This window comes from Xenopus laevis, chromosome 4L (assembly GCF_017654675.1).
Source record: "Xenopus laevis strain J_2021 chromosome 4L, Xenopus_laevis_v10.1, whole genome shotgun sequence".
Classification (NCBI taxonomy): Eukaryota; Metazoa; Chordata; class Amphibia; order Anura; family Pipidae; genus Xenopus; species Xenopus laevis.
In genome coordinates this window covers 3,399,196-3,543,374 of record NC_054377.1, presented here as the reverse complement: position 1 = coordinate 3,543,374, position 144,179 = coordinate 3,399,196, and the positions used below count along the sequence as shown (strand labels likewise).

General features: G+C 42.2%; 2 protein-coding genes and 1 pseudogene across 3 annotated transcripts; 2 read left to right on the top strand and 1 right to left on the bottom strand.

Annotated features, from left to right (window-relative positions):
• The first annotated feature begins 39,705 nt into the window (after window positions 1-39,705).
• On the top strand, window positions 39,706-117,155 carry gas2.L (growth arrest specific 2 L homeolog). The gene is made up of 9 exons (XM_018257270.2): window positions 39,706-39,931; window positions 49,378-49,501; window positions 55,542-55,711; window positions 72,823-72,950; window positions 79,466-79,607; window positions 87,809-87,872; window positions 94,952-95,096; window positions 95,776-95,883; window positions 115,961-117,155. The coding sequence occupies exons 3-9, from the start codon at window positions 55,567-55,569 to the stop codon at window positions 116,177-116,179; spliced, it is 951 nt and encodes a 316-aa protein (XP_018112759.1). The 5' UTR covers window positions 39,706-39,931; window positions 49,378-49,501; window positions 55,542-55,566; the 3' UTR covers window positions 116,180-117,155.
• Window positions 97,221-97,394, top strand: LOC121403483 (annotated as a pseudogene).
• A 5,649-nt stretch (window positions 117,156-122,804) lies between the features above and the next one.
• On the bottom strand, window positions 122,805-131,874 carry dhcr7.L (7-dehydrocholesterol reductase L homeolog). 2 transcript variants are annotated; one of them, NM_001087087.1, is given in 9 exon segments: window positions 122,948-123,420; window positions 123,422-123,483; window positions 124,083-124,214; window positions 124,336-124,540; window positions 124,633-124,846; window positions 125,348-125,438; window positions 125,538-125,760; window positions 125,850-125,947; window positions 131,752-131,811. In NM_001087087.1, coding segments are annotated over 8 exon segments (1,029 nt in total). In that variant the 5' UTR covers window positions 125,942-125,947; window positions 131,752-131,811; the 3' UTR covers window positions 122,948-123,410.
• Between the last annotated feature and the right edge of the window lie 12,305 nt (window positions 131,875-144,179).

Here is a 144,179-nt window from a genome sequence, read left to right as displayed (position 1 = left end):
TCCCACCAGTCCTGGCCCCAATGAGCTTACAATCTAAGATCCCTATCACATTCACATCAGTCCCTGCCCCAGTGAGCTGACAATCTAAGGTCCTTATAACATTCCCATCAGTCCTGGCCCCAATGAGCTTACAATCTTAGGTCCTATCACATTCACATCAGTCCCTGCGCCAGTGAGCTTACAATCTAAGGTCCCTATAACATTCCCATCAGTCCTGGCCCAAATGAGCTTACAATCTAAGGTCCTATCACATTCACATCAGCCCCTGCCCCAGTGAGCTTACAATCTAAGGTCCCTATCACATTCACATCAGTCCCTGCCCCAATGAGCTTACAATCTAAGGTCCCTATCATATTCCCATCAGTCCCTGCCCCAGTGAGCATACAATCTAAGGTCCCTATCATATTCCCATCAGTCCCTGCCCCAGTGAGCTGACAATCTAAGGTCCATATCACATTCCCATCAGTCCCTGCCCCAGTGAGCTGACAATCTAAGGTCCCTATAACATTCCCATCAGTCCTGGCCCCAATGAGCTTACAATCTAAGGTCCCTATAACATTCCCATCAGTCCCTGCCCCAATGAGCTTACAATCCAAGGTCCCTATCACATTCACATCAGTCCCTACCCCAGTGAGCTTACAATCTAAGGTCCCTATCACATTCCCATCAGTCCCTGCCCCAATGAGCTTACAATCCAAGGTCTCTATTACAGTTACACACACTAGGGGCAGTTACATCACAAGCCATATAATTACTTGTAATGTAAAGGAATGAAAGGGTTAGTAATGAATTTACACCAGTCCCTGGTTCTACTGTATGTAATTCATTCTCATTCCTGTTCTCCTGTATCTCCTGTTTGTGTTTAACCCTGTGGCCCCTGAGACGGGAGACACACGTTCCAGGGCCAATCTGCTCATCAGAAGGAGCTTGTCAGTAGAATTCTATTGTTAGCCCCGCCCCCTCCTCTCCTCACCCCTCCCCTCTCTGCTCTCCTTTCCATTTGATTTAAAGAGCAACAGCTGCTCCCGAAAGCCATAAAAGCATTTCACTTATTGAGCTCCATTCCCCACGTTCCCCTTATTGATCCGCTCCATGGAGTCCATCCAACTGCATAAGACATGGATTCTATTTAAAGGGGAACTCATCCCAAAAACTATTTGCCAAATGAAAGAAATTATAAATATTAAAAATGATCCAATATCGACTCCAATATTCATTCACACTGGTTTTATAGTTGTATGTGCATGTAATTACTATTATAAGGACTAACTGTACTATGCACAATTCAGCAGGAACAGTCCCCTAAATTTGCTCATAGTCTGTACAGAGAGATCCCATAAAACTATGGCAGCATAGGTATTCCCTGTACTAAGCACAATTCAGCAGGAACAGTCCCTAAGTTTGCTCATAGTCTGTACAGAGAGATCCCATAAAACTATGGCAGCATAGGTATTCCCTGTACTAAGCACAATTCAGCAGGAACAGTCCCCTAAGTTTGCTCATATTCTGTACAGAGAGATCCCATACAACTATGGCAGCATAGGTATTCCCCTGTACTAAGCACAATTCAGCAGGAACAGTCCCTAAATTTGCTCATAGTCTGTACAGAGAGATCCCATAAAACTATGGCAGCATAGGTATTCCCTGTACTAAGCACAATTCAGCAGGAACAGCCCCTAAGTTTGCTCATAGTCTGTACAGAGAGATCCCATAAAACTATGACAGCATAGGTATTCCCTGTACTAAGCACAATTCAGCAGGAACAGTCCCCTAAGTTTGCTCATAGTCTGTACAGAGAGATCCCATAAAACTATGGTACATAGGTATTCCCTGTACTAAGCACAATTCAGCAGGAACAGTCCCTAAGTTTGCTCATAGTCTGTACAGAGAGATCCCATAAAACTATGGCAGCATAGGTATTCCCTGTACTAAGCACAATTCAGCAGGAACAGTCCCCTAAGTTTGCTCATATTCTGTACAGAGAGATCCCATACAACTATGGCAGCATAGGTATTCCTCTGTACTAAGCACAATTCAGCAGGAACAGTCCCTAAATTTGCTCATAGTCTGTACAGAGAGATCCCATAAAACTATGGCAGCATAGGTATTCCCTGTACTAAGCACAATTCAGCAGGAACAGCCCCTAAGTTTGCTCATAGTCTGTACAGAGAGATCCCATAAAACTATGACAGCATAGGTATTCCCTGTACTAAGCACAATTCAGCAGGAACAGTCCCCTAAGTTTGCTCATAGTCTGTACAGAGAGATCCCATAAAACTATGGTACATAGGTATTCCCTGTACTAAGCACAATTCAGCAGGAACAGTCCCTTAGTTTGCTCATAGTCTGTACAGAGAGATCCCATAAAACTATGGTACATAGGTATTCCCTGTACTAAACACAATTCAGCAGGAACAGTACTTTGAGCTTGTATGTAGTCTACAGATTATTCTGGGTTCAGTCTGGGAGTTGTGAGTTGGTCGGTTACACTCAGGCCGTTCCCATATAAACAAGTCGGTGTCATTAGCAGTCGGGTGCGAGTGACACGTTTATGGGAAACGGAAGGTTCCGGGAGGATATTTTTGGCTGACAGTTTTTGCACAACCCAATGCGACACTTGCGGCCGGATTAGCAAACGACATTATTGCAGGAAACTGATGTTTTTGTTGGGTTGTTTTCCGGTTAAATCTCGTAAAGTGGGATTAGTGCTCTGGGTGATCCAGCGACTGCTCCACATTGGGCTCCAATCACTAAACTGCGCTCAGACTCCCACAATAATAAATTCAGATTTAAGAAGAAGGGACCCTGGTAACGCTGCAGACTGCACTGGAGCCGTGACACACACCGGCACATCTATTGAATAAATGTATTCTTCCCATAAAAAGCTTTGCAGGTCGAGTTTTTCCTAATTTTCGTACTTTTCCCCAGCTCAGTGGCATTATCCACTCTCAGCTTTAGTTGCCTTTTAAATGCAGCCTGATGTGAGCGGAAAGTACAGTGAGTGCAGGGTGGCAGTGGGTGTGAATATGAAAAGAATGCAACTGCCAGCTGTGTTTGTGCAACAAAACATTTCATTGGGGAAAAGGTAAAGGTAAAGGCGAGAGGTGACTAGGCAGTACCTCAATACATGAGATAGAAATACTCATGTATTATAAGGGATAATGTACCCCCTACTGTAAATGATAAGGATATTAGAAGTCACTGAGGGGTTGTTCTGTGACCATATAAAGACACAAGGCTGCAGGCTGAGTTATACAGGGAACTCTGAGTATCACTCATGTATTATAAGGGATAATGTACCCCCTACTGTAAATGATAAGGATATTAGAAGTCACTGAGGGGTTGTTCTGTGACCATATAAAGGCACAAGGCTGCAGGCTGAGTTATACAGGGAACTCTGAGTATCACTCATGTATTATAAGGGATAATGTACCCCCTACTGTAAATGATAAGGATATTAGAAGTCACTGAGGGGTTGTTCTGTGACCATATAAAGGCACAAGGCTGCAGGCTGAGTTATACAGGGAACTCTGAGTATCACTCATGTATTATAAGGGATAATGTACCCCCTACTGTAAATGATAAGGATATTAGAAGTCACTGAGGGGTTGTTCTGTGACCATATAAAGGCACAAGGCTGCAGGCTGAGTTATACAGGGAACTCTGAGTATCACTCATGTATTATAAGGGATAATGTACCCCCTACTTTAAATGATAAGGATATTAGAAGTCACTGAGGGGTTGTTCTGTGACCATATAAAGGCACAAGGCTGCAGGCTGAGTTATACAGGGAACTCTGAGTATCACTCATGTATTATAAGGGATAATGTACCCCCTACTGTAAATGATAAGGATATTAGAAGTCACTGAGGGGTTGTTCTGTGACCATATAAAGGCACAAGGCTGCAGGCTGAGTTATACAGGGAACTCTGAGTATCACTCATGTATTATAAGGGATAATGTACCCCCTACTGTAAATGATAAGGATATTAGAAGTCACTGAGGGGTTGTTCTGTGACCATATAAAGGCACAAGGCTGCAGGCTGAGTTATACAGGGAACTCTGAGTAGTATAAGGGATAATGGACCATTAGGTTTATGTGATACATAGTAATAGTGCAGAGTAAAAGAATATATAATTCTGAATGTTTAGAAGGAAACAGAGAACAAAACACAAATGTATCTGAGACTGATATTTTCATAGTGAAATGTATAAATGTAAGTGGAGTAAAGGAAGGAGCAGACACGTTGCTGTCGTTGTGTTACAATTATCATTATCAGTCGATTGTTCTCACTCCGCTATTTCCAATCATGTGGGAATGACAAATATTGGGAATTATTAGGACACACAGGGAAATACATGAGTATCAGTGAATGACACAGGGAGGGGCTGGATATTAATCTCTGTCTTGTTGATTTGTTTCTTCTTGTCCTTATGGTTCTGCAACATCACAAAGTAATTTGTATCTCCGGCAGTTTCCCAGGGGGATCCCAGATCTCTTGTCCCTGCCCCCCCCCCATGTTCCTTGTCTCCTGCCGACCCTCATTAACTCTTTATTCTCTCTCACTGATGTTTTGTCTGTTTGTACTGTAAACTGTACTCTATCTATCTATCTATCATCTATCTATCTATCTATCTATCTATCTATCATCTATCTATCTATCTATCTATCTATCTATCTATCTATCTATCATCTATCTATCTATCTATCTATCTATCTATCTATCTATCATCTATCTATCTATCTATCTATCTATCTATCTATCTATCTATCTATCATCTATCTATCTATCTATCTATCTATCTATCTATCTATCATCTATCTATCTATCTATTATCTATCTCTCTCTCTCTCTCTCTCTCTCTCTCTCTCTCTCTCTCTCTCTATCTATCTATCATCTATCTATTATCTATCTATCTATCTATCTATCTATCTATCTATCTATCTATCTATCTATCTATCTATCATCTATCTATCTATCTATCTATCTATCTATCTATCTATTATCTATCTCTCTATCTGTCTCATGTGCGTCTGTATCTGTCAGTCTCTCTCTGTCTCCCACAAATTTAATAGAAACAGCAGAATATCTCATTCCTATAAAATCGTAATTATATCTCTAATATTTGGATATGAAAGTCTTTTTGAGCCCCTCATGGTACGTATGTTCTGCTCAGTCTGTGGCCCAGAGAGAGAGAATAGGTTTATTATTATGAGGAATAAAAAGTGCAGAATCAGCCCCAGTCAGTGGATAAGACACAGCGCCGCTGCCCTGACAGCCACATTCTCCAGACTCACCTTGTATGAATTTTTATTCCAATGTTATTAGAGAGCAGTTGTGGGGCTGAAGGGGTCAGCGGCTCCAATCAATGAGCAGTTGTTAGGGTAACAGCCATGTCCGATCTGGTTGGCTGCTCGGCTGAAAATGTTTGTTCTATTTACTGTGACATCGCTCTGTCAAATTAACAGCCTAAATGGCACTGGCTGTCTGCACTAATGGATGGACGACATCTCTACAAAGACTTTATAATGAAGCTTTAACCTCCTCCCTGACTAAACCTTGGGGTGGCCATGATCCAAATAGGTTTCTCTGGGCCGTGTGCCGGTGCTGATTGGTTCTATGTACTCAAATATGGGCACAGTAGTTATTAAAGGGTAAGGTGGATACAAAGGGACTAGATGGAGACAGTAGGACAAGATGGAGACAGTAGGACAAGATGGAGACAGTAGGACAAGAAGGAGACAGTAGGGCAAGATGGAGTCAGTAGGGCAAGAGGGAGACAGTAGGACAAGATGGAGACAGTAGGGCAAGAGGGAGACAGTAGGGCAAGATGGAGACAGTAGGACAAGATGGAGACAGTAGGACAAGAAGGAGACAGTAGGGCAAGATGGAGTCAGTAGGGCAAGAGGGAGACAGTAGGACAAGATGGAGACAGTAGGGCAAGAGGGAGACAGTAGGGCAAGATGGAGACAGTAGGACAAGATGGAGACAGTAGGGCAAGATGGAGACAGGAGGACAAGATGGAAAAAGTAGGACAAGATGGAGACAGTAGGACAGAATGAGGATAGAAGGAGAAAATGGAGACAGTAGGAGAAGATGGAGACAGTAGGAGAAGATGGAGACTGTAGGGCAAGGTTGAAACAGTGGGACAAGATGGAGACAGTGGGTCAAGATAGAGACAGTAGGACATAATGGGGACAGTAGGAGAAGATGGAGACTGTGGGTCAAAATGGAGAAAGTAGGGCAAGGTGGAAACAGTAGGACAAGATGGAGACAGTAGAACACAATAGAGACAGTGGTACAAGATGCAGACAGTAGGAGAAGATGAAGACAGTGAGGAAAGATGGAGACAGTAGGGTAAGATGTAGACAATAAGGCAAGATGGAGACAGTAGGACAGAATGAGGACAGTAGGAGAATATGGAGACAGTAGGAGAAGATGGAGACGGTAGGGCAAGATGGAGACAATAGGGCAAGATGGAGACAGTAGGACAAGATGGAGACATTAGGACAAGATGGAGACAATAGGGCAAGATGGAGACAGTAGGACAAGATGGAGACATTAGGACAAGATGGAGACAGAAGGGCAAGATGGAGACAGTAAGACAAGATGGAGACATTAGGACAAGATGGAGACAGAAGGGCAAGATGGAGACAGTGGAGACAATGACAGGAAGACTTTGTGAAGAGTTAACTCCCAGCACCCACCCAAAAGCATTTTGATGACTGGCAGGGGCAGAACAGACTTGTGATCACTGTATATTGGTGTCTTATCTGAACGAATAAAAAAAAACTATTAATTAAATCAATTTCATATCTATTTCAAACATCTTCACATTGGTCCTTAAATATCAATTTAAACCCAAAATACAGTACATGTAAATGAATGTGCTCAGATATGGACATCCCTATAGGCACCGAGTATCCCCCACCCAGGCTTATTGTATCTTCTACCCCCAAAATAAATCAGATCAATCCCCCGCTGAGCTTCCTCCTCATGTCGGGTTAATTGGGAGCCGAGTGGCAGATACATTGGGCCCCAGTCACGTCTCAGGGGTCTCAGGTGCTGCAGAAAATGAGATTGCTTCAGCCACATAAAGGGGAAGTCTGAGTGTAATCCTTATTATACACATTATTAATGGGGCTCTGCACAGTATTCTATTTAGCATTAATGCCGTTCTGACTGCCGGGATCTCATGTACAATCCGTGTTCCTGGGATGAAAAGCTCTTGTGCTGGAGCGCAGAAGGGCCGGCGCTGGATTAGAGGCTCAAATGGATCCGACCTCAGATGAAGCCCACGGAGTAATGGAATGGAATATACACAATGTATCTCTTGTCTTTTATGTGGCAGTTAGTGATGGGACCCATTGTTATCCCTCTGCCCATTGTAACTATGTAACAGGGACTGGGATTATCCAAACACCAGTACATTCCCATTATACTGAGTACCAGCTGCCTGACATCCATCCCCTGCCTTCCCTCATTGATTTTAGCTTATTGTGTGCCCAGAACATTCCTTCTCTGTATATTTGTATTTAAACATATGGGAGGAGGAGGTACCATATTGATTCCCTTAGACAGTACAGTATGAGGGTATAGCTTATTGTGTGCCCAGAACATTCCTTCTCTGTATATTTGTATTTAAACATATGGGAGGAGGAGGTACCATATTGATTCCCTTAGACAGTACAGTATGAGGGTATAGCTTATTGTGTGCCCAGAACATTCCTTCTCTGTATATTTGTATTTATACATATGGGAGGAGGAGGTGCCATATTGATTCCCTTAGACAGTACAGTATGAGGGTATAGCTTATTGTGTGCCCAGAACATTCCTTCTCTGTATATTTGTATTTAAACATATGGGAGGAGGAGGTACCATATTGATTCCCTTAGACAGTACAGTATGAGGGTATAGCTTATTGTGTGCCCAGAACATTCCTTCTCTGTATATTTGTATTTATACATATGGGAGGAGGAGGTGCCATATTGATTCCCTTAGACAGTACAGTATGAGGGTATAGCTTATTGTGTGCCCAGAACATTCCTTCTCTGTATATTTGTATTTATACATATGGGAGGAGGGAGGTGCCATATTGATTCCCTTAGACAGTACAGTATGAGGGTATAGCTTATTGTGTGCCCAGAACATTCCTTCTCTGTATATTTGTATTTATACATATGGGAGGAGGAGGTGCCATATTGATTCCCTTAGACAGTACAGTATGAGGGTATAGCTTATTGTGTGCCCAGAACATTCCTTCTCTGTATATTTGTATTTATACATATGGGAAGGAGCCAAAGGTGAGCACCATCTGGTGGGGAAGTGATGGCTGTACAGGGAGAAGTAATGGTCGGGAGCTACAGATGTTTCTATGTCTAAACTTTAATAAATAGTTCTTGTCTCCCCTACATTTGACAGCAATAAAAACAGCCCATTGCTTCTTTATCCAAACAGGCTCCCTTTTTAAGGAATTTTCCTGCAGGACGAGGCAGTTCTGCTCCAAATACAGGTGAAGTGGGGGCAGGACCAGGGCAGGTGCCATCAGTAATCATGGGGGGGGGTCATAATTATAATTAAGGCACATGGGTCCCCTTGTTGGTGAGCCCTACTACGTGGGTCAAATAGTATTGGCACCACCTGACCATGATGATACCACCTGACCAGGTGTCCTGCTACTCCACCCCTTCCCATCCCCACCTCAGTTCCCCAATTGGTTACTCCCTGTCTATCTGTACCCCTTTCCAAAATGTCCCCAATGAATAAAAAAGTCCCTTCTTTGTATAGTTACGCCCCTTATCTCTCTCAGCCACACCCCAATTATGTCAAAATACCACCCATGGTCCACCTAAACTACAACCAATCCCACAAGCCACGCCCGCTCTATAGCCATCAAATCATGCCATTCTTCCCAGGGTCCCCTAGTGACCCTATCTGCAGTACCCCCGTACCCCCAAAGGTAGCTTGGTCAGGTGATAACCTTACATGACCCTGTAGTGCCCCCTGGAGGATGTAGATAAGACATTACAACAGTATTTGCATAAATTCACTCGTCCTTTGATCCTATCAGCAGTTTTGTTCTCCATGAAATATTTATGCTGTGGGAAGGAACAGCCTATATATATTAATGGGGGGGAACAGTCACAGAGGAAAGGGGGCACATCCTCTGATATTTCTATTTCTCCCTATTAAATCTGTGCCGGTCCAAGCGTGACCGTGTTTCCTTCTCCAGCCTCATATTTAATGCCATAAATTGAACCATGGGCAGATGGAAGGGAATTCTAATTGATGTGTGGGTAACCCGCTCCCCGGCTCAGGAAGATTCTGCTGCGCTTGGTTGTCTAATAAAAAAAAAAACCCTGCACCCAGCTGATCAGAGCAGCAGAGCTGACACGTTGCAGAGAGTAGAATAACAATGGGATTGTTCCTGTATCTATGAGAGGGGAATGAATTGTGACTCGACTCCCAGCTCAATCCCAATCATCCCATCTGAAGGGGCGAGGGGAGGAGGAGGCGAGGGGATGGAGTAAGCAGCATTAGTTTGGAAAGAGAGGGGCACCACACAATAATAAGGAGTGATGGTTTGCAAATTATCTGCCTGGATATTTATTACGTATGGGAAATCAAGGCAGCGCTGCTAAATAAGGACCCCCTGCCACTGCAAATGATTTGCCTCTATTTTGCCCCATTTTTACTTTCTGTTGAGACACTTCATATGGCAGTTTCTTCAGTTCTAGGGAAGAACTAGCAGCTGAGTCACTTGCGGTACCAATTGTTGCCGGTGCAGTTAAGATGCCGTTCTCCACTGCTCGCAGCAGAATGGTGCCGCCTTCTAAGATTTGTCCATCATTATGTTGCAAAAAAAGGCAATGGGGACAAGTGATGTAACTTAGTTATGTCTAAACTGTCATCTTCCAGCTGCCCATGAATTACAATTACAGCCTATTAGAGGGATGTGGGAGTTGCAATTGAACAATAGCCTCTAAGATGCTGGGCCTCATTTATAAATCTCGGGGGGGGGGAATTCTATGCTTTGTGCTTCATCTGCATAAACCCCCCATAATCAGTCCCCAGGGTCAGACTGTCCCACTGTAGTACCGGGAAAAGTCCTGTGGGTCCAGCGGCACCAGCTCTGGATTTAGTCCTCTCATCCCTGGTGCAGACTCTGGTTGGCCCCATGTACCCCAGTCCAAAACTGCAGGTCCCTACATCTTGTAACCACTGTCCCTCCCAACCTTGTCGGTCTGAATGACACTCAAACTAGAGTGGGTCCAGAGGGACCACCCATGTACCACCCCAAGCTCACCCTACAGTAACTTTGGTATTCATGGGACAGGGGCAGGTCCAGTGGTGACCATATAAATTAGAGGTCAAAAGCTGACAGAGAGGCAGGAACTGGGAAGGGGCAGAACAGGGGCAAAAGGGCCACTGCCCAGGGATCCATTTGCCATTAATCCAATATTTAACACTAACCTTAATACACCCTAATACATCATAACCCTAATACACCCAAATAAATCATAACCCTAATACACCCTAATACACCATAACCCTAACCCTAAACCTAATCCTAATACACCATAACCGTAACCCTAAACCTAATACACCATAACCCTAAACCTTACCCTAATACACCATAACCCTAACCCTAAACCTAATCCTAATACACCATAACCGTAACCCTAAACCTAATACACCATAACCCTAAACCTTACCCTAATACACCATAACCCTAACCCTAATCCTAATACACTATAACCCTAAACCTAACCCTAAAACAACCTAACCCTAATACGCCATAACCCTAACACTAAACCTAATACAACCTTACCCTAATACACCATAACCCTAACCCTAATACACATTAACCCTAATACACCATAACCCTAATACATCCAAATAAATCATAACTGTAATACACCCTAATACACCATAAAGATAACCCTAAACCTAATCCTAATACACCATAACCCTAAACCTAACCCTAACCCTAAACCTAACCCTAATACACCATAACCCTAACCCTAAACCTAACCCGAATACACCATAAACTTAACCTTAATACAACCTTACCCTAATACACCATAACCCTAAACCTAATCCTAATACACCATAACCCTAACACTAAACCTAATACAACCTTACCCTAATACGCCATAACCCTAACCCTAATATACCTTAACCCTAATACACCATAACCCTAACACTAAACCTAAACCTAATACAACCTTACCCTAATACACCAGAACCCTAACCCTAAAACACCTTAACCCTAAATCTAATCCTAATACACCATAATCCTAACCCTAAACATAATTCTAATAAACCATAATCCTAACCCTAAACCTAACCCTAATACACCATAACTCTAAACCTAATCCTAACCCTAATACACCATAATCCTAACCCTAATACACATTAAACCTAAACCTAACCCTAACACGCCATAACCCTAACTCTAAACCTAACCCTAATACACCATAACCCTAAACCTAATCCTAAAATACCATAACCCGAACCCTAAAACTAACCATAATACACCATAACCCTAAACCTAAACCTACACCTAATACACATTAACCCTAAACCTAACCCTAATATACCCTAACCCTAATACACATTAACCCTAAACTTAACCCTCATACACCCTAACTCTAACCCCGTGCAGGTCTTTGCCGGATCCAAAGTTAAGATTTAGCAGAAAGTGATCATACCTTTAGTGTATTTATAACACAAATGAATCATAGGCCATAAGGTCACCAGTTATAACTCCACCTGATCCCAGATATATATATAGAACTTGTGAAAAATGCTGTTGCACTTTTGCTGTAAAAAACGTTATTAGAATCGACGTTTCGACCCTCAGTGGGGTCTTTATCAAGATAATAAAACTTAGGTCAAAGTAACATTTTTATAAACTCATAAGTGCACTCCCCCCCCAGACAGGTGTCCAACATGAAATTAATTAGTCCCGTTTGACGTTGGACCCCTGATGGTGTTATAGGAAATAATTAATACTTTCTATCTCTGGCACATTAACAAGAACATTCACACTCCCAACTTTATGGCTTTATTTCTAGGCGATTGTAAAGGGAATTTTAAGCAAAGCCGTGGATCAGAACTTTGTATCACCATGGCAACCGCAGTGCTGATTCCCAGGCGCAGCGAGACAAGAGCTTGAAGAATGTCCCAATTAGAACCCCCAGTTCCTTCAGGTCATAGAACAGAACATGTGGCCCATTCACTCCTGCTAAAAAAAATGTATCTCTTATAGGAATATTGTAAATACAATTATTGAATCTATAAAAAAAAAAACTATTTGGAAAGCGATAAATCTAAGCAGGGGGCGCTGTCCTGCAGCAGCTGATACAGATCTCAGTATCTCAGCAATAGTGGCAGGAACCGGTACTGCACCTTTTTATTCTTTCTCGCCATCGGACTCTGCCGTTGATAAAATAAAAGTGAAACAAGTCGAGGAGATGCCGGGAGTCCAGCAGGAGTCAGTGTCGTCTAAAGGAAACTCCTTCTGGGTTTGGGCCCCGCAAGTCAAATGCTAAAAACAGGCAGTGGAAATATGAATGAAGTGTGAAATGAATTAGCCAGAGGCAATAAAATACTGAGGCATTTACACTGAAACTGGCCCAAAACGGTGTGTAATCACCTGAGGAATGAGTCAAACGTATTCCCGGCTATTCCAGAGCTCCGGCACTTCTCTTAAAGCGGAAGCGTCCAAACTCATTCGCACCCGGGAGGACGGAGGTGGTTACCGGGGAGGTTTAGCCCCTAGAAACAGTTCAATCGATGATACCCGGATATGATTTCATTTCCATTGGTTGCAGAGTGATCTCAATAAGAAAGCTTAACTATAACAGGGAAATCAAAACCAAGCAATTGAAATGAATGTGATGAAAACGTGATGCAAGAAACCTACAGGTCCCTAATATCTCCCACTATTCCCTTTATGAGTCCGGTTCTGATATTTACGGGATGTTCAGTCGGATCCATATTTACTAACAGACTATTTTGTCTCAGTTAAGAACCTTCAAACTGGGGGAGGGGGGACATTCGGTATAAATGTTCTGTATTTATTAAGCTCGACAGCCGACGCCATTAAACCTGTTAATTGGACACAATGTTGTCACTGTAAATAGGACAAATACGGTTTCAGCCGACCAGAACGGACGTGGCTGCTCCTTTAACAACTGCCATTGATTGAAATCACTCACCCCTTCAGCCCCACAACTGCTCCTCAATAAGATTTATCTGCACAATCCACTGGCAGCTCCACCTGAGCCCTATTTATTATCACTAAATGTCATTTATACTTTGTAACAACATCTCTGACACTGAGTTTGGAACAAATAATGTAACTGAACTGACTGCACCTTCTACTGCTTTCATCATGTTTATCCATCCAGCAGCATTGTCTTAATAGGTTTTATTTAAGCACAATTCAGCAGGAACAGTCCTATGTTTGTTCATAGTCTGTACAGAGAGAGATCCCATAAAACTATGGCAGCATAGGTATTCCCTGTACTAAGCACAATTCAGCAGGAACAGCCCCTAAGTTTGCTCATAGTCTGTACAGAGAGATCCCATAAAACTATGGCAGCATAGGTATTCCTCTGTACTAAGCACAATTCAGCAGGAACAGCCCCTAAGTTTGCTCATAGTCTGTACAGAGAGATCCCATAAAACTATGGCAGCATAGGTATTCCTCTGTACTAAGCACAATTCAGCAGGAACAGCCCCTAAGTTTGCTCATAGTCTGTACAGAGAGATCCCATAAAACTATGGAGCATAGGTATTCCCTGTACTAAGCACAATTCAGCAGGAACAGTCCCCTAAGTTTGCTCATAGTCCGTACAGAGAGATCCCATAAAACTATGGCAGCATAGGTATTCCCTGTACTAAGCACAATTCAGCAGGAACAGTCCCTAAGTTTGCTCATAGTCTGTACAGAGAGATCCCATAAAACTATGGCAGCATAGGTATTCCCTGTACTAAGCACAATTCAGCAGGAACAGTCCCCTAAGTTTGCTCATAGTCTGTACAGAGAGATCCCATAAAACTATGGCAGCATAGGTATTCCCTGTACTAAGCACAATTCAGCAGGAACAGCCCCTACGTTTGCTCATAGTCTGTACAGAGAGATCCCATAAAACTATGGCAGCATAGGTATTCCCTGTACTAAGCACAATTCAGCAGGAACAGTCCCCTAAGTAATTTTTAAATGATCTTGGGGTCTCCTGCTGCCCGGTTCTGACAGATCTGCTGAGATTGTGCCCTGCTGAACACTGGCACGCACAATAACAATGGGCTTATTCGACTATATGAAATTATTATTTGAAGATTTAGTAAATATGCCCATCAACGGGCCCCTAAATCTTACACAGGGCACCTAAGTTCATTTTCACCTTATGGGACAATCTAGTGCCAAACGTCCCCCCTTTTCCCATATTCACCTTTATATTTTTTCACCCCAAACCGAAACAATATCCAAGCCGTTAGCTTCCAGCATGGCGGCAGTTAAATATTTCTCACCTCATTCGGGTCCCGGCTATAAATCCAGCAGAATTTGGAATAACTGGGACACTTTCCAGATTCCCTCGGAGATGAATTGAAGTGAAACGCAATGCCTGGGCTTAGCTTCCCCTTCCTGCTACACAAATGGCACCGGGTGTAATATCGGCCGCCCCGGGGGGGAACAGATCCAGGCGTTTTGTGTCCCCTCAATATTAGGGGGGCAGTGGAGCAAAGACTGGACCTACAGAAAGACATTTAATTCATTTAAATTAAATTACATTTGGAAAAATTTGAGATTTGCCTTCCTTGCTGTTCATGTGACAGCACAACAGTCTTGCTTTATGGCAGGGATGATAGAACTGTCTCTAAAAACGTAACAGAATGTTGATCCAATTGTTCTGCACAGTGGGAAAAGGGGATCCTTAAAAGGGTTGTTTACCTTTAAATGTACTTTTAGTATGATGTAGAGAGTAGAGCGTGATATTCTGAGACAATTTGCAATTGGTCTTCTTTATTTATTGGTGATTTGGCTTTTTATTCAGCAGGTTTCCTGGGCAATTTTTGCTGGGGTGATTGCATTTCCGTAATGTCACATAAGTCCGACTGCCGGGGAATGTGAATTCCAGATCCAGCAGAGCAGGTTAATAAGGGGGGAGAATAAGGGTTTCTGTGCTGATTCACAGGCATAACTCAATGAGCCCCTAGTAAGTAATACAGCCCTGCGCTCATTTATATCCACCAACCATAAGCCTTCATTATAGGGGGTCATCTCCTTGTGCCAAATGTGGAAGGATATTGGTCTGAGCAATGATAACTAGACATGGGCAAATTTTTTCGCCTCGTTTTGCCGGAAAAATGACGCCCATAGACTTGTATGGCGACGTGCGACAATATTTTTTTGACACCCATAGACTTTAATGGGCTTCTGCGACATTTTCGCCGGCGGCGAATTTTTGGCGAAACGGGTCAAAATCGCCCATCCCTAATGATAACATGCATGCTGGGAGTTGTAGTACAGCAAAAACATCATTGCTGAAAGTCATCTGTCTCAGAGGAAAAATATGTCTCATTCTGCTTCTACTCCTCTGGCCCAAACCCCTGTATAAATCTTGGAAAATAATCCAGGGTGCTTGATATCTAGTCCCTAATGTCCTCCTATCTGCCCTTCAGACTGGGCCCCCTTATCTCATATAGAAACATTAGGGTAATAGTCACCCTGCTATATTTCCAGGGGTACCCAGGGCACAAATAAACACTCACCCCAAATCTCCCCCTAACTGACCTTCAGACTGGGCCCCCTTAGCTCATAACAAGGTTACAGATGTATAGAAACATTGGGGTGTCACCCTGCTATAGTTCCAGGGGTACCCAGGGTACAAATAAGCACTCACCCCAAATCTCCCCCTAACTGACCTTCAGACTGGGCCCCTTAACTCATAACAAGGTTACAGATATATAGAAACATTGGGGTGTCACCCTGCTATAGTTCCAGGGGTACCCAGGGTACAAATAATCACTCACCCCAAATCTCCCCCTAACTGACCTTCAGATTGGGCCCCCTTAGCTCATAACAAGGTTACAGATATATAGAAACATTGGGGTGTCACCCTGCTATAGTTCCAGGGGTACCCAGGGTACAAATAAGCACTCACCCCAAATCTCCCCCTAACTGACCTTCAGACTGGGCCCCTTAACTCATAACAAGGTTACAGATATATAGAAACATTGGGGTGTCACCCTGCTATAGTTCCAGGGGTACCCAGGGTACAAATAAGCACTCACCCCAAATCTCCCTCTAACTGGCCTGCATGATCTCTATGTTGCATGGCTTTAAATGGGGTGCAAGTTGCCATTTTACTGGCGAGTGAATTGCGCCCCTTCTGTCTATGGCATTAACATGAGCACAATATTGCACCCTAATTTGATTAGTAAATAAGCGCAGGTAAGGGCATTATCTCAGCCAGTCTTGGTGTCCCTTGGGCACAGGTATCAGTGAGAAATAATTACTTGGCAATAGCCGGCAGTTCATCACTCCCAGATTAGATTTCAGTGATCTCCAGATTTATATCTGCCGTAATCTCATTAATGCCGAGCTCACCCCCCCCCCCCCGCATTTTCATTCATTACGGATTCATTGTTTTATGCAAATCGGGGACTGTGTCTGACTTAACCCAAGTGGTGCTGGAATAGAGAGAGATGTTCATTCTTCCTGAAGGCATTTACCTAAAATATAAGCTAAAGGAGAGCTAAAGCCAATAAATGAATATAATTTATTTTATATACTGGACTTACTGTACCAGCCCAGAGGTTCAGCAGTTCTATAACAGTCATGATCCAGTTGCCCCCAGCAGCTCCCCATCTTGGATCTCGTTTGGCATCTTCTGTGAGTCAGTGGCACTGCACATGCTCAGTGGGCTCCAGGCTGATGTTGGAAAGTGAAGCTTAGGGAGCGTGGGGAATTATCAAACCATTAGCAGAAAGTGAGGTTCATCTGTCATAGAAGCTGATGCTACAGGGCTGACTATTACCAATGGTTCTGATTGATCCAGTTGCCCCCCATTGGGACGTCCCTGTTTCTTTACTCTCTGAAATCTCAAAATCAAAATATAAACACAACAAGAAAGATATGGCAGTGCCAATTAAAGGTGACTTTACAGTCCAAAGCCCCTAATTTTGCGTGGGCATTGATTGAGGACCAACAGGCCTTCTACAAATATGTACAGAATACCTTTATACTGTACTGTCTAAGGGAATCAATATGGCACCTCCTCCTCCCATATGTATAAATACAAATATACAGAGAAGGAATGTTCTGGGCACACAATAAGCTATACCCTCATACTGTACTGTCTAAGGGAATCAATATGGCACCTCCTCCTCCCATATGTATAAATACAAATATACAGAGAAGGAATGTTCTGGGCACACAATAAGCTATACCCTCATACTGTACTGTCTAAGGGAATCAATATGGCACCTCCTCCCATATGTATAAATACAAATATACAGAGAAGGAATGTTCTTGGCACACAATAAGCTATACCCTCATACTGTACTGTCTAAGGGAATCAATATGGCACCTCCTCCTCCCATATGTATAAATACAAATATACAGAGAAGGAATGTTCTGGGCACACAATAAGCTATACCCTCATACTGTACTGTCTAAGGGAATCAATATGGCACCTCCTCCTCCCATATGTATAAATACAAATATACAGAGAAGGAATGTTCTGGGCACACAATAAGCTATACCCTCATACTGTACTGTCTAAGGGAATCAATATGGCACCTCCTCCTCCCATATGTATAAATACAAATATACAGAGAAGGAATGTTCTGGGCACACAATAAGCTATACCCTCATACTGTACTGTCTAAGGGAATCAATATGGCACCTCCTCCTCCCATATGTATAAATACAAATATACAGAGAAGGAATGTTCTGGGCACACAATAAGCTATACCCTCATACTGTACTGTCTAAGGGAATCAATATGGCACCTCCTCCTCCCATATGTATAAATACAAATATACAGAGAAGGAATGTTCTGGGCACACAATAAGCTATACCCTCATACTGTACTGTCTAAGGGAATCAATATGGCACCTCCTCCTCCCATATGTATAAATACAAATATACAGAGAAGGAATGTTCTGGGCACACAATAAGCTATACCCTCATACTGTACTGTCTAAGGGAATCAATATGGCACCTCCTCCTCCCATATGTATAAATACAAATATACAGAGAAGGAATGTTCTGGGCACACAATAAGCTATACCCTCATACTGTACTGTCTAAGGGAATCAATATGGCACCTCCTCCTCCCATATGTATAAATACAAATATACAGAGAAGGAATGTTCTGGGCACACAATAAGCTATACCCTCATACTGTACTGTCTAAGGGAATCAATATGGCACCTCCTCCTCCCATATGTATAAATACAAATATACAGAGAAGGAATGTTCTGGGCACACAATAAGCTATACCCTCATACTGTACTGTCTAAGGGAATCAATATGGCACCTCCTCCTCCCATATGTATAAATACAAATATACAGAGAAGGAATGTTCTGGGCACACAATAAGCTATACCCTCATACTGTACTGTCTAAGGGAATCAATATGGCACCTCCTCCTCCCATATGTATAAATACAAATATACAGAGAAGGAATGTTCTGGGCACACAATAAGCTATACCCTCATACTGTACTGTCTAAGGGAATCAATATGGCACCTCCTCCTCCCATATGTATAAATACAAATATACAGAGAAGGAATGTTCTGGGCACACAATAAGCTATACCCTCATACTGTACTGTCTAAGGGAATCAATATGGCACCTCCTCCTCCCATATGTATAAATACAAATATACAGAGAAGGAATGTTCTGGGCACACAATAAGCTATACCCTCATACTGTACTGTCTAAGGGAATCAATATGGCACCTCCTCCTCCCATATGTATAAATACAAATATACAGAGAAGGAATGTTCTGGGCACACAATAAGCTATACCCTCATACTGTACTGTCTAAGGGAATCAATATGGCACCTCCTCCTCCCATATGTATAAATACAAATATACAGAGAAGGAATGTTCTGGGCACACAATAAGCTATACCCTCATACTGTACTGTCTAAGGGAATCAATATGGCACCTCCCTCCTCCCATATGTATAAATACAAATATACAGAGAAGGAATGTTCTGGGCACACAATAAGCTATACCCTCATACTGTACTGTCTAAGGGAATCAATATGGCACCTCCTCCTCCCATATGTATAAATACAAATATACAGAGAAGGAATGTTCTGGGCACACCTATCCTCACTGTGTACTGACTATTGACAAGTAAATGAATCCTGGCTGTATAAGTAATGCCTGTGTTGTATGAACACACTATGCTATTGAGTGAAGGAATTTATCATTTAATGTGAGTGACTGAAGGTCACAGGGTAATGTCGTGGTTAAACCTGCATCAAAGTCACCGTCTCACCCTGGGAATATTTCGCTTCTTTCAGCTTGTTGTCTTTGTAATTATCTCCCTCGGCTAAATATAGGGAATAACTGCCCATTTCCTTATTTACCCTGTTGGTACACATCGCTGGGGCGAGAGAAAATGAAAGAGTTAACCCCAGACACGGGGCAGAGAGTCGCCTCGGGGCAGTTATTTTATATCCCAGGATTAAATCCCGACCTTATAATAAAGGGACGCGGCTGCGCCTGTCGCTAGAGGGATCAGAAAGCAAAGCTAATAGGAACCTCCATTAATGTCACATTGTAACTCAGCAAAGGGAAATGGATTATTAAACATCAAAAAAGACATGAAATTCTGCTTTTTATTTCCCTTATACTGACTTTACTGTAAACTCTCTGTTATATGGAAAATATCCTCCTCCTGCCAGACACTCGCAGCTACATCTGATGGTGGAGTTAAGGGGGGTACCCCTCTCCTCATCACTAGATATTACAGCACAAACTCATTTAAGGGCCCCCCAAAACTTTCAGAAGTTTACCCTTTTTACTGCTTGTTACAGGGGTTGTTCCCCTTTAAATTAACTGTTAGTATGATGTAGATGAGAGGGATATTCTGAGACAATTTGCAATAGGTTTTTATTTTTTATTAATTGTGGTTTTAGAGTTATTTAGCTTTTTATTCAGCAGCTCTCCAGTTTGCAATTTCAGCCATCTGGTTGCTAGGGTCCTAATTCCCCTAGCAACCATGCATTGATTTGAATAAGAGACTGGACTATGAATAGGAGAGGCCTGAATAGAAAGAGGAGGAATAAAAAGTAGCAATAACAGTAAGGGGCAAATTTACTTAAGGTCGAATATCGAGGGTTAATTAACCCCTGATATTCAACTGTCGAAGTTAAATCCTTCGACTTCGAATATCGAAGTCGAAGGATTAAGCGCAATTCGTTCGTTCGATCCTTCAATCAGAAAAACCTTGTAAAGCCTATGAGGACCTTCCCCATAGGCTAACATTGGCCTCAGTAGGTTTTAGGTGGCGAACTAGGGGGTCGAAGTTTTTTTTAAAGAGACAGTACTTTGATTATCGAATGGTCGAATATTCAAACGATTTTTAGTTCGAATCGTTCGATTCGAAGTCGAAGGTGGTAGTCGAAGGTCGAAGCAGCCAATTCGATGGTCGAAGTAGCCAAAAAAAAAAATCGAAATTCGAACTATTTTTCCTCTATTTTCCTCTATTCCTTCACTCAAGCTTAGTGAATGGGCCCCTAAATGTGTAGCCTTACAGAGCATTTGTTTTTTAGATGGGGTCAGTGACCCACATGTAAAAGCTGGAAAGAGTCAGAAGAAGAAGGCGAATAATTCAAAAACTAGAAAATATTAAAAAAGGAGGCCAATTGAAAAGTTGCTTAGAACTGCCCATTCTATAACTAAAATCTAAAGGACCAGTAACATCAACATTTCTTTTCAAAAAAATCCGTTAGTATACATCGAAAAAAAACCCACGAAGACAAATTAAACTTTAAAGTTGCAAAGTTTTTATTAAGAAATAACTTAGTGAAACTCCACTTCACGGCGATGATCCATTGTGCAGCGCTTGATTTCTCCTCCCTGGCTAACTCCTATAAGGAAGGCAGGGAGTAGAAATCGAGCACCGCACAATGGATCACCCGATCACTTTGCGATTTTAACGTTTAATTTGTCTTTGTGATTTTTTTCAATGTATACTAATAATTTTTTTTTAAAAAAATTGATGTTACTGGTCCTTTAACTTAAAGGTGAACCACCCATTTAATTATGGCCCTACTGAATTCTCTACACACTTCCAGTGCAGCCTCAGGGTCTGCTGTCTGTATAGCTATGTAGATAACAGGCTGGAACATGGAGTAGGTAGAAGAGGCAGGTGCCTTAGGAGCAACTTGGGGGGTTACAAATGTACCTCCCGGGTTTGTTACTGAAATATCTTTATCTTTGATCTCCTGCACTGAACAACCAGAAAAAGATACAAAGTTTCAAAGTTTCAGCGAGCCCAGAACAGCTACCAGGTGCATTTTCGATACTTTTGTAACAATTTAAGATAAGCAAATAAGTAATTGTAACAATTTAAGATAAGCAGGTCTCTTGGGGAAACTGTGATTTACAGCTTTAAGGGCAATTCACCTTCATTGGCAAAACTCTAATAACACATAAATACAACAGAAAATGTCTTCAAACCTTCATAACCTGCCAAATTTTGTAAAATGAACATGGCAATGAAGGGGTGTGGCCACAAAAATGGGTGTGGTCCAAATATTTTTTAGGGTGTTGGGTGCAGACTAGTGAATTTGTCCCATTTCAAGTCGCCAAAAATTCAAAAAAAAATTGCAAAAACGTGAATTTTGACGCCTGCCTTAATTTTGACGGCAGTTTTAAAGACAATGGGTGTCTGAATAATGTTGAAGTGCGACGGTTTTGACGCAAGCGGCTATTCGGAAGCATTTTTTGATGCCGGTGAATTTTCTCTGGTGGATTTTCACGTCAGTTGCGTCAGAGAAAAAAGATTCAAACTTTAATACAGATATGGGACCTGTTATCCAGAATGCTTGAGATCTGGGGTTATCTGGATAACGGATCTTTCAGTCATGTGGCTCTTCATACCTTTTTTTATCAAAGTCCGAATTTATCTCAATATTTTCTGCTACAAACTCCGATCAAATCCGCTTGGGTTTTTACCCTTTTTTATTACATTTTCCCGCAAATTTGCTTTGCGGGGGGGGGAAAAAAATCTGATTTTCATCCGATTTTCACGATTTTTTCACCCGAAAACTTCAGGGTATTGTACGAAACCCAGCGCACTTCAAAAAAAAATCATTGGGACTTCTCCCATTGACTTGTGTGCAACCTCGACATGTCTGAGATGTCGGATTTGCAAATTCAGACTTTTATATCCTCAGGGTTTCATAAATTCCCAAAAATTTGGGATATTTTTTAAAAGTCTGATTGTAGAAAAAGAAAAAATCACAAATTTTTCGTGATTTTTGCATTCGGAGTTTAGCAAATAACCCTCTAAGTCTACTAGAAAATCATATAAACATGAAATAAAGCCAAAAGGCTGGTTTTGCTTCCAATAAGGATTAATTATATCTTAGTTGGGATCAAGTACAGGTATGGGACCTGTTATCCAGAATGGACCTTGAGTTGTCCGGATAAGGGATCTTTCCGTAATTTAGATATTCATACCTTAAGTCTACTAGAAAATCATATAAACATGAAATAAACCAATAAGGATTAATTATATCTTAGTTGGGATCAATTACACAGAAAAAGGAAATTATTTTTAAACACTTGGATTATTTCGATTAAATGGCGTCTATGGGAGATGGCCTTTCCATAATTTGGATCTTTCTGGATAACGGGTTTCCAGATAACAGATCCCATACCTGTATATATATATATATATATATATATATATATATATATATATATATATATATATAGATATATATATATAGATATATATATACAAATGAGCAGAAATCATCATAGCACTAAAGAGATTCCCAAAATTCTCAGCAGCAGGAACTGTAAGTAGGAAGCAGTAGTGAGTATAACAGATGGGCTCGCGTATTGAGCCCTGGGCCACGAGCCAAACGACATGACTAAATAGAAAGAGAGAAATCCCAGCGGTGCCGCATTGTGTTCCCATTGAGGCTGAAAGGCAGCAGCGCTTTTTAATAACCTTCTTAAATCCATTGTAACACCGAAACCTGCCTCCGACCCCCAGCCAATAGAATTGGGGCCCCAGCAGGTCTCCGAGCGTTGCCAGACTGCACCCCCCCCTCCGGCAGAGTCACATTAATACTGAGCGGCGAGTTATACACAAATATAGCAGTGGGGGGAACGCTAAACAGCAGGAATCATAAAAATGCGACTCCGGCCAAATTTTATATTTAAAAAGAAAAAAAAAAAAAGCCCTGGAAAATTCAATGATTGAAAGAAAAGCTGGAGAATAAAACAGGTAAAAACCCTGGAAAAGGAAAACCGGCTTTATATGGACTGAAAACCTGAAAGTTTCCATTTGAAGGCTTTAGATTGCAAGCTTTGTGGGGTAGGGGTCTCTTTCTTCTTGTGGGTCTTAGTACTTGGCTCTGAATATTTGTATTTATTATAATGTTTGTCCTTTCTGTATTGTACAAATTGTTACTTCTCAGTGGAGAGATGTGGCACCATTTTCTCTTTGCTCTTAGGGATCCCCTGCACCATCTTTGGGTGCAATAAACTAAGTCTTAGAAGTTGCCCAAATCCATCCCAAGCCAAGGAATTCCCCTGTACTAAGCACAATTCAGCAGGAACAGTCCCCTAAGTTTGCTCATAGTCTGTACAGAGAGATCCCATAAAACTATGGCAGCATAGGTATTCCCCTGTACTAAGCACAATTCAGCAGGAACAGTCCCCTAAGTTTGCTCATAGTCTGTACAGAGAGATCCCATAAAACTATGGCAGCATAGGTATTCCCTGTACTAAGAACAATTCAGCAGGAACAGTCCCCTAAGTTTGCTCATAGTCTGTACAGAGAGATCCCATAAAACTATGGCAGCATAGGTATTCCCCTGTACTAAGCACAATTCAGCAGGAACAGCCCCTAAGTTTGCTCATAGTCTGTACAGAGAGATCCCATAAAACTATGACAGCATAGGTATTCCCCTGTACTAAGCACAATTCAGCAGGAACAGCCCCCTAAGTTTGCTCATAGTCTGTACAGAGAGATCCCATAAAACTATGACAGCATAGGTATTCCCCTGTACTAAGCACAATTCAGCAGGAACAGCCCCTAAGTTTGCTCATAGTCTGTACAGAGAGATCCCATAAAACTATGACAGCATAGGTATTCCCCTTTACTAAGCACAATTCAGCAGGAACAGCCCCTAAGTTTGCTCATAGTCTGTACAGAGAGATCACATAAAACTATGGCAGCATAGGTATTCCCTGTACTAAGCACAATTCAGCAGGAACAGTCCCCTAAGTTTGCTCATAGTCTGTACAGAGAGATCCCATAAAACTATGACAGCATAGGTATTCCCCTGTACTAAGCACAATTCAGCAGGAACAGCCCCTAAGTTTGCTCATAGTCTGTACAGAGAGATCACATAAAACTATGGCAGCATAGGTATTCCCTGTACTAAGCACAATTCAGCAGGAACAGTCCCCTAAGTTTGCTCATAGTCTGTACAGAGAGATCCCATAAAACTATGGCAGCATAGGTATTCCCTGTACTAAGCACAATTCAGCAGGAACAGTCCCTAAATTTGCTCATAGTCTGTACAGAGAGATCCCATAAAACTATGGCAGCATAGGTATTCCCTGTACTAAGCACAATTCAGCAGGAACTGCACCCTGTGTTGTTCACAGCCTGTACAGAATGATTAATATATCAACAGGCTGCACAATAAGTGTTGGTCTTAGATGGGGATTGTGCAAATAGATACATTCAGTAATAAGGTACATTAGTAGCTCACATTCCACCCAAAACTACATCCAGATGTTTGTGGCCATAAAACCTTTCTTGGTTGTGCAGCCAGTGGCATGAGCCCAATGTGTCTACAGTGAGTTTCGGGGAGTTACGAGGTTGCACTGTTTCAGCCGTTCATTGTCGGGAAACAAACATAAGCAAAATAAATGTCTCCCCCTTTCATCACGTTGCTCCCACTCTGTGCCTCCCCCACCAGCATTGACATCACGGTTACTGGAACTTTTTCATTAAATAACAGGAATACTTGTTTTTTTTCGGAGGTAAGTCCTGGGGGAGAGAGTGAGGTAGAGCAAATGAATGTATTATTGCACTCAAATATTAAATATTTATGGAGAGTAATGAAAATGAAATTGGACAGAGGGGTGGCTTATATAAAGTTTTATTGAGGGGCCACTAGACCCAAAATATAAACTGAAGCACCTCCGGTCCACCTGCAGTGTAATTGGCATTCTGACTTTGATTCATTTCATTGGTACAGAGATGCAGCGTCCGTTGTATTTCATTGGTAGAGAGAGGCAGAGGCCAATGTATTTCATTGGTAGAGAGAGGTAGAGGCTGATGTATTTCATTGGTAGAGAGAGACAGGCCAATGTATTTCATTGGTAGAGAGAGGTAGAGGCCGATGTATTTCATTGGTAGAGAGAGGTAGAGGCTGATGTATTTCATTGGCAGAGAGAGAGAGAGGTAGAAGCCAATGTATTTCATTGGTAGAGAGAGGTAGAGGCCAATGTATTTTATTGGTACAAAGAGGTAGAGGCCAATGTATTTCATTTGTAGAGAGAGGTAGAGGCCCATGTATTTCATTGGTAGAGACCCGTAGAGACCAATGTATTTCATTGGTAGATAGAGGTAGAGGCCAATGTATTTCATTGGTAGAGAGGTAGAGGCCAATGTATTTCATTGGTAGAGACAGGTAGAGGCCAATGTATTTCATTGGTGAGAGGTAGAGGCCAATGTATATCATTTGTAGAGAGAGGTAGAGGACAATGCAAATTGTCTCAGAATATCGCTCCGTACATCATACTAAATGTTAACTCAAAGGTGAACAACCCCTTTAAGAGGGAGAATTATTTGGTTTTTATGTTGCAGGACAATGGGCAGTTGTGCTTTATGCTATTGGAATTGTAGAAATATGTATTTAAATGTCCCAATCCAAACAGTCCATCGGTTCCCAAGGATTCATCAGTAGAAAGCAGTTTCTGTCTCTGCTATCTCTGCTATTCCCTTCACTGCTTGCCTGACTGCAGAAACAATGTAGCTAACTTTATTTCCCATCAGGCTTTGCGCTCCTCTGCTGTTCTCTTTCCTCTCAGGCCCATGAAAGTGTTAATCACAGAACAGGCAAAGGCATTATGGAAACCAGAGTCTTGGCAGCTACCAGTACAATATCAGTGGTATGAAGTCAGAACCAGCAGTGGAGAGAATAATAAGAGACAGACAAGGACTAATTTGACGATGCTTTGCTTTTTAATACATATTTGTGCATGTGAATGCTAATAAAAACTAAAATATGTTTACATAAATCAGGATATATATATATATATATATATATATATATATATATATATATATATATATATATATATATACAGATAGATAGATAGATAGATAGATAGATAGATAGATAGAGAGATAGATAGATAGATAGGATGCCACCTAGTGGTAACTACACTCCCTGCAGCCAGTCGACAAATGATCCCATAGGACTTTTAAATGAATGGACTGGGGTTCGGGTATACGACAGATTTGTTATTTAAGAGGACATATAAGCAAGCAAATTGCAATAGAACGTAGAATTTTGAAATTTTAAATTCAAAGAATTCAACATCACTGCCTATTTAATACTTACCCTTTAATTCTTTTTTATGCTGTAACAATAAAACAGTGTTGACTTGTTGGCAACCGATGAAGACTAATGCCCCTTCTGGACAGCAGAGCTGCACTCTAATTGCCAGGACTGTAATGATCTCCCCTTCTCTCTCCCTCGGGGGGGTCGTGCCATCGCTCCCCAGCCGAAAGGCCACGCAAGCCGACAATGACATTAACTTTCTGATGAATAACCTCGCTGCCAGACTTCTCGTTGGGTGATTGATCATGTCCAATTAACTCCTGGGAGAAATCAATGGTCTCTGCCTTGCTCATTTACATTAATTACTAATACAAACCTTCCTCTGATTCCATTCTCAGGGTTGGCCGGGGGAGGGGGCAGAGGACCCTGTTTCCTCCTATTTCTGCGATGCTTTGACTTTTGATAAGATTCTAGAATTCTAAATTGTAATTGTAAATTGTGGTTCATGCTCAGGGTCCAGCTAGAGCCCAGTTGCACCAGGATACACCACATACAGATCAATAGCAGTGCAGTCGCTTGAGTAGCTCTGTCAATGGTGAGCACCAGCCAGGGCCTCATACTTTGATCATCTTGATAGTCTTTGAAGAAACACTCTCCCCCTATTCTTATCACATGTATCCTGCCCCCCAGGAGTATTAACCTGACACCCATGAACATATAGCACAAGCATGAAGTTCTATTAAAGTTGCCAGTATGTTGGGTTATTGGTTTAAAAGAATCGTTGTTGCTCTTCCAGTCCAACCCCAGCCAAAGAGCTTCTAGATGGAGGAAAGACTACATTACCCAGAATTCCCTTTTTTCTGAAGCACTTTCTTCCTCTGGCAGCAGCTTAACTGAACCCCCAAGCTGAGGTTTAAGGCAAAACCCTACTTTATAAGAGCCACTAAGAGAACTATATCATGGTACTAAATATGCATCAAGACCATTCAACTCTACTACAGACTCTTCTTGGAGTCAAGGCTGCATGGCTATCTGCCCCTAAACCCCCTTGCTCCTAGAGAAAATAGGGTTCTAGCAAAGAACTGGCTTACCCTTACAGTGAGCCCACCTGTCCCACCTCCTGGACATCTTGGATCCACCCTTCAGATCCAAGTAACTGATGTAGACCACGCCTATTGCTTATATTCCCTTAACGGAGACACTTGATCCTGTCTTTTAAACAGGGCATTATACACTCCTAGACAGGACTTACATGACTGACCTACATCTTCCCTATAGATCTGCCAAAGAGAAACCCTCATTCTGCAGGTGGATTCCAAATAAACACAAGCTCTGCGCTCATGGTTGGGACCTACAGTAGTTAAAGCCTTGTGGAAGGTTCTTCTGAGAAGGTTCCCACTAGATGTTGGAACATTGTTGCTGGGAGTTGCTTTAGTGAGGTTGGGCACTAATGTTGGGGATCAGGCTCACAGTCGGGGTTCCAATTCATCCCATAGGGGTTCAGTTGGGTTGCCCCTCCCTTTGGTGCTATAACTGCCCCTGCTATTCGGTGAAGGTTCCCACTAGGTGCTGCAACATTGTTGCTGGGAGTTGCTTCCATTCAGGCACCAGAGCATTAGTGAGGTTGGGCACTGCTGTTGGGGATCAGGCTCACAGTCCGGTTCCAATTCATCCCACAGGGGTTCAGTTGGGCTGCCCCTCCCTTTGCTGCTATACCTGCCCCATCTCTTCTGGGAAGGTCCCCACTAGATGTTGGAACATTGTTTCTGGGAGTTGTTGCTGGGAGTTGCTTCCATTCAGATACAAGAGCATTACTGAGGTTGGGCACTGATGTTGGGGATCAGGCTCACAGTCGGGGTTCCAATTCATCACACAGGGGTTCAGTTGGGTTGCCCCTCCGTTTGGTCCTATAACTGCCCCATCTCTTCTGGGAAGGTTCTCACTAGATGTTGGAACATTGTTGGTGGGAGTTGTTGCTGGGAGTTGCTTCTATTCAGGCACAAGAGCATTAGTGAGGTTGGGCACTGATGTTGGGGTTCAGGCTCACAGTCGGGGTTCTAGTTTATCCCACAGGGGTTCAGTTGGGTTGCCCCTCCATTTGGGGCTATAACTGCCCCATCTCTTCTAGGAAGGTTTCCACTAAATGTTGGAACATTGTTGCTGGGAGTTGCTTCCATTCAGGCACAAGAACATTAGTGAGGTTGGACATTGATGTTGGGGATCAGGCTCACAGTCGGGGTTCCAATTCATCCTACAGGAGTTCAGTTGGGTTAAGGTCAAGGTTCTGTGCAGTGCCGCTACCTGGTGTAATTCATTGACTCATTCCATTGACTGGAGAAATAACAGTTTGAGTCCTTTGGTTGTACCGGGGAAACATCTGTAAGAAAGAAAGAGAACAGTAATAACATATTCCATATAAAAATCAATATGCAAAAATAATCATAATAATAAATACCATATGAATGACGTGTTGGATTAAACACATATGACAGTTCCCTTATAAATGAATGAGAGGTTGCCTTTCAGACGTTGGATTTTATTCTGCCCGCCACAAAGGTGTCAGCACCCACTGTGATTGCTCATTGTGCCTGTCAGACTTTATCTCCCCCGGGGAACTGACAAAATGACATCCCGTCAATGGCAGGAGGAAAGTGGCATCTATTAGATACGTTAAAGGACCAGTAACATCCAACAATGAAATGATTCCACTTCTGCCTTTTAAGCGCAATCGGTTTAATTGGGGGCCTTCCCCCTGCCTTATGTCTGCTAAAATGAAAAATCGCCTGCGGCAATGCATTCATGGCGCTTTGATTTCCGAAGTCGCCCAAAGTTTCCCTGTGAGGCAACTTCGGGCAACTTCGGAAATCGAAGCGCCTTGAGTGCCATTGCGCTGCCATTTTCTCATTATAGCAGGCGGAAGGCAGTCTGGGAGATTGTCGCCCCGAAGAAGAGGCGATTAGTCGCCAGGCGACTAAATCTCCCCGAATCTGCCCATGTGCTCAAATCTTTCAGATGTGAGATATTATCATGCCCAATAAAAATGCTCTGTAGCTCCATGTCCTCCCTTTATGATAGGCCCAAGATAAAGGGCAAATAAACAGCTTGTTCTGCACGGTTTGTTCCAATAAATATGTTATAGCTCGGAATAGTCACTGTGTCTCTCCGTTCCCCTTTAGATGTAGCAGCGCTGGCTCAGATATAAGCTCACGTTTATTATACAGTATTAATCATATTTAGTTCTCCCACAATGCACTGCAAAGCAGATCAAATTCCCCTGGGGTGCAAGAATTGCCCTCACATGCAGGTGCCCAGAGCAATGACGTGCGACAGCTTAAGCCAAAAACACCAGAGATGCTCATTGCATTACTATCAATGGCACGAAAATGGCTGGTTTATAACTAAATAACTAAAGGAACTGAGCATCCCTATAATGTGCCGATAATTGGGATAAATAAAACTATCGGTGACCTTGGGGCTTTATTGGCATAAGAGAGAGAGATAAAAGAGAAATTCCACCTGCCCCGTAACCCACCCATTCCAATGGGGACCACTGAGGTGCCTTTGTGTTGGGAGGGGGGTAACTCATTCCTAACAAAATATTTTTCATTTTTTACAGTGCCCGTTGGCTTCTTATGTTCTGTGTAGCCTAACGACAGGAATGCGCTTCTGGTGCAACGTGTCCCATGTGGGGCGAGTCATCTGGGGATCTGTTTTTGTAACGTAACCCGCTCCCTGAATGGGGCTCTTTCTTGTGCCCTCTCGGGGCCCCGGCATGTTACGGCTTTCAACATTGAGGTATCCATCATAACGTAGCACTAATTGGCCACAGACGTGTGCATTTTATTTGGATAAAGTGTTATTTCAAGACCTGTCCCCCCATCCTATGTTGCTCCAGACCCTAAAAAATCACAGAGACAGTGCAACTTTTATAGCACAAAATTGTTCCACTCTCAAGGCCCAGCCACGGAGAGTCTTTGCACCTTGTCTTTCTCTCCATAAATGGGACCTCCTTTAAATGAACTCATAGGGGCAAATTCATCAAGGGTTGAATTTCGAGGGGGTTAAATCCCTCGAGATTCGAGTGGGGAATAGAGTCGAATAGAATCGCATAGACAATTCGGGCAAATTTACGCGCTGGCGAATAGTCGAATTGGCGAATATTCGCCAGACGAATAGGCGCTCGATCGAATATTCGCTCTAAGGATTTTCAATCGATCGAATGCCTTTTTATTCGATCAAAAACTTGGAAAACAAGCCTATGGGACTTTCCCATAGGCTTTTAAAGCAATTCGGTAGGTTTTAGGTGGCAAAGTAGGCAGTCGAAGTATTTTTAAAAGAGACAGTACTTCGACTATCGAATGGGCGAATAGTCGCAGCGTTTTTGCGCTCGACCCAGTACTTCGACTATCGAATGGGCGAATAGTCGTAGCGTTTTTGCGCTCGACCCAGTACTTCGACTATCGAATGGCGAATAGTCGCAGCGTTTTTGAGCTCCATCTATTCGAATCATTCTACTCAGGCGAATTTACGCCAATTCGATAGTTGAGGAGCACAAAAATTCAAAGTTTTTTTACTTCGAATCCTTCACTCGAAGTTAGTGAATCGGCCCCTTAGTATGTTATAGAATAGCCAATTCTACGCAACTATCAATTGGTCTTCATTATTCATTTTTTTCTAATTTTTTTGATTTGCCTTCACCTTCTGACTCTTTCCATCTTTTAAATGGGGGTCACTGACCCCATCTACAGACCAAATGCTCTATAAGACTACACATTGATTGTTATTGCTCCTTTTGTGTAAACTCCGGAACAATTCGGGAAACGGCAAAAAATTCACGAAATGCTTTGAAGTCAATGGGCGTCACAATTATTTTCGACAATTTTGGTGCGTCAATTTTGACACGAGCGACAATATTTATATTGCGCGGCTCTTTTGTTCTTATGCATTAGTCAATAGGCGTCCGAATAATTTTTGAATGATTTGCCTTCATCTTCTGACTCTTTCCATCTTTTGAATGGGGTCACTGACCCCATCTACAAACCAAATGCTCTATAAGGCTACACATTGATTGTTATTGCTCCTTTTGTGTAAACCCCTGGAAAAATTCGGGAAACGGCGAAATATTCAGGAAACGCTATGAAGTCACAATTATTTTCGACAATTTTGGTGCGTCAATTTTGACACGAGCGAAATTTTTATATGTGCGGCTCTTTTGTCCTTATGCATTAGTCAATAGGCGTCCGAATAATTTTGACACACCACAATTTTTATGTGGGCGACAATTCTGAGAACAATTTTTTTTGTCGCAACAAATTTTTCCATGCCGAATTTTCGCAGCAGTTTCGCGAAAACATCACCCACACCTGATTTTCTCCTTTGCTTCAGCAGATTGATCCGTATAAGATCACCTTGGCTTAGCACTTTGAACATTTATTTATTATTCAATGATTTTCTAAATGAATTCGTTGCATCATGTTGTCTTTTTCCTTTCACCGTCCCCCCTCTCTGTTTTTTCATTCGTCTTTGAAGCTGACATAACAAATAACGCTGCTGAATACATATGAGAAACTCATTCTCGGCAGCTCTTTACAGGTACAACTGGCTCGGGTGCATTGTTCCTAAGCAACGCTCCATATTAAAGCCAAACATATATGAATAGGGAGCGGCCCTACTGCTAATTCACTTAGTGAGAATAACCCTAACGGGGTTCATTACTAATTGTCTTAGTTACAATATCAGCCTGAGCAAATTCATTTGGAACAAGGAGAAACTAGGTAGTGTCTGTGTGTCTTTTTTCAACCTTGGCGACTACCGTGTGTGATGACAACGTATTAATTGGGGCAGTTTCACTTTAAATAAAGCAGTGGTGTTCTGAGTGAGCAGATCTATACTGAGCCTTGTTTGTTCAGCTCATATTGGGTGGGTTATTGATCTGAATGGGGCGGTTAGGAATTCAGAACTTTGAACATGAAACGCCATGAATACTCCCCATTCCCTGTGTATATTTATTTAGCTGCTGTCCTTATGTGCCCCCGCAGGTCCCTACAATATGCAAATATGAAAAGGAGCTGGGTAGAGAAGGATTTGCAGGTTTGGGTAAGAAATGTCATTTTTTATGAAAGGAGAACTAACACGAAAATGAAAATTTAATATACGTTTCCCTATCCTGAAGTAAGAAACTTTCTAAATACAATCAATTAAAGATTCTGCATCATTTCTGAAATAATCAAGTTTATCTTCACTATTCCTCTCTCAGTATCTGTTTCTCTTCATTCTCTCTTCATGCAGCAGTTGGGTGTCAGATATTCACTGACAGTTACATCCAATATATCTTATAGGGGGGCTCCTTTCCTAGCAGATGTATTAGAGCTCACTCAAATAACTGATTCCAGTACAAACAAAATAGGGATGCACCGAATCCCCTATTTTGGATTTGGCCAAACCCCCAAATCCTTCGCGAAAGAATCCAAATTTGCATATGCAACTTAGGGGTGGGAAGGGGAAAACATTTTTTACTTCCTTGTTTTGTGACAAAAAGTCATGAAATTTCCCTCCCCTCCCCTAATTTGTATATGCAAATTAGGATTCAGATTCAGTTCGGCCGGGCATCTGAATCCTACTGAAAAAGGCCAAATCCTGGCCGAATCCCGCACAAAATCTAACAAAATAACTGCCTTTTGCACAAACTCCTGTAGAGAGACATGATGTCTGGTGAGTTTAAAGGGATACTGTCATGGGAAAATTTAAAGAAAAATGAATCAGTTAATAGTGCTGCTCCAGCAGAATTCTGCACTGAAATCCATTTCTCAAAAGAGCAAACTGATTTTTTTATATTTAATTTTGAAATCTGACATGGGGCTAGACATTTTGTGAATTTCCCAGCTGCCCCAAGTCATGTGACTTGTGCTCTGATAAACTTCAGTCACTCTTTACTGCTGTACTGCAAGTTGGAGTGATATCACCCCCTCCCTTCCCCCCCCCCAGCAGCCAAACAAAAGAACAATGGGAAGGTAACCAGATAGCAGCTCCCTAACACAAGATAACAGCTGCCTGGTAGATCTAAAAACAGCACTCAATAGTAAAATCCAGGTCCCACTGAGACACATTCAGTTACATTGAGAAGGAAAAACAGCAGCCTGCCAGAAAGCATTTCTCTCCTAAAGTGCAGGCACAAGTCACATGACCAGTGCAGGCACAAGTCACATGACTATTGAGTGCTGTTTTTAGATCTACCAGGCAGCTGTTATCTTGTGTTAGGGAGCTGCTATCTGGTTACCTTCCCATTGTTCTTTTGTTTGGCTGCTGGGGGGGGGGGAAAGGGAGGGGGTGATATCACTCCAACTTGCAGTACAGCAGTAAAGAGTGACTGAAGTTTATCAGAGCACAAGTCACATGACTTGGGGCAGCTGGGAAATTGACAAAATGTCTAGCCCCATGTCAGATTTATAAATTGAATATAAAAATACCTGTTTGCTCTTTTGAGAAATGGATTTCAGTGCAGAATTTTGCTGGAGCAGCACTATTAACTGATGTGTTTTGAAAAAAACATGTTTTCCGATGACAGGATCCCTTTTTTAAAGTGACCTCTAATACATCTTCTAGGCAAAAGGAGCCCCCCTATAAGATATATTGGATCTAACTGTCAATGAATATCTGACACCCAACCGAAAGATACTGAGAGAGGAATAGTGGAGATAGACTTGATTATTTCAGAACTGGTACAGAATTTTTAAATTAATTGTAATTAGAAAGTATCTTATTTCAGTATACTGAAGCTTACATTACATTTTTGCGATAGTTCCCCTCCAAATTTATATATATTAGTCCATAAGTCTGATTCTGTTGGGTCTAAGGATACAAGTAGGGTCGCCACCTGGCTGGTATTTTACCGGCCTGGGCGGTAAAAATGATAGTTTATGCCAATGTTATTAATAGGGAAAAAAGATAAATATATAGGAAGGCAGGCCGCAGGTCCGGACTGAGAATTAAAATAGGCCCTGGCATTTCAGGTACACAGAGGCCCAATCTGCTCCCACCAGCCCACTAAATACTGACTTTCTATGGGACCTTATAGCAGCCCCTCTGGCATTTGCCAGAACCCACAGACAGAGTTTTGGTGTAGAATGCAGAAAAATGAGGTTTAGACCTAGTTATCCCTGCTGTACATCATTACGGGCACTGGCACATGGAACAGTTCATAGGGTTTGGCACCCATAGAATTCTCAAAACAAAGTGGAAGGAGCCCTGTCTGAGAAAAAAGGCTTGTGCCCCAAGACGGAGCTCTTTGTGCCGCCGCTAGGGTTGACACCAGGCCAGTATTTTACAGGCCTGGCCGGTAAAAATGATGGTAGATCCCAATGTTATTAATCGGGAAAAGAGATAAATATATAGGAAGGCTGCTATGGGCCTGCATCTAGTTAAATAGAAAAATGCACAGGTATAGTCCTTGCTGGGAGTTGAAGCAAATGCCCTGCAGAGAGAGAGAACGTGTGATCCCTATAGCGGAGTCACCAGGCACCACAGCTCCCCAATGCCACTCACTCTCTGATAAAGGACCTGGAGAACAAAGCAAGAAGTGATAACATGAAAGTGAAATGATTAAGGACCGACATTCCTCATTCCCTTATCTCAACTCACAAGGTCACCTGACTAAAGGCTTCCAATTTGGCCCCAACATGCACACAATAGGACCTTATGTGGTCCAGGCATTTTCTTCCACTCCTAGGACACTCTCTGGGCATTACGTGCACTATACAAGCCTTACCTGCACTTTCTGGGCCTTATCTGCATTATCTTGGCCTCACAGTCTCTAGACCTTACCTGTATTTTTTAGCCATACCTGCACTCTATGTGCCAAACCTGCACTCTATGAGCTTTACCTGCACTCTCTGGGCCTTGCCTGCATTTCCTTGGCCTCACTAGCACTCTGTGGTCCTTCCCTGCTTGCTACAAGCCCTACCTGTGCTTTCTTGGGCCTTACCTGCACTCTACAAGCCTAACCTGCATTCTCTCAGCTTTACCTTCACTTTTTGGCCTTACCTGCACTCTATGAGCAAAACCTGAGATTTACCCGTACTCTACGAGCCTTAACTGTATTCTTTTACTTGCACTCTCTGAGCATTACCAGCACTCGCTGAAATTTACTTGCCCGTTTTGAGCCTTGCCTGCCTTTAAGGAGAAAATCGACATTTTATGAACTTTACTTGCAATTTCTCTTCTTTACTTGCAATCGCTGAGTAGAACTTGAGTTCTTTGGACTTTATCCTATAGATGTTACTAGGCCCCATGCCAAATTAATTTTAGGGCCACTGCCATATCCAGAAGTTGTACTGTTTTACTAATAGATGTTGAAATTGAACATTATTTGGTCTCATGGAGCCCCCTATATCTCCTGGGTCTGTTTCCTCTGTAGTTATACCCATGCCATGGCTTTATCTTGCACTTGTTGGGCCTGGGGATGGGTGAATTCAGCCCGTTTCATTGCGCCCAAAATTCGCCACCGCGAAAAGTCGCAGACGCCCATTAAAGTCTTTGGGCGCCAAAATGTTTTTGATACGCGGCAAATTTTTTTTGATGCACAATGCCATACAAGTCTATGGATGTCATTTCCACGTCAAACCAAGGTGAAAAAATGTGTCCATCCCCTGCACTCTTTAAGACTTAACCTGGCCATAGATGTGCAGATTATTATCTTATGTGCCAATCTTCCGACCTGTAACTAACCATTCAGAATAATATAAAGTGGTAATGAGAACAAATGCTTGGGCCATTAATTGACAGACAGCAATCGTAGTAATCGTAAGTTATGTCCGTCAAATAATAGTGACAGTCACTCGTTGATATGGTCAGACAGACAGAGATATTTTCAACCTGTCCCATCGTCTAAACAATTTGGTACAAAAAACGTCGGGACAATCCATACACCGTCCGAAAATCGCACCAACCTTGGTTTAATCCGATGGTATCTTTTCGTCTATAGCCAGCTTTACCTGGGCCTTACCTGCACTCTCTGAGCCTCTGATTCTCCAGGTTACACCTGCAGTGTCTCGACTTGTCCAGCACTAATTGGGCTTTCAAGCCTCCTGCCTGGGCTCTCTAGTCCCTACTTTCACACTGACGGAGGGAATGGGCCTTTACCTGCTCTCTAATGGGGAGAGTGAATCTCAACTCTCTCTGCAGCCGTGAATTACTCTCCCCTCGTTGGTATTGATTTCATTTTATGCTTCCCGTTCCCAGAAGCGGCCCATACACTCCACGTTATTTTATGAAAAGCACATTTATTTGACTTGGCAAATACTGTATATTCATTCCAGCCCTTTCTATTGAGTCATTCCCAACCAACCTGAGACAAAGGCAGGTGGAAATCGACTCCATCGACAGTTTTTCTCATTTACAATCTGGAGCGGGACCGGTGGGGTGGGTTAAAGGGAAAGGGGCAAAGCTTCGCTCCGGAGTTTTTGGCCTCACAGACTCCATCTTGTCACTGGCATTAAATCACTGCATTTTATGGTTCGGGTTCTGTCAGATCTTCCCTTCCTTTATATCACTCTGGGGCTGATGAGAAACCAGATGCTGCAGATAAAAGAGTCAACTCCATACGGAGAGGTCTGGAAGCCGTTATATACTGTACATATATATATATCTATATACACAGGGAGAAGTCTATACAGCCATAGTATCCCCCCCTGCACTGGGGTGTACTATACATCTGCCATTTACTACATTGCCCCCGTGTGACTAACACTATTTTCAGGCCACTGGACTATAAAGAGTCAGCAGTTTTCCTAATAAACATTTGGTTCGTGAATGCCAAAATTCTTTTCTTTTAAAACTTCAAAATAGAATTTTTTATTTAAAAAACGAATGAGGCAACCTGGTATGACTTGTGAAAGGAAGTAATAGATTAAAGACATTGGGGTTCAAGTGTAAACAAACACCCACTGCGTCAAGCAGGGTCGTCTCAACAAACGAAGGGCCCAAAGGCCCAAAATAATTCTACAGTGCAGAACAATTTGGTCTATGCCTTTTTGGAACTCACTCTAGCCATAATGAACCAGATTTGCTAGCCGAATGAGCCCAAGGAATTAATAATAGTTCATTAACCCGAGACATGCCAGTAAGATCATTACATAAAATGGATAATGAGCACTTGGCAGTAAGATCAGTGCAGAAAATGGATTTAGAGCTTGCATTAACCTCAGACATGCCTGTAAGATCATTGCAGAAATTGATTCAGAGGTCTGCATTAACCCCAGACATACCAGTAAGATCACGACAGAAATGGATAATGAGCATTTGACAGTAAGATCAGTGCAGAAAATGGATTCAGAGGTCTGCATTAACCTCAGACATGCCGGTACGATTACTGCACCAAATGGGTTCAGATCTCTGCATTAACCCCAGACATGCCAGTAAGATTACTGCAGACAATGAATTCAGAATTCAGAAAATGGATTCAGAGGTCTGCATTGACCCCAGACATGGCAGTAAGATCACTACAGAAATGCTTACAGAGGTCTGAAATAACCCCAGACATGCCACTAAGATTACTGCATAAAATGGATAATGAGCACTTGGGAGCAAGAGATCACTACAGAAAATAGATAATGAGCACTAAATTAACCCCAGATATGCCGGTAAGATAACTGCATGGAATGGATTCAAAGCATTACCTCCAATGACAGCGGAGCATTAGAAGAAACCTGTTAGGGCCACAGAACCTTATTCTCACCCCAGAAATGATCTGAAAGTTATTGACACAACACCCAACTTTTTTTCTGTTGACCCAAATCCCATTAATGAGGAAACACTTACAATTTATAAATGTTTAATCTCCAACATTCGAGGCATTACCATAAATCTTTGAGCCAGAGAAGCAATTAATGAGCCACGTTTGCAGCGATCAGCTCAAAAATCCCTCAAATCATCTTGTCAGGCCGAGAGTTGACTCTATAGATTGTGCTGTTTCATGGGGGAATAAACCCTATATATATATATATATATATATATATATATATATATATATATATATATATATATATATATATACTGTATAGAATACACAAAAGCCATGAATATCTTGTAAATTATATCCTTATAAATGGTGACTAGTGATGTAATAAGTTATAAACGGTGAGTAGTGATGTCATTTTTGTCACATGACTAACTAAAACTTGTATATTATAATAAATAAAGTACACTTTGTTGGAAAATATAAGGATATTAGAAGTAACCTCGAAGATCCTTCGGCCTTGTGCTTTTATATTGTCATGGAACTCCTCGGTAACTATAATATCCTTATATTTTACAATAAGGGGTACTTTATTCACTATATATATATACTAGGCATTTTGGTTCTCTCCATATTTCTACATTAATTCGAGTTTTCAGCCGAGGATGCTGGGAGTCATAGTTCAAGAGCAGCTGACACATGGACCATATGAAATATTTCAGGAATGACTTCGGCTGTCAAGGGAGTCGTACAGGTATGGGATCTATTATCCGGAATGCTTGGGATCTTTTGTACTGAGGATAAGAGCTATTACAGCTTAATAAACCCAATGGGATTGCTTTCCATTAACTCCCATCAAGCACAAGAGACAGTCCTATCATTACAGAGACCAAATCAGTTAAAACAGAAGAGATGTTTGTTGGGGGAAACAGCGCTGCCTTATTTCAGAGCTTTCTGGATAATGGGTTCCCAGATAACCGTTCCCTGTACCTGCCGTTTAAAAAAAAAGGACACCCCTGGGGAAATAAGGAATTCAGTAAAAAGTAACAGAATCATCCAGATCCCAGTCTCGATACAGTAAAGCTTTTTTCATTGTACTGTAAAAAAAAAGAAAAAAAAAGAAAAGGTCTGGAAGTGAAAGGCAAGGACGAGCTGTAACACAATATCTTTTCTACTTCCCAGCTATCGTAACCCTTCTCTTTCCGTCCTTATAGGCTGATCACGAGTCGGCTTCTCTCTCTCCCGAGTCACAAGTATCTTTCCCAGGAAGGAATAAAGGGGATAGAAAGTGTGGAAAGTACCATGAGCCCCATCCCTGTACCCAGGACAGTGAGCCGACGTCCGACCTGAGTGCAAGCAGCTAAGGCAGTGTCCCCAGCACACAGACAGGGTAAGATCCATCAGTATCTGAACCACATCCATTTCCTAATGTTGCTTCCAGCCCGGGGAAAGCCGCATGTTAATTGATATCTGAAACTTTTGGCTTTAAATTTCATTGACATAATGGCATAATAACAATAAGAAGTTAAAAGCAGATGCACTAAACATTGGGATATAAACACAGGCTAATTGAGAAAGCTCTGCAGATCAGACTGAAAGCTACACAGGTTCACTTCTTGCCAGCACATAATGAGTGAGAGCTTGTTGTGTCTCTTTGCTCTTTCACAGTTGATGAAGGGTTAATTGACTCTCACTGTCAGGAAGGTACAAGGGATCTCTTTTCTTACAGTCAGTGGAAGGTGAATTCACCCTCACACTCACATTAAAGGGGTTGTTCGCCTTTAAATTAACTTTTAATATGCTGTAAAAAGATATTCTGAGACCATGTGCAGTTGGTTTTCATTTTGTATTATTTCTGTTTTTTGAGTTCTGTAGCTTTTTGACCAGCAGCTCTGCAGTATGCAGTTTCAGCAATCTGGTTGTTATGGTCCAAATTACCCTAGCAACAATGCATTGCTTTTAATAAAAGACTGGAATATGAATAGTAGAGGTGTGTACCAAAATATATTTGTAATAAATCTGTATAACAGAACATTCTGTCCCAGTGGCTGCACAGATCTTATCTGATCCCCATTGTAAGCAACAGTCCTGTCCTGCTTTATGGCAGCTGAGATTCTAGCTATCTGTATAACAGAACATTCTGTCCCAGTGGCTGCACAGTTCCTATCTGATCCCCATTGTAAGCAGCAGTCCTGTCCTGCTTTATGGCAGCTGAGATTCTAGCTATCTGTATAACAGAACATTCTGTCCCAGTGGCTGCACAGATCCTATCTGATCCCCATTGTAAGCAGCAGTCCTGTCCTGCTTTATGGCAGCTGAGATTCTAGCTATCTGTATAACAGAACATTCTGTCCCAGTGGCTGCACAGATCCGATCTGATCCCCATTGTAAGCAGCAGTCCTGTCCTGCTTTATGGCAGCTGAGATTCTAGCTATCTGTATAACAGAACATTCTGTCCCAGTGGCTGCACAGATCCTATCTGATCCCCATTGTAAGCAGCAGTCCTGTCCTGCTTTATGGCAGCTGAGATTCTAGCTATCTGTATAACAAGGCTTTTCTATTAAACGGGTTTCATCTAGAAGAGTCGTTTTTTTTTTGCACACTGCAATCTCTGAAATACAAAGAATTGCATTTAATCATTTGATTACTTTTCTTCTCTGTTTTCTATGATTTGTTAAAATCCCTTCTGCTCGCAATCACAGCAGCAATCATGGCAGAGGAGCAGAGAGCGGCACTGATTGTATTTTAAACACAATTTATATCCAGTAATTACATTTAATGTAACTTATGTGCACACATAATGGTGAAAACATTCATTGTTTTTTGGTGTTAAGTTTTATTTTCCCCCGTCTTTTTCTTTCATTTTGCTGTAACATTTCCAGACAGTGGAAGCTGCTGCTTTGGCAGAAAGTCTCAAGGAGTCGCCGGACTGTGGAATTTGTTAGTTTGCAGATGAAACTGCTGCACATCCCAGGGGAGGGGGCTGCACACAGGTACATGGCAAAATAAACAGTCTGGATACAAAATTAAACAGGAAGATTACATTTACAGCTCCTCAGGGAGATTTGCTTCTTCAAAGATAGACTTAGACTGGGCTTGGTTCAAAGGAAGGTTTCAGCAATCAGCCCTTTTATAAGTCAGGCACAGCATATTGTGAGCATATGGGTAGGAGCTGCCATACTGGTTGCTTTAGGCAGTAAAGGAAGGTGGGGAATACATATGGCTTGTGAGTGATTTTGGAGAGCTTCCATCAGAAACATAGTTGCCCTGCACATATTGGACAATTGGTGGTGGTTATAACTCACTGAACTGCACTTAATATAGCTAGGATTGCCCCCTGTGACATCAGCGATAGGGTAGTGATGTCAGAGGTTGGTGTGACAACATTTTGGAATGCAGTTTTGGGGGCATGTTTATGATATCAAAGAATTATGTAATTCCCTTTTTTCATTCCCTTTTCATTCCCTTGACATGCCCGCCCGCCTGCCCACACATGAACGTTCCCACTCTAAGTACATACCCACCCACTTATTCCTTCTTCCTCACCTGTGACATTCCCATCTACTCTTCCACTCTCAGTACATCCCCACCCACTCATTCACTCTTCCACTCTCAGTACATACCCCCCCACTCACTCTTCCACTCTCAGTACATACCCACCCACTCACTCTTCCACTCTCAGTACATCCCCACCCACTCATTCACTCTTCCACTCTCAGTACATACCCACCCACTCATTCACTCTTCCACTCTCAGTACATACCCCCCCACTCACTCTTCCACTCTCAGTACATACCCACCCACTCACTCTTCCACTCTCAGTACATCCCCACCCACTCATTCACTCTTCCACTCTCAGTACATCCCCACCCACTCATTCACTCTTCCACTCTCAGTACATACCCACCCACTCACTCTTCCACTCTCAGTACATACCCACCCACTCACTCTTCCACTCTCAGTACATACCCACCCACTCACTCTTCCACTCTCAGTACATACCCACCCACTCATTCACTCTTCCATCTTCAGTACATCCCCACCCACCCACTCACTCTTCCACTCTCAGTACATACCTGCCCACTCATTCACTCTTCCACTCTCAGTACATACCCACCCACTCATTCACTCTACCACTCTCAGTACATACCCACTCACTCTTCCACTCTCAGTACATACCCACCCACTCACTATTCCACTCTAAGTACATACCCACCCACTCATTCACTCTTCCATTCTCAGTACATACCCACCCACTCATTCACTCTTCCACTCACAGTACACACCCACCCACTTATTCCCTCTTCCACTCTCAGTACATACCCACCCACCCACTCACTCTTCCACTCTCAGTACATACCCACCCACCCACTCACTCTTCCACTCTCAGTACATACCCACCCACTCATTCACTCTTCCACTCTCAGTACATACCCACCCACTCACTCTTCCACGCTCAGTACATACCCACCCGCTCACTCTTCCACTCTTAGTACATACCCACCCACTCATTCATTCTTCCATTCTCAGTACATACCCACCCACTCATTCACTCTTCCACTCTCAGTACATACCCACCCACTCATTTACTCTTCCACTCTCAGTACATACCCACCCACTTATTCCCTCTTCCACTCTCAGTACATACCCACCCACTCACTCTTCCACGCTCAGTACATACCCACCCGCTCACTCTTCCACTCTTAGTACATACCCACCCACTCATTCATTCTTCCATTCTCAGTACATACCCACCCACTCATTCACTCTTCCACTCTCAGTACATACCCACCCACTCATTTACTCTTCCACTCTCAGTACATACCCACCCACTCATTCACTCTTCCACCTTCAGTACATACCCACCCACTCACTCTTCCACTCTCATTAACATGCCCACCCCACTCAGAAACAACTCCTTCTCTCTTGGTCACGTGTCTCAGCCCCTGGGGTAACAGTAGAAGAAGCAGACCCAACAACTGCAGGAGGGCCCAGTGAGGGATTGCCTAGTAAGCTGTCTCAATGTATGTTTATTAAAATCTCTTATTCCTAAAGTGTAGGGGCCCTAAAGTCATTTGGTCTTGGGGCCCTAGAACTTCCAGTTACACCACCGCATAAAGCTGTAGAATTCTCTCCTTAAAGCACCTGCACTGACAGATACATTGGACAGTCTTAAGAAAGGGACGGACGCCTTGTTGGAAAGTGTAACAATAAAAGGTTACAGGTACTGTGCTTATATATAACAATTCCAACTGAGGGACTGGTCCCATTGCTTTTATAGAAACAGGAAAGAACATTTTCTTCCCTTCTCTGGCCCATCTAATTGGTGGGTAAAAGCCCAATTAGAATAAATGTGCAGTGCAGGGGGGATGTAACTTTTAAGAGTCTTTTCCTTACAAGTTCCTCACACCTTCCCGTGATTTATATGTAACTTTGTAAGCTTCTCGGCTAAAGGGAAAGTTCTCAGTTTATCTGGGGAAATATTGGTTTTTTTTTTTCCTTTAAACCAGACTTTGACGTTTGGCAAAGACTTTACAATTTTGGCCTGAATACCGGAGCAGCTTCATAGGAAATGGGAAAAGTGTAAATCCTACGTTGGGTTTTTGGTGTGTGTTTCAGGAGTGCTCGGAGTAGTAAAATTGTACTATACAGAGGCACCGAGATCTCACAAGTCTTAAAGTCGTTTCACAATGTACAGATGTATAATAAATAGCAAATGGTATGATCGCTGCTGGGGGCTCCAGCTTGTCACCGGCAACTTTTTCTCTAGTCCAGAACTTAAAGGTACACTGCCCTCCAATATACACGTTCCCAAACAGTCGGGCTGCACCCAAACAGCAGGGACCAAGCTGAACAGGTGCCCAACACATAAGGTTTAGCATGCCTAGCCTAATTCTTTCTTTAACTTTAGTTCCCCTTTAAATAGAGTTGGCTACGTACTGGTATATTACTAACCCCTATAATGAATACGGCATTTGAAGTTCATGTTATTAATAAGGATGAAACAAGAGATAGAAAGGTGAAGATTCTTTACTCCAGGTAAGATGCCAACCCCATCTGTAACATGTTTTAACCTAAGTGGGGCCTGAGCAAAACCTACCTCCCCCCCCTCTGATGGTGGCCCATATGGAACAATTTCACAATATTGTGAACAATGTTCTAATGGCTTGTATAGAGAGATATGATAAAACTATGTCAGAATAAGTATTTCCTTGTATTAAGCACAATCCAGCAGGAACCGCTTGTACTATCAATATCAATATATGTGTGAGATACAGAACATTATCCCCAAGGTTTGGGGGTGCAGGAGTATAGAGGGGCCAGTGGGGTTCCTGACTGATGTACTATATCAATATATGTGTTAGATACAGATCATTATGCCAAGGTTTTGGGGGTGCAGGAGTATAGAGGGACAGTGGAGTTCCTGACTGATGTACAATATCAATATACTGTATGTGTGAGATACAAATCATTATTCCCAAGGTTTGGGGGTGCAGGAGTATAGAGGGACAGTGGGGTTCCTGACTGATGTAAAATATCAATATATGTGTGAGATACAGATCATTATCCCAAGGTTTGGGGGTGCAGGAGTATAGAGGGGACAGTGGGGTTCCTGACTGATGTACAATATCAATATATGTGTGAGATACAGATCATTATCCCAAGGTTTGGGGTGCAGGAGTATAGAGGGACAGTGGGGTTCCTGACTGATGTACAATATCAATATATGTGTGAGATACAGATCATTATCCCAAGGTTTGGGGGTGCAGGAGTATAGAGGGACAGTGGGGTTCCTGACTGATGTACAATATCAATATATGTGTGAGATACAGATCATTATCCCAAGGTTTGGGGGTGCAGGAGTATAGAGGGACAGTGGGGTTCCTGACTGATGTACAATAATAATATATGTGTGAGATACAGATCATTATCCCAAGGTTTGGGGGTGCAGGAGTATAGAGGGGACAGTGGGGTTCCTGACTGATGTACAATATCAATATATGTGTGAGATACAGATCATTATCCCAAGGTTTGGGGGTGCAGGAGTATAGAGGGACAGTGGGGTTCCTGACTGATGTACAATATCAATATATGTGTGAGATACAGATCATTATCCCAAGGTTTGGGGGTGCAGGAGTATAGAGGGACAGTGGGGTTCCTGACTGATGTACAATATCAATATATGTGTGAGATACAGATCATTATCCCAAGGTTTGGGGGTGCAGGAGTATAGAGGGACAGTGGGGTTCCTGACTGATGTACAATATCAATATATGTGTGAGATACAGATCATTATCCCAAGGTTTGGGGGTGCAGGAGTATAGAGGGACAGTGGGGTTCCTGACTGATGTACAATATCAATATATGTGTGAGATACAGATCATTATCCCAAGGTTTGGGGGTGCAGGCGTTTAGAGGGGTCGATGCGGTTCCTGATAGATGTACAGAATCAGTATATTAGAGGCACAGATCATTATCCCCAAGGTATTGATGGATATATAGATATTCAGTATAAATGTTTGTATATATATATGTGTATGTATACTTGTATATAGATGTATATAGGTATATAGAGTATAGATGGAGCAAAGTGGCTCCTGATATTTACATTATCACTATATCTATAAGACACAGTCGCAGTACTGACAGTCCATATGGTCTTACCTGTTATACAATATGAATATCTACTCATATATGTACAATTTCAATATAGATCCTGTGGGGATCTCAGTAATTCCTCATTAAGATCCAGAATAGAAATATTTAGCATTTGCAATAGGAATTTCATATTAACTTCACACCATTTTCTCTTCCATACTCTCTGTCTATTTGACACCCAGTCCCAAGGCGCATGGGGTGTGCGGAATTCCATATGATTTCCCTGTAGCCAGCAGGTTTATGTTGTTCTTGGCTTTGCAGCAGAGGATTAATCCCTAATTCCGTGCAGGAATCCCCATACGCCAATCCCCCCACCCCAATTATCATACGTGAATGGGCCGTATGTGAGACATTATTGCACACGCAGAATCCCAGATGTTCACACCAACGTCTGTATAAACAACAACATTTACCAAAGGGAGGGGCCCAATTGGTTCTTCTGATTAAAGGCCCTCGGAGTTAAAGGGTCTGTTACTGCTACAGGGAGCTCCTAAAACCCCTAAAAGACCTATATTTTCTTTTCTTTTTTTATCTCAAATTTAATTGCCATCGTATGTCTCTGTGGCTGACATTGTAGCCTTTAAAGGGCATGTAAAGGCAAAAAATAAAATCCAATTTTTACATTCTTTAATGAAAAAGAAATCTATCTCCAATATACTTTAATGAAAAAATCTGTACCATTTTTATAATTAACCTGACTGTATGCAGTGAAATTCTCCCTTCATTTACTGCTGTGGATAGGAATTGTCAGACGGTCCCTAACTGCTCTGCAGGGAAACAATCATACTTATGAACAGCAGGGGGAGCCCCCGCCTTACTTCCCAGCCATGCAGAACTCAAGCAGCTTTGTTTGTTTCCCTGTAGAGCAGTCGGCGACTGTGTAGAGATTTTTATTGGATTTTATTTTTGCCTTTACGTCCCCTTTACTGTTTCCAACTCCAGCTGCAGGGACAAAGATCATGGAGCCAGATTTAAACAGATAAACTGGGATTCTATTTGGAGGATTATTTTGCTGCAGCCACTGGCTCTGCACAGTTGGAGAAAGTTTATATTAAACAATACAAAAACTATAAAATCCACATTAGATTACATGACAACACAGGACCCAGTGCAGTCTGTATATTCTGATTATTAATCAGTCTTGTGTATCGGCTTCTGGCAGATATTATTTGACTTGTGCTGTTTTGATCATTTATGACGATCCTTAAGCAGCCCAAAGTTACAAGATGGTGACCCACTGTGGCCAACTTTGAAAGCATAAATCATTTGTTTGATTAGGCTTGTGGTGCAGTAAGTTCATGTTTATGTTTAGTATACAAAATACAGCATTTTTAGACTTATTCTATTTTAGACTTTACTTCCCCTTTAACTCCTCTGGGCCCCGCAGTACATAAGTGCTCCATAATATGTTTTCATCATTCATTGGAACCAAGTCTATAGCATAGACCCTATATAATTGCACTGATCTCCATTTCCTTTGTAAATATTAATGGGGACTGAGGCAGTACCACTTGTAGCCACTGCCAGAGCCAAATCCTTTGCCTACTACTTTATCTACTACTTTGCAGTCAAAGAACTGGTGCCTGAAATATCTTTTTAAAAATCATTTTTGTTCAACTTTTAAATGAACCGTTAGTATGATGTAGAGAGGGAGACAATTTGTAATTGGTTTTCATTTTTTATTATTTGTGGTTTTTGAGTTATTTAGCATTTTATTCAGCAGCTCTCCAGTTTGCAGTTTCAGCAGTCTGGTTGCTAGGCTCCAAATTACTCTAGCAACCAGGCACCGATCTGAATAAGAGACTGGAATATGAATAGGAGAGGCCTGAATTGAAAGATGAGTAATAAAAAGTTATTACCAATACATTTGTAGCCTTAAGGTCCCCATACACAGGCAGATAAAAGCTGCCGACAGATTTAGTTGGCAGTTTATTTATTTTGAAATCTGACATGGGGCTAGACATATTGTCAATTTCCCAGCTGCCCCCAGTCATGTGACTGGTGCCTGCACTTTAAGATGGAACTACTTTCTGGCACGCTGTTATCTCACCTGCTTAATCTAACTGAATCAGTCTCAGTGGGACTTGGCTTTTACTATTTAGATCTTGGCTTTTTACTACTTAGATCTACCAGGCAGCTGTTACCTTGTGTTAGGGAGCTGCTCAGTGGCGTAACTAGATGTTGCTGGGCCCCACAGCAAATAAATTTTAGGGCCCCCAACATATCCAGTGTTTGTCCTGTTTTACCAATATATGTTCAAATTGCTCATCAATGAGAGCCTCATGGGGCCCCCTGTACCTCCTGGGCCCCCCTGCAGCCGCAGGGTCTGCTTCCTCTGTAGTTATGCCCCTGGAGCTGCTATCTGGTTACTGTCCAATTGTTCTGTTGTTAGGCTGCTGGGGGGAAAGGGAGGGGTTATATCACTCCAACTTGCAGTACAGCAGTAAAGAGTGACTAAAGTTTATCAGAGCACAAGTCACATGACTGGGGGCAGCTGGAAAACTGACAATATGTCTAGCCCCATGTCAGATTTCAAAATTGAATATAAAAAAATCTGTTTGCTCTTTTGAGAAATGGATTTCAGTGCAGAATTCTGCTGGAGCAGCACTATTAACTGATGCGTTTTGAAAAAAACATGTTTTCCCATGACAGTATCCCTTTAAGTTGATACATTCTTATCCATGTACTGAGTATACACAGCTTGCAGCTACAATATAACTAAATTCAGGATTGTGAGCGATAAAGGGGTTAAATTGTGCCTATCCGCCCCCAACAAACCCACGGTGTCCCTCTCTCTCTCTCTATTGTTTCGGGCAGAGAGTAGAAATGAAGGAGCATCGGTTACTGTCGGTGGCCTACTTCTCCCGTATTGTTTACAGCAAACGATCATTTGGAAATATCAGCAGATAGTTTAAATGACTTGGCCAAACACAAGCGCTGCCCTGTGAGCTTAAAACTCTCCAAAAATAAAGTTGTCTCTGTGGAGCCACATAAGAAGCTCACTGTTCGCTGCTGTTGGAATGGGAGGGGGGGAGAGGTTTTTTTTTTTTTTGCCCTTACAATTTGTTGAAACTGTTACATGCCATTAGGTGTACTGTAAACCATCCTAGGCTAAATTCTTTGCCTGACAATGCCCCTCTGAATCCCACATACCTTTTTTTTTTTTAACTTTTATAGAGGGGGGAAAAGAAGGATTGGACCACATTACAGGGAGAGTCGCTTGCAGGGAGCCTGAGGACTTTTAATGCCCTCGCTGGGTCCGACGTGAGACTCTTTCTGCAACGGAAAAGCCACCGACGAGGTAAGGAACTTGCCTGCCTATCACTTGTGCCCATTTCACTGCCAACTGTACCAACTCTTATACATGGATCTAGAATCAAAATTGTATTGGACAGAGCATGAGTTTAAATTAAAACTATAGTAAACTTGGTTATTGAATTTAAAATTCATATTTTTTAAAAATTTGGCAATTGTTTGTTTAAAAAAAATTAAGGATAACATTGCTATTGGCTAGTGCACAAGTCACTGTCTCTCGACGTATAAAATTAGGAAATATATATTTTTTCCTTAACTATATTGCAGGGGAATTGGACCAATGTAATAACTTTTTTGCAAAAATTCAAATTAAAAATTCACCTGTCACAATGTAATATTCTTCGTTAGGTTATCATTGCATTGAGTATCATTTAATACCATACTGAATTTAAAATTCATTCAAACATAATTTTTTTTAAATATCTGGCAAATTGTTTGTTTAAAAGAAAAAACTAAAAACCTAAGGATAACGTTGCTGTTGGCTGCTGCACAGGTAACTGTCTCTCTCTATATATAAAATTAGGATGTATTTTGTTTCTTTTTTTCTTAAAGGGGTCGTTCACCTTCAAAAACTTTTTTCAGTTCAATTGTTTTCAGAAATAAAGCGTTTTTTTTCAATTACTCTCCATTTTTTATTTTTTTACAGTTTTTCCAAAATCTAAGTTTAAAGTTTAATGTCCCTGTCTCTGGCGTTTGAGTGACAGCTCATTCAGGTGAAGACTTTAAACTGCTTCAATTTTGCAACATTTAGTTGAAACATTTTTCAGCAGCATCTCTGGAGTATTAGCAACTATTGTATCAATTCTAACAGCTGCCTGGAATGAAACTCAGCAGGGACAAAGATAAGAAATGTTGCAACTAAATGTATCAAGTTAGAACAGGTTTCAGGGTCGGCGACCCCCCTCCCAGAGCTGCTTTAGAAGGTGAAAAATTTAACTTTGCAGTCACACATAGAAAATAAGAAGTAATTGGAAAAAATCTTTGTTTATGGAGAACAACCTGAAAACAACTGAACTGAACAGAAGTGTTTGGAAGGTGAACAACCCCTTTAAAGGGGTTGTTCACCTTTTAAGTTAACTTTTAGTATGATGTAGAGGGTGATATTGTGGGGAAAACTTGACGTTGGTTTTCATTTTTTATTATTTGTGGTTTTTGAGTTATTTAGCTTTTTATTCAGCAGCTCTCCGGTTCGCAGTTTCAACAGTTTGGTTGCTAGGGTCCAAGTTACCCTAGCAAGCATGCATTGATTTGAATAAGAGACTGGAAAATGAATAGGAGAGGGACTGATTAGAAAGATGAGTAATAAAAAGTAGCAATAAATGTGTAGCCTTACAGAGCATTTGCTTTTAGATGGGTCAGTGACCCCTTTTTGAAGGCTGGAAAGAGTCAGAAGAAGAAGGCACATGATTAAAAAACTCCATAAAACCATAACGAGGACCAATTGAAAATTTGCTTAGAATTGGCCATTCTATAATATACTAAGTTCATCGGGTGGTCCTTGACTCTACGGAAAAGTCTGAAAAGTACATACCTTTAAATTTGCTTTATCACTGTATCAAACCCCATTACATACACTATAGATGGGAATGCAATGCAAGGGTTTCCTTTTGCACCTGCCCACTTCCTGATCCGGTTCCTGATCAAGTTTATATTGCAATCAATTGCTACAAATAAACCCATTAAATATCAACAACCGAAATGGGAAGTTCAAATATATTCAAATGTTTTGACTTATTAACATTTTAATTCATTTCCCTATCTAATCTGAAATGTATACGGTTACAGGGCATAGCAATGCAAGCATAGTAACATTTTGTATTGTTATTATTTATCACATCTGTTTTTGTTCAGCCCCTCTACTATTTATCCATTCTGTCATTTAATCAAATTCCTGGTTGCTAGGGTAAGCAGGACTCTAATAATTTGATAATAGTGTAAAGTTCACAACGGGACAACATGCATAGTACTATTATTTAATTATAAAGCAAACTGCCCCTTTGAAATTATGTATTGCTGTTTTTTTATATGTCATTAAGGATCTTGGTTTCTAAATGAAGCTGATCTGGCCATTCAGATACAGAGCTCTGACAAGGTTGTCAAGTGATGGGTTAAACTGGGTCAATCCAAACAATGGCCTCTTGGACCAATTAAATCAATGGTGGACTGAATCCAGTGTTAAAGAGACAGCTAGAATCTCAGCCATAAAGCAGGGCACGACTGCTGCTTCAAATGGAGATCAGATAGGATCTGTGCAGCCACTGGGACAGAATGTTCTGTTATACAGATAGCTAGAATCTCAGCCATAAAGCAGGGCACGACTGCTGCTTCAAATGGAGATCAGATAGGATCTGTGCAGCCACTGGGACAGAATGTTCTGTTATACAGATAGCTAGAATCTCAGCTGCCATAAAGCAGGACAGGACTGCTGCTTACACTGGGGATCAGATAGGATCTGTGCAGCCACTGGGACAGAATGTTCTGTTATACAGATAGCTAGAATCTCAGCTGCCATAAAGCAGGACAGGACTGCTGCTTACAATGGGGATCAGATAGGATCGGTGCAGCCACTGGGACAGAATGTTCTGTTATACAGATAGCTAGAATCTCAGCCATAAAGCAGGGCACGACTGCTGCTTCAAATGGAGATCAGATAGGATCTGTGCAGCCACTGGGACAGAATGTTCTGTTATACAGATAGCTAGAATCTCAGCTGCCATAAAGCAGGACAGGACTGCTGCTTACACTGGGGATCAGATAGGATCTGTGCAGCCACTGGGACAGAATGTTCTGTTATACAGATAGCTAGAATCTCAGCTGCCATAAAGCAGGACAGGACTGCTGCTTACAATGGGGATCAGATAGGATCTGTGCAGCCACTGGGACAGAATGTTCTGTTATACAGATAGCTAGAATCTCAGCTGCCATAAAGCAGGACAGGACTGCTGCTTACAATGGGGATCAGATAGGATCTGTGCAGCCACTGCTTGAAGTATTATAACTGAATCTGAACTTCAAATAAAACAGAATAAATAAAAGCTTTTAGAAAACACAGAACAGATGACTAAATAACCGAGAATAAGAATGCCTACAAGAAGTTAATTTTTTAGCTGTATCTCCACCTTTAAACAAATGGAAATCACAACAAGAGTCCTGCATCAGTCTGTAACCCTCGGGGATTCATTTTGAACCTGGGCCAGGGCGATACATGGATTGGGTTTAACAAGCAGCTTTTTTGGTTGTAAATCAAATTGGTTTATTGTAGCAGCCTTTCCCTGAGCCGAGATCCTAAACCCGGGTTTGTAAGGATATTGTGCGGATCGCGCCTGCCAGCATCAATCACTGACGGTTTGTTTGGGTTTAGGGATCAGCGCTCCAGTTTTTGCTTCCTAAGAATTCCTCATTCATCTATCACATCAGTGGCAAAATAATTATCACAACGTTCAACAACATTCCTTCTCTGTATATTTGTATTTATACATATGGGAGGAGGTGCCATATTGATTCCCTTAGACAGTACAGTATGAGGGTATAGCTTATTGTGTGCCCAGAACATTCCTTCTCTGTATATTTGTATTTATACATATGGGAGGAAGAGGTGCCATATTGATTCCCTTAGACAGTACAGTATGAGGGTATAGCTTATTGTGTGCCCAGAACATTCCTTCTCTGTATATTTGTATTTATACATATGGGAGGAGGAGGTGCCATATTGATTCCCTTAGACAGTACAGTATGAGGATATAGCTTATTGTGTGCCCAAAACATTCCTTCTCTGTATATTTGTATTTATACATATGGGAGGAGGAGGTGCCATATTGATTCCCTTAGACAGTACAGTATGAGGGTATAGCTTATTGTGTGCCCAGAACATTCCTTCTCTGTATATTTGTATTTATACATATGGGAGGAGGGAGGTGACATATTGATTCCCTTAGACAGTACAGTATGAGGGTATAGCTTATTGTGTGCCCAGAACATTCCTTCTCTGTATATTTGTATTTATACATATGGGAGGAGGAGGTGCCATATTGATTCCCTTAGACAGTACAGTATGAGGGTATAGCTTATTGTGTGCCCAGAACATTCCTTCTCTGTATATTTGTATTTATACATATGGGAGGAGGGAGGTGCCATATTGATTCCCTTAGACAGTACAGTATGAGGGTATAGCTTATTGTGTGCCCAGAACATTCCTTCTCTGTATATTTGTATTTATACATATGGGAAGAGGAGGTGCCATATTGATTCCCTTAGACAGTACAGTATGAGGGTATAGCTTATTGTGTGCCCAGAACATTCCTTCTCTGTATATTTGTATTTATACATATGGGAGGAGGAAGTGCCATATTGATTCCCTTAGACCAGTGATCCCCAACCAGTAGCTTGTGAGCAACATGTTGCTCTCCAACCCCTTGGATGTTGCTCCCTGTGGCCTCAAAGCAGGTGCTTATTTTCGAATTCCTGGCTTGGAGGCAAGTTTTGGTTGTATAAAAACCAGGTGTACTGCCAAACAGAGCCTCAATGTAGGTTGACAATCCACATAGGGACTACTTAATGGCCAATCGCAGCCCTTATTTGGCACCCCAAGAACATGCTAGTGTTGCTCCCCAACTACTTTTACTTCTAAATGTTGCTCACGGGTTCAAAAGGTTGGGGATCCCTGCCTTAGACAGTACAGTATGAGGGTATAGCTTATTGTGTGCCCAGAACATTCCTTCTCTGTATATTTGTATTTATACATATGGGAGGAGGAGGTGCCATATTGATTCCCTTAGACATTACAGTATGAGGGTATAGCTTATTGTGTGCCCAGAACATTCCTTCTCTGTATATTTGTATTTATACATATGGGAGGAGGGAGGTGCCATATTGATTCCCATAGACAGTACAGTATGAGGGTATAGCTTATTGTGTGCCCAGAACATTCCTTCTCTGTAAATTTGTATTTATACATATGGGAGGAGGTGCCCTATTGATTCCCTTAGACAGTACATTATGAGGGTATAGCTTAGTGTGTGCCCAGAACATTCCTTCTCTGTATATTTGTATTTATACATATGGGAGGAGGAGTGCCATATTGATTCCCTTAGACAGTATAGTATGAGGGTATAGCTTATTGTGTGCCCAGAACATTCCTTCTCTGTATATTTGTATTTATACATATGGGAGGAGGGAGGTGCCATATTGATTCCCTTAGACAGTACAGTATGAGGGTATAGCTTATTGTGTGCCCAGAACATTCCTTCTCTGTATTTTGTATTTATAAACAATAAAGTGAACTAATGTATTAACAAAGTACAGTATCAATAGGAGAACAATATGTTCCATAGCGCTTTATAATAGGTGGGTATTTACATTAATCATACATGGATGCTGGGTTTTCATTTGGAGGGGTTGAACTTGATGGACTTTGTCTTTTTTCAACCCAATTTAACTATGTAACTATGTAACTAACTACAAATACTGACCATCACAGGAGAGAAATAGAACTCTACTCTTTAGATCTTGCATAGCTTGTTATGCACCCAGAACATGGCCCATAACATGACAGTTTGGGAATTGCAGAGCAATAGAGTCTATAAACTGCACATAAGTAGTGAAAAAAGAATGAAATTCTGCATATTGAAAATTAAATGTAATTGTAGGCAATGTGCCCTTAAGACATAGTTATACACTTTTAATAATTTTAAGAAGTTTTTTAGGAAAAGTTGTTTCTTTTGAAAGCAGCATCTGGCTATTTTTGTCTCCATTGCTTGTTCTGACTATCCATGCCATTAAAACACAGCATTGGCATCTTGCCTCAAGCAAAGACTCCAGTTCCCACAATGCCTTGTATGTCGTGTACCTGTGAAGGAGACTCAAAGAAGTGGGCAAGGCATTATGGGAAATGGAGTCTGATCTAGAGGAGAGCTGGATGATGCAACGTGGTTTGTGTAGTCAGTGAAGAAGTGACATTCTTACAATAATAATAATAGCAGAGCAAACTAAACAATATTTGCTCATCCTTGTTCATTTTATTTCTCCAGAGAGAGAGAGAGAAACCCCCAAAATATGATGTGCACCACATTGAGCCCTGCGGGGCGAGGGCCTGGGCTTTCGGATATGCACCAATACAGCCAGTGGCTGGCAATAAGGCATGAGGCCAACCTGTTGCCCATGAAAGAAGATCTGGCTTTGTGGCTCACCAGCTTTCTCGGTAAGGTATTTTTATTTTTCATTAGTCTGTCACAGTCTTGTCCACCCACCCACATTGCTCTGCTGAGCACAATCCTGTCTAGTCCCCCTAGCTCCGCCCACATTGCTCTGCTGAGCACAATCCTGTCTAGTCCCCCTAGCTCCGCCCACATGGCTCTGCTGAGCACAATCCTGTTTAGTCCCCCTAGCTCTGCCCAGATTGCTCTGCTGACCACAATCCTGTCTAGTCCCCCTAGCTCCGCCCACTGGGCTCTGCTGAGCACAATACTGTCTAGTCCCCCCTAGCTCTGCCAAATGGCTCTGTTGACCACAATCCTGTCTAGTCTCCCCCTAACTCCGCCCACATGGCTCTGCTGCGCACAACTCTGCATAGTCCCTCCCCTCCCTAGCTCTACCCTAGCGTTTCTGCAAATACAGCTCTACATTTGGCGGACAGGTACCAGGATACTGGGCATGTTTGGGGTTGGTGTCAGGATCTGTAAGGGATTTCTATAGGGAAAGGAGGGAGTCCTTAAAGGAGAAGGAAAGGTTAAAAGTAAGTAAACTTTATCAGAAAGGTCTATATAAATACACCAGTAACCTCTCAAAGTAATGCTGCTGTGAGTCCTCTGTCTAAAGAAACATCACATTTCTTTCCTTCTATTTTGTACTCATGGGCTTCTGTATCAGACTTTTTGCCTTCAGCTTAAACCTCCAGGGCCTCCTGTAATCTGAGCCCAGAGCAGGGAGAGACTCAGGCAGGAAGTGATGTCACACCAAGCTAATATGGCAGCTGCTATCCTAAACAAACAGAGACAGTGTCTAGAGCTGTTTACTCAGGTATGGTAAAGCATTATAAAGAATAAAAATGGCATTCTAGCTTGCACTGTTGTGGCTAACATATTGCCAATAAACTGCATTGGGAGCCTTTTCTGGAAAAAATATATACCAGCCTTGCTATATATTTACCTTTTTCCCTATTACGACCATTGGGATCAACCATCATTTTTACCGGCCAGGCCAGTAAAATGCCGGCCAGGTGGCAACCCTATCCTTCCCGGACCCCCAGTCCAACGCCAGGGCAGAGCCTGCCCTGATTGGCTGCCTTCACTCCATACCTTCCCACATTTTGAAAATAGAAAGAGGGACAGAAATCTGTGCTGCGTTCAGTGTGGTGGAAATTTTGACCACAACCATTTATGGCCATGCCCCCTAATTACCATGTCCATTTCACAAAATTTGGCAGGTTATGGAAAGTTTGAACACATTTCTGGGGGTTTTAGGGTCAGGTTTTATGAGTTATTATAGTTTTGCTAATGAAAGTGAATTAAGTTTCCCTTAAGAGACCTGCTTATCTAAAATTGTTATAAATGTTTCTTTACTTATCTTAAATTGTAACAAAAGTATCTAAGTGAAACTGCCACATATTCTGGGCTCTTTGCCAAAAGCCAATTAAGTTTTTCTGGCTGGAGATCAAAGAGAAAGTCGGGACATTTCAATAACAATCAGGGACTGTGTGTCAAAATCAGGACTGTCCCATTAAAAACAGGACAGTTTGGAGGTATGCCACCAGGGAAGGGATGGTAAAGACCAGGTGAAATATATGGAAGAAAGCCTTCTAGCTGCTCACCTGTCCCAGTGGAAAGGACATAAAGCCAGAAAGCCAAGGGTTCTTTTCTCGAATCTCAGCAGAACCTTACAGTTGGGGGGTAGTGCAGAGCCCCTAGTAGTTAAAATGAGTTGGGAGGGGTTAATTCTCCTTTAAAAGGAAAGGCGATGGCTCTACAAGCCCTGACCCCATTTAGTAGAAGAGAAAGAAAAGCTGAGAGTCTGAATGGAGCTGATTCATCTGAAGATCAAGGGTAAATTTGCTGAGACAACACATGATTCAGCTCTGTAGCCCGGCTTAGAAATCTGCCCTTTATTGTCCACATGTGCGACATTCCAATACCATAAATATAAATACCAGCCCTGCTATGGATCATTAGTATATACAGCAGCTTTACCTCTGACCTTTCCCATACAAACACACACACGGCACAATATTAAATGGAGTTACTGTGTCCCTGGAAAAAAAAAACCCTGAAAATATTGTTGGATGCTTAAATTTGAAGCTTGGGGAGGTTTAATATGTACACTGAAAAGGTCTAGCTTCATATAATTAGAATATGAATGCATTTATTCCTTTAAATGATTATTGCGATTTTCATCAACGTTTTCACTATAATTGTTTAATAAAGGAGGGAAATCTATGCTGCCATAGTTTTATGTGATCTCTCTGTACAGACTATGAGCAAACTTAGGGGACTGTTCCTGCTGAATTGTGCTTAGTACAGGGAATACCTATGCTGCCATAGTTTTATGGGATCTCTCTGTACAGACTATGAGCAAACTTAGGGGCTGTTCCTGCTGAATTGTGCTTAGTACAGAGGAATACCTATGCTGCCATAGTTGTATGGGATCTCTCTGTACAGACTATGGGCAAACTTAGGGACTGTTCCTGCTGAATTGTGCTTAGTACAGAGGAATACCTATGCTGCCATAGTTTTATGGGATCTCTCTGTACAGACTATGAGCAAACCTAGGGTACTGTTCCTGCTGAATTGTGCTTAGTACAGGGAATACCTATGCTGATTTAGTTTTATGTGATCTCTCTGTACAGACTATGAGCAAACTTAGGGACTGTTCCTGCTGAATTGTGCTTAGTATAGGTGAATACCTATGCTGCCATAGTTTTATGGGATCTCTCTGTACAGACTATGAGCAAACCTAGGGTATTGTTCCTGCTGAATTGTGTTATTACAGGGGAATACCTATGCTGCCATAGTTTTATGAGCAAACTTATGGGACTGTTCCTGCTGAATTGTGCTGATTTAGTTTTATGGGATCTCTCTGTACAGACTATGAGCAAACTTAGGGGCTGTTCCTGCTGAATTGTACTTAGTACAGGGAATACCTATGCTGCCATAGTTTTATGGGATCTCTCTGTACAGACTATGAGCAAACTTAGGGACTGTTCATGCTGAATTGTGCTTAGTACAGGGGAATGCCTATGCTGCGATAGCTATTGTTTTACAATGACTAAGAATAGGCAACAAGACCGATAGAAGGAGTTGGCAGTTTACTGGCTCATGTATGGGGCCTACGTGATGACCTGTTAAACTGATATGTGGCTAAAAAACTCAACATGGTGATGTAGTCCTATCCCAATGGGTCTGCCCAGATGTCTATTACAATCGGATTTCTGGCCAAATGGTCCATCAGCCTGATTTGGCTTTAATTTTGGTTAGAAGCGAAGGAATTTCAGGTACAGTATGAAAATGGAATGGAAAGATAAATCACATTGAAAAACAATTCCTATCTCATGCCAAGTGAAAGAGGGAAAGATATACGGCATAGGAAAAATATTTAGTTTAAGGTCATTAACAAATATCCTTTGTCTCCCTGAAAAAAAGTTAATTATCTGACCATGTAGCTGCCAAGAGAGTATAAAAAGGGAACATATTTCTAAAGCCGAAACAGAACTGTAGGATCATGGCATGGACTGCAAAGATCTAGTTGCTACTCTTTCTCTTGGCAGAAGCTTATCAGATGCTTATTGGCCAAATCCCTTCCAACTAACTGATTTATGGGCCAATATGAAAAGAGATGAGGCCTCGGAGTAGAGTAATTGGTTGTGGAAATGCAGTAACCTTTTAGGCCAATTCACTCCCAGATGGGAGGAAACATTCCTAAGTCTTTATATTGCCCCAACCAACTTCCATTACTTTAGTATCTTCACCTGCTGCCTGATACAGTCTGGTCTCTGTCTAACAATTCGACTTAAAGGGTTTGTTCAGCTTCCAAATACGTTTTCAGTTGAGTTATTTTCAGATTGTTTGCCATAAACAATAACTTTTTTCAATTGCTTTTCATCTTTTATTTTTTATCGTTTTCCCACAATTGAAGTGTAAGTTTAAAGGGATACTGTCATGGGAAAAAAATTTTTTTTCAAAATGAATCAGTTAATAGAGCTGCTCCAGCAGAATTCTGCACTGAAATCCATTTCTCAAAAGAGCAAACAGATTTTTTTATATTCAATTTTGAAATCTGACATGGGTCTAGACATATTGTCAATTTCCCAGCTGCCCCCAGTCATGTGACTTGTGCTCTGATAAACTTCCATCACTCTTTACTGCTATACTGCAAGTTGGAGTGATATCACCCCCTCCCTTTCCCCCCCCCCAGCAGCCAAACAAAAGAACAATGAGAAGATAACCAGATAACAGCTCCCTAACACAAGATAACAGCTGCCTGGTAGATCTAAGAACAACACTCAATAGTAAAATCCAGGTCCCACTGAGACACATTCAGTTACATTGAGAAGGAAAAACAGCTGCCTGCCAGAAAGCATTTCTCTCCTAAAGTGCAGGCACCCAGGGCCCACACCCCCTCAGGGCCCCCCGGCAGCCCGCTCGCCAGTGAAATCCGTTGTGTACATAGGGGGGACGTCACGCACCAGGGCCCGCCCCCCTCTAGTTACGGCACTGGTCAGATTCAGCCACCACTAGCAAGGAGCTTACCCTATTATTATGACCACCTGTGTATCCATCTAGTCACAGCAAACTCGATTTAGGGTAAGTTGACCTGTAGTACTAAGATATATTGAAATTGCCCTTTAATTAGGGCCTTACTGGTCCCCCTACACTCCTGGGCCCCGTTGCAACTGCAGGGTTTGCCTCCTCTGTAGCTATATCCCTGAGTCTAGTGAGGTTCTGCATTACCATTAGAGAAGTGTGTTGATTGTAGGTTTATTGCGGCTCTATGTACTTTTTAATTTGGGTGGAGCCAGCGCCAGTTGTCTCTTACTAATGAGGTTGGGGTGTCTAAATTATATTGCGTGAAAGCTGAAGTCTAAAAACAGTAAGCTGAGCCATAGGCACAGTGAGACCCTGTTGCAGAAAATGTATTTATTTTTTTTTAAAAAAAACCCACATTTTTTTTAAATGAGTGAGAAAACAAACACAGAGAAAAAAAAATCCCATATATTACCCATTTCCTTATAGACTTGATATGCCCATAAAGGAATGACCCCCCCCTGGAACCCCTTTAAATAAATTAGCACCAGACTTCTCAAATCTGTGCTTCTCATTTTACCATCAATAAACAACCAAGCAATTAGCGGTCACATTGGTTAACTGTTTTTTTTTTTTTTTAATTTGGCGTGAAATTACAAAAGCATGTGAGGAGTTCCGCCACCACCGCATAGGGTGAGTTTAGTGACCCGGCACGTCTGTAGATTTAAGTATTTTAAATTTCTGGTTATTTCTTTTCTATTTTACCATTTTTTCAAAAACGATTTTTAAATCTGGTGTAGATTGAAAGTTAAAGAGGATTAAATGTATTTTTTTCAAAAATTAAATATATATTTTTCCATCTTTGAATGATGGAACATCAAGTGTATCAGGTTCTACACATTTCATAAACCATTTCGTTTCTAATAAGATCCAACTCACAGCAGACTGTTCCATGACGTCAGTACTTACAGGCGCTCGCTGCGTGCTGCTGCTGCTGCTTCCAGATATTTTGTTTTCTTTGGACTATTGATGAGAATTGGGTTTTCTTTTTGCTTCATGGGCCATTGCCCTCCAAGAACTACAATAAAAAAGTTATGTTGAGATTCCATTCTTTGCTATTTTTATAGTTCTGCTTGAGAAGCAAATGTGAATGTGTTGGGGTTGCATTACGGCAATGTGTATTCTTATGGGCTTGTAATAGCTTCCCTGAATATCTGTCAACCCATCGTCCATACTTCCACCAAATTGTTTTTTTTTGTCTGCTTATTGATCTGAATATGCCTGGTGCAATGGCAGGCTGACTGATCAGCCATGATGATGTTATAGTGCTAAGGGAAGAGTGTGAGACACACCAGAAAACATAATTACAGAGAAATAGATTTAGACAGCTGATCTGAAAATTGAGGTGATAGACCCATAGATATATTGATTAGATGAGAGAACTAGTTACTTGAATGCAACTCAGTAATTCTACCTCAGAAATGTCTGTTCTGTACCTTTATAGAAGAGCTATTACTTACCTTAGTCTCATTAGCTGTAAGTACTTCCCGGTTACCTCACAGGACACTTCCCTCACACTCTCATTAGCTGTAAGTACAGGGAGTCTTCAAGTTACCTACACCCGACTTACATACAACTCATACTTACAAACAGAGGCTATTACAGTAACATACTATGGTTTGCTTGGCCTTTATTCGCATTTAGCTTTAATAGCTCTGGCGTGTGTTGTCTACTGTGGAGCACAGAGAGATAAAAATAAATACGATGTTAAGACAAACATCTATCTAAGTTGCCTTTAATAAGTAAATGTATATGTTTCAACTTAAAAACAAATGAAACTTAAGAACAAACCCAGGGCCGGAACTAGGGGCAGGCAGAAAAGGCACCTGCCTAGGACGCAACAACAGAGGGGCGCCAGACACGTACCTCTAAGACCATCTTCTCCCTACCTCTAGTTCCTGTTCACTGTCCTGTGTTCCGCTCTCATTTCTCCCCTCTGTGGCTCTCCCCTCCCATCAGACCTTTTCCCCACCCCTTAAGACTAGGGATGCACAGATTCCAGGATTCGGTTCTGGATTCAGCCAGGATTCTATAAGCAAATTAGGATTCGGATTCAGTTCCGTATTCGGCCGTAGGATTCAGGGGTTCGGCTGAATTCAAAATAGTGGATTCAGTGCATCCCTACTTAAGACGCTCCCCTCCCATCAGACCGCTCTCCTCACATTCCTCTCTGCTAATGCGCATGTGCGCAGGTTGCGGTCATGTTTAGATGCGTGGGGTGGGGGAGCAGGCTGGCCTGCTTGGCCCGGCACTGAACAAACCTACTGACCCTATTTCGTATGTAACCCAGGGACTGCCTGTACTTCCTGGTTACCTCACATGATACTTCCCCTCACTCTCTCATTAGCTGTAAATACTTCCTGGTTACCTCACAAGACACATTCCCTCACTCCCTCATTTGGTTTTCACCCGGACAGCCTAGTTTTCGGGAGGGCTGTCTGGGTTCAAACATCAAACTGCCTGTCTGGATTTCCAAATAAGCCTCCTGACTGCAGAAGATGGCAACCCTACCCTCATTAGCTGTAAGTACTTCCTGTTTAACTAACATGACACTTTCCTCACTCTCTCATTAGCTGTAAGTACTTCCTGGTTACCTCATATGATACTTCCCCTCACTCTCTCATTAGCTGTAAGTACTTCCTGGTTACCTCATATGATACTTCCCCTCACTCTCTCATTAGCTGTAAGTACTTCCTGGTTACCTCATATGATACTTCCCCTCACTCTCTCATTAGCTGTAAGTACTTCCTGTTTAACTCACATGACACTTTAGCTGTAAGTACTTCCTGGTTACGTGACATGATACTTCCCCTCACTCTCTCATTAGCTGTAAGTACATCCTGTTTAACTAACATGACACTTTCCTCACTCTCTCATTAGCTGTAAGTACTTCCTGGTTACGTGACATGATACTTCCCCTCACTCTCTCATTAGCTGTAAGTACTTCCTGGTTACGTGACATGATACTTCCCCTCACTCTCTCATTAGCTGTAAGTACATCCTGTTTAACTAACATGACACTTTCCTCACTCTCTCATTAGCTGTAAGTACTTCCTGATTAACTCACATGACACTTTCCTCACTCTCTCATTAGCTGTAAGTACTTCCTGGTTACCTCACAGGACACTTTCCTCACTCTCTCATTAGCTGTAAGTACTTCCTGGTTACCTCTCATGACACTTTCCTCACTCTCTCATTAGCTGTAAGTACTTCCTGGTTACCTCTCATGACACTTTCCTCACTCTCTCATTAGCTGTAAGTACTTCCTGATTAACTCACATGACACTTTCCTCACTCTCTCATTAGCTGTAAGTACTTCCTGATTATCTCATATGACACGTTCCTCACTCTCTCATTAGCTGTAAGTACTTCCTGATTAATTCACATGACACTTTCCTCACTCTCTCATTAGCTGTAAGTACTTCCTGGTTTATCCAGTATAGGTAAATCTAAAAACAACTGGACTTGCTGAGTAATGATTGAAGACGTTTCACTACTCATCCGAGCAGCTTCTTCAGTACAACTGACTGATGTGGGAAGTTCTCAGCATATAAACTCTTCCACTAATCCAATCACAATGGCACATTGTAACTCTTCAGAGAAGTGACATCTGAAGAAATTCTCAGAGGTGTTGATTCTGTGTAGTTATTGTGATAGGATCAGAGCCGGGCCAACCCAGCCAGACGCCCTAGGCAACCTGTCGGGCCACGGCGCTGGCTCAGTACTGCGCATGCGCGAAACTTGCCTCCAGCGCGCATGCACGAAAGTTGGATTCATCGTGCATGCGCAGAAGCGCATTTACGCGAGAGATGACACCGACCGTCGGGGAGAGACGGGACCGGACACGGGGTAGGCGACAGAGCAGGTACGTGCCTGGCACCCCCCCAGCTTTGCGCCCTAGGCACGTGCCTACTCTGCCTACCCCTAGTTCGGGCCCTGGATAGGATTATCCAATGTGTCATGCAACTCCTAGATACAGGTGTTACTTGTGAGAGTTGCGTGAATGGACGTGTGAAGTGTTCTTAATCCTCCGGGGTACAGACGTTACTCAGCAAGTCCATCTGATTTAGATTTACCTATACTAGATATACCATGACCTGAATGAATGAAAATCTTCATAGTCACACTTCCTGGTTGTGTCACATGACATTTGCTCTTTCTGATTTGTTGTAAGTACTTCTTGCTCACCTCGCAGGACACTTTACCTCATTTGCTGCAATTATTTCCTATAAAAACATGGCAAAGGTAAATATTTTTTTTCCAAAGAAGATGGCAACTCTAGACACCTTACCTCATTTTCCAAAAGAACACTGTCCCTCCCTCTCTCAAATGTTGTACTTACCGGTTACCTCACAGGTAGGATTGTCACCTTGGGCCTCAGAATAAACTGGGCCAGTGTCATTGGGTCTCCTCTCTCTCTCCCTCCTGCCTGAACCCACATGTACAATACAAGCAGGCAACAGTAGCGCAGAGCAGAGGGGGCCCCAAAAATGTATTTTTGCCGGGTTGGCAAATTTAAGTTATGCCACCAGGTGACAGTAAGTTCTCATATAGCAGGACAGCTACCCATGCCCTGACTGTGGCCAGTTGCTTTCTTGGCCTGACTGCTGACATCATAGAGTATACAGCAAGCAGCCATGTTGCTTAAAGAACTATCGCGAAAATGAAAATGTAACATATTATTGAAATAAGAAACTTTCTAAATACAATCAATTAAATATTCTGCATCGTTCCTGAAATAATCAAGTTTATCTTTACTATTCCTCTCTCAGCATCTGTTTCTCTTCATTCTCTCTTCATACAGCAGTTGGGTGTCAGATATTCACTGACAGTTAGATCCAATATGTCTTATAGGGGGGCTTCCTTTCCTAGCAGATGAATTAGAGCTCACTCAAATAACTGATTCCAGTAAAAACAAAATCTAACAAAATAACTGCCTTTTGCACAAATCCTGCATGTAGAGAGACATGATGTCTGGTGAGTTTAATAGAGTGACCTCTAATACATCTTCTAGGCAAAAGGAGCCCCCTATAAGATATATTGGATCTAACTGTCAATGAATATCTGACACCCAACTGCTGCATGAAGAGAGAATGAAGAGAAACAGATGCTGAGAGAGGAATAGTGAACATAAACTTGATTATTTCAGGAACGATGCAGAATATTTAATTGATTGTATTTAGAAAGTTTCTTATTTCAGTATGCAGAAGCTTATATTAAATTTTCATTTTCACTATAGTTCCGCTAGCAGGTAAATATGATTAACTGAGCAATGTCACAGATAGATATATAGATGACTGATAATAGATAGACAGAGACAGATAGTTACATAGATAGCAGAAATACAAATAGATAGATAGATAGATAGATAGATAGATAGATAGATAGATAGATAGATAGATAATGGATGAATAGATAGATAGATAGATAGATAGATAGATAGATAGAGAGATAGATAGATGATAGATAGATAGATAGATAGATAGATAGATAATGGATGAATAGATAGATAGATAGATAGATAGATGGCTGATAATAGATAGATGACAGACAGACAGACAGATAGATGACAGACAAATATATAGATATAGATACACAATTAAGATTGCAGAAAGACTGAAAATAGACAAGGATGTGAATGTATAAATTGATTGCTGAATGGTATAAAGAGAATTATTTATAACTAAAACATATATAAAGTAGATAGATAAGTACTAAGCAGACAGACAGACAGACAGACAGGCAGATTTACAGATAGGCTGAGGCAGCATAAAGGGCACAAAGCACATTATATTATCCTTTGGTCGTAACTTTCCAACAGTTATTGTTCTGTGTAAGAACCATTTAAGGCCCTTAATGTATTTTCCATTTATGTTTTTTTTTTAAAAAAATCCTCCCTTTTGAGCCGTGTGCACTCGCCTCATTTGAATCAATAGCGCTGAACAGTAAAGCATGTCAGGGGCTCCTCTCTAGCACAGACGTACCACCTCTTGCAGCCATAAAATATGGCAAATTGAAAGCCGACACCTAATATATTTTTCATTGGATGCAGATGTGCTGTGCAAACTCAGTCTCCAAGTGATTTTTTTAGTTTTATTTTAGGGAAAGAGCAGAATGCTGCAGGCACTGAGGTTTAACATGCTAAGAGGTAATATGGAACCTTTAGAGTCCATGGGTGTCTTTTGAAATACAGAGACTTTTGCATGATGATGTCACATACAACACCAATGATGCAATAATATTGAATGAAACTGACCCAAGTGAGTGTGTGTTGTGTGCATGTGATATGGAGCTTATGACATGTGAGCAACAAGGAGGGGCAATGGATGGCACTACTACCTTACAGGGCTGGGGTCCAGTGTTTAATTGTAGCCAGGGCACCATCCACAAGGAATTTGTATGTTCCACCTTCTGCTTGCATGAGTTCCCTGGTTACTCCCACACTCCAAAAACACAGGTACAGGTACACACAGGTATGCAGAGCTGGGCTAAGGGTACTGGCACTCAAAAATTGTGATTCTTGCCCAGAACCACTTGCCTCAGGCGACAGTGAACGGCAAGTTACAAGGGGTGGCACAAAGTTGCCTCTTGTAACTTTAAGAGCCAAATTTCCATTTTTTAACCAAGACATCAGGCTCCGCTAGTGCTATAGTGTTAATTGCACTAGCGATCCAGCCCCCCTTTGACCCGCTCCAACACTAAAGTTTCAAGCGTGGAGCTGTAGGGGGTGGCATTGGGGCTGCTGAAGTCTGAGGATTGTTTCCTGCCCAATCCCTATCACCCCTTTACCCATTAAGGTTTTGCACCTTTTCAGAAAAAAATATTTTTTTCTATTACAGGTATGGATATGGCCAGAACTAGGGGTAGTTGTGTCTCCCAACCGCCGCTCTTCCCATCAGTTAGAGCTTTCTTGATAACAGTTTTCCATATAAAAAACATTTTTTTGGTGAAATTGTACCCCCATCCCTAGCTACACCCTAGGCATTTGCCTACCTCTAGGTCTGACCATACAGGTAGGTTAAAGGAAAACTATACCCCCCGAACAATGTAGGTCTCTGTAAAAAGATATTGCACAAAACAGCTCATGTGTAAAACCCTGCTTCATGTAAATAAGCAATTTTCATAATAATATATTTTGTTAGTAGTACGTGCCATTGGGTAATCCTAAATAGAAAGCTGCCATTTTAAAAAAAGGGCCACCACAGCCCAGGGATCGTAGGATTCACGGTGCACACAAACAAACCTTACATGTTAGGTCACATGAGCCAATTAAAAGACAGAGTTTTGTCTTTTGCTTCCACACTTCTTCCTGTTACAGTTAGAGCTGCAGTATTTCTGGTCAGGTGATCTCTTCCTGTTACAGTTACAGCTGCGGTATTTCTGGTCAGGTGATCTCTTCCAGTTACAGTTAGAGCTGCAGTATTTCTGGTCAGGTGATCTCTTCCTGTTACAGTTAGAGCTGCAGTATTTCTGGTCAGGTGATCTCTTCCTGTTACATTTAGAGCTGCAGTCTTTCTGGTCAGGTGATCTCTTCCTGTTACAGTTAGAGCTGCGGTATTTCTGGTCAGGTGATCTCTTCCTGTTACAGTTACAGCTGCGGTATTTCTGGTAAGGTGATCTCTTCCAGTTACAGTTAGAGCTGCAGTATTTCTGGTCAGGTGATCTCTTCCTGTTACAGTTAGAGCTGCAGTATTCCTGGTCAGGTGATCTCTTCCTGTTACAGTTAGAGCTGCACTATTTCTGGTCAGGTAATCTCTTCCTGTTACAGTTAGAGCTGCAGTATTTCTGGTCAGGTGATCTCTTCCTGTTACAGTTAGAGCTGTAGTATTTCTGGTCAGGTGATCTCATCCTGTTACAGTTAGAGCTGCAGTATTTCTGGTCAGGTGATCTCTTCCTGTTACAGTTAGAGCTGCAGTATTTCTGGTCAGGTAATCTCTTCCTGTTACAGTTAGAGCTGCAGTATTTCTGGTCAGGTGATCTCTTCCTGTTACAGTTAGAGCTGTAGTATTTCTGGTCAGGTGATCTCATCCTGTTACAGTTAGAGCTGCAGTATTTCTGGTCAGGTGATCTCTTCCTGTTACAGTTAGAGCTGCAGTATTTCTGGTCAGGTGATCTCTGATGCAGCACACAGACCATCACAAAATGGTGGTTTAAGGCAAGAGATGTAAAAGGGCAATATTTACTTAAATATATATACCAGTTTGGTATGATTATATTATATGCCATTTAGTTTGATATAAACTGTCTGTTGGTTAATTATTCATTTTGGGGGTATAATTTTCCTGATGAAACTGACCCCAGTGTAAAAGAATGTTATAGGGGTCACAAATTGTAAGCTCCACTAAAGCAGAGACTGATCTCTGTAAAGCACTCTGGAATATTCAACACCAGCAGTATCGGACTGGGGCTGCCATATCAGGGGTCCACACACACCAGCTCTGGGCCCCAGACCCCCCCCTGCCAAATTTAGGGACCCCTCTCCAGCTGCCCACAACCAGTGCATACCTGCTTTCCTTGCATCAGTTGGGACAGGGAGAGATCATAGAGCGTGGAGTGTCAGACTGGTGGGAGCAGCTCTGGGCCATGGGCCACCAAGTTTTTTCCTGGTGTCCTGTGGGCCGAATCCGACCCTGAACACTAGAGTGCATGAAGTAGGGGCCTCTGTATGATGAGTTTCCTTCTATCCCTTGCAAGGTCTTTCCTTGTGACGGTGCAAGGGGGGGGGGTTAGAGAACAAAATACCTGGTGTGCAAACAGAGGGATTGTATGCAGCACTTGCTGGTACACACACACATGCTGAATATTGGCTACACAAATCTTGGCCTGCTTGGACATTTTCTTACTCCTGAGAAAGAAGTGACAATCCCACAGAGTGCAGCCTACGGATATATAATACATTGTGCAGATGTGTAGACTTTACCCACCGCAGTGTCACAAGTCTGGCAGCTCCAAGTGTAACAAACATAGAAAAGTTGCATTTAAGAAAAATCTATTAAAGAACGTGGGAAGCAGCCAATAGTGAGAGAGCAACCGGGTCCCACTGGGCTGTGACTGGAACAACTTCCAAATATTCCGATTGGACTGAGCATAGGAAATGACGCTGGGTCGGGAAACAGTCAATGTCGTCTTATAAGAATCGGTCAGGGAAGGGAAGCAATCGTTTTAAGCCCATAAGGTGAGGGTCAGTCATGTGGAAGGTGCTGTAACTGGCATCAGACTCCCAGCATTCTTAGCTGGACTATAAACATGAGGCACTCATACAGAGGCAGATGGATGAGAGTTAAGGCGGCCATAGACGTTACAATTATGATCTTTCCTGGAAAAGATGAAGATTGTTTCAATACACACAGCTGAATCGTCAGATATACAACTATAGAATTGTACCTGTATCTGACGATTCAGCACTAACAATGGTCGATCAAGGCGTCTGATCAACATTCTCTGGCTAGCCCAATCGAGTAGCCAACAAGTCTTCTGCTGATATCTTCAGCTTGTCTCCTACCATACACACACCGAATATCGTACGAAAATAAATTTCATACAATATTATCGATACGTGTATGGCCACCTAAAATTGCACATTTGCTCTCTTGGTGACACAATAAATACAAACAGCGCTGACTAGTTAACCTTTGTTTTTAATCTACTGATTGTATTACTTCTGGGATAGTGGGATCCAGCAAGGAAGAGGTTTCTTATACACTTAAAGGAATATAGTCATCCAGCAGTCTCCCATATGTATAGTACGTGAGCAGGATGAAACATGTTATGTAACCTTTCAACTGTGGGAAATGTCAGTATATGCCAAACTCCCTGTATTCACTCCATTGTGCTTAAATAGAGGCATTGATAAAGTCTGCGTTTGGAAGTATCTTCTCCCATTAAAACAAGACCTCCAAAATAGAGTGAGAGATGGCACATTTGCTGATAACCATTTCCCCCTTTTATTTGTCATTCCCCTTCCCAGAGACTATTATCCACTGTTACTATAGACACCATCTTTCCCTACTATACCTGCTATCCCACAGTCACACTCCCTTCCCAGAGACTATTATCCACTGTTACTATAGACACCATCTCTCCCTACTATACCTGCTATCCCACAGTCACACTCCCTTCCCAGAGACTATTATCCACTGTTACTATAGACACCATCTCTCCCTACTATACCTGCTATCCCACAGTCACACTCCCTTCCCAGAGACTATTATCCACTGTTACTATAGGCACCATCTCTCCCTACTATACCTGCTATCTCACAGTCACACTCCCTTCCCAGAGACTATTATCCCACTGTTACTATAGACACATCTCTCCCTACTATACCTGCTATCCCACAGTCACACTCCCTTCCCAGAGACTATTATCCACTGTTACTATAGACACCATCTCTCCCTACTATACCTGCTATCCCACAGTCACACTCCCTTCCCAGAGACTATTATCCACTGTTACTATAGACACCAATCTCTCCCTACTATACCTGCTATCCCACAGTCACACTCCCTTCCCAGAGACTATTATCCACTGTTACTATAGACACCATCTCTCCCTACTATACCTGCTATCCCACAGTCACACTCCCTTCCCAGAGACTATTATCCCACTGTTACTATAGACACATCTCTCCCTACTATACCTGCTATCCCACAGTCACATTCCCTTCCCAGAGACTATTATCCCACTGTTACTATAGACACCATCTCTCCCTACTATACCTGCTATCCCACAGTCACACTCCCTTCCCAGAGACTATTATCCACTGTTACTATAGGCACCATCTCTCCCTACTATACCTGCTATCCCACAGTCACACTCCCTTCCCAGAGACTATTATCCACTGTTACTATAGACACCATCTCTCCCTACTATACCTGCTATCCCACAGTCACACTCCCTTCCCAGAGACTATTATCCCACTGTTACTATAGACACCATCTCTCCCTACTATACCTGCTATCCCACAGTCACTCTCCCTTCCCAGAGACTATTATCCCACTGTTACTATAGACACATCTCTCCCTACTATACCTGCTATCCCACAGTCACATTCCCTTCCCAGAGACTATTATCCCACTGTTACTATAGACACCATCTCTCCCTACTATACCTGCTATCCCACAGTCACACTCCCTCCCCAGAGACTATTATCCACTGTTACTATAGACACCATCTCTCCCTACTATACCTGTTATCCCACTTCCACAGTCCCTATAATAAATATTGCTTATCCCCTGCAGGAATTCCTATTTATTGATGCCATTCCAATAATATGACATCACTGTTCCCAAAATTCCTGGTGCTATCTCTACCCAGATAATTGGTTTATAAATGTGCTCTTAACACATCTGTTTCTCGTTATTTTGCCTTACCTGTTACCGTATACATTTCTGGTGCAAATGAATAATAATTAAGGAATCAGGAGGCCATGCTTATGGTTTCAGACATTTATTCTATAAATAACTTGTGCAGAACTGCTGCCTTGGCTGAATCCTATCAGGGCCGTGGGCCTTATCAGAATCCCTTTCTCTGTGATGGGATTTTGCAGCCGGTTCCAGATCAGATGCCAGGCCTTAGACAGATAACATGGAAAATATTTTTCCTTTTAACAGTAGAAATCTGAAGCTCATTAAAGTCTCATTTCACTTGCTCTGTTCTTGAGTTGCAATAACCTCTCTCTCAGGTCAGCACTGACTTAATTAGACAGAGACTGTAAAGTTTTACTTTAATTGTCAGCACTCTAATTGCACGTCTTCTCAACCTGAAGTGCACATGATGCAGAAAGATGTACTGGTCAATTTTTATTTATCTTATTCCTCAGAAATATCATTTTTAATTATGACCTTCTACAGATGATACTTTCTCCCTGCATATTGGGTTCATGTCATGCCCAAGAACTGGGGTTCTAAATATTACCCATTTGTTGTGAATCGATCAGTCCATTGTTGGTGCTGTCTGGCTCTGGAAAGACGAATGGGATACAGCTAATCCTACTACTTCTTCCCCATCCCCTATAAATGGTCAGCATATATTCGTTTGAAATTGACAATGTATTGGCTGGACACTAAACTGAATTTATTCTTCAGATATAAGTGAATTCCCCCACGTTTGCATCGTATAAATAATAATTTATGGCCTTCGACTTAAAAAGTCAAATGACAATTTGTTCTTGGTTCATCTGAGACGAAAGCCAGTTTAGAATCTTCAAAAGGACTAAAACGGCTGGGAATCCAACCAAAATCCTGGGTATCCCTAATATGCAGTAAATATAAATAGACAGAGAAATTCTGGTGGGAATGAGAGTTGCAGTTTCTTCGTTTCCTTTCTAGACTGTTTCTGTGTGTCCCCCTTAAACCCCCCAGTTTCCAGTGTGACATTTCGGTACATGACAGATACCTCTGATTTAGAGAAGGCGAGGAGAGCGATTTAATGGCCAAGAAGGGAATCTTTGTGCTAATTGGCTTTTTTCCCTGGACGAGTCCTGACTCACATTATGTGACCTTTTGCTTTTGGACAGGGAAGGAAATAACAGCAGAGACGTTTATGGAGAAGTTGGATAACGGTGCCTTGCTCTGTCAGCTTGCCGAGACCCTACAGGATAAATTTCGGGAAAATCATACGGACGCCAACAGGAAACTTGACAAGGTGAGTTGCGGGGCCCGCCAGCTCTTTAAGTGGCTCCTTAGAGAGTGAAGTTAGTGGCTGGGGAATTCCTCTGAGGAATGGCTCCTGGATTCTTACATAAAAATCTGCCGAGTGCATAACGTCAAAATGACATGGAAAAGACTTTCACACTTGTCCCTTGCCTCTGCCTCTGAAAGGAACAGTAACACCAAAAAATGAAAGTGTTTTAAAGGAATGACAAGATCATGTAGTGTTGCCCTGCACTGATAAAACTGCTGTGTTTGCTTGAGAAGCACAACTATAGTTTATGTAAACATGCTATGGGGGCAGCTATTCAATCAAAGGAGATGTTCTAAAGGATCCCATTGTATAATACAGAGCTTTATTGTATCTTGTTTATATAAACCATAGTAGTACTTATCTGTTATCTACTGTGTATCCTGTGCTTGAATGGCTGCCCCCATGGCTACACAGCGGCTTGTTTATATAAACTATAGTAGTACTTATCTGTTATCTACTGTGTATCCTGTGCTTGAATGGCTGCCCCTATGGCTACACAGCAGCTTGTTTATATAAACTATAGTAGTACTTATCTGTTATCTACTGTGTATCCTGTGCTTGAATGGCTGCCCCATGGCTACACAGCAGCTTGTTTATATAAACTATAGTAGTACTTATCTGTTATCTACTGTGTATCCTGTGCTTGAATGGCTGCCCCCATGGCTACACAGCAGTTTGTTTATATAAACAATAGTTGTACTTATCTGTTATCTACTGTGTATCCTGTGCTTGAATGGCTGCCCCCATGGCTACACAGCAGCTTGTTTATATAAACTATAATAGTACTTATCTGTTATCTACTGTGTATCATGTGCTTGAATGGCTGCCCCCATGACTACACAGCAGCTTGTTTATATAAACTAAAGTAGTACTTATCTGTTATCTACTGTGTATCATGTGCTTGAATGGCTGCCCCCATGACTACACAGCAGCTTGTTTATATAAACTATAGTAGTACTTATCTGTTATCTACTGTGTATCCTGTGCTTGAATGGCTGCCCCCATGGCTACACAGCAGCTTGTTTATATAAACTATAGTAGTACTTATCTGTTATCTACTGTGTATCCTGTGCTTGAATGGCTGCCCCCATGGTTACACAGCAGCTTGTTTATATAAACTATAGTAGTACTTATCAGTTATCTACTGTGTATCCTGTGCTTGAATGGCTGCCCCCATGGTTACACAGCAGCTTGTTTATATAAACTATAGTAGTACTTATCTGTTATCTACTGTGTATCCTGTGCTTGAATGGCTGCCGCCATGGTTACACAGCAGCTTGTTTATATAAACTATAGTAGTACTTATCAGTTATCTACTGTGTATCCTGTGCTTGAATGGCTGCCCCCATGGTTACACAGCAGCTTGTTTATATAAACTATAGTAGTACTTATCTGTTATCTACTGTGTATCCTGTGCTTGAATGGCTGCCCCCATGGCTACACAGCAGCTTGTTTATATAAACTATAGTAGTACTTATCTGTTATCTACTGTGTATCCTGTGCTTGAATGGCTGCCCCATGGCTACACAGCAGCTTGTTTATATAAACTATAGTAGTACTTATCTGTTATCTACTGTGTATCCTGTGCTTGAATGGCTGCCCCCATGGCTACACAGCAGCTTGTTTATATAAACTATACTAGTACTTATCTGTTATCTACTGTGTATCCTGTGCTGGAATGGCTGCCCCCATGGCTACACAGCAGCTTGTTTATATAAACTATAGTATTCCTTATGAAGCAAATTCGCTAGTTTTACCAGTGCAGAGCAATAGTACATTATATTTTCATTACTTTAAGACTTCCAATTTTTGGTGTTCATGTTCGTTTAATCCCACTGTCCCTGTGTTTCACACTATCCTATAATGGAAAGTAACAGGGTAATACGCAGCTACTAAGATTTAGGACCAGGTGAAGATTTATACACTTGGCTGTTTGGTTTATGATCTTTTTTGAAACTTTTATTTTACAAACCCCCGTTCCAGTGCCAAATTCATTGAGAAGACTTTCCAAAATCTGACAAATCATTTCGGTAAAAATAATTATTAACGTTGCTGAAACCCCTGCAGACTGCTTGGGTGGGCACCAGCCACTGGTTTTATCAAAGATTCATTGTACAGCAAACCAGTCTCATGGATGCAATTAGATGATGTTTTTACTTAATTGGGAGCTTGTGATACCGACTCAATTGGATCACATGGAGATCAAATGATAAACACTGTAGCCGTTGGCATGAAAAAATACAAAATATAATTGTTGTAGTTATTGTTTATCTGCTATTTACTGTATTTATATTTATCTACAATTTTGTGAGCCCAGAACATTCCTTCTCTGTATATTTGTATTGATACATATGGGAGGAGGAGGTGCCATATTGATTCCCTTAGACAGTACAGTATGAGGGTATAGCTTATTGTGTGCCCAGAGCATTCCTTCTCTGTATATTTGTATTTATACATATGGGAGGAGGAGGTGCCATATTGATTCTCTTAGACAGTACAGTATGAGGGTATAGCTTATTGTGTGCCCAGAACATTCCTTCTCTGTATATTTGTATTTATACATATGGGAGGAGGAGGTGCCATATTGATTCCCTTAGAAAGTACAGTATGAGGGTATAGCTTATTGTGTGCCCAGAACATTCCTTCTCTGTATATTTGTATTTATACATATGGGAGGAGGAGGTGCCATATTGATTCCCTTAGAAAGTACAGTATGAGGGTATAGCTTATTGTGTGCCCAGAACATTCCTTCTCTGTATATTTGTATTTATACATATGGGAGGAGGTGCCATATTGATTCCCTTAGACAGTACAGTATGAGGGTATAGCTTATTGTGTGCCCAGAACATTCCTTCTCTGTATATTTGTATTTATACATATGGAAGGGGGAGGTGCCATATTGATTCCCTTAGACAGTACAGTATAAGGGTATAGCTTATTGTGTGCCCAGAACATTCCTTCTCTGTATATTTGTATTTATACATATGGGAGGAGGAGGTGCCATATTGATTCCCTTAGACAGTACAGTATGAGGGTATAGCTTATTGTGTGCCCAGAACATTCCTTCTCTGTATATTTGTATTTATACATATGGGAGGAGGAGGTGCCATATTGATTCTCTTAGACAGTACAGTATGAGGGTATAGCTTATTGTGTGCCCAGGACATTCCTTCTCTGTAGTATTTCCGGGAGCTACAATATTATATCCGGACCAACCTAACCACCCACCCTGCTTTTCCGTCTCTTTTATTATTTTATTAAGTTTCTGCATCTCAGCCCCGAATAAATCAAAGGTTTCCACTCACAGATCTCCATCTTTCTTTACCTAAAACTACCGGTCCCAGCATTCTCAGTGGAACTAGCTAAGGAAACCAATAATGCTTGCTTTAGTATGATACTTGTACTCTCTTTTACACATCAGGTTTTAGGGAACCTTTCAAAGCAAAATTCCAGTTCATTCATAATATTTCTTTTCAGGCCTGTTTAGGTGGAACACGTGCAGCCCTTCACTAATATCCCATAAATCAGTCCTGGCTCTAAGCACTTGTGGGAATACACATCCATATCAAATTCGCCCTTTAAAGAGCAGAGCCAAAAGGAAATAATTTGACAGTCTGAAGTATTCTCCCTTCAACCCCAGGAACTTGTCCTGAGGAGACATGATTTCCCTCCCCGGGATCCATAATGGAAAAATAATGTGAATATCTGAAGTTATTTGGTAGGAAAGATTTCCCTTGATACCCAAAATCAATAGAATGTTGAGCTTTCCCACTCTTTTCTCTTTCTTATTTGGGGTTGAACATAATGCAGCTGTCATGTCCCAAATATCGCCCGTAGCTGATTTTAAAGGACAAGGAACGTTTAAGTAATTGGTGCCACATGGTGCCCATCCCCTGTTTTGTCATTAATAAGTTAAAGGATAAGTAAACCTTTACAATAAGTTAAAATTGATGAGGGGGCTATTCTAAGAAATTTTGCAATTTGCATTCATCATTTATTTTATTTTATTTCCAAGATATTAAAGGGATACTGTCATGGGAAAAAAACATTTTTTCAAAATGAATCAGTTAATAGTGCTGCTCCAGCAGAATTCTGCACTGAAATCCATTTCTCAAAAGAGCAAACAGATTTTTTTATATTCAATTTTGAAATCTGACATTTTGTCAATTTCCCAGCTGCCCCAAGTCATGTGACTTGTGCTCTGATAAACTTCAATCACACTTTACTGCTGTACTGCAAGTTGGAGTGATATCACCCCCTCCCTTTCCCCCCCAGCAGCCAAACAAAAGAACAATGGGAAGGTAACCAGATAGCAGCTCCCTAACACAAGATAACCGCTGCCTGGTAGATCTAAGAACAACCCTCAATAGTAAAAACCCATGTCTCACTGAGACACATTCAGTTACATTGAGAAGGAAAAACAGCAGCCTGCCAGAAAGCATTTCTCTCCTAAAGTGCAGGCACAAGTCACATGACCAGGGGCAGCTGGTAAATTGACAAAATGTCTAGCCCCATGTCAGATTTCAAAATTGAATATAAAAAAATCTGTTTGCTCTTTTGAGAAATGGATTTCAGTGCAGAATTCTACTGGAGCAGCACCATTAACTGATTCATTTTGAAAAAAAAAATTTTTCCCATGACAGTATCCCTTTAATTGATACATATACTGTTATACATATACACTCAACAGAGCCACTTGCTGGTCATTTTCTGACCAGTCTGACCAGCAAGTAGTCAAGGAAGTTGTCAGGAGAAAGATTCATTATTTATTTCCTTTTTATTCCAAGATATTAAGGGATACATGTGCTGTCAATATTAATGAATTTTGTTACAACAGCGCCACCTGCTGGTCATTTTTCCACCCGTCTGACCACCAAGTAGTCAAGGAAATTGTCAGGAGATAGAAAGAGGCTGATGTTCTTCTGCTTAGGAAAGATGTGAGAAAGGCTTCTAATTTTATTCCTAAGCAGAAGAACATCAGCCTCTTTCTTTCTCCTGACAACTTCCTTGACTACTTGCTGGTCAGACTGGTGGGAAACTGACCAGCAGGTGGCGCTGTTGTAAAAAAATTCATTCATATTAACAGTACATGTATCTCTTAATATCTTGGAATAAAAAGGAAATAAATAATGAATGTAAATTACAAAAGTGCCAATTTTACTTCATTTCACGTATTTTAAAGGTTTACTTTTTTTCCACTCAACTTATTTGGAAAAAAGAATCCAAAAGAAAGCAATGAACGTGACCCTTTCTGTTTGGTTTCACAACAGCAGCGAAACTCAGCACTGCGGGGGTTTAGAAGAAGGTAACCCGTCGGAATGGTTGAGCCATGACATCATAGCCCAAATGTTCAAACATTCACATCCTGTGATTAAACCACATGCACCAACATCGGCCAGACATCATAGTAAAAATAAGGGGCAACAAGGGAGCAGTCTAGGTGATATTTGAGAGGGTTAACTGTGGGCAACGTGGCTTCAGAGGAAGGCTGGATTGGTCATGTTAATTCAGCACAATGAAATCTCACCGCATGGAAATCTAATCATTGGTAAATCAACTGGACCCAAGGTAGACACTCAGAGATTCAGCCGGCTACTGCACCATGATTTTAGCACCCTTTGCAAATATATTGATTAGAGACTTTATATGGTCACATAACTTCTAAAATCCTTATGACTTGCTGTAGGGGGTATAGAATCACTTTTAATACATGGATGATAAATGTAGCCTGCAGCCTTGTGCCTTTAAATGGTCACATAACCCCTCAGTGACTTCTAATATCCTTATCATTTACAGTAGGGGGTACATTATCCCTTATAATACATGAGTGATACTCAGAGTTCCCTGTATAACTCAGCCTGCAGCCTTGTGCCTTTATATGGTCACAGAACAACCCCTCAGTGACTTCTTAATATCCTTATCATTTACAGTAGGGGGTACATTATCCCTTATAATACATGAGTGATACTCAGAGTTCCCTGTATAACTCAGCCTGCAGCCTTGTGCCTTTATATGGTCACAGAACAACCCCTCAGTGACTTCTAATATCCTTATCATTTACAGTAGGGGGTACATTATCCCTTATAATACATGAGTGATACTCAGAGTTCCCTGTATAACTCAGCCTGCAGCCTTGTGCCTTTATATGGTCACAGAACAACCCCTCAGTGACTTCTAATATCCTTATCATTTACAGTAGGGGGTACATTATCCCTTATAATACATGAGTGATACTCAGAGTTCCCTGTATAACTCAGCCTGCAGCCTTGTGCCTTTATATGGTCACAGAATGGAGGGATTGAATCCCTCAGTGATTTCTAATAACCTTACAATTTAACCTAACCCCTACACACTACCCCATATAAGTTTGTCATGGTGCCAACACCCTTTTATACTAGTCTTCCTGTAGAAGCCCACCAGGCTGGCAGTACTTTATTTGGACTGGTGATAATTCTTGCTCTTGTTTATACCCACAGAGTCTGCCATTGAAGAAGATCCCATACAGAGCCAATGCCCCATCCGGCTCTTTCTTCGCAAGGGACAACACAGCAAATTTCTTAGCCTGGTGCAGAAATATCGGTGTTGGAGAAACCTGCTTGTTTGAGTCGGAAGGTTTAGGTACGTACAAGATCTTTATTCACATGATGGAAATGGCCTCATTATTAATTAGTGGTGTGCCCTGTATTAAGTGTTGTCTAACTGCACAATTTATAGATATTTTCAGGAAAAAACCTCAGAAAAAATTGTAGGATTTGGGTTTTCACTTGATTTTATCAAGTTTCCCCCCGATACAATTAAATCATGCTTTTTTGATAATAAATAAGGTCAAATCGTGGATTCTAGTTTGGTCGGATTTTTTTTTTTCTAAAAATCGGAAAAATGTTGACATATTTCTGGAAAAAGCCGGAAAAAAAATCTAGCAATTTGGAAAAAAACTCATAAAAAAATTGTACAATTTGGGTTTTCGCTTGAGTTTATCAAGTTTTCACCCGATACGATTAAATTGTGCTTTTTTAATAACAAATAAGGTCAAATCGGGGATTCTAGTTTGGCCTGAGTTTTTTATTTTAAAAAATCAGAAAAATTCTGACATATTTCGGGAAAAAGCCCGGAAAAAACAAGCAATCCATTAAAACCTCAGAAAAGATTGTACAATTTGGGTTTTCTATTCATTTTATCAAGTTCCCCCCCCAAATACATTTAAATCATGCTTTTTTGATAACAAATAAGGTCAAATCGTGGATTCTAGTTTGGTCTGAGTTTTTTATTTTAAAAAATCAGCAAATTTCAGACATATTTCGCGAAAAAGCCTGAAAAAATCGATTGATTCGGGAAAAATCTCAGAAAAAAACGTACAATTTGGGTTTTCGCTTGAGTTTATCAAGTGTCCCCCCCAATACAATTAAATCATGCTTTTTTCATAATAAATAAGGTCAAATTGTGGATTCTAGTTTGGTCTGAGTTTTTTTTTTTAAAAAATCAGAAAAATCCAGAAATATTTCGGGAAAAAGCCTGGAAAAATCGATTGATTCAGGGAAAATCTCAGAAAAAAATCGTAGCAATTTGGGTTTCCGCTTGATTTTATCAAGTTTTCCCCCCGATACGATTAAATCATGCTTTTTTCATAATAAATAAGGTCAAATCGTGGATTCTAGTTTGGTCTGAGTTTTTTATTTTAAAAAATCAGAAAAATTCAGACATATTTCGGGAAAAAGCCTGGAAAAATCGATTGATTCCGGAAAAATCTCAGAAAAAATCGTACAATTTCGGTTTTTGCTTGATTTTATCAAGTTTCCCCCAATACAATTAAATCGTGCTTTTTTCATAATAAATAAGGTCAAATTGTGGATTCTAGTTTGGTCTGAGTTTTTTATTTTAAATCAGATTTTGATAAATAACCCCCTATATATAATTGTTTTTGCCTTTTTCCAACCTTCTTCTTCCTCCCACATTGGCACTGACCCGCACCCCGTATCGCTGGCCATGTAAATATTATCGTCTCGGAGCCTATTCGATTTTCACCTGGGCGCCTCTTTGTACAGAATAAAATAATGGAGAGCTTTCTATTTCCCTTCTCTGTTTTCATATTGAAATTGATCTTCAAAAAATAAATAAATAAACTGAAAAATATGAATTGTTTGCTTGCCGGAGCCAGAGAGATAGGAGAAGAAAAGAAGCAGATAAATGGAAGCAGTGTGTATGTGCATCAAGAGACTCCATTCTTGCCGCAGACTCTAAAGGTTTTGACTGTCAGAATAGCCTGTCTTTCTCTCAGCTGACATGGGATCCTTCAAAGCCTCCTGAACTATTTCTGCCCTGTTTGTGAAAGTGACTCCCCGTATCACTCGGTTGATCTGCTCTGTTCTTACAACAGTCCTTGATAAAGCTGTCAGAGATCCTCGGGGAGAGAACACAGGAGACCTTCTTTCCCTATCAATGCCTTGTCAATCTGGACGGCAGCTGAAATGGAAATGCTTAGATTTATATTTGCACTGGCTTCTTACTTTCACTTGCCGAAATCTCCTTTTTGTTGCTTCCAAAGAATAGAAAGGCAGAAGAGTAAACAATAACCCCTAGGCTAAGGTCACACTGGGAGATTCGGGAAGATTAAGTCACCCTCTTCTTTGGGGCAACTAATCTCCCCAAAATGCTTTCCCCTGCCTCCCGCCTGCTAGAATGAAAAATCGCCCCAGATTAGAGATTCGTCGCCCTAAAGAAGAGGCAATTAGTTGCCGGGCGACTAAATCTCCCCGAATCTCCCAATGTGACCTTACCCTTAGGGTTAGTTCACACAAGGAGATTCGGGGAGATTTAGTCGCCTGGCCACTTCTGGGCGACAATCTCCCCGAACTGCCTTCACATGTCTTCCCACCTGATATAATGGAAAGTCGCCTGTGCTAAAGCACACGCCGCCCTCAGTTTTCCGAAGTTGCCCGAAGTTGAGGAAACTTCGGGCGAATTCGGAAAACGAAGTGCCGCTTGTGCTTTAGCACAGGCGACTCTTCATTATAGCAGATGGGAAGACATGTGAAGGCAGTTCGGGGAGATTGTCGCCCAGAAAAAGAGGCGATTAGACACCAGGCAACTAAATCTCCTCGAATATCCTTGTGTGGACTAACCCTTAAGAGTAGTGTCAGATGAGGCTACTGGTGGAGATTAGTCACCCAACGACAACTCGCCTCTTCTTCGGGCGACTAATCTCCCAGAAATGCCTTCCCGCTGGCTAGAATGTAAATTGCCGGTGGGATGGCACTCAGAGTGTTTTAGCTTTCCAAATTCGCCTGAATTTACCTTCGGAAAACGAAGCAATCCGAGTGCCATTCCACCGGCGATTTAGAGGAATTTAGAGGAGATTAATCGCCTGAAGAAGAGGCAATGTCATTTGGTGACTAATCTCCCCCAGTTGCCTCGTCTGCCACCACCCAAAGAGAAATATACACCTTATATATTTGTGAGTCTTGTCCACCATAGCTTGCCAACTTGAGGGCTCATATACTGATACCTGGGAGCCTCAGACTGAATGGAGATACCCGTGGCAATTCTATCACAGTGCAAAATGTAAAATAAAGCATCCTGCCCTACCTGTAGTATATGACCCTACGGTCTTTCTCGATCAAGGTGGCAACTCATTAGCTTGGTCTCCTTTCTACATTTATATCTCATTTAGATCAGTCAAAGCTTGATCCATCCAACAAGGACACATCATTCCATGTTCTTTGGTTTTTTTGCACGAAAAACAGCGCAGATCAGGATATCTCCGGGACTTCTCCCACTGACTTATATACAACCTCGGCAGGTCTGAGATGCCGGATTTTTGTTTTCAGACTTTTTCCATCCTCGTGGCATAATAAATCTCGAAAAATTCAAGTATTTTTTCACAAAAAATGTGAATTTTATAGTAAAATGTTAGAGATTTTTGCATTCAGAATCTCCTTTGTTGTGATCTGGTCAGAGCTGATGATTGGATCAGCCCGATATTGACCACCTTAAGTTTGAGAGAATGCTTGAGTCTTTTTGAAGACCATTATAGAATAGATATTTTTGGGCCATGGACCAACATTATAGAACAGTTAATCTGAGGAAGCTTTATCCTCTACACCAGAGATCCCCAAGCTTTTGAACCCGTGAGCAACATTCAGAAGTAAAAGGAGTTGGGGAGCAACACAATCATGAAAAATGTTCCTGGGGTGCCAAATAAGTGCTGCGATTGCCCATTTGGTAGCCCCTATGTGGATTGTCAACCTACATTGAGGATCTGTTTGGCAGTGCACTTGGTTTTTATGCAACTAAAGCCTTTAAGCCTGGAATTCAAAAATAAGCTTATGCTTTGAGGCCACTGGGAGCAACATCCAAGGGGTTGGAGAGCAACATGTTACTCACGAGCTACTGGTTGGGGATCACTGGTCTACTCGGTAGTCTTGTATTTTCCATGATTTCTTCCAGTGTATCCTAACAGATGATGCCATAAAGCAAGGCAGTAGTAGAGAGGAAACATACAGTAAAGGTCGGTACCTGGAGTCATAACCCCGATAGCTGATACATTGAACATGTACCTGTAGACAGCAGGTGTTAGTAAGATTTACTGGATGGAGTTACCCCTCTCCTCCTCCTCCCATAGCCGTATAAGGGACAGAGAAGGTAACGGATATACGAAGCAGCTTTCATAACAGTTTCCTCTCCTTCATTGTTCTATCGATCGAGCGGCTGTGGGCAAACAGAAATACTGTCAGTTGCATTTGCCCGAAGGGGCTTAACTGCTGATTCCAACTCAACCACTTTTAGAAATTATCAAACATTGGCCGCCTCGAAACCATCAGGAAAATGAAATTCCATTTTAAACTGACACCCCAGAGACAGAGATTAAGACTCAAGTCAAAGCCGAGCTGCATAATTGAAAGAGAAACGGGGAAATCGTGAATATCAAGGACAGTGCGATGATTATAGGGACAGAAACATTTAGAGAGAGGCGCAGACCCGGCCCATCCAAGTGAACAACTATGGCTGATACTCACATTATAAAATTCACATCAGTCTATTAGGTTTACAGTTTTTTTTATTAGAAAATGTATTTTAGCCTTTGGCAGGTGAGACTGCAATGTCCTTCTCATCCAATTTCTTTGGATATCGAGTAGGCAGTCAACCTGTGGGGTCCTATCTTAATCACAGCTGCCACTGAACAACCATATAATAAAGGCCTGGTGGTTCACCTTTAAGTAGGGATGCACCGAATCCATTATTTTGGATTCGGCCGGACCCCCGAATCCTTTGCGAAAGATTCGGCCGAATACTGAACCGAATTCGAATCCTAATTTGCATATGCAAATTAGGGGTGGGAAGGGGAAAACATTTTTCACTTCCTTGTTTTGTGACAAAAAGTCATGCGATTTCCCTCCCGTATGCAAATTAGGATTCGGATTCGGTTCGGCCAGGCAGAAGGATTCGGCGGAATCCGAATCCTGCTGAAAAAGGCAGAATCCTGGCCAAATCCCAAACCGAATCCTGGATTCGGTGCATTTCTACCTTTAAGTTAACTTTTAGGGGCAGATTTATTAAGGGTGGAATTGAAAATCCAAATCTGAATTTTCTAATTTTTTTTTGTTCACAAATGTCAAATTCGACTAGGGAATTTATCATACTCTGGCCCTTTAAGAATTTAAATTGGACTATTCGCCACCGCTATTTGCCAAATTGCTGTATACGTCAATGGGAGAGGTCAATTTGGTGATGTTTGTAGCCTTCCTTTTTCAGATATAAACTCAAATCAAGTTAGGTCGAATTCAATTCGAGTTTTCAAGTCGTTAAAATGTGTCCAAGTTTTACATATGAATTTTTTTTAAAAAATAGTCGAACAGTTGAAATTCCGAGTACAATCGAATTCATGTGAGTTATTAAAACTCACATGAATTTGAAATTCGACCCTTGCTAAATCTGCCCCTTAACAATGGCTAATTTAAAGCAACTTTTCAATCAGCCTTCATTTTTTCTTTTTTATAGTTTTTGAATTGTTTGCTTTTTACTTCTCACTCTTTCCAGCTTTCAAATGGCCCCATCTTAAAACCAAATATTCAGAAAGGCTATAAATATATTATTATTGCTATTTTTGATTACTTATCTTTATTTCCAGGCCCTCTCCTATTCATATTTCAGTCTCTTATTCAAATCAATACATGGTTGCTAGGGTAACATGGACCCTAGCAACCCAATTGCTGAATAACTGATTTTTGCATCTGTATTATGCACACACCCTGTCCACTGAAGGAATGCAACTGGTCATTGGTTGGATTAAAATGATGCAGAATATAGTTCACTTTTAAAAAACGTTCATTATAATGTTACATGACCCATTGCTTGTATTCTGTGCTAGAAACTGTCGGAATAGCAGTTCATGCCACAACAATGGTCAACTTGTTCTACATTTCTCAGACTCCAAGGATATTTGGGTCAGCAGAGACAATGGAATTGCTACATAATTATTTCTGTGTATAGAAACTGGAACAGTTCAGGACAGGGGCATTTCAGGAACAATTTTATAGCAAGTAACGGGTTGAGAGACTATAAATCAGTGGTGCTACAATATTACATTCACACACACAAGGGTGACCTTAGTCTGTCACATTAGGAGACAAGGAACCCGTTTTTGGTGAAGCCCACACCAACACCAGGAGATCATAGCACACAATTGGAGACGTGAGGAGACAGGAACAGGTCTCTGCTACAAAAACAGACCAATCTGATCTGGTCCAATTCATGCATAGATGGAGCACCAAGACGGCCGAAAATCGATTTAAAAACTTTGATTTTTATTTCGTCATGTTAAAACAATCAACAAACAGCATGCCCTTGTAATCCCCTGGGTCATGTGCTCAACGCGTTTCGTGACAGCCCGTCACTTCCTCATGAGCTCCTGAGGAAGTGACGGGCTGTCACGAAACGCGTTGAGCACATGACCCAGGGGATTACAAGGGCATGCTGTTTGTTGAATGTTTTAACATGACGAAATAAAAATCAAAGTTTTTAAATCGATTTTCGGCCGTCTTGGTGCTCCATCTATGCATGAATTGGACTTTGTACTTTTACCGATGGGACCTCGGTCGGATGTGCAGCACAAGCTGAGCCAGTGATCGGTGAGTGCTCCCACTACTTACCTAGATTTGGACATTCAATCTGATCTGGTACTTCGTTTAAAGTTAAAACCTAAAAAGTCTGAGGATCAGGAATAACCTGGACAGGGCTGTAATATCAAAAGGCTTGTGTTTTTATTTTAAAAATAGCCTGGAATTGTGTATTAAGCCATGGTGTGACAACATAAATTTAGATGCGTTTTGCTTACCTAAAGATTCTTTCATTTTTCAAACTGCCCACAAATTTGTCAAATACTCATGCACTGCTGAACACAAGAGGTGAGCTGAAGCTCTTTAAATGACAAGATAAAAATGTTACTTATAAGGAAAGCTACTGATGCAGTTGATTAGCCACAATATTGCAAGATAGAACACTATATTTATTTTGTAAAATGCCTTAACATACCTGAGTAAACAGCCATAAAATTATCTTTGTTTGGTTAAGAAAGCGGCTGCCATATTAGTTTGGTGTGATGTAAATTTCTTCTCTTCCTGCCTTGTGTCCCTTGCTGGCTCCTAGCTCTCTGCTCAAATTGCAGCAGTTAGGAGAGGAAGGGAGGGGGGGAAGAGGGAGAGAAAAGGATACTGGGCATGCTCAAGCCCAAGCCCTGGGGTTTGATCTGAGAGCAGGAAGTCTGATACGAGAGCCCATGTGTAAACAAAAGCAATAAAGAAATTCAATGTTTCTTTTTACAGAGGGCTCAGAACAGTGGCAGAGTAAGTGTCAGTACTTGCATTTACATTGATCTTTCTGATAAAGCTTACATCTGTTTTAACCTTTACTTCTCCTTAAAATCCAGTCGGTTAATATGCTCTGAACAAAGTAGATTTTTTGTACCATGAGATTCTTAATCTGAAATCAAGTGAATGATTTTATTGCCTAACCAAACTGTGTATTTGTCCTGATCTTTCCATCCAAGAAAATGACTCTTAGATGATGTCCAACCAGGGGCCAATAGGTAGGAATCAAGTTAAAACTTACTGTGGCTGTGATTGGCTGTTCTCATCGTCCATTGTTCCATTGTGCTTCTATTAGACATCTGTCCCTGTAGATCTTGCCATGTCCACAAAAGGGGTGCCTGGCCTTTTATGTTGTTCTTGCACTACAACTCCCATCATCCTTTGTCTGCTTTCAGTAGTTCACCAATATCTGCCCTTTCCTATTTTCTGTCTCGGTGTATCTGACTCCTGAAACATTGTAGCAGACCGGGAGGAGAACTGACTACAGTGTTTTAAAGGGGTGGTTAACTTTTAATATGTTATAGAATGATCATTTCTAAGCAATTGGTCTTTATTGTTTATTTTCTATAGTTTTTGCAATATTTGTCTTCTATTTTGGGCCTCCCCTATTCATATTCCAGTCTCTTATTCAAATCAATGCATGGTTGCTAGGGGAATTAGGCTTAAATTGCAAACTGGAGAGCTGCTGAATAAAAAGCTAAATAAGTCAAAAACCACAATTAATAAAAAATGAAAACCAAATGCAAATTGTCTCAGAATATCCCTCTCTACATCATACTAACAGTTCATTTAAAGGTGAACACCCCCCTTTAAGAGCCAGAACCAGAGAAGGGACAGACAGACGCTGCTTTCCATAGTAATTACCTTTACACAAACATATTCATCACACACATTTAATGGGTGATACAAAGTTGTGGTTGAATATCTCATGACTTCCCTCTTTCTTCTTTCTCCTAGTGCTACACAAGCAACCCCGAGAAGTCTGCCTTTGCCTCCTGGAACTGGGAAGAATCGCCGCAAGGTATGACACGGAATATTTACATTTTAGACATAGTTGACTCCTGAAATTCTTGTCTGAAACAACATTCTTGGAGCAGTCGAGCAGTGACAGGGGCAGTGAGGGAACATCTTGAGGGCAGATGTGAAAACAAAAATTGAGATAAATCCTGAGACCCATCAGATGTTTCGCCACCCCTTGTTATTCAGTGTCACAACCACAATAAATAGGAATTCTGCACATGGCAATTTGTTATTTGTCTGTTGCACCCCCACTTTGTACAGTGTTACCATAAAACTGGCATTTTATTGATGTTTCTGGACTATTGCCCATCCCTTTTCTACTATCCTACTCCTTCTCTATTGTCTACGTCTGAATCTTTTCCTGTCTCTTTCTGCACTGCTGCTTCTCTCTCCTGAAACAATGTAGCTGACTCTGGTCTACTTTACATGATTTACATTAGGAAATGCTTGGAATCCCTAATATATAGAGACAGAGACAAGAGGAAAGTGTTGGGAGGGTTAATGTCTGCTCTCTCTCATTTCCCTACAGAAATAGGGATTGGTAACACTAGATAGGTACCTAATATATAGAGACAAGAGGAAAGTGTTGGAAGGGTTACTGTCTGCTCTCTCTCATTTCCCTACAGAAATAGGGATTGGTAGCACTATAGTCAAATACAAGAGTCCTCTGCACTCAACCCATTATCAATATATTTAAGACAGAGACATTTTGTGCATACTGCTACTAAAAAATGCCTTACCCTTTAAACAAAACAGGGATTGTTTGTCCATATATTGCAATATATTTAAGCTGGCCAACTACGTCAAAGTCATCCCATATCTGGCCAGTCCTATGCTCAATTTCATCTGATTCATTAAGAATTCTATTGCTTCATTATACATTTTACAAAGGGACTTGGTTTTACCTGCAACTTAACTTGCTGCTTTCAAAGTAAACCTCCATACTTGGCTGCCCTTTTATTAGACACCAGTGGTAGCACTAGATAGGTACCTAATATATAGAGACAAGAGGAAAGTGTTGGAAGGGTTACTGTCTGCTCTCTCTCATTTCCCTACAGAAATAGGGATTGGTAACACTAGATAGGTACCTAATATATAGAGACAAGAGGAAAGTGTTGGAAGGGTTACTGCCTGCTCTCTCTCATTTCCCTACAGAAATAGGGATTGGTAACACTAGATAGGTACCTAATATATAGAGACAAGAGGAAAGTGTTGGAAGGGTTACTGTCTGCTCTCTCTCATTTCCCTACAGAAATAGGGATTGGTAACACTAGATAGGTACCTAATATATAGAGACAAGAGGAAAGTGTTGGAAGGGTTACTGTCTCCTCTCTCTCATTTCCCTACAGAAATAGGGATTGGTAGCACTAGATAGGTACCTAATATATAGAGACATGAGGAAAGTGTTGGAAGGGTTACTGTCTGCTCTCTCTCATTTCCCTACAGAAATAGGGATTGGTAACACTAGATAGGTACCTAATATATAGAGACAAGGGGAAAGTGTTGGAAGGGTTACTGTCTGCTCTCTCTCATTTCCCTACAGAAATAGGGATTGGTAGCACTAGATAGGTACCTAACATATAGAGACAGAGACAAGAGGAAAGTGGTTGAAGGGTTATTATAGTGTATATACCTTCCCTCCTACTCCACCGTCTCTCTACAACACTCCCTGATATATTGGCTGCATATGTAGAACAATGGCTCCCACCTTTTCCCCGTATCATTCTCATTGCTCTGCAGGAGTCTCTGGCAGCAGATTGGAAATTCTGTTTCGTAAAACACACTTCAAAATGAAAATGTATAAATCAAGCGACTCGGTATATTTAATAGCAGGACTTGGCTCGCGGGAGTCTCTCTCAAGCAAAATTCCTTCATTTAATTGCTTTCGCAGCTTAAACGTTTATACCCAGTGGAAGAATTGAGAGCAAATTTATAATTCAATGTAGAATTTTTTATTGACTTTATAATCCTGGCAGGGGTTAAAATTCAGGTGCAGAGAACGGGTTCTACTGGGGGTGGGAGAAATATATAAAACAGGTCCAAAGCTGTAGAGCTTGATGGATGGCGCCGTTAGATTTCTCTGTGTTCTAGGACATTCTAATTCAAGTCTAATGCTCAGAGCCGGCCATCTATAAACCTACATTAGAGCTGCAAATGAAGGAATTGGCTTCCCGGCTGTTTCCTACCAAACATATTTTCTTCATATAATCTATAAATGAACATCTAAAGTACAGCGGCACGCTTTGTAATAACAGGACCCAAGGGTATGGGGAGAACAACATACTGAGTGCTAAAAAAGAAGCATATTTAAGGTTATTAGCCCACCTAAACTGGATTCATTCTCCCTGCAGAAACAGAGAATAGTATGTGAGATAAAAAGATCTGTGCAGCCACTGGGACAGAATGTTCTGTTATACAGATAGCTAGAATCTCAGCTGCCATAAAGCAGGACAGGACTGCTGCTTACAATGGGGATCAGATAGGATCTGTGCAGCCACTGGGACAGAATGTTCTGTTATACAGATAGCTAGAATCTCAGCTGCCATAAAGCAGGACAGGACTGCTGCTTACAATGGGGATCAGATAGGATCTGTGCAGCCACTGGGACAGAATGTTCTGTTATACAGATAGCTAGAATCTCAGCTGCCATAAAGCAGGACAGGACTGCTGCTTACAATGGGGATCAGATAGGATCTGTGCAGCCACTGGGACAGAATGTTCTGTTATACAGATAGCTAGAATCTCAACTGCCATAAAGCAGGACAGGACTGCTGCTTACATCGGTAAAGACATTATTTATTTCTCTGTATCTTTTTCTCCAGGTCTGTTAATCAGCTGTCTCTCTCTTGCCACATTGTTTCCAAAGTTACAATCAGACTCTCTTTTCAACAGCAGTGACACTTCCACAAACAGTAACTATAAAACCAAAAACACAACATTGGGAAGTTGCTAAGAATTACATCTTCTTTCATCAGGCAAAATTGCACATTTGGCTTTATATCCCCTTCAATGTCTTTCCCATGTTTTTTTCCGCACGAGGCGGGTGTTTGATCACAGGGTGAGAGCTGAGAGGGGTCTTGGACTTCTCAATCACATGCTATTAAGTGGCAGGACTGTGATTCCATCGCATAATATTGTAACAGGCAGCAGGTTATTTAATGGCGGGGCCCAAGTGCAGGTGTAGGGCCCGACGCCCTGGGGGGAAATTTTATGATTTACAGACTTGCCAGACAGACGGGAAGTGAAATGGATTTAAAGCCTGTGCAGCCGACCCATACGCTCCATCTCTGATAACTGCATCATTAGCTCCGCTCATTGTTTTAAGGGGAACATCCACCCATCAAAAAGAAAAGAAATGCCTAAGCACCTTCCCAATATCCATTTATTTCCATTGGATTCCATTGGGATTTCCTATTGTTTGTACCATTCTGCTCTCTGTTCCGACCCTTGAAAACAATGTAGTTATCCTTCAGATCTGCCCGGCTTCTTTTCATTGTTTCAGGAGTCAGAACCGACAGTAACAGAGAGAGGAGAGAGAGCTGCTTTTGAATAACAGAACAAACTTAAAAGAAATTAGAGTAAGGAGGCAGAACAGATCCAGATTGTGTTTAAAACCGATACAGGGATATTAAAGCAAATCGTTCCCATGGCAACCAGTGCAAAAAAAAAAATCTTTATCAGTCTAGACATTATTATCCTTTTTCTTGGCACCCTAAATACCAGTATTTACACTATTCCCTGGGTCATGGGAACTACATTTCCATCATCCTCAGCCGGAAGGGACATGCGGAACCCCATAAACATATTCTCCAAGAAAAATTAAACATTTTTCTTGGATTTCTACGATGACACTTCTCGGCATGTGAAAATGTAAGTGAGCGGCAGGATTCTGGCACTACCAGACCCAAACGTGGTATTTAGGAAAAATCTATAAAGTCATCAGATTCCCTAATTGACATCATCAATGTATCAATGTATTAGCCCACCTAAACTGGATTCATTCTCCCTGCAGAAACAGAGAATAGTATGTGAGATAAAAAGATCTGTGCAGCCACTGGGACAGAATGTTCTGTTATACAGATAGCTAGAATCTCAGCTGCCATAAAGCAGGACAGGACTGCTGCTTACAATGGGGATCAGATAGGATCTGTGCAGCCACTGGGACAGAATGTTCTGTTATACAGATAGCTAGAATCTCAGCTGCCATAAAGCAGGACAGGACTGCTGCTTACAATGGGGATCAGATAGGATCTGTGCAGCCACTGGGACAGAATGTTCTGTTATACAGATAGCTAGAATCTCAGCTGCCATAAAGCAGGACAGGACTGCTGCTTACAATGGGGATCAGATAGGATCTGTGCAGCCACTGGGACAGAATGTTCTGTTATACAGATAGCTAGAATCTCAACTGCCATAAAGCAGGACAGGACTGCTGCTTACATCGGTAAAGACATTATTTATTTCTCTGTATCTTTTTCTCCAGGTCTGTTAATCAGCTGTCTCTCTCTTGCCACATTGTTTCCAAAGTTACAATCAGACTCTCTTTTCAACAGCAGTGACACTTCCACAAACAGTAACTATAAAACCAAAAACACAACATTGGGAAGTTGCTAAGAATTACATCTTCTTTCATCAGGCAAAATTGCACATTTGGCTTTATATCCCCTTCAATGTCTTTCCCATGTTTTTTTCCGCACGAGGCGGGTGTTTGAATCACAGGGTGGAGAGCTGAGAGGGGTCTTGGACTTCTCAATCACATGCTATTAAGTGGCAGGACTGTGATTCCATCGCATAATATTGTAACAGGCAGCAGGTTATTTAATGGCGGGGCCCAAGTGCAGGTGTAGGGCCCGACGCCCTGGGGGGAAATTTTATGATTTACAGACTTGCCAGACAGACGGGAAGTGAATGGATTTAAAGCCTGTGCAGCCGACCCATACGTTCCATCTCTGATAACTGCATCATTAGCTCCGCTCATTGTTTTAAGGGGAACTCCACCCATCAAAAAGAAAAGAAAATGCCTAAGCACCTTCCCAATATCCATTTATTTCCATTGGATTCCATTGGATTTCCTATTGTTTGTACCATTCTGCTCTCTGGTTCCGACCCTTGAAACAATGTAGTTATCCTTCAGATCTGCCCGGCTTCTTTTCATTGTTTCAGGAGTCAGAACCGACAGTACAGAGAGAGAGAGAGAGAGCTGCTTTTGATAACAAGAACAAAACTTTAAAAGAAATTAGAGTAAGGAGGCAGAACAGATCCAGATTGTGTTTTAAAACCGATACAGGGATATTAAAGCAAATCGTTCCCATGGCAACCAGTGCAAAAAAAAAAATCTTTATCAGTCTAGACATTATTATCCTTTTTCTTGGCACCCTAAATACCAGTATTTACACTATTCCCTGGGTCATGGGAACTACATTTCCCATCATCCTCAGCCGGAAGGGACATGCGGAACCCCATAACATATTCTCCAAGAAAAATTAAACATTTTTCTTGGATTTCTACGATGACACTTCTCGGCATGTGAAAATGTAAGTGAGCGGCAGGATTCTGGCACTACCAGACCCAAACGTGGTATTTAGGAAAAATCTATAAAGTCATCAGATTCCCTAATTGACATCATCAATGTATCGACAGATATATGTTTCTTACATCTGGGCCAAAAGTGGCCACTTCATAATGAAATAAAGTTGATTATCAGTTAAAGGGGAAATTAAAATAACATATCAGCTGCCCATATACCAAGGAATAAATAAATGATGATGATTAAAGGGAACCTCTTTATTGTCCCCAGGTTTCTATGGAGGTGGTTGAAGCTGTTCATCTTGCACTTTCAGTCTTATATAAAGGACGCCATTGTTCTTAGGCTGCCTGCAATCTTCTATCTTTCTCAGGACCTCATTCTCCTGAAAAATTCACAAAACTGGGAAAAAGTTCACAAAACTATGAAATTTTGCGAAACGCAGTGAAGTCAATGAGCGTTTGTATTAGGGATGCACCGAATTCAGAATTCGGCCTTTTTCGGCCGAATCCTTGTGCCTGGCCAAACCAAATCCTAATTTGCATATGTAAATTAGGGGCGGGTAGGGAAATCATGTGACTTTTCGTCATAAAAGAAGATTTTTTTCCACTTTTTCCTTTCCTGACCCTAATTTGCACATGCACATGTAAATTAGGATTCGGATTTGGTTCGGTATTCAGCCGAATCTTTCACCAAGGATTCTGGGATTCAGCCGAATCCCAAATTGTGGATTCAGTGCATCCCTAGTTTTTACACATTCTCGCTCCCAGTGCATTAAAGTCAATGGGCGTATTTTCTTATGTTGAATTTTTTGTCCTAATGCATTAAAGTCAATGGGCGTTTTTTCTTATGGCGACTCTTTTGTCCTAATGAATTAAAGTCAATGGGAGTTTTTTCTTATGGCGACTTTTTTGTCCTAATGCATTAGGGCTGGGACACACTGGGCAATTTGGGGAGATTTAGTCGCCTGGCGACTAATCGCCGCGACTTTCCACGACCAATCTTCCCCGAATGCCTCCCCTCGCTATGCGCCTGGCTAAAATGAAAAATCGCCTGCGCTAATCACACGCGGCGATTCGTTTTCCGAAGTCGCCCGAAGTTTCCTTGTGAGAAAAGTCGCGGCGATTAGTCGCCAGGCAACTAAATCTCCCCAAATCGCCCAGTGTGTCCCAGCCCTTAAAGTCAATGGACTTTTTTTCACTACAAATATTTCCAGTGTGAATATGGAAAAAAAGTGTGAAATTTTTTTACAGTGAATCCATAGCTGGCGAATAAATTCGCTCCTCACTAATTAGTAGGGACAGCCTTTCCATTATTAACCGACTGGTCACCCGGCCCCTGGGTGGAGGGCACTCCACTCCTCTGATCCGCCACAGTTATTCCCCATTATACCGAAAAAACTCAGCCCCCACTTCCGAATCTCTTCATATTCCCTTCTCGTACTGTTCTGTGTAAGGGAAGCAATATGGCAGCTCAAACATATAACTAAAAGTTTATTTGACCAGGACATATGTTGGTTGCTCACAGGCTGTAATTTATGTCTTGATTTTCGGCAGGTTCGGGGTGGAACCCCCAGGATTAATTAAACTGGAAAAGGAGATTGAACAAGAAGAGACTTTATCTATCCCCACGCCGTCTCCATCTCCCTCCCCAACAAAGTCACCGGGGAAGAAAAGTACTGGGAAACTGCTAGATGATGCGGTAAGTCTGGTTGCTACATGGTCGTTAATAGAAGGGGATACTAAGGGACTATAAATATATATAAAAAAATAATATATATATATTCTCAAATTCTGTTATGTAAAATTGTTGTGTTAAGGTTAGGGTTAACCCTAATTTAGGATTGGGTGTGCATGCATTAGGGGTTTATTTGGGTTTATACGGGTCAGTAAGGACACCACCCTGCCACCTTAAAGGAGTAGTTCACCTTTAAGTTAACTTTAAGTATCTTATAGAATGGCCAATTCTAAACAACTTTACAATTGGTCTTCATTATTTATTTATTTTTATTGTTTTTTATTTATTTGCCCTTTTCTGCTGACTCTTTCCAACTTTCCAACTTTCGAATGAGCCCCATCTAAAAAAACAATTGCTCTATAAGGCTACAAATGTATTGTTATTGCTACTTTTTATTCCTCATCTTTCTATTCAGGTCTCTCCTATTCATATTCCAGTCTCTTATTCATATCAGTGCATGGTTGCTAGGGGAATTCAGACCCTAGTAACCAGACGGCTGAAATTGCAAATTGGAGAGCTGCTGAATAAAAAGCTAAATAACTCAAAATACAAGATTGTCAGGGTCCTAAAACATTTGGTTGGGCCCTCAGTGTGACTGTTACTAGACGGGAAAACATGAAAATGCAACTTTGTATCTTTCCAGGTTCAGCACATTTCCGAAGACCCCCCATGCAAGTGCCCCAATAAATTTTGCGTGGAACGTCTTTCCCAAGGAAGATACAAAGTTGGCGAAAAGATCCTTTTCATTAGGGTACAGTACCTCCTCTTTCCCCATTTACTAGAAAGGGCTCAATGGGATCAGACTATCCATTGGGGAATAAATGCCTGCCCCTTAAATGTATAATTATTTGTCTTGTCCTTTAAATCTGTGCAATAATTATTTCTGTGGAGTTCTGCTTGAAGCTGCCATTATCTCAGACTGGCTACCCATACCCTTTCCGATCACCGCCCATAGCTCTCCTGTTGTATTATCTTTATATGCAGGAGATGCCATGGGTTTCATTGCCTGCAGTGTCGGACTGACCCACAGGGATACCAGGAGTGGGCCCAGATGTCTAAGCATTCGGCCTATTTCATCATCAGTCCCTATTTCTTAATGGGAAAAAGAAGCTTAATAATGGAAGAATAGAGTAAGTCGATATAAAAGACTAGGATAATAAAGAGGTTGAGTGAGGAATAATAGTTTGGAAAGTGGGCCCATGGTCTAAGGTTTTTTGGTGGGTCCACAGTCTAGGGTTTTCTGCTGGGTCCACGATCTAAGGTTTTCTGGTGGGCCCACAGTCTATGGTTTTCTGCTGGGCCCACGGTCTGAGGTTTTCTGTTGGGCCCAGGGTCTAAGGTTTTCTGGTGGGCCCACAGTCTAAGGTTTTCTGGTGGGCCCATGGTCTAAGGTTTTCTGCTGGGCCCACGGTCTGAGGTTTTCTGGTGGGCCCATGGTCTAAGGTTTTCTGCTGGGCCCACAGTCTAGGGTTTTCTGCTGGGCCCACGGTCTGAGGTTTTCTGGTGGGCCCATGGTCTAAGGTTTTCTGGCCCACAGTCTAGGGTTTTCTGCTGGGCCCACGGTCTGAGGTTTTCTGGTGGGCCCATGGTCTAAGGTTTTCTGCTGGGCCCACAGTCTAGGGTTTTCTGCTGGGCCCACGGTCTGAGGTTTTCTGGTGGGCCCACTGTCTGAGGTTTTCTGGTGGGCCCCTGACATCCCAGTCCAACGCTGATTGCCTGTGACAGTGGAATACTCAAGGCGTGCACAATTCCATGATAAAGAATGGAACCCAAAAAATGAACCATTTTGGTCCAAACATACTGGCAGATATAAGCAATTTTGATCAGGGGTGTTTTTGTTGTGAGTCCTGCATTGGGTCGATTACCCTTGGGAACCTTCGGAATACCATTGAGTGAGAGAGCCAAATCCCCAAGGTCCCCACTTTACCCAGGGACCTAGGCAGGCTACCCATGGACCCAGTCCTAACTTCATTAAAGCTCGCCCTCTAGGGGTAGGGATGAGTATCAGGTCTGGGTCAGGGGTAAAGTGGGTAGTCAGGGCCATGTTGTGTGGCAGGTCAGCAGGTCTGGGTCAGGCATGGGTCTCACATCGCTTCTCTGTCTTTTGGCTAAGATTAAGTGTAGTATCTGTTACTATCAGAAGTGTTGCCAAAACCTCTTCTGGTGGGACAGGTATGAAGCCTGATCTTCTGGCCAGGGGCCATATCTTCATGAAAGATCGAGGTGTTGTGCCCCCGTGGTGGCACATGCACTTTACTGCTTTTATTTTTTCCTGCTGCCTTTTGATCTAATATAAAAATTTCTTATATTCGTCCGCACACTGCTTTTAAGCACTTATTTATTGGCACTTTATATATATGTTTTTTACATGTGTTGTACATTTTCCACTTGGAGTTTGAGGTACAGATGGTCCTTTAAGGCTCTGCCCCAGGATTTTGATTTGGTTCCTTAAGGAAACTTCGGTGGAACCCTTGGATGAAATGACTCTCTCTAGCCGTGAGGTGAAGGAGGTTCTGAAGACCCTTGTCCCTGTAGGTGCCTTTTGACTAGGGGGTCGGGGATTGGGGCTCAACCTAACCTTTGGGAGATGGTAAGCCCATTGACTTGGAATGCCTTTAGTGCCTTTTGGCCTGGGGTTTTCAGGGTTTTGGAGCCTTCGGGTAGGGCTCAGGATACAACCTGCACTTTAGACTGTGCACTTAAAGAAGAACTAAACCCCCTTGCTAATAAAAACCCCTACCCTCCATGGTCCCTTCTCCCTGCTCTCTCCTCTGTCAAAAGAAACATCACTTCTATTGTGTACTCATGGGCTTCTGTATCAGACTGTTTTCATTTAAACCTCCAGGGCTAGGGCTTGAGCATGCTCAGTTTGCTCCTTTCCCACTTCCTCCTGTAATCTGAGCTCAGAACTATGAGCGAGCAGGGAGATTCTCAGGCAGGAAGTGATGTCACACCAAGCTAATATGACAGCTGATATCTTAAACAAACAGAGAGCTCCTAGAGCTGTTTGGTAACGAGGAAATTTCGGGCGACTTTGGAAAACGAAGCACTCTGAGTGCCATCCCATCTGCGATTTCGATTCTAGCTGGCAGGAAGGCAGTTTAGGGAGATTAGTCACCCAGAGGCGATTTGTTCCTGGGCGACTAAATCTCCCAGAATCTTTGCGTGTGTCTCTGCCCTAAAGCATTCTGCAGAATATAGTCTTATAGTTTTCACTATTGTGGCTAATCTATTGGCAATAAACACCCTCTGCAGCTTTCCTTCTTCTTTAAAGGCCAAATTTATTAACCAAAGAGCACGACTCTCGCTCAGTCCACTTCAAGTGCAAGACAGGGGCAGCTGCTTCAGACATTACCCTAGGGTCTGTGCCCTTTTACATATTCTTCTCTGCATAAACACATAAAAAGGTTCTGCTCCATGAAAGTCCTATACATTTACAACCGGGACAAATTTACTAGTCTGGGGAGACCCCGTTAAAAACGAGTGACGCCTTCCAGCTGAAGGTCCCCCTGCCGTTCCGTGAGCAGTTAGAATGAGCCCTCGCTGCGTTTCTACAAACACCCCTTATTTATTTAGCGATTCCATGTGTTGGCCAAAGCGTGAAATAGTTTATCAGCTGCTGGCAATGCCGGGACACAAAGGGGGCATTATAGGGGCACCGAGTCGTTATTAAATTGTGCAACTCCGCGTGTCGCTCCAACGTGTTTGGGGATATATTTATGAGTTTACTCTGAGCCTGACAGGGTGGGAGGGATCTATATTTTGCTTAAAAGGAATTTTACGCCACGGGGTCTGTTCAGAAATAATGGGGGTTCTAATCACACTGAGCTTTTGTTTGGTTTGGATTTTTCTTCTATTTCAAAGTGTCGTCACAGCCTTGTGGGAGTTAATTAGTCTCCGAGGTTATTAACCCTCTTTACAAGCAACACACTCGCACATTCACACTGCCTCAACTACACACACACAATCCCTGGGACACATACACATTTAGTATCACACAATAGTCTGTACTGACGGATATAGTAGATAGCTTCAAGGAAGGGATGGGCACCTTTTTTTGGAGAGAAAGAAAAAACAAGGGTACTTGGCGTTACTACTCATAATAAAATGTGGATCCAGGTACTGGTCCAGTTGCCCTTTAATGGTTGTAATGGGTACCCCCCTTAGGAGTCATAGTTTCAGATGGGATTTCACCTTCCTGTGGATTTACTGGAATTTGCGTAGGGATTACTTATTTTAGTATAAGGTTCAACTTGATGAACATTTGAGGGTTCATTTATGAGCGAATCAAAAAGTATAAAGTGCAATATCCATACCCATAAATCAGCATATTTCCCATAATCGCAGCTTCATTGCATTTGCTGATTTTTGCACATACCACATCTATAAAACTATGGCAGCATAGGTATTCCCTGTACTAAGCACAATTCAGCAGGAACAGTCCCTAAGTTTGCTCATAGTCTGTACAGAGAGATCCCATAAAACTATGGCAGGTATTCCCCTGTACTAAGCACAATTCAGCAGGAACAGTCCCTAAGTTTGCTCATAGTCTGTACAGAGAGATCCCATAAAACTATGGCAGCATAGGTATTCCCTGTACTAAGCACAATTCAGCAGGAATAGTCTCCTAAATTTGCTCATAGTCTGTACAGAGAGATCCCATAAAACTATGGCAGCATAGGTATTCCCTGTACTAAGCACAATTCAGCAGGAACAGTCCCCTAAGTTTGCTCATAGTCTGTACAGAGAGATCCCATAAAACTATGGCAGCATAGGTATTCCCTGTACTAAGCACAATTCAGCAGGAACAGTCCCTAAGTTTGTTCATAGTCTGTACAGAGAGATCCCATAAAACTATGTCAGCATAGGTATTCCCTGTACTAAGCACAATTCAGCAGGAACAGTCCCTGAACTTTGAGCAAATTGTGGAACCTTTGATAAAACAGAGAAGATTCCTTATCAAAAAGAATTTGTTAAACAAAATTGCTTCTCTAGCGACAGGTGAGCTCCCAAAGTTAAGTCGACACTGGAGTGAAACAATAAATGTGACGCACCTCATCCCTGAATCTTCATTGGAACCATTTCAGCCTCACACTAATATTAGACTCTTGGCCCAGAGGGAAAGTATCGGAGTATTAGTTCCCCTTGTATATTTATTGAGTTTCCTATAAACATCCCACTAGTTAATTTGTGGAGCGGAAGGAGCAGCAATATAAATAGCGATAGGTCGTTTAATTCTAACAAATTGAAATTCACCGGCTCTTTTGTGATTCTCTTTGTAACAGGTTTTTATAAAAATCCTCGCAGAGCCGTAAAAAAATATGTATAAAATCTGTATTCCGAAAGCCGCGGGTATTGATTCTCACCGAAGCCTTCAGCGTTCTCGACTGCCGCAGAGCCAGCCAACCCCTGTGCAGACAAATTCTGTTGCCATGGCAACAGAGCCCGGAATATTCCTTCTGGGACTTGCTAGGAAGAGAGGTATTAGTCACGAGCGCTGCTTTTCAATTCAGCAGCCACGAGGTATATTGATGTCTGTTTCCTACATTAGCACTTTATAAACTGCAGCCCAACCCCCCCCCCCCGCGTCCTTCCTTGTGTTAAATAAATAAAATGTACATTTCTCTCTGCAGCTCATATTGTGTAGAAAAATAGAAAGTTATTGCTTGTTTCAAATCAGACCTGTTGCTCCAGCCCATTGTAAGCAGCAGTCCTGTCCTGCTTTATGGCAGCTGAGATTCTATCTGTATAACAGAACATTCTGTCCCAGTGGCTGCACAGATCCTATCTGATCCCCATTGTAAGCAGCAGTCCTGTCCTGCTTTATGGCAGCTGAGATTCTAGCTATCTGTATAACAGAACATTCTGTCCCAGTGGCTGCACAGATCCTATCTGATCCCCATTGTAAGCAGCAGTCCTGTCCTGCTTTATGGCAGCTGAGATTCTAGCTATCTGTATAACAGAACATTCTGTCCCAGTGGCTGCACAGATCCTATCTGATCCCCATTGTAAGCAGCAGTCCTGTCCTGCTTTATGGCAGCTGAGATTCTAGCTATCTGTATAACAGAACATTCTGTCCCAGTGGCTGCACAGATCCTATCTGATCCCCATTGTAAGCAGCAGTCCTGTCCTGCTTTATGGCAGCTGAGATTCTAGCTATCTGTATAACAGAACATTCTGTCCCAGTGAAAATTTGAACACATTTCTCTGGTTTTTATGGGGTATTACAGTTTTACTAATGAAGATGAGTTGCCCTTTAAGGAATTTCGCCAGGCCTGCTTATCTTAAATAGTTTATTTGCTTGTCTTAAATTGTTACAATTGTTTCTTAGCTTCTCTTAATTGTTACAAATGCATCTAAGTGCACCTGGCACAGATTCTGTACTCTCTGCCAAAAGCCAATTACGTTTTAGAAACTTTGTATCTTTTTCGGGCGACAGTGCAGGAGATCAAAAAACTAAGTCGGGACATTTCAGTAACGATATTGCAAAGTCCAAAGAACTGCAGCACACTGACAAGTTAAATCTGTTTGGTTATGTGATTTTTATTGGCTCAAACTTTAGTAGAGCAAAAATGGCAACGTTTCAGGCCTCACATTTCGGGCCTAATTTCGTTTCAATAACAATCCGGGACTGCGGGTTGAGCTATGAAAATCGGGACTGCACCACGAAAAACAGGACAGTTGGGAGATATGTTTAAGTGGCGAAAGCTGATTAAGGTGCAATGCGGGGTGAATTTTGCAGGGTGCAAAGTGTATAAAATGTGCACAATTTGTCTTTTTATTGCACATTTAGGCAGATATAAAATATATGAGATATTCAGACAAGAGGTGCTGGTCTGTATATAAAGGGCAGAGTACAATACCAGTCTCAGCTTGTATTGGCTTATACTCTTTATTGGCTCTCATGTATTTGGACTATGAGGAATTGTATAACATTCAGAGCTGAGGCCTTGGGTCCAGATCCTCAGCCTCTTGCCCAATATTCTGGGCTAAATACTAAATCCTCCAGGTCTGTGACAGTGATTTCCAATAGAGAGAAAGTCTGTGTATTGGATTTGCCAATAATGTGAGTTCATAAACGAGGGGTACATGGCTCAGGGAGCCCCCAGCAGAGAAGAGAAGATTTGTTTTGTTTCCGTCATATCAAGTGGTTTCTTGAAATTGGCCGAATTTCCCCTATGTCTCATTTTAGTGCCAAAAAGCATGTTTTAAGTTAAAGTGATCAGCGATTGACTCGGCACAGAATCCGAGCGGGACGAAGGGCAGCAGCTCCTGTTACTGGAACTTCAATTACTCCGACTGGAAGGTCATTGGTGTTTACAACTATAATATATACTTATTTAGTGATGAACCCCAAATTTGTGTGTGTGTGGGGGGGGGGGTCATGGCCCCTCTCTTTTTGCTTCATTGAACAAAATGAACGATTAAACTATAACTTTTACAGTGCTCTCAAGCAGTCCATAACATTCTAGATTATGTGACAAATATCTGTTATTAGCGGATTACAAAATATAGACTTTCAAGGGTAGGGAATCCCATAAACTGTCTGTCCTTACAGTAAAGAACCCCTTCCTATGCTGATGGTGAAATCTCCTTTCCTCCCCACCAATGAATCACTCATTCCCCTCTCTTGGTAGGGAATCCCATAACCTGACTGCCCTTACAGTAAAGAACCCCTTCCTATGTTGATGGTGAGATCTCCTTTCCTCCCCACCAATGAATCACTCATTCCCCCTCTCTTGGTAGGGAATCCCATAACCTGACTGCCCTTACAGTAAAGAACCCCTTCCTATGCTGATGGTGAGATCTCCTTTCCTCCCCACCAATGAATCACTCATTCCCCCTCTCTTGGTAGGGAATCCCATAACCTGACTGCCCTTACAGTAAAGAACCCCTTCCTATGCTGATGGTGAGATCTCCTTTCCTCCCCACCAATGAATCACTCATTCCCCTCTCTTGGTAGGGAATCCCATAACCTGACTGTCCTTACAGTAAAGAACCCCTTCCTATGCTAATGGTTAGATCTCCTTTCCTCCCCACCAATGAATCACTCATTCCCCCTCTCTTGGTAGGGAATCCCATAACCTGACTGCCCTTACAGTAAAGAACCCCTTCCTATGCTGATGGTGAGATCTCCTTTCCTCCCCACCAATGAATCACTCATTCCCCCTCTCTTGGTAGGGAATCCCATAACCTGACTGCCCTTACAGTAAAGAACCCCTTCCTATGCTGATGGTGAGATCTCCTTTCCTCCCCACCAATGAATCACTCATTCCCCTCTCTTGGTAGGGAATCCCATAACCTGACTGTCCTTACAGTAAAGAACCCCTTCCTATGCTAATGGTTAGATCTCCTTTCCTCCCCACCAATGAATCACTCATTCCCCCTCTCTTGGTAGGGAATCCCATAACCTGACTGCCCTTACAGTAAAGAACCCCTTCCTATGCTGATGGTGAGATCTCCTTTCCTCCCCACCAATGAATCACTCATTCCCCCTCTCTTGGTAGGGAACCCCATAACCTAACTGCCCTTACAGTAAAGAACCCCTTCCTATGCTGATGGTGAAATCTCCTCTCCCCTTCACCAATGAATCACTCATTCCCCCTTTCATGCTATAGGAAGCCTGACAATACAATACAGAATATCTTTTATTTATTTTTTTTGGTAATGATGAAAGGTGTTTTCCTTATGTTTTAATATTTGTCTTAAGTTTGTTTGGCTATTTCTACTGAACATTATAGGAGTGGATTTATTGAGCATATTCTCTCTATTCTCTAAAGAAAAAATTGTCAATTTATAAAGTCTATCTGTGCAGGTTAAATCATTTATTCCCTTCATTCCTCCCTCCATTTTTTTTTTAATATATATACAGGGGCCCAGATGTGTACCCTATATAACTATGTTTCCATAACTAGGAAATGTGCTGACATTCTTATATTTAATGGCCGTTTAATGGCTTGTGTCATCTTTACGTCTCATTGGCACCATTTAAATTGGGGCAGAAAAACATATTGTGTTAATTTTGTGTAGCCTGTGGGTGTCAGAATGTAGTTGAACTAACATAGAGCAGGGATAGAGCAAGATACATAAACAAGTGGCATAAGCCGATGCAAGGAAAGGATATCTGGGGCAAGGAGGAAGGTGATACCCCAATTTCTAGGGAAGATATAACCAATAAGACTGGAGAATCTAACCCTCCTCTTTATTTCCAATGGGTTCTTCCCATAATAACCTCCAAAGAGGAGCTTCATTCTGCTCATGGGCAGACGTTCAGGTTTATTTTGGTTAAAGACACTCTTTGTTTGTGTTCCTTTTATAACATTATCTCTGGACTCGTGTAACTTTTCTCTAAGTTTAGGAAGCTCCTTGGAATGAAACAAAAGCCATAAAGCAAATCAAAGAGGCAGCAAGAAAGTTCAATATTTCTGCAGCTGTTGAATTAGTCGGACACTGAAGCGATCGCCAAAAGAAATCCATCCACTGTATTTCTACCTGCAGGGGTTAAATGAGAATTAGTCAGTCGTTCCCATGACCCACAACAGAACTGCCGTCCAGCAGACGCTATAATGAATTCTGTGTGTACTTGTAGTAACCATTCAACTTTGGTATATTGTGTCGGGCTTCATAGGGCTGGAGATTTATTGTGATTTATTAACAGTTTATTCCTCATGAATTAGAACAGATTTGCCAACAACATGGGAACAGCATCATAAGACAATGGATAGCAGGGCAGCCTTGGGGGAGATTTGGGGTGAGTGATTATTTGTACCCTGGGTACCCCTGGAACTATAGCAGGGTGACACCCCAATGTTTCTATATATCTGTAACCTTGTTATGAGCTAAGGGGGCCCAGTCTGAAGGTCAGTTAGGGGGAGATTTGGGGTGAGTGCTTATTTGTACCCTGGGTACCCCTGGAACTATAGCAGGGTGACACCCCAATGTTTCTATATATCTGTAACCTTGTTATGAGCTAAGGGGGTCCAGTCTGAAGGTCAGTTAGGGGGAGATTTGGGGTGAGTGATTATTTGTACCCTGGGTACCCCTGGAACTATAGCAGGGTGACTGTTACCCCAATGTTTCTTTTTATCTGTAACCTTGTTATGAGCTAAGGGGGTCCAGTCTGAAGGTCAGTTAGGGGGAGATTTGGGATGAGTGCTTATTTGTGTCCTGGGTACCCCTGGAACTATAGCAGGGTGACTGTTACCCCAATATTCCCATATATCTGTAACCTTGTTATGAGCTAAGGGGGCCCAGTCTGAAGGTCAGTTAGGGGGAGATTTGGGGTGAGTGCTTATTTGTACCCTGGGTACCCCTGTAACTATAGCAGGGTGACACCCCAATGTTTCTATATATCTGTAACCTTGTTATAAGCTAAGGGGGCCCAGTCTGAAGGTCAGTTAGGGGGAGATTTGGGGTGAGTGCTTATTTGTACCCTGGGTACCCCTGGAACTATAGCAGGGTGACTGTTGCCCCAATGTTTCTCTATATCTGTAACTTGTTATGTGTTATATGGCTCTGGGGAGAAAGAAGATTCTTTGAATTTCACTTTATATTATTTGTAAAAAAAAAAAAAAACATGGATATTTCTCTGTATAAGAAATCAGGGATGTCCACCCTTTAACTAAATCTCCCAATAACCCAGCAGTAGGAATAATTCATGCAATGTCCCCAATTCGGCCTGATCCCACCCAGTAACACCCGTATATGTTCACTAAACCCCACCCAAACTTGCCACTTTATGACCTGTGATTTGGGCCCAATGGGGAGAGGGAGGGCGGTTATAAAATTCCCTCATTGGAAGCGAATAAAGTTCATATTTGTCTTTCATTTTCGAGAAATAAAATAAATATCTATATTTTAAGAAAGTGAAAGCGTCAGGTTCCCCTGAACACCATAAAACTCTTGTTTTCACTCAGTTTTTTTCATTTTAAATAAAGTCGATTAAAATACAAGTACCTCTGCCAGGAATGACATTAAAACTCTATGTAACGAAAGGGGAAATATTCTGCTGGGCAGCTCCTTATTCATTTTGGCAGAAGAGAAAAATCATTTCAGAGGTGACATAATCATATTTCTAGTATACCAGTCATTTTTAGTGAGTGAAGAAAAACATTAGCCCCTCATTTCTGAAATATTTATGCGAATGCTGGGAACTGCCCTGACACACTGAGATCCTATCTGATCCCCATTGTAAGCAGCAGTCCTGTCCTGCTTTATGGCAGCTGAGATTCTATCTGTATAACAGAACATTCTGTCCCAGTGGCTGCACAGATCCTATCTGATCCCCATTGTAAGCAGCAGTCCTGCCCTGCTTTATGGCAGCTGAGATTCTATCTGTATAACAGAACATTCTGTCCCAGTGGCTGCACAGATCCTATCTGATCCCCATTGTAAGCAGCAGTCCTGTCCTGCTTTATGGCAGCTGAGATTCTAGCTATCTGTATAACAGAACATTCTGTCCCAGTGGCTGCACAGATCCTATCTGATCCCCATTGTAAGCAGCAGTCCTGCCCTGCTTTATGGCAGCTGAGATTCTAGCTATCTGTATAACAGAACATTCTGTCCCAGTGGCTGCACAGATCCTATCTGATCCCCATTGTAAGCAGCAGTCCTGTCCTGCTTTATGGCAGCTGAGATTCTAGCTATCCGTATAACAGAGCATTCTGTCCCAGTGGCTGCACAGATCCTATCTGATCCCTATTGTAAGCAGCAGTCCTGTCCTGCTTTATGGCAGCTGAGATTCTAGCTATCTGTATAACAGAACATTCTGTCCCAGTGGCTGCACAGATCCTATCTGATCCCCATTGTAAGCAGCAGTCCTGTCCTGCTTTATGGCAGCTGAGATTCTAGCTATCTGTATAACAGAACATTCTGTCCCAGTGGCTGCACAGATCCTATCTGATCACCATTGTAAGCAACAGTCCTGTCCTGCTTTATGGCAGCTGAGATTCTAGCTATCTGTATAACAGAGCATTACCAGAGTCCTATCCTACTTTGCCTGGCACCGGCCCTATAACAAAAGTTGGATATTCAGAAGTCAAACTGTGACACCTTTAAAACAATTCGGCAGGTTGTTGGCTCCAAATTGAGACGTGTGTCTTTAGTGCCATCTACTGGACCTTGCTGGAATAGGCCTCCTCAGTGCTGCATCATGTACATTGCAGGTCATTAACTGTAGGAAGGGTGTGAAAAACATAAATCTACTAATAAACTCCGGGTTTAACAATTAATTGATCTTATCAGTTCATCCAGTTAAAAGGGAAGCACACGTGCTATTTAATGCAGTAGACATTTATATAAATACTAATTAGCCTGGCGGATTTTAAGTGTGTCCAGTAAAGAATACATGGACATTGCTAATTGTTACTGTTCTCAAAGTGTAACAAATTGTGGCATGAAACAATGAAGAAAGGATCACAAGGGAGTCTCTGCCCCTGAGGAGCTTACAATCTAAGGTCCCTTACACACTCAGATTTTTCATTTAACTTCTGCAGATTCAATTCCAGCATTTCTATGTCTATCTCCCCATATATTGTTGTACAGATTGAATGAGTTCAGCCTATCAGCTCCTCTGCAGATATTAGCACCACAGTCGCCTCTTAATTAGATCCCAAGCAGCTTCTGCTAATTTAGCTTGTTCAAGGCCCAGCAATGTCATATACTAGATGAGGCTTTACATATCTTTAATTGAACGGAGGAGGAAGAGGCAGACGAAATCATGTCGGCACTCGAGTACCTGACAACTAAATCCAAAAATCTCCTTATTTATAATTTTACGGATCAAAAAAACTTCCAACTTGGCCCCTTCAGAACAAGTTGACAGCATATCTGCCTGTGTATGGGGTCCTTGGGAGATCCTGCAGATATCAATCTGGCAGGTTTGAATATCCCAGTGGGTGAGGGCTGTATATTTGTATTTATACATATGGGAGGAGGAGGTGCCATATTGATTCCCTTAGACAGTACAGTATGAGGGTATAGCTTATTGTGTGCCCAGAACATTCCTTCTCTGTATATTTGTATTTATACATATGGGAGGAGGAGGTGCCATATTGATTCCCTTAGACAGTACAGTATGAGGGTATAGCTTATTGTGTGCCCAGAACATTCCTTCTCTGTATATTTGTATTTATACATATGGGAGGAGGAGGTGCCATATTGATTCCCTTAGACAGTACAGTATGAGGGTATAGCTTATTGTGTGCCCAGAACATTCCTTCTCTGTATATTTGTATTTATACATATGGGAGGAGGAGGTGCCATATTGATTCCCTTAGACAGTACAGTATGAGGGTATAGCTTATTGTGTGCCCAGAACATTCCTTCTCTGTATATTTGTATTTATACATATGGGAGGAGGAGGTGCCATATTGATTCCCTTAGACAGTACAGTATGAGGGTATAGCTTATTGTATGCCCAGAACATTCCTTCTCTGTATATTTATACATATGGGAGGAGGTGCCATATTGATTCCCTTAGACAGTACAGTATGAGGGTATAGCTTATTGTGTGCCCAGAACATTCCTTCTCTGTATATTTGTATTTATACATATGGGAGGAGGAGGTGCCATATTGATTCCCTTAGACAGTACAGTATGAGGGTATAGCTTATTGTGTGCCCAGAACATTCCCTTTCTGTTATTGTTATTTAAACCTATGGATATGAGTTGCCATGGACTGTACTGGTTGAGGGCATAGCTTACTATATATATATAAAGTCCACCAGGATACCGGCACTCTGGAAAAATGAAGTTAATTTGCCTGGGTGCCAAAAACGATCTGCACTCACAGGACTTAAAATAAAAAGATTGTTTAATAAAGGTTAAAAGACTAACGTTTCAGCCTACCCCGAGGCCTTTCTCTCTCAATATAGGGGTGTTTCTGTTTAAACGCTGTGAATATAATTCTGCAGAGAGAACATAATATTCAAGGTGAAGTCTCACAGTGACCCATAAAGTGACACAACAGAGTCACCTGCTTCTCTCAGACACGACTAAGTAATTAAAGGAAATGTCAAAGGAAACGTTAAAGGATGAACCTTGGCCTGTCCTGAGAATGAATTCAACGTGAGAAATAATGACTCCAGTAATACCGAAATGGGCAGAACTAGGTACATTGGTATCTAGGAGGAGAGGGGAGATGTATTAAAGGAGAACTAAACCCTGGCTCTTGCATTTATCCTGTAGTGTGTCCTGGGGTGATATATCTATATGAATTGGCCCTGAGATATTAACAAGGAATCTCTTTCAATTCCCAGTTACAGAGATCACGCACCACCTATAGCTCAAGCCAACAATACATTAACCACAATGCCTGGCTTCTTCCCAGACCTGCTTCTGCTACACAATGTCAAGAGTCAGAACCAGCCATTTTCTGTCATTATACAAATATATATTTAGTGTGGAGTTCCCCTTTAACACAAATTTATGTCAGAACTCACAGGGCTTTGGGCGAGTGGGTAACCTGCTCTGCTCCTCATTGATTTTATACATTTTTCATTGTGTCTAAATGTGTTGTAGGAAATCTCTTCTCGGGGGGGGGGGGGGGTCCCATTATTGATCCTTTTGTCTTTATCTGTCATGCGGTCTCCTTCTTGCCCCAATGTCTCCATATTGCCCTTCCATCTCCTAGATACACCATTTGGCCCAACACTCTCTGTCTTGACCTGTTGTTTCCACCTTGCCCTACTGATTCCAGCAAGTCCTACTGGCTTCATTTTGCTCTACTGCCTCACCATATAGCCCTACACTCTCCATCTTGTGTTACTGTCATGATCTTACCCTACTGTCTCCATCTTGACCTAATGTCTCTGTCTTTTCCTTCTGGCTGCAAATTGTGCTCTTGTCCTACTGTCTCCACCATGTCCTACTGTCTCCATCTTGTCCTACTGTCTCCATCTTGCCCTACTGTCTCCATCTTGTCCTACCATCTCCATCTTGCCCTACCGTCTCCATCTTGTCCTACCATCTCCATCTTGCCCAACGTCTCCATCTTGTCCTACCATCTCCATCTTGCCCTACCGTCTCCATCATATCCTACTGTCTCCATCTTGCCCTACTGGCTCCATCTTGTCCTACTGTCTCCATCTTGCCCTACTGTCTCCATTTTGCCCTACTGTCTCCATCTTGTCCTACTGTCTCCATCTTGTCCTACTGTCTCCATCTTGTCCTACCATCTCCATCTTGCCCTACCGTCTCCATCTTGTCCTACCATCTCCATCTTGCCCAACGTCTCCATCTTGTCCTACCATCTCCATCTTGCCCTATTGTCTCCATCTTGTCCTACTGTCTCCATCTTGCCCTACTGGCTCCATCTTGTCCTCCTGTCTCTGTCTTGACCTAATGTCTCTGTCTTTTCCTTCTGGCTGCTAATTGTGCTCCTGCCCTACTGTCTCCATCTTGCCCTACTGTCTCCATCTTGACCTACTGTCTCCATCTTGTCCTACTGTCTCCATCTTGTCCTAATGTCTCCATCTTGTCCTACTATCTCCATTTTGTCCTACCATCTCCATCTTGTCCTACTCTCTTCATCTTGCCCTACTGTTTCCATTTTGTCCTACCATCTCCATCTTGTCCTACTGTCTCCATCTTGTCCTACTATCTCCATTTTGTCCTACCATCTCCATCTTGTCCTACTGTCTTCATCTTGCCCTACTGTCTCCATCTTGCCCTACTGTCTCCATCTTGTCCTACTGTCTCCATCTTGTCCTACTATCTCCATTTTGTCCTACCATCTCCATCTTGTCCTACTGTCTTCATCTTGCCCTCCTATACAAAGTATCCCCCAGTTTTTGCACCAACAGCTTCTGTTCAGTTGGAATAGTATCCTTTTAAACTAGCATCTCAATTAAGCATTAAATCCTTTCTTGATTCTGACAGTCAAGCCAATGCTTGGTTGCCAAGATTAGCTTGCTTAGCAACCAGAAAGCAGATTGAACCCCAAACTGGAAAACTGAAGTGAACAAATACAAGATCAACTGCAAAATCATCTTTGACTGTCACTATCTACCTCCAGATAAAAGTTAATGGTACATTGAATGCCCCCTTTAAATTGAATTGTTTTTCGGCTCCCAGGAAACCCCTGATCTGCTGTTAGTTGTAAACAGATGGTGCCGAGCAATTCAATAAGGAGATATAATTGGGTGCCCCTTTCCAAATAGTGGCCACTGGCCGGCTCTTGATTTGGGAGTTCATCTATTTCTGTAAATAGTCTTAATTAATGTCTCGCACGCATCTAATCTCTCTTTCTCTGCTTTCTCGGGGTCTCGCTTGTCTGAAGGCCTATTCCACACGCTCGGGGAGCCCTATTGTTTCCATGGCAACCGTGGATAGACCAAAACCTGTTGGATTATTTATGAATAGAAAGAGAAGGCTGTGCAACCCATTGTTGTTATGTATGTGCCTAGAGATCCTTAACAATGTCATACACTAAAAAGTAAAATCTATTGCTTCCCCGTTAATTAGTGAAAAAATAAATTTAAATATTTCAGACCTACTGAAACTGAAACAAAATTTGCCCTTTATCTTTACTGCTGTACAGGGGAGTTCTTTCATATATATCTTTTTTATATATATTTTATGTGTATGTATCAGTATCACAAGAGTATCAGTATCATAACCTAATTATTGGATGCGATTGGCCAGGGAAGCACAGAATCCATACGTTTTCCATTTGGACAAATACATTTGACTTACATTTTTAATTAAGATAATATATGAATGGATTTTTGTATTGTAATGATATTTGTAAATAGTATTTACGTATAATTTACATGTTGAATTGAAAGTTAATTTAAATACTTTAAATTCAATTTAGAAAATAATCCATGCTAATTTATTCTAAATGTTGTCATTTAAGATGTAATAATAATGTATTATTTAAAAATGTAATTGCATTCTTTCAATACTTTAAATCCAATGTAAAAAAAATTCTATGTCCATTCATTCTACATTTTTATTGCCGTGATTTAAATTCTTATTTGAATTTATTTTTATTTAAAATGATGCATGTAAAAAAATATAGTTGAATAAATCTTGAATAGATTGATTTCAAATAAAGTATGGGGATTAGTTATTCAGAAACCCATTATCCAGAAAGCTCAGCATTACAGAATGGCCGTTTCCTTATAGACCATCTCCATTTTATCCAAATTTTTAAAAATCATTACCTTTTTCTGTGTACCGGTAATAATAAAACAGTCGCTTGTACTTGATCCCAACTAAGATATAATGAATCCTTATTGGAGGCAAAACCAGCCTATTGGGTTTATTTCATGTTCAGCTTATTTCTAGTAGATTTAAAGTTCGAAGATCTAAATTACAGATCCCTTATCCAGAAAACAAAACATTCTGGATAATAGATCCTATACCTATATCTTGGAGTCAGAAAGGAATTTTTTCAGCCTCTGAGGGAAATTGGAGAGTCTTCAAACAGGGTTTTTCGCTTTCCTTTGGATCAACTGGCATTTAGGCAGGTTATATACAGACTTAGAAGGTTGAAATTGATGGACGTGTCTTTTTTCTGCTTAACTTACTAGGTTATTGTTCAGTAGAAGCAGGGTTGGACTGGGCCAACGGGACACTTGGAAAAACCTCAGGCTGTAAGTCCCACTGGGGCAGAAAGTGATGTCTAGGGTGTATAATAAAAACCTTATTTACAAACCGTGGAGCAAACATTTCCTTTGGAAAACATGTCAAAGAAGACTTCTCAGCTTGTTTTGTGGAACAAGGTTGTTTGATAGATCATCATATACTAGACCAGTATTAGTGCGGTGGTAGGACCACATTTCATCAGGCACGAGCGACGTCTTGAAAATCTTGTTTTATTTTAATTGAGTTGTTCTAAAACCCAAGTCCTTGAGTAAGCACAATATTGTTTATTTTCATCCACATCACATTTACGGCTTAACTCCTGCGATGACCTTTGCTAGTTGGGTTCATAACTTCCTTTTAAGATGTTGTTTTATTGTCTGAGAAGCCGAGATCACGGCTGATATTAAAACAGATAAAGCTGCACAAAGAAGCTTTCAGATGTATTGATTTCTGAGACAGCTCATCCATCAATTACTGCATCTGCTCTCCAGCCTTCCATGAAAGATGGAGACTTTGCATTAACAGATTTGACTTGCTCTCTGCCTTCCTGCTGGACACCATCTTGTATCTCCATATTCAAAATGACACTTGGAAAAGAAGCATTTCATAAACAATATGACAACCATTCAATTCCATGGTTTACTGGAACCGAGATCCAGCAATGACCTCCCTAGACTCATTTAGATATTCTTATTTCCTGGTGGAGATTTGACTATGGAAAGAAGCTTGGCCTAATTTAATCTATACTGTATATACTTGTAACCTTTGTAACCCATAAACTTTGTAATCATAACCCTTCGATCTTAAACCATGTGTTCTAGTACTGTCAAGGTCAAGGACTTGTTTTATTTGGTCTTACACAATGTCTTGTCTTGTTGAATGTAACACAAGTTCTTGTCTTGGTCATCTTGGGTGTTGCACAAGGGCTTGTCTTTTTGAATGTTGCACAAGGTTTTGTCTTGGTCTTCTTGGATATTGCACAAGTTCTTGTCTTGGTCTTGTTGAATGTAGCACAATGTCTTGTCTTGGTCTTGTTGACTGTTGCACAAGGTTTTGTCTTGATGAATGTTGCACAAGCTCTTGTCTTGGTCTTTTTGGATGTTGCACAATGTCTTGTCTTGATCTTGTTGAATGTAGCACAAGGTCTTGATGAATGCTGCACAAGGTTTTGTCTTTGTCTTGTTGAATGTAGTACAAGGTCTGGTCTTGGTCTTTTTGGATGATGCACAAGGTCTTGTCTTGGTTTTGTTTTTTGCTTTTGTTGAATTACTTGTCTTGTTTTGAAATTGTTTCCCATTATATTAGTTCTTGTCATGGTTTTGACCAATGTGGATATGTTATCATCATTCCTGGTTTTAACTGAGATTCCTCAAGTCCCTTTTGCAGGACCAACCTTTCTCCATGGCTTCCCACTGATCATAATAAGATTGCAGATATAGGAAACCATTACTGTATTCAGCTTTCAACAGTAGTTCCAAGAATATCTACAATCTAATTGTTTAAATTCAAATCTCATTCTAAATTACCTTCTATCTGGGCTTTCAGGGGTACCTAGAAGAGCCAATAGGTCTTTCATCTGATGTGGACATGATGGCCTCACCCTCAACCTAAGGTCCTAGGCCCCTGGTGTAGTCAAATAGCAGATGTAGGGTGACATGGTGGGTATGTATAGTCATGGTGGCATAGGTTTCAGGAGGGGGTTACCAAGCAGGAAAAAACAGATATCAACTATTTACAAAAAACTCTAAGATGCAAAGAAACTCGACTTTAGAAGCCGGCTGTTTAACATTCAGTAGAGTCCGTTTCTGGCTAAAATAAATCCTGAGAAACATCCCAGGGATTCTGCGATACAGCGGTAATTCTCTTCTAATAAGATTTTATAAATCTCTTGCACATTCCCACCGCAATCCATCATCAGGCTCATAAAGACACTCGCTGCAAACTCATTGAGTGGAAATCTTAGGGGAGAACACAACCTTCTAGAAATGCTCCATACAATACCATGACCCAGGCTTTCCTCTAATATCATTTCTACTTATTAATATTCTGCTCCATCTGCCCCGGTGCCACATTCTCTGCACAATCAAATTTGCTGTTTACTATTAACTCATTCATCATTTATGGGATCCTGTCTCTGCAAATAACCCCCACCCCTCCCAGCAAATATCTGAGATGACTAATTCATCCGTCCAAATCAATCTCGTTGCCTGTAGAAGAAATATGCAGAAATCAGGATTTTATTAGGAACTTTTATTATAGGGGTCATGTCCTGTGCTCCAGTCATACAAGTAGTCATTGCTGAGATCCATATCTGGAGGAACCTAAATCTCTGCTTGTGCCTCCATGTGACATCATCAGCACTCACATCAGTCTCATAGGCTCCACTCAATCTGCACCTCCACTCACACCATCACTTCACTAACACACCTCTACTCAATCTCTACCTTCATTTGCACCATCACTTCACTAGCACACCTGCACTCAATATCTACCTTCATTTATACCACTTCACTAGCACACCTCTACTCAATCTCTACCTTCACTCACACCATCACTTCACTAACAAACCTCTACTCAATCTATACCTTCATTTGCACCATCACTTCACTAGAACACCTACACTCAATATCTTCCTTCATTTACACCATCACTTCACTAGCAAACCTCTACTCAATCTCTACCTTCACTCACACCATCACTTCACTACTCAATCTATACCAAACTAGCACACCACTACTCAACCTTCATTTACACCATCACTTCACTAACGCACCTCCACTCAATCTCTACCTTCATTTACACCATCACTTCACTAGCACACCTACACTCAATATCTTCCTTCACTCACACCATCACTTCACTAGCACACCTACACTCAATATCTTCCTTCATTTATACCACTTCACTAGCACACCTCTACTCAATCTCTACCTTCACTCACACCATCACTTCACTAGCACACCTCTACTCAATCTCTACCTTCACTCACACCATCACTTCACTACTCAATCTATACCAAACTAGTACACCACTACTCAACCTTCATTTACACCATCACTTCACTAGCACAGCTTTTCAGTTACAGAAACCAGCTTCCTTTGGTTGCTATGCAAACATCTCCTTAGTTACTGTTCCTTGTGATCCATCAGCAAGTTGGGGGTGCTCCAGTAGTAGCCCCTAATGAAATCTTTATGACCCCCCATGTAACCCTGTGTTTCTCTGTTTTGCTCTTCCAGATGCTTCACAATAAGCACGTGATGGTGCGCGTCGGCGGGGGCTGGGAGACCTTCGCTGGTTATTTGCTGAAACACGACCCGTGCCGAATGCTGCAAATATCCCGCGTGGACGGGAAGACGTCTCCGGTGCAGAACAAATCCCCCACCATTAAAGACATGAACCCCGATACCTACTTGGTGGTCTCGGCCCATTACAAGAGCAAGAAAGAGATCAAGTGAAATGGGGGTGACCATCGTTAGTACATAATGCCCCCTGTGCTGTGTATCATAGTCCAGTCTGGTAGCAAAGGGGTTAAACTGAAATAAAAAGCTGTTTTTGCCTTAAAATGACTGTAAAGTACAAGCAGCGAGTATTCCCTGTGTATTCAGTTATTTATACAATCTGATGGGCTCAGACTGCTCTGTATTCCCCTCTGCCTCGTACTCTGCAGTCTCTCTAAGGGTTAAACAAAGGGGAAATAATACTGCTCCATCACGTTCACATCAGTGATACTTCCCCTTGAACTTTATTTTATAACTTGTACGATTTAGCATTTTCTGTTGCATTTCTGCGTGGGGCCATAGCGCTGCCCATCCAAGGACTCGCAGAGCATCTCATTCGTTTTTTTTTTTTAGCATGTTTATCCTTTATTTTTCTATTTGTATTTGTTGTCAGTTTTTCTTGGCTGAATTGTGCCTTCTCCTTTCACCGACTTGCCTACATGGCTGACAGTTATGAAAATCGCCATTTAAGAAGACTGTGGTTAGTTTGTGCCTCTCAGTCTGACTACAACACCCAGAATCCTCTGCCAGCTTTTGGCTTTTTGGGTAAAAACAGTTAAAAGAGCAGGAGGGCCAGTTTGAGCCTTACAAAGGCATCTTGAGGATTTGATATTGTTTTAAAGATGTGGTTGGGCTCTGGCAGGGAAATACCTCCTGGTAGTTCCAGTGTCGGGAGAACTGAGGCAGAGAATGCTGGGAACTGTAGTTTTATGATAACTAGAGCAATAAATCCGGCCTTGAAACATCTCTCTGACCTTCCGTAAATGTTGGGGTGCTGTTTATTCTGGAGGTAGAAACAGAACTGTCCCCCACTTTATAGGGACCACCCAAAGCAGCCCTGAAAAGCCATTAATTGGGTCATTAAAGGGGGTGGTTCACCTTTAAGTTAAATTTTAGCATGTTATAAAATGGCTAATTCTAAGCAACTTTTCAATTGGTCTTCATTATTTATATTTTTCTTTATAGTTTTTGAAATATTCGTCTCTTTCCTGCTTTCAAATGGGGGTCACTGACCCCATCTAAAAAAAACAAATGCTCTGTAAGGCTACAAATGTATTGTTATTGCTACTTTTATATTCCTCATCTTTCTTTTCAGGCCTCTCCTATTCATATTCCAGTGTCTTATTCAAATCAATGCATGGTTACTAGGGTAATTTTGACCCTAGCAACCAGACTGCTGAAATTACAAACTGGAGAGCTGCTGAATAAAAAGCTAAATAAGTCAAAAACCACAAATAATAAAAAAAGAAAACCGATTGCAAATTGTCTCAGAATATCCCTCTCTACATCATAGTAACAGTTAATTTAAAGGGGAACAACCCCTTTACTGCTCTGCCCTGGGTAGAAGGTGCAATAGCAGTTGGGACATAAGACGTTGATTATCTGCCAATGACAATCAATAAATGATATTTTTTTCTCTTCTAAAAAAGAATGTTTATAAATACAAACAGTTTGGGGAGGGGCAAAAAGAGTAATTTTGAGCAGAATATAGAGAATATTTTCTTTTCTCTTCAATGTGAGCAGCGGGTGAGTATCTGCCGGCAGACTGGAGCTTACGGGAAAATATCGAATAATAAAAAATGATTTTTTTTTTCTGGTTTATTCCTATAGTTCTGCTCACTGGGAGCGGTGCGGGTGCTGCTGTCAGTTCTGTATCTCCCCTGTACCCCACTAGTTACCCCACTAGTTACCCCACTAGTTACCCTGTGATTACTCAGTACATAGCGACGCTTTAATAAGGAGCCTCTGTATTCCAGCTTTTTTATTTTTAATTGTGATTTCGTACTAATTATAAAGTGATTTCTGTTTAACAATCAGTCTCGTCTCTTTGTTTTCCTTTCAGCGTCTCCGAGAATTAAGTTCTGTCAGGAAATCTCTGATGTTAATAACTGAGAATTATGTCTTTAATTATCTGCAGAACATTATGGAACTCACACTGATATTGTACTTGTCATAGAAACACATTAGATGCTTAATCTGCCTCCACCGAGGGTAAACAAACGGTTCCTGCTGAATTGTGCTTAGTACAGGGGATACCTATGCTGCAATAGTTTTATGGGATCTCTCTGTACAGACTATGAGCAAACTTAGGGGCTGTTCCTGCTGAATTATGCTTAGTACAGGGAATACCTATGCTGCCATAGTTTTATGGGATCTCTCTGTACAGACTATGAGCAAACTTAGGGGCTGTTCCTGCTGAATTGTGCTTAGTACAGGGGAATACCTATGCTGCCATAGTTTTATGGGATCTCTCTGTACAGACTATGAGCAAACTTAGGGGCTGTTCCTGCTGAATTGTGCTTAGTACAGGGAATACCTATGCTGCTATAGTTTTATGGGATCTCTCTGTACAGACTACATTCTTTAGACCATCTCAGCTTCAGAGAATTAAGTTGAACCCATAAAGACCCTCATTCTACCCACACCCAGAGGGCCCAGTCCTGCAGTTTTGGATTCAGTGATGGAAGATTATCTTCACTGCGCAGAAATGGAGACCAGATTTCCATATAATAAAGGGGCACATAACATTCATGACAAATCACATACAGGGAGATCTGCAGAGCTGCACTGCCCTCTTGTGGCCAATACCTGTAGATACAATAGCATTAACCCATCTGTTGCTGATATTCATGCAAGTTTGAAAAATCAGCACTGGAGTCTGGTGACAAACATGTTAATAAATGAGTCTTGGGCAGGAACGATGGCAGCTGAGGTCAGGCACCGGCTAATTAGAATTAATTAGAATTGCACTTTATTTCAGTAGGCAAAATTTTGGATGAACTTCCCCTTTAAAGTGCAGAAGGAAGAAGACAAAGCTACATGATAGGTCAGGTCACATGGCCCATAAGGAACCATTAGCCTCAGTGCTGCCGCCTAGTGGAACTTATAGAAACTGCAACATATGGGAAATGCATTCAGAAATTAAACTTTAAAGAGGTGGTTGACCTTTAAGTTAACTTTTAGTATGTTATAGAATGGCCAATTCTCAGCAACTTTTCAACTGGTCTTCATTTTTTGTTATTTAATGCCTTCTTTACTCTTTACAGCTCTGAAATGGGGTCGCTGACCCCATCTACAAAACAAATGCTCTGTAAGGCTACAAATGTATTGTTATTGCTACTTTTTATTCCTCGTCTTTGTATTCAGGCCTCTCCTATTCATATTTCAGTCTCTTATTCAAATCAATGCACGGTTGCTAGGGGAATTTGGATCTTAGCAACCAGACAGCTGAAATTGCAAACTGGAGAGCTGCTGGATAAAAAGCTAAATAAGGCAAAAACCACAAATAATAAAAATAAGTATCACTCACGTATTATAAGGGATAATGTACCCCCTACTGTAAATGATAAGGATATTAGAAGTCACTGAGGGGTTGTTCTGTGACCATATAAAGACACAAGGCTGCAGGCTGAGTTATACAGGGAACTCTGAGTATCACTCATGTATTATAAGGGATAATGTACCCCCTACTGTAAATGATAAGGATATTAGAAGTCACTGAGGGGTTGTTCTGTGACCATATAAAGACACAAGGCTGCAGGCTGAGTTATACAGGGAACTCTGAGTATCACTCATGTATTATAAGGGATAATGTACCCCCTACTGTAAATGATAAGGATATTAGAAGTCACTGAGGGGTTGTGACCATATAAAGACACAAGGCTGCAGGCTGAGTTATACAGGGAACTCTGAGTATCACTCATGTATTATAAGGGATAATGTACCCCCTACTGTAAATAATAAGGATATTAGAAGTCACTGAGGGGTTGTTCTGTGACCATATAAAGGCACAAGGCTGCAGGCTGAGTTATACAGGGAACTCTGAGTATCACTCATGTATTATAAGGGATAATGTACCCCCTACTGTAAATGATAAGGATATTAGAAGTCACTGAGGGGTTGTTCTGTGACCATATAAAGGCACAAGGCTGCAGGCTGAGTTATACAGGGAAATTGATGAAATTAGTATTGAGTTTATTTTTAAAAAGGGCAAATAGTGAAGTACCCCTTTAAACTTTATGTCACATACAGGTGATACAGGTCACATGACAATCCTAGAGCTGATCTATGGCTGGTGGTTGCCTAGCAACAGTCAGGTGGGAGTGGTATTTATCAGAGTTGAGTTCTGGGAGAAGCTGTCAACTCACCCGGGGATGTCTCTGATTGGTGCAGCTGCTCCCAAGATATTGTGGGAGGGGCAGATAGAAGCTCGGGGCAGAGGAGACATTAGGAGTAAATGTTACAGATTCTCTGACTCCCCCACATCCCCGGCGGCTCCGCCCAAGCACGTGACACACAGACCCATCCTCACACCCGAGTCTCCGACTTCCTCTCTCCCTGCGGGATCCGCCTGTTTGTGAGAAATCCGGAAACCAGGCGTGGCAATAAAAGAATCCTGACCCCTCCCACCGTCATTTTCTACTTGCCACCAAGCGTTTGATCTTCGCATGACAGACCGCCTACTACCTCTCCAATGATAACGCTGAACACAACGTGACCACGCCTAAGTTTCCAATCGGCCCGCCTACTATATTAGATGCGTTAACCCTAAACAGGGGGCGTGGCTGCGTCACCATTATCGAATCCAGGGGCAGCGCTTGTCAGAAGGGGCGGGGCAACTAGAGGATTAGTGCAGATTCTTTTACTTTGACTGTAGTGTTTATGGGGCCCCGTCTGAAGGTCAGTTAGGGGGAGATTTGGGGTGAGTGCTTATTTGTACCCTGGGTACCCCTGGAACTATAACAGGGTGACTGTTACCCCAATGTTTCTATATATCTGTAACCTTGTTATGAGCTAAGGGGGCCCAGTCTGAAGGTCAATTAGGGGGAGATTTGGGGTGAGTGTTTATTTGTGTCCTGGGTACCCCTGGAACTATAGCAGGGTGACACCCCAATGTTTCTATATATCTGTAACCTTGTTATGAGCTAAGGGGGCCCAGTCTGAAGGTCAGTTAGGGGGAGATTTGGGGTAAGTGCTTATTTGTACCCTGGGTACCCCTGGAACTATAGCAGGATGACTGTTACCCCAATGTTTCTATATATCTGTAACCTTGTTATGAGCTAAGGGGGCCCAGTCTGAAGGTCAGTTAGGGGGAGATTTGGGGCAATGACTCATGGGAAGACAATAGTTTTCCAACAAAACTGTACAATAAATTTACCCAGATATTTACTAGGAAGAAATATTTGAAACGCTTCTCATGTCAGTATCTTAAAACAGGGGTCCCCAAAAGCGGGCAGCAAACACTCCCGCACCGGGCCACCGAGCCCAAAAACAAGGCGGGATGAATTGGACTCCAGCGCGCCAAAATTGGACACCGGCGCGTCCCAATTTGCTGCCGACTCCACCGAAAAGATGGAGACAGTAGAACAAGATGGAGACAGTAGGGCATGATGGAGACCGTATAACAAGATGGAGACAGTAGGGCAAGATGGAGACAGTAGGACAAGATGGAGACAGTAGGGCATGATGGAGACCGTATAACAAGATGGAGACAGTAGGGCAAGATGGAGACAGTAGGGCAAGATGGAGACAGTAGGGCAAGATGGAGACAGTAGGACAAGATGGAGACAGTAGGGCGAGATGGAGACCGTAGGACAAGATGGAGACAGTAGGGCAAGATGGAGACAGTAGGACAAGATGGAGACAGTAGGACAAGATGGAGACAGTAGGGCAAGATGGAGACAGTAGGGCAAGATGGAGACAGTAGGAAAAGATGGAGACAGTAGGGCAAGATGGAGACAGTAGGACAAGATGGAGACAGTAGGGCGAGATGGAGACCGTAGGACAAGATGGAGACAGTAGGACAAGATGGAGACAGTAGGGCAAGATGGAGACAGTAGGACAAGATGGAGACAGTAGGGCAAGATGGAGACAGTAGGGCAAGATGGAGACAGTAGGACAAGATGGAGACAGTAGAACAAGATGGAGACAGTAGGGCATGATGGAGACAGTAGGACAAGATGGAGACAGTAGGGCGAGATGGAGACAGTAGGACAAGATGGAGACAGTAGGGCAAGATGGAGACAGTAGGGCAAGATGGAGACAGTAGGACAAGATGGAGACAGTAGGGCAAGATGGAGACAGTAGGACGAGATGGAGACAGTAGGGCGAGATGGAGACCGTAGGACAAGATGGAGACCGTAGGACAAGATGGAGACAGTAGGGCAAGATGGAGACCGTAGGGCAAGATGGAGACCGTAGGGCAAGATGGAGACAGTAGGACAAGATGGGGACAGTAGGGCATGATGGAGACCGTATAACAAGATGGAGACAGTAGGACAAGATGGAGATAGTAGGGCAAGATGGAGACAGTAGGGCAAGATGGAGACCGTAGGACAAGATGGAGACAGTAAGACAAGATGGAGAGAAGTAGGGTTAGATGCCAACACTATTGACAGCTGTGACAATGGATCTTATTTATCCAAGTGGATAGTCTAACCGCTTCCTTTGAGGAGGCATAGCTCTGTAGGTTCAAGCTCTTTATCTCTTTTTCCCCAGAATAAGTTTTGCAGCACAAACTCCCTGCAACCTTTATTCATTTCGCAAAGCTCTCCAGAAACCAGAAATAACAACAATTCCAACATCCAAGAAAAATAACAGAATTGTCTTTATTTGGAGGGGCCGGCACTGTAGAAAAGGAAGGTGAGACAGGAGTTGCAGTAAAATTCATGAACCGTTTTCAAGTTTTAACGCCAAAAAAAGTTCTAAAATCCCTGTTTTTTTTTATTGTTTTTCAGTCCTTAGTTACAGTCCACACAATAAATCTGTGTCTTGATCTTTCTTGAAAATCAGGCCTCTTAGAAGATTCCAGGGAGTAACCTATAGGGCACGGCGCTGGTGTAAAGCTTCCAGTCCTTCCCGTATTTACTCGAGCATCGGTGTTCGTCTCTTATGCAGCGGTGAACCAACAAGATGGTCATGTAGATGAAGTAGAAATAAGGCAGGAGGTGGTCAAAGCCACAGGCCAGGCAGTAAGCCAGGGACCCCATTAAATCTCCTGTGTAGTTTAAATGCCTCGCCACCCCCCAGAACCCTGAAATCATCAGCTTGCTGTAATGTTGCTTGCCGTCCGTTGACGTGTAGGAACATTCAATGGACTTTGGCTTCTTCCCCCAGATCTTGCAGTTGCCGTTAGTGCGTCGGAAGAGGTCTTTCTGGTGATTGGTCATTCTGAAGATGTAGTAGCCAATCAAACCGAGTAGAAGGACCCCAATGGCGGCAGTGGTAGAGAGCTCAATGGGGTTATAAACCAGATATAAACCCTAGGGGCAAACACAAACACAAGGTGAGGATAAACTTCCCCCTACTACTAACCCCATATTATATTGTATTCACCATAGACTAGGCCTCTGTTATTTGAAGTTTGATAAAGGGGAACTATACGTTTACTATAAGGCAACTGCACAGGCCTTCCTCTCCTCTACTCAACTAAATTAAGAACACCCTGTCCCTGATCAGAAAGGCACCCTATATCTGAACTGGCAGTTGCCAGAGACAAGATGTCATGGTAACCCTTAACCCCACAGTTCTTCGTTTTGAATTCAGGTTCCAGAGTGCATGGCTGTTCTAGTGGGGTTCTCTTTGGTGTGGTTGGGTGGTGGCTTGTGCAGAGACCGTATGTTTGGGTTTAGTTCACCCTTAAGTAGATCTATAGAACATCAGGAGTAGTGTTGTTATGTTAAAGGTAATTTGTGCCCAGCACCAAAGTCAAACTATGTGTTGTGCCCAGGAGACTGGGAAATGGGTATATTGGAAGTAACACCTGCAAAATGGTGACAGCCAATCAGAGCATCAGGCACATTCAGGTTCCCTCCAACATTACTTGCACCCCATGACAAGACTTGACCTTGTTCCTTCTTACCTGTAGGGTATAGAGGTAGGGCAACCAGACACAATCTCCCCATCCCAGATACCAGCCAAAGTGGTCATGGCAGATGTCAATAGTCTTCAGGTACCAGGATTCGTTCCAGAAAAAGTCCACTACATAGATTGCCTGTATAGTAAAACATTAACACTCATCATCATCATCATCTTACTGTATTGTCTAAGGGAGCGGGTTTGTCAGCTCCCACCCTCATACTGTATCTCTGGCAGTGCCAGCAGGTCCATCCTACCTGAAGAACGTTGACCAGAATCATGGAGTTGGTGACCTGCCCGTAGAGCTCTTGCTGCTTGGCAGCATAGGACAAGTTAATTAAGGTCCAGGCGACGATCCCGGGTCGCCCATTGAAGAACAGTTTGAAGTCGAACCACTTTCCAATGCGGGGGTTGAACTCAATGCCCATCATGTAGTTGTAGAAGAAATTGCCTGTGAATTTGCTACAATCAGAGACATAAACAGGCATCACAATAAGATTCATTGGTTAGTCCCGACCCTTATCTCTCCCGCTCGCTCCTCCAGGGTAACGTACCAGTCGCTGGCGTTGGTGGGGAAGAAGTAGGCTTTCACCAAAGCGAAGGTGGCGACAGAATAGCCCAGGAGATTGGCGCACCACAGCAGCGGGATCCAGTTGTCAATGATAATGGTTGGGGAGAACCAGTGGAAATGGTAGGCGTTGGCGAACCAGAGCAGGTGGGTGATGGTCCAGGCCTGCAGCCCATTGACTTGGTATTTGTTTATCAAGCCTGAAAAGGGTAGAGTTATCATTTGGAGGAAATAACAGGGGAGGCGTAACCCAATAGTGCAAAATTGGGGTACCCTTTGGGTACACCCTTTGGGTGTACAAAGATTGTGTGATAGACTTTACACAAGATTTTAGATGGCAACAATTTGCATTGTCTATGACTGGGGCTGCCATTTGGAGTCATAGGGTCCCATACTAATAAGTTAGCAGGGACCTACCCCCAATTATGATCCCATTGGTCACCTGGGACCTGCCAACAAGTAGTGGGGCCCTAGTGAAAATAAAGGCCTGGGCACGGATTATAGCAAACCCCCCACTCATGATCCGCCCAAGCCCGTCCTTTCTTGTGGACCACAAATAGCACTTTCTTGGGGTCCTTGGCCGGATTACCACTTTGATGGGCAAGGACCCTGTCCAAGGAATCTTCTGTCTTAGAGAGCATGGGAAATTAGATTGTAAGCTTCGCTGATACACTCCATTGGTCGCAGTTATCTTTACTCACCAGCAGGGGTCCTTGCTCCGTCTTGCACTCCACCCTCGTAGCCAGGCACAAATTTATGTAAGATATCAGGAACGAGCATATACAGAAACACCTGTCACATTAACATAATGATTAACCATTGAGAATAAGCTTAAAGGGGAACTACACCCAATATACATTCCAATGCACATTCCATCTAATTCTGCCTTACCTGGAAGGAGACCCACGCTAGGTAGATCTTGACGGCAGTCCAGGTGATTGCGGGGGTCTTGTCCCAGATGTCGGACAGCTGCGCTTTGCCAGAGTATAGGTCCAGGACTGGGGAGGTGAGGGCGCACTGATACTGATCACATGACATGACAAAGTAGTAGACAATCAGCGGAGCAAAGGCCAACAGGAATATGACTGAGGCCAATGAGAAGTAATCCACTTCCCTGCAATGGGTAAGGCAGTGGGGTAAACAACAGACACCCTGAGTCTATCAGAAGCCCCTAATTACCACTTACCATAACTTATAACTTACCAGGCTCGGCCCCACTGACCCACATGTTGCTTTTCTCCATTGGCCATTTTCTTGTCCCCCCTGGACGCATTCGCTCTTCTCCGCTCACCCATTTTCTGCTGCAAGAAACAAGAAATAAGGTTTAGGCCTGACGATCTATAACAGGTTCTCCACTGTTGAACCATAAATTGTATCAGGGCCTCAAGTATTAAATGTAAAAGGTACATGGGCTCCCCCAGGGAGGGTAAATCCCCCCATTCTCACTATTACAATCAATTTACTGTCAAGAAACGTCTTTGATCCAATCACAGCAGGGGGTCCATTGATAAGATGCAAATGCTCCTTCTGTGGAACCAAATGGGACCCTTATGTGTATTGGAACCTTCTCTTGAACCTTACATTTCTTTTCAGCAGGGGTCCCCAGCACCCCCAGGGCTCAGACATTCCATTGTTTTGTCATTGAAATTGTTTTTGGTGCCACATCAGCTGTTTTCACCCTTGGCCTTCCCCTATTATTTGTATTCACTTCCTTATTCCCTTAACCCAAGGCTTGTCTGACCTTTTCTCTTCAAACACTCACCCCAAATCTCCCCCTAACTGACCTTCAGACTGGGCCCCCTTAGCTCATAACAAGGTTACAGATATATAGAAACATTGGGGTGTCACCCTGCTATAGTTCCAGGGGTACCCAGGGTACAAATAATCACTCACCCCAAATCTCCCCCTAACTGGCCTTCAGACTGGGCCCCCTTAGCTCATAACAAGGTTACAGATATATAGAAACATTGGGGTGTCACCCTGCTATAGTTCCAGGGGTACCCAGGGTACAAATAAGCACTCACCCCAAATCTCCCCCTAACTGACCTTCAGACTGGGCCCCTTAGCTCATAACAAGGTTACAGATATATAGAAACATTGGGGTAACAGTCACCCTGCTATAGTTCCAGGGGTACCCAGGGCACAAATAAGCACTCACCCCAAATCTCCCCCTAACCAACCTTCAGACTGGGCCCCCTTAGCTCATAACAAGGTTACAGATATAAAGAAACATTGGGGTAACAGTCACCCTGCTATAGTTCCAGGGGTACCCAGGGCACAAATAAGCACTCACCCCAAATCTCCCCCTAACCAACCTTCAGACTGGGCCCCCTTAGCTCATAACAAGGTTACAGATATATAGAAACATTGGGGTGTCACCCTGCTATAGTTCCAGGGGTACCCAGGGTACAAATAATCACTCACCCCAAATCTCCCCCTAACTTACCTTCCGACTGGGCCCCCTTAGCTCATAACAAGGTTACAGATATATAGAAACATTGGGGTAACAGTCACCCTGCTATAGTTCCAGGGGTACCCAGGGTACAAATAAACACTCACCCCAAATCTCCCCCTAACTGACCTTCAGACTGGGCCCCCTTAGCTCATAACAAGGTTACAGATATATAGAAACATTGGGGTGTCACCCTGCTATAGTTCCAGGGGTACCCAGGGTACAAATAAACACAGTGTGTGAATGGAATTTGGATTTCCAAACAAGCCATTAGATATATTAGCAGTGGGGAGGCGACAGTTGGAGGGTAATTACGGGGTGCTTATTAGCTGGCGGCTCCATTGTGCAACAGCAATTAGATTATTGTGACATTGGGGTACAGTGGTATTTAGGGCATATTCCATTTCACGTGGGAATGTTTATAGAAACCCAAGAGACCGTTGGGCAGACGCTCGGCATTCACCAGACAACTCCCAGGCCCCTGAGACCAAAACTGGAATCTGTGAAACTAAAATGACCTCTAACTGCCACTTGTAAATGAGTCGTTATGATGCCAATGTATCACCGTGCGGTGGGCGACGCATTTCACTACTGTGGGAAGCGGTGACAGGTGGGCGGAGCCATGAACAGGAAGGCAAATAATTTGGGCAATCAGCTGACAAACACCAGTGTGAGGAATCAGCACCCCCCCCCCTGTTTTTTGGCTGTGGGAGGAAACCACACAGGAAGGACTTGTCTGCACAACTTGCACTCACAGCACCCTGGTCACAATCAGACGAGTGCAATGGAATAATGGGGGCAAGCTCAGGCAGCAGCACCCTATTTTACCCCAATAACTCACGCATATAACCCCAGGGGAAGTAACACCTCAATGGGTGGGGGGTTAGAAATGCAGGAGTGACCCATTAACCCTTTCTCTGCCAGTGGACCTTCATGGGTTTTTGCACATGGTTGTCACCCCCCCCCTCATACCGTGACTAATTACTAAATCCTCTGCTAGAATCTTTAGGCTTTTAGGATCACCCTCCCCCCACCTCCTGGCTGCACCTATTTACTAACATTATTGGGAAACACCCAGGTACGGCAATGCTTTCCCTGTACAGTAAGGCTTTTTTTTTAATTAAAGAACGAGTTCCCTTTAAAACAGAACTAAAGGGGAAGCTTAACCTTGTCCAACCTGTGCTGCTGATAGAGATAATATGATACATGAGACTTTGTCCCCGGGGGCTGAAGGCTAATAGATCTCTGGAGATAATAAAGAAAGGAATGCAGTTATACCATAGAACAGTGATCCCCAACCAGTAGCTCGTGAGTAACATGTTGCTCCCCAACCCCTTGGATGTTGCTCCCAGTGGCCTCAAAGCAGGTGATTATTTTTGAATTCCAGGCTTGGAGACAAGTTTTGGTTGTATAAAAACCAGATGTACTGCCAAACAGAGTCTCAGTGTAGGTTTACAATCCACATAGGGGCTACCAAATAGCCAATCAAAGCCCTTATTTGGCACCCCAAGAACATTTTTCATGCTTGTGTTGCTCCCCAACTCTTTTTACTTCTGAATGTTGCTCACGGGTTCAAAAGGTTGGGGATCCCTGCCATAGAAACACAGCCTGACCTTCCACCCTCCTACAACTCCCAGCATCCTCAGAGCAGCTGGATATTTGTGAATGTTACATTCCATTAACAGTAAATGGCACTGGTTAATAGGAAGTTCACTTTTTCAGCTATTGTTACTTATATTACATAAACTTAGCAACCTTGCAACTGTCCTTTATTTCTTGTGTGTGTGTTTTTCTTTAATTATTCCAAATGATTCTTTGAAATAGTTTCTAGGATCATGGACCTGGCAACCAAAATTCTTTTCTCTCTTTCCTTTCTCTCCTTCCTTTTTCCTTCCTTCCTCCCTCCCTCTCTTCCATCCTCGCTCCCTCCCTCACTTCTTTCCTCCCTCCCTCCCTCCCATCCTTCCTTCCTCCCTTTCTTCCATCCTTCCTTATTCTTTCCTTCCTCCCTCCCTCCCTCCCTTCCATCCATCCTCCCTCACTTCCTTAATCCTTCCTTCCTCCTTCCCTCCCTCACTTCCTTACTCCCTCCCATCCATCCTCCCTCCCATCCTCTCTTCCATCCTTCCTCCCTCCCTTCATTCCTATGTCCCTACCTCACGTCCTCCCTCCCTCCCTTCCATTCTTCCTTCCTCCCTCTGTTCCATCCACCCTCCCTTCATTCCTCCCTCCCTCACTCACTTCCTTACTCCCTCCCTCCCTCTCATCCATCCTCCCTTCTTCTCTTCCATCCTCCCTTCATTCCTCTGTCCCTCACTTCCTCCCTCCCTCCCTCCCTCCCTCTCTCCCTTCCTTCCTCTCTCCCTCCCTCACTCGCTTCCATCCATTCTTCATTCCTTCCATCCTTCTTTTTCCTTCCTCTCTTCCTTCCTTATTCCTCCCTCCCTCCCTTCCTTCCTCTTAACAAGCAGTCAATCAGATATCTGTCTGCTCCAAACTTATCCTTAGTCTGTGGGATTTGTGCAGATTCTGGGCACGTCTCCAATACACTTAGGGCAATGGCCCACAAGAAGAGATTTCTATTCATTTGTCAACGTCACAGAACATGTCAGCGCTATTCAGGTGAATGACAGTAACAATAGCCCCAGGGCTCATTCATAGGAGCAGATCAGGGAAATACCCAGGAGGCTTTAGGGCAAGACTAATAGTCTCTGGGAAGGGAGTGTGACTGTGGGATAACAGGTATAGTAGGGAGAGATGGTGTCTATAGTAACAGTGGATAATAGTCTCTGGGAAGGGAGTGTGACTGTGGGATAGCAGGTATAGTAGGGAGAGATGTGTCTATAGTAACAGTGGATAATAGTCTCTGGGAAGGGAGTGTGACTGTGGGATAGCAGGTATAGTAGGGAGAGATGTGTCTATAGTAACAGTGGATAATAGTCTCTGGGAAGGGAGTGTGACTGTGGGATAGCAGGTATAGTAGGGAGAGATGTGTCTATAGTAACAGTGGGATAATAGTCTGTGGGAAGGGAGTGTGACTGTGGGATAGCAGGTATAGTAGGGAGAGATGGTGTCTATAGTAACAGTGGATAATAGTCTCTGGGAAGGGAGTGTGACTGTGGGATAGCAGGTATAGTAGGGAGAGATGGTGCCTATAGTAACAGTGGATAATAGTCTCTGGGAAGGGAGTGTGACTGTGGGATAGCAGGTATAGTAGGGAGAGATGTGTCTATAGTAACAGTGGATAATAGTCTCTGGGAAGGGAGTGTGACTGTGGGATAGCAGGTATAGTAGGGAGAGATGGTGTCTATAGTAACAGTGGATAATAGTCTCTGGGAAGGGAGTGTGACTGTGGGATAGCAGGTATAGTAGGGAGAGATGTGCCTATAGTAACAGTGGATAATAGTCTCTGGGAAGGGAGTGTGACTGTGGGATAGCAGGTATAGTAGGGAGAGATGGTGTCTATAGTAACAGTGGATAATAGTCTCTGGGAAGGGAGTGTGACTGTGGGATAACAGGTATAGTAGGGAGAGATGTGCCTATAGTAACAGTGGATAATAGTCTCTGGGAAGGGAGTGTGACTGTGGGATAGCAGGTATAGTAGGGAGAGATGTGTCTATAGTAACAGTGGATAATAGTCTCTGGGAAGGGAGTGTGACTGTGGGATAGCAGGTATAGTAGGGAGAGATGGTGTCTATAGTAACAGTGGATAATAGTCTCTGGGAAGGGAGTGTGACTATGGGATAGCAGGTATAGTAGGGAGAGATGGTGCCTATAGTAACAGTGGGATAATAGTCTCTAGGAAGGGAGTGTGACTGTGGGATAGCAGGTATAGTAGGGAGAGATGGTGTCTATAGTAACAGTGGATAATAGTCTCTGGGAAGGGAGTGTGACTATGGGATAACAGGTATAGTAGGGAGAGATGGTGTCTATAGTAACAGTGGATAATAGTCTCTGGGAAGGGAGTGTGACTGTGGGATAGCAGGTATAGTAGGGAGAGATGTGCCTATAGTAACAGTGGATAATAGTCTCTGGGAAGGGAGTGTGACTGTGGGATAGCAGGTATAGTAGGGAGAGATGGTGCCTATAGTAACAGTGGGATAATATACCATAAATAGTTTTTTTCTTGGGCACTGTTACATAGTGCTGATTACAGTGTTGAGTACAGAGATACACACAGAATTTCATGGCTAATACCAGTAGTAAAGCAGATGTACAGAGCACAGTTGGTTATGGGAACAAGTCAGATGATGATACAGTGAGACAACAAGTGAGACACTTACACAAGGAGTAATGGAGGGACAGGGATTATAGAAGCAGGAGGAAGATACACCGGGTGCAACATTGTATCAATCCCTTGAGAAAGAGACAAAGTGATATCTGGTTAATAATTACTCAGCTGTATTTAGTGGCCCCAGTGTGTCAGTAGAGAGAGAAGAGAAGCTGCAGCTGACTCAGAACCTCTTGGCAGCTGAATACATGAGATTCATATAAATCACAATAAATAACAAAGAAATTGCCAGATTTTGTTCTTGTTCTCATTAACCCTCTGTTGTCAGCACACAAGCAATGCAAGTAAATATAAATATAAATATAAATAACACACAGACAGGGAATAGGGGCAAATCCTGCAGTGCATCGTGGGATTGTTACCTCTTTGTGTTCTGCTTATCTGTCCCCAGCAGCTCTCCCCATGTAGTTCCTTGTGAGATCAGACTGGTGTGTGTCCTGCTCTCCTGTCTGTGCCTTCAGGCTCCTCCCACTTGTGTCTCACACTCGCCCTCCACCAATAGAACTTACAGACACAACCATGTCCCCGCCCCCCGCACAGCTGGATTGGTGCATCTCCCTGAAACCATCTGACACCATCTCAAGCCATAGACTCCTGTTGTGTAAATACAACTAGTGCGTTATACTCGCTGTGTAACTGCGGCTTCTAGTAAGGATATGGGTTGTTCTGAGACCATATAAAGGCACAAGGCTGCAGGCTGAGTTATACAGGGAACTCTGAGTATCACTCATGTATTATAAGGGATAATGTACCCCCTACTGTAAATGATAAGGATATTAGAAGTCACTGAGGGGTTGTTCTGTGACCATATAAAGGCACAAGGCTGCAGGCTGAGTTATACAGGGAACTCTGAGTATCACTCATGTATTATAAGGGATAATGTACCCCCTACTGTAAATGATAAGGATATTAGAAGTCACTGAGGGGTTTTTCTGTGACCATATAAAGACACAAGGCTGCAGGCTAAGTTATACAGGGAACTCTGAGTATCACTCATGTATTATAAGGGATAATGTACCCCCTACTGTAAATGATAAGGATATTAGAAGTCACTGAGGGGTTTTTCTGTGACCATATAAAGGCACAAGGCTGCAGGCTGAGTTATACAGGGAACTCTGAGTATCACTCATGTATTATAAGGGATAATGTACCCCCTACTGTAAATGATAAGGATATTAGAAGTCACTGAGGGGTTGTTCTGTGACCATATAAAGGCACAAGGCTGCAGGCTGAGTTATACAGGGAACTCTGAGTATCACTCATGTATTATAAGGGATAATGTACCCCCTACTGTAAATGATAAGGATATTAGAAGTCACTGAGCGGTTGTTCTGTGACCATATAAAGACACAAGGCTGCAGGCTGAGTTATACAGGGAACTCTGAGTATCACTCATGTATTATAAGGGATAATGTACCCCCTACTGTAAATGATAAGGATATTAGAAGTCACTGAGGGGTTGTTCTGTGACCATATAAAGGCACAAGGCTGCAGGCTGAGTTATACAGGGAACTCTGAGTATCACTCATGTATTATAAGGGATAATGTACCCCCTACTGTAAATGATAAGGATATTAGAAGTCACTGAGGGGTTGTTCTGTGACCATATAAAGGCACAAGGCTGCAGGCTGAGTTATACAGGGAACTCTGAGTATCACTCATGTATTATAAGGGATAATGTACCCCCTACTGTAAATGATAAGGATATTAGAAGTCACTGAGGGGTTGTTCTGTGACCATATAAAGGCACAAGGACATTATCATTAATGGCATTTTTAAATGGTAAACATAATGGAATGGAAATTAATGCTCATTAGTTAAATTACCATTTAGTCATCATTAAAATAAGAGGAAACTGAAGATGACATGGAAGAAGAATTTGCTGTCCCGCCTGAGTTCCCCATTCCCTTAATTATTATCATTGGCTGAGATTTATTAAGGTTTGCTATAAGGTTATATCTAGGGGAGTCCTATGTCTGTGCCTGACTTTATTCTCCTACTACAGGTATGGGATCCGTTATCCAGAAACCCGTTATCCAGAAAGCTCCCAAATACAGGAAGACCGTCTCCCATAGACGCCATTTTATCAAAATAATCCAATTTTTTTTAAAAATGATTTCCTTTTTCTGTGTAATAATAAAACAGTCGCTTGTACTTGATATCAACTAAGATATAATTAATCCTTATTGGAGGAAAAACCAGCCTATTGGGTTTATTTTATGTTTAAATGATTTTCTAGTAGACTTAAGGTATGAAGATCTAAATTACGGAAAGATCCATTATCCGGAAAACTCCAGGTCCATTCTGGATAACAGGTCCCATACCTTGTACTTGATCCCAACTAAGATATAATTAATCCTTATTGGAGGCAAAACCAGCCTATTGGCTTTATTTAATGTTTATATGATTTTCTAGTAGACTTAAGGCCCAGGATAGGAAGGGGGGGTATCACTTACTATTTATTATTATTGTTGGGCAATAAACTCTGTTTTGTGTATTTAAAACCAGACGTTCCTGTTGTATTTACTGAGACAAGTGATAAACGTGTGTCACTATTTGTGTACAAACAACTGTAGTGAGTAACGAGCGCTGGCACAATAGGAGGAGCACGGGCAGAATATTATTATAATATATTATATATTATATATACAATTAGATTTATCATAGCACTGGTATGTGACCATTCCTTACATTACTGACACCAGCCATTCATTCTGCAGCACATTCTATTGGAACATATTCACTGCAGAGTCACAGTGGGAGGCGATGGGGATGATTTAGTCGTGTTCTCTCTCCCAGTGTCGTCCCCTCTGTAGAATAAATGGGGGAATTTCATATAGAGGGTTTATTGCACTTGGGATGAGAGATCTACTGAGGCCACAACAGGGGCCCCACATTCCCTAGTTCTGTACCCTTTGCCTTTAGTACAGAAAGGGGTTGTTCACCTTTAGGGCAGAGACACACATGGAAATTCGGGGAGACTAGTTGCCCAGCGACAAATCGCCTCTTCTTCGGGCGAATAATCTCCCCGAACTGCCTTCCCGCCGGGTAGAATCGCCGGAAGGATGGTACTCGGAGCTATTAGTTTTTCGAAGTTTATGGCAGAGACACGTGGAAATTCGGGGAGACTAGTCACCCAGCGACAAATCGCCTCTTCTTCGGGCGACTAATCTCCCTGCAATGCCTTCCCGCCGGCTAGAAACTAAATCGCCAGCGAGATGGCACTCGGAGTAATTTGTTTTCCGAAGTTTCCTCGTGAGGGCAGAGACACACATAGAGATTCCGGGAGATAAGTCGCCCAGCAACAAATCGCCTCTTCTTCGGGCGACTAATCTCCCCGAACTGCCTTCCTGCCGGCTAGAGTCTAGATGACACTTGGAGAACTTTGTTTTCCGAAGTTGCTCGAAGTTTTCTCGGCCGGTGGAAAGGCAATTCGGGGAGATTAGTCACCCGAAGAAGAAGCGATTTGTTGCCAGGCAACTAATCTCCCGGAATCTCCACGTGTGTCTCTGCCCAAAAATTAACTGTTAGTATGATGTAGAGAGGGATATTCTGAGACAATTTGGATTTGGTTTTCATTTTTTATTATTTGTGGTTTTTGACTTATTTAGCTTTTTATTCAGCAGCTCTCCAGTTTGCAATTTCAGCCGTCTGGTTGCTAGGGTCCTAATTCCCCTAGCAACCATGCACTGATATGAATAAGAGACTGGAATATGAATAGGAGAGGCCTGAATAGAAAGATGAGGAATAAAAAGTAACAATAACAATATATTTGGTCCCTATTTGTTCGGATTAGAAGAGCTAAAAGGAGCCAAAGAGCCTGTGTTAAATCTGCACTGCTGGTTCTGACTACAAAACAGCAAGTTAGATCTTCTCCAGCCAAGACTACAATTCCCACAATGCCCGGCAACTTCTTTACACTTCTATGAGATTTTACACTTTGATCAGAAGAGGTTAATGTTTCTTTTTTGCTGATGGCGCCACCTAGTGGTGGAATGCAGAATCTGTTCTACCTTGAACTGAACCGGTGAGTCTGATTCCAGAACAGATCTGAGCCCGGCTCTGTGAGTCGGTGACGTTGTGCTACACGTGCTCCAGAACATAAGGGACACGCCAGTGTTTTTCATACAAACACAATGAGTCACTGTCAGTGGAGATGCCACTCACTCGCCTGTTTAACAATGAAGCAACAACCCGGCCGCAGTTAAAGGACAAGTAACATCAAGAAAAGTGTTTTAAAGTAATACAAATATAATGTAGTGTTGCCCTGTACTGGTAAAACTGCTGTGTTTGCTTCAGAAACACTACTATAGTTTATATAAACAAGCTGCTGTGTAGCCATGGGGGCAGCCATTCAAGCACAGGATACACAGTAGATAACAGATAAGTACTACTATAGTTTATATAAACAAGCTGCTGTGTAGCCATGGGGGCAGCCATTCAAGCACAGGATACACAGTAGATAACAGATAAGTACTACTATAGTTTATATAAACAAGCTGCTGTGTAGCCATGGGGGCAGCCATTCAAGCACAGGATACACAGTAGATAACAGATAAGTACTACTATAGTTTATATAAACAAGCTGCTGTGTAGCCATGGGGGCAGCCATTCAAGCACAGGATACACAGTAGATAACAGATAAGTACTACTATAGTTTATATAAACAAGCTGCTGTGTAGCCATGGGGGCAGCCATTCAAGCACAGGATACACAGTAGATAACAGATAAGTACTACTATAGTTTATATAAACAAGCTGCTGTGTAGCCATGGGGGCAGCCATTCAAGCACAGGATACACAGTAGATAACAGATAAGTACTACTATAGTTTATATAAACAAGCTGCTGTGTAGTCATGGGGGCAGCCATTCAAGCACAGGATACACAGTAGATAACAGATAAGTACTACTATAGTTTATATAAACAAGCTGCTGTGTAGCCATGGGGGCAGCCATTCAAGCACAGGATACACAGTAGATAACAGATAAGTACTACTATAGTTTATAGAAACAAGCTACTTTTTCAGTATCTACCTTGTCTGCATATTTGGATCTATTTATGGAATTATAGTGTCTCCTACATGAACATTGCAGCACAGCACATATAAATAACATGTGCGGGGCCCCAAACTTTCTGATGGTGGGACTAAGTGGAGAGAGAGGGGTCGGGGGCAGTGGACTGATCCTGTTCTTGGGAATGCCGGGGGCAAGAGATGGAAATGACAGAGGTCAGTCCTAGAATCCCATGAAGTACCTGCAGTTACACAGGAGAACAGCAGAGGGCAGTACAGTTCTAGTTCTAACATTTCTGACAGTTGCTTTTCCATTTACCTGGTTTAAACCCAGACAGTCGCATCCCACGTGCTGCTGGGAATGCTGGGAGTTCTATTAGTTCATGGTTAAAGTATCACCGGGCAACTCCTGTGCACGACCCCGGGCTGAGCAGTCGGTTTGTACCAGAAATCATGTTAAACAAACCTTGTGGGACCCAATTCTGTAGGAGGTTCCTGTAGACAGGGCCGCCATCAGGGGGGGACAGGGGGACAAGCGTACCGGGCCCGGGCATGAAGGGGGGCCCGGCAGCGCTGCATTTTTTTGAAGATCCGGGCCCCCCTTACGAGCGCCCGAGCCGGAAGTGCCGAAAAGCCGAAGCCGATGCGACGAAAAGACCCGAAGTCACGGAAAAAGCCGAAGTCCCGAAGTCACGAAGCGCCGAAAAGACCCGAAGTCACGAAAACAGCCGAAGCCGAAGTCCTGAAGCAGCGCAAAGACCCGAAGTCACGAAAACAGCCGAAGCCGAAGTCCTGAAGCGGTGAAAAGACCCGAAGTCACGAAAGGAGGCGAAGTTGAAGTACTGAAGCCATGAGTTCAATTCTACTGAACACCAGTTTGTGGTTTTTTTTTTTTTTAATCCCCTGGCCACCAATGTATTATTTTAATATTCTATAGGCCCCTGCCACCAATCTTTTTTTTAAAACTTTTGTTTTTGGGGGCCCCAATTTTTTTTTTAACTCGTAAGGGGCCCCTTGCCACCATTGTTTTTTTTGGGGTTTTTTTTTTAAAAAAAAAATTAATTTTCTTTTTGGTGGCCCCAAATTTTTTTAACTTGTAAGGGGGCCCCTGCCACCAGTTTTTTTTTTTTTTTCAAAAAAAAATTATTTTTTTTTTAAATTTTTTTTGGCGCCCCAATTTGTTTTTAACTTGTAAGGGGGCCCCTGCCACCATTTTTTTTTTTTTTCAAAAAAATTTTTTTTTCTCCAAATTTTTTTTTGGGGCCCCAATTTGTTTTTAACTTATAAGGGGGCCCCTGCCGCCAATGTTTTTTTTTTTTTCAAAAAAAAATTAATTTTTTTTCAAATTTTTTTTTGGGGCCCCAATTTGTTTTTAACTTAGAAGGGGGCCCCTGCCACCAATGTTTGTTTATTTTTTAGTTTTTTTTACATTTTTTTTTGTTGGGGCCCCAAGTTTTTTTTAACAGGGGGCCCCTGCCACCAATGTTTTTAAAAAAAAAAAATTTTTAATTTTTTTTTTTTGGGGCCCCAATTTTTTTTATAAGGGGGCCCTGACCATCAATAGCTTTTTACAACTTGTGTGGGGGGGGTTACTTTTTTAGCGCTGATGTCTGTGTGGTCTTTTAACTGCGATGTGGGCGGGATATGGGGCGGAGCTTGGTCGTCAGTGTGGGCGGGGCCCAGGGGGCCCCAAAAATTTTGTTGTACGGGGCCCCGTGATTTCTAATGGCGGCCCTGCCTGTAGAACATTGTTGTACCCAATTCCCAGCAGCCACTGACACCCCCTGATAAACAACCAAAGAGCCCCCCCAAGATTACACAGAGAAGCTGACAATCTAATTTCTATTTGGCAAGTAATGATGCAGTGTTACATAAAGAGTCTGGGCCTGCAGTTGTTGAACTACAGTTCCCATTCTGTAACCCTTTAGAATAGGCAGGAGCATGCTGGGAGTTGTAGTACAGAGTATTTCTGCTGACCTGCAGTACAGTAACATCAGTACCATTAGTAAGTGTTATGTTCTCTTTATGATTCTGATTGGACTTGGCAGTTTGGTTCTGTGACTGGCAGTTTGTTTAGACTCGGCCCGTTACCCATGTGGCCCATTGTTTTGTTTGTTCGGATCAAAAGCCTGGCACACGGAGAGAGGGAGCACAGGAACAACCCACTCACACCTACTACTGTCTCTCCCACTCACACCTACTACTATCCTGTCTCTCCCACTGACACCTACTACTATCCTGTCTCTTCCACTCACAACTACTACTACTATTCTGTCTCTCCCACTCACACCTACTTCTTCTATCCTGTCTCTCCCACTCACACCTACTACTACTATCCTGTCTCTTCCACTCACAACTACTACTACTATCCTGTCTCTCCCACTGACACCTACTACTATCCTGTCTCTTCCACACACAACTACTACTTCTATCCTGTCTCTTCCACTCACAACTACTACTATCCTGTCTCTTCCACTCACAACTACTACTATCCTGTCTCTCCCACTCACACCTACTACTATCCTGTCTCTTCCACTCACAACTACTACTACTATTCTGTCTCTCCCACTCACACCTACTTCTTCTATCCTGTCTCTCCCACTCACACCTACTACTACTATCCTGTCTCTCCCACTCACACCTACTACTACTATCCTGTCTCTCCCACTCACACCTACTACTACTATCCTGTCTCTCCCACTCACAACTACTACTACTATTCTGTCTCTCCCACTCACACCTACTTCTTCTATCCTGTCTCTCCCACTCACACCTACTTCTATCCTGTCTCTCCCACTCACACCTACTACTATCCTGTCTCTCCCACTGACACCTACTACTATCCTGTCTCTTCCACTCACAACTACTACTACTATTCTGTCTCTCCCACTCACACCTACTTCTTCTATCCTGTCTCTCCCACTCACACCTACTACTACTATCCTGTCTCTTCCACTCACAACTACTACTACTATCCTGTCTCTCCCACTGACACCTACTACTATCCTGTCTCTTCCACACACAACTACTACTTCTATCCTGTCTCTTCCACTCACAACTACTACTATCCTGTCTCTTCCACTCACAACTACTACTATCCTGTCTCTCCCACTCACACCTACTACTATCCTGTCTCTTCCACTCACAACTACTACTACTATTCTGTCTCTCCCACTCACACCTACTTCTTCTATCCTGTCTCTCCCACTCACACCTACTACTACTATCCTGTCTCTCCCACTCACACCTACTACTACTATCCTGTCTCTCCCACTCACACCTACTACTACTATCCTGTCTCTCCCACTCACAACTACTACTACTATTCTGTCTCTCCCACTCACACCTACTTCTTCTATCCTGTCTCTCCCACTCACACCTACTTCTATCCTGTCTCTCCCACTCACACCTACTACTTCTATCCTGTCTCTTCCACTCACACCTACTACTATCCTGTCTCTTCCACTCACAACTACTACTATCCTGTCTCTCCCACTCACACCTACTACTACTATCCTGTCTCTCCCACTCACACCTACTACTACTATCCTGTCTCTCCCACTCACAACTACTACTACTATTCTGTCTCTCCCACTCACACCTACTTCTTCTATCCTGTCTCTCCCACTCACACCTACTACTATCCTGTCTCTCCCACTCACACCTACTTCTATCCTGTCTCTCCCACTCACAACTACTACTATCCTGTCTCTCCCACTCACACCTACTACTTCTATCCTGTCTCTTCCACTCACACCTACTACTATCCTGTCTCTTCCACTCACAACTACTACTATCCTGTCTCTCCCACTCACACCTACTACTATCCTGTCTCTCCCACTCACACCTACTACTATCCTGTCTCTTCCACTCACAACTACTACTATCCTGTCTCTCCCACTCACACCTACTACTATCCTGTCTCTTCCACTCACAACTACTACTATCCTGTCTCTCCCACTCACACCTACTACTATCCTGTCTCTCCCACTCACACCTACTACTATCCTGTCTCTTCCACTCACAACTACTACTTCTATCCTGTCTCTCCATTTTTTCTCTACCCCCTGCAGTGTCCTACAGTCCTGTGTGTCTGACCCGAGAGCAGTGCATTTGATTGCAGTTGATTGGAAACAGTTTACACAGTGAGTAAATACAAAACTGGGGAGCAGCTGGATACAATCACATTGACCTGACAGAAAATGAATATTCATATGAGAAAAGCAGAGTAAATAATTCGACCCCCACGCCATAAATAATGTATCAAGAATCCCAAGTGCAGTCGGCGGGGGGCCCAAGAGCAGAATACGGGGATCAGAGACAGATCTGTAATTAGCTTTGGTATCACAACAGGACACAACAATAATCCCTGCAAAATAAAGTGTCACTGATTTCAAAGGCGGCAGTTAGATAGAACAGTCAATAGCCTGGCAATGATGTGACAGTTGCAACTGGGAGTGAGACCGCAGGAAATTCCATTAAGGAATCAATACTTGTCAAGAAGTGGAAATTGTTATGAAAAGAGCCGACACGTCACAACCCACGGAACCAGAGGCTCTCGACTCTCACAGTGTCCTCATGTGACTTCCTATAGCAACTGTCATATAACTCACTTCTCTTATATTTACAGCTGAAACATCAAGCTCACATCTTTCCTCCATAGGGGAGACATGGTCCTAAAATGACCATCAGTGTTTCCTATCCTGCAACATTGGACCGGGGCACCTCCATATCTGGTCTGTGTCTCTGCACCCCAACATCTCATTCCCAAATCAGGGGGGATAATAGAAGTTGCCCCTCCCTTTGCTGCTATAACTGCCCCGGTTATTCTGGGAAGGTTCCCACTAGATGTTGGAACATTGTTGCTGGGAGTTGTTGCTGGGAGTTGCTTCTATTCAGACACAAGAACATTAGTGAGGTTGGGCACTGATGTTGGGGATCAGGCTCACAGTCGGGGTTCCAATTCATCCCACAGGGGTTCAGTTGAGTTGAGGTCAGGTTTTTTGCATCTCATCAAACTCATTCTGTAGGGACCTGGCCCTGTGCATGGGACATTATTGAGACATTGGTTGTTGGGTGCAGGTTTCATAATTGTCAGCAGGGGGCGCTGTGAGACAGCACATATATTTCCCTTTGCTTAAAGCCATTTACATCCATGTACTTCTACCTGCTGCTCCTTCAGCTGTTGCTGTAATACAGCTCATTGCATGATAGGGGGGAGGTATAGTTCAACAACAACTGCATGTCCACCGGTTTCATAAACCAATAGGTATAAAGGTGTCAAGTCTGTAAGGCCCAAAGCAATTTGTGATGCCCACTGTTGGGATGGTTGGCAGGTACATTAAAGACATTGGCAATAAAAGCTCCAGTGAGAGGGGGAGGTAGAACGGCCGCACCTGGGAATTCTCGGGGAGAGATGCCGGATCAAAGCCGACGGTAGAAAGAGAAACTGCAGCTCCTGCCGAGTATAAATGTAGGTCAGTATGGAATTCTAATTGGAACGCATGAATTGGAAGGAGGGGGGGGGGAGTCAGCTATTCTGCACTTCAGTCCAACCAATTCTCACTTTTTTTTCTCAGTAAATTTGGGAAAGACTCCAGCAATTGCCTTTATTGCGACAGTATCTCATGGGTCCTGACCAAGGGAACAGTGGGGCTCTGGGTATTGAAATTAAAGCTCTGTGTAGTGACTATATAGGGTTCAATCCAGTTGGATTGGACTGCTGGGACACCGTAGATTCTCCTGGTGGGGTCAGGCCTGGGTGGTCCATACAGCAGGTCAGGTCTCCTATTTCCAATATCAAGGCTTGTCTCCTGAACACCAGTTAATACATTCACAGCTCATGGTTTATCAGGTGAGCCCTTAAACAGTAGCTTCCTATTTACATGTTCACTCCATGCGGCTCTTCTTCTCCCATCCCAAATCCACCCTCATCTGGTCATGTTCTCCTTCAGCCACTCTGCACTCTCTCCAGTTCATTTATATCCTTCTTAAGGACTGGATCCCAAAACTGCCCCCCCCCCATACTCCCTGTCCAAGTCCAAATAACAGGTTCCAGTCCAATATTCCTTCATTTAACCTTTAACCTTCTGTGTGGTACTGTATCAAATGCTTTGGCAAAGTCTAAAGTGTATCACATCCACTGCCATCTGTAGTCAAGGTTTCTACTCACCCCCTCATAAAGGGCAATTAAATAAGTTTCTTCTTAAGGACTGGATCCCAAAACTGCACCCCATTCTCTCTGTCCAAGTCCAAATAACAGGTTCCAGTCCAATATTCCTTCATTTAACCTTTAACCTTCTGTGTGGTACTGTATCAAATGCTTTGGCAAAGTCTAAAGTGTATCACATCCACTGCCATCTGTAGTCAAGGTTTCTACTCACCCCCTCATAAAGGGCAATTAAATAAGTTTCTTCTTAAGGACTGGATCCCAAAACTGCCCCCCCATACTCTCTGTCCAAGTCCAAATAACAGGTTCCAGTCCAATATTCCTTCATTTAACCAGTAACCTTCTGTGTGGTACTGTATCAAATTCTTTGGCAAAGTCTAAGTGTATCACATCCACTGCCATCTGTAGTCAAGGTGGCATGTTTACTAACATTGGAGATACATACCTGGAGAGATTTCTGGCAACCAATAAGCAATTAGATTTAAAAAGCCACACATAAGTTAGAAAACAAAAGTAAAGATCTGATTGGTTGCTATGGGCAACATCTCCAGAAATCTCTCCTGATATTTATCTCCAATGTTAGTAAACATGCCCCAAGGTTTCAACTCACCCCCTCATAAAGGGCAATTAAATACTGGATCCCAAAACTGCCCCCCATACTCTCTTACCAAGTCCAAATAACAGGTTCCAGGTCAATATTCTTTAACCAGTAACCTTCTGTGTGGTACTGTATCACATTCTTTGGCAAAGTCTAAGGGTATCACATCCACTGCCATCTGTAGTCAAGGTTTCTACTCACCCCCTCATAAAGGGCAATTAAATAAGTTTGGCAAAGTATGTTACACATAAAAGCATGCTGGCACAAACTCAATATATTTTGATTTTCAGTGTAGTCAGGCTTATGCCTTATAATCCGAGGTCAGACTAACCTGCCTATAGTTTTCAGGCCGAGAACGGGATCCCTTTTTCAGTAGCAGAGCCACATTAGTAGTTCGCTAGTCTCTCGGCACCATGTCAGATATTAATGAACGCTGAAAAAATAAGCAAAGAGGTTTTGAAATCAGAAAAATATTGAATTTAGGATTTTTTTGCTTTTTTTTCTTTCTTGACGTATATATATATATATATTAAGCAGCATTTTAAAGACATTGCATTTTTCTTCTGTGTCTAACTCAGTGAAAAACCATTGAAATTGCAGAGATGCCCTTATACTGGAAAGTTTGCACCTCTGTCTGCCCCTTTCTACCTTCACCTCTGTGCATTATATAATATTAAATAGATTTGCAGGAAACGGTAATTAATCAATTCCTATCAAGTCTAGTGATGGGCGAATTTGGGGCGTTTCGCTGAAAAAATTTTGAATTTCCAGTGAAATTCGCAAAACAACGAAAAATTCACGAAACGGCACCGGCATCTCGTTTTTGATACCGTGTCCATTGGCATTGAAGTTGTTACATGTGTAACCGCGGCACAGCCACGAAGAATGAAGAAAAAGGCATCCGAATGTATTGCCCAATAGGATCTGTGCAGCCACTGGGACAGAATGTTCTGTTATACAGATAGCTAGAATCTCAGCTGCCATAAAGCAGGACAGGACTGCTGCTTACAA

Excerpts from the sequence above, each read along its gene's own strand:
- gas2.L (XM_018257270.2), top strand. The coding sequence starts at position 55,567 with ATGATGTGCACCACATTGAGCCCTGCGGGGCGAGGGCCTGGGCTTTCG. Across the intron at positions 87,873-94,951 it reads CTGGGAAGAATCGCCGCAAG|GTTCGGGGTGGAACCCCCAG; the intron begins GTATGACACGGA and ends GATTTTCGGCAG. Across the intron at positions 95,884-115,960 it reads AAAAGATCCTTTTCATTAGG|ATGCTTCACAATAAGCACGT; the intron begins GTACAGTACCTC and ends TTGCTCTTCCAG.
- dhcr7.L (XM_041589166.1), bottom strand. The coding sequence starts at position 125,941 with ATGGGTGAGCGGAGAAGAGCGAATGCGTCCAGGGGGGACAAGAAAATG. Across the intron at positions 125,439-125,537 it reads TAGCGTGGGTCTCCTTCCAG|GTGTTTCTGTATATGCTCGT; the intron begins GTAAGGCAGAAT and ends TTAATGTGACAG. Across the intron at positions 124,215-124,335 it reads TTCTGGTCAACGTTCTTCAG|GCAATCTATGTAGTGGACTT; the intron begins GTAGGATGGACC and ends TTTACTATACAG.